This window comes from Bos mutus, chromosome 15 (assembly GCF_027580195.1).
Source record: "Bos mutus isolate GX-2022 chromosome 15, NWIPB_WYAK_1.1, whole genome shotgun sequence".
Lineage (NCBI taxonomy): Eukaryota > Metazoa > Chordata > Mammalia > Artiodactyla > Bovidae > Bos > Bos mutus.
In genome coordinates this window covers 205,353-327,248 of record NC_091631.1, presented here as the reverse complement: position 1 = coordinate 327,248, position 121,896 = coordinate 205,353, and the positions used below count along the sequence as shown (strand labels likewise).

General features: G+C 60.0%; 2 protein-coding genes across 6 annotated transcripts; one reads left to right on the top strand and one right to left on the bottom strand.

The window, feature by feature from the left end:
- Positions 1-7,678: 7,678 nt before the first annotated feature.
- GLB1L2 (galactosidase beta 1 like 2) lies at positions 7,679-48,829 on the top strand. The gene is made up of 19 exons (XM_070383252.1): positions 7,679-7,803; positions 18,842-19,039; positions 20,758-20,826; positions 21,202-21,297; positions 23,251-23,359; positions 31,906-31,998; positions 33,515-33,596; positions 37,081-37,151; positions 38,983-39,067; positions 41,269-41,406; positions 41,782-41,862; positions 42,340-42,446; positions 44,216-44,356; positions 44,514-44,585; positions 44,766-44,844; positions 47,256-47,343; positions 47,527-47,638; positions 47,876-47,992; positions 48,121-48,829. Exons 1-19 carry the CDS (start codon positions 7,721-7,723, stop codon positions 48,205-48,207), a joined length of 1,908 nt encoding a protein of 635 aa, XP_070239353.1. The 5' UTR covers positions 7,679-7,720; the 3' UTR covers positions 48,208-48,829.
- A 1,547-nt stretch (positions 48,830-50,376) lies between these two features.
- On the bottom strand, positions 50,377-73,558 carry B3GAT1 (beta-1,3-glucuronyltransferase 1). Of its 5 annotated transcripts, XM_070383249.1 has the most exons (9): positions 73,147-73,554; positions 68,991-69,301; positions 66,032-66,504; positions 60,237-60,329; positions 59,982-60,128; positions 54,879-55,387; positions 54,039-54,335; positions 53,105-53,204; positions 50,377-52,117 (listed from the first exon to the last, which is right to left on the bottom strand). In XM_070383249.1, the coding sequence occupies exons 4-8, from the start codon at positions 60,238-60,240 to the stop codon at positions 53,118-53,120; spliced, it is 1,044 nt and encodes a 347-aa protein (XP_070239350.1). In that variant the 5' UTR covers positions 60,241-60,329; positions 66,032-66,504; positions 68,991-69,301; positions 73,147-73,554; the 3' UTR covers positions 50,377-52,117; positions 53,105-53,117. The 5 variants fall into 5 exon arrangements, with proteins under 5 accessions (XP_070239350.1, XP_070239351.1, XP_070239352.1 ...); XM_070383250.1 differs by lacking the exon at positions 66,032-66,504; XM_070383251.1 differs by lacking the exon at positions 68,991-69,301.
- Positions 73,559-121,896: the final 48,338 nt, after the last annotated feature.

The window sequence follows — 121,896 nt, the reverse complement described above, 5'->3', positions numbered from 1 at the left end:
CAGAGAGTTGGACATGACTGAGCGACTGAACAACAAGGACCAAGCTCAAAGCTGTAAGAAATGGTCTTAAAGGACCGTGAGAACTGTGTCCTTCTGAAGCTGGTCCAGGGGGAGGGGATGTGCCTGCTCCTTGTTCACCACTTGGTCTCCGTGTGTTTATTTTTTCTGGATCAAACGCGATTCCTGATAGAGGCACCTGCACATCATCCGGGAGCTTGTCCCCTGCATCAAAGTTCCTCCCAATTTTATTAAGAATGGCAAGAATTCCAACGAAGAGCTTGTCTCCCAAGACACAAGGCTAAAATGAAATTAAATACTTAAATCCAGTTTATGAAAAGCTTGTTGTGTAATGTTAGGAAAGGTAAACACAAAACAATTCAACCATGATTAAAAACTGTGATTAAAACAATCTTTAAAAATATACCTTAATTCTTACCAATATCTTAAAATTTTACATTTTATGAATATCTAATGTCTATGTAATTTATATTTAAAAATTATCTTTTAGATACATCTATTTCATATATCTCTTCTTGGTTCAAAAGGATGTCATAGTCTTCCGACACTTACAAAGCTACTGTACTCTTAACATTCCTGTTAGCTGTCAACTTATTTCCTAATGTGCTTAAGTATATGAAAAGGGGAAGAAAAGTTGCTCAGTCGTGTCCTACTCTTTGCGACCCCATGGACTGTAACCTACGAGGTTCCTCCATCCGTGGAGTTTTCCAGGCAAGAGTACTGGAGTGGGTTGCCATTTCCTTCTGCAGGGGATCTTCCTGACCCAGGGAACGAACCCGGGTCTCCCTCCTTGCAAGCAGATGCTTTACCCTCTGAGCCATAGTCCAGGCGGATAAAAGTGTGTGAAAGTTCCTAATAGTTGTTTTTGTAGATGATATTGATAGTTTTCACAGTAATCTTTAACCATTGCTTTATTTTACTTCAACTTAATGCAGTTTTAATGGTTCACTTTGTGGCGTCTCCCACACACACACGCCTGCATTTGAAAGCGAATGTTCAGATATTCAGGACAGACTCGGAGGGCGCGGCTGGTGCTCACGCTGACAGCTCACACGGCTCGTATCTGCAATCACTCTGTCACCAGGCAGGCCTGCTGCCGTGCGTGGCCCTGTCTGCTCACCCCGGAGCCCGCTTCCCTGGCCCAGCCCACCCACGACGGCCCCCAGGACGTGGCTGCAGAGATGCACCACGTCCATTCTGCTTCGCTGCCTTCCATCTCTTTGATCACGATCGCATATCCATGTCCAGTGCTGTGATTTCCTTCTCCCACCCGAGATGGAGATGAGAACTAGGCAGTGTCGTTGACTCAGGGTCATGAGCCACAGCCGCTTTCCCATTTCTCTATTCCTCTTGCCAGCAGATATCCTTGAAGGAGGCTTGTCTGCTTCCCCCCGAGGCCCCTTTTCCTCCCTAGCCCGTTCTGCTGCCCCGGCCCCTCCACACCCCACTGCATCACAGTGGCCAGAGTCCTTGGTGAACCAAACCCTCTGCGGGTCAAACCAGCCGGCCTGAGCTGGGCTCCTGGGCCTCTGGACAGGCTGACCCTCCCAGTCTCCTCCATCCCAGGGATGGCAACCCTGGTTCCTCCTCTTTCTTAGGCCCAGCGTGACGGAGTAATTCTCGAACCTCCTTATTTTTCTCGCCCCACAAACGATCTAGGAATCAAAGAGTCCTCCCCATGCCAGGCTGCACTTGTCTTAGCGCACGGACGTCTGCAGTAGCCTCCAGTCGGTCCCCTTTCCTGTACTGCGCCCCACTCCTGGCATCAAGATGACCCCTGGAAACATGGTGGAGGGCACGCCCAGAGCCTGCCCTGGCTCCCTGAGTCCCTGAGTCAGAGCTCTGCTCTGAAAGGCCTGCCTGACGGGGCCCTGGTTCCCCCGGCCTCCTCCCTGCAGGCCTGCCCCCCTCCCGACCTCCCCGCAGGCCTGGGCCCCCGGGCATTGCCCCCTGGGGCCCTCTCTGCTTGGCCAGCCGTACCTCAGCCCAGTACGCAGGTGACCACTCAGGGCTTTGCTCGGCGACGCCCTCTGGGTGAGGTCTCTGTACACAGCACCCCCAACACCCCCTTTTCTCGTCCACTTCCTTTATGCTGTGGAATTCACTGCCTTGGAGACAGGCTGGGACACGGGCCTTTTGTGGTGTTTGTACCTGGACCAGCATCTGGAGCAACAGATACAAAGGAGCTGTGGTACGGGACGAAACGTGACTGCGAGCGGGTGGAGCGAATCATCCACGAGATACAGAAAGGCCACGATCCAGCTGCCGCTTCTGAGGTGCTGGGCGCAAAAGCGGGGTCCCTGCACACAGCACCACCAAGGAGGGGAGCACCTGCTCCCCACACCCAGCCCACCCTGGACCAGCCCCCCAGGGAGGAGCCCCCTGTCACTGCTCTGGCTCCCCGAGCTGCAGCAGGGGCCCCGGTGGGCTCCCCGACCCCTCCTCTGGCCTCTGGTCCATTCCCGCGGATTAAAGAGCCCAGGGTCGGTGTCGCCTTGAACACACAGGACTGATTTGTTTGTGCATTTTTGCTGTTCTACTTCCTCAGCCGGGGCAGACATCTCCGAGAGAGGGGCCACTGAAGCCTCCCCAGCACCCAAAACAGTGCTCCACACACAGCGAACCCAAACGCTGTCGATCCCGTCTGGATGAACGGACGCTATTGAGTCAGATCTTGCTTTTCAGTCGCCCAGAGGCTGAGCTGCAAAGTGGCCTTTGGGAACCGCCCAGGCCAGCACTGGAGCCGGTGTCGCCCTGGCAAACACACAGGCCCCCAGTGCCCCGGATGTGCCTTTCTGGGTAGGCCTTGACTGACCGTCCTGACTCGGACCCATTTTCCTTTCTCGCTTTCCAAGGACAAGGATTTTCTTCTTTTTTTTTTAATTTATTTTTTAATTGAAGGCTTATTGCTTTACAGAATTGTGCTTGTTTCTGCCAAACAGCAGCATGAATCGGCCACAGGTATATACGTGCCCCTCACGGACAGCAGTTTTCCGCGTTCTTTTCGTCCGGGGCTAAGATGACGCTCACTTACTCCCAGGAGTCCCCCATGCTCCCACCACTCATGGTTTCTTGGCTCCAGACTCTGGCAGCTTGACATGGAAACTGGGCTCCTCGTCCTCTCCTCGCTTCTCGTCCACGCCTGTCTCTGCGGGGGACAGCAGGAGAGTCCTGGGAGAGGAGGAGGTCAGCAGGACCCTGTTCTTTAAGGAACACGTGTTTTGTTGTGTTTTCTGCACACCCGGCAGGAGGAAGTTGGCCTGTGCAGGTTACCATTGCGGGTATTAGGTACGATCTGCCCACACTCTACTGTTTACAGCCCCATTGGCCGGGTCACTGAACTGTAGCCTCCCTGCCCAGTGATGTGAGAATTTCATGTTCTGCTTAGGGTCAAGAGCAATCAAGCATTCTGCAAAGGAGTATCTTGAAGGCACCTCTTGCTACTCTTTTAAAAACCCGAAGTCTTGGCTCCTCAGCAAACACGTCTGGAGCAGCAGCAGCTCTGCAGTACAGTCCTGGTATCACTAAATCCTGATGAAGGAAATGTGTTCTTAACCCAGGAGTAGGGTGTGTCCACAGGTCTGTAGTTCTCAGCAGGTTAAGGGGTAAGGATTTCTTCTGTAGCACTGAGTTATTCACATTTTCCCCCATAAATAAAAACAAAGGACACAGGGCTGGCCTAAGGATTTCATGGTTTTTATAGCCCATCTGGAAAAAAAAAAGGAGAATCTGGTACTGTTTAAATAGCTTAAGGATGCCCTGGTGTTTAGTGGACTGTGCTATTTATTCATTTATTACTTTTGCAATAATTTGTGTGACTCCTAGCTCACTTAAACAATATATTTGTTTATTTGGCTCGGCCAAATTTTAGTTGCTGCTTGTGGGATCTAGCTCCCCGACCAAGGATCAGACCCGGGCCCCTTTTATCCAGAGCATGGATTTCTCGCCGCTGGACCAGCAGGGAACCCCAAGGACTGTGCTATTTGCTGCTCAGCAGCATCACCAGGAACCAGGGCAGGTGGGGTGTCTGGGACGTACCTGCATAGGCGGAAGGCGGCCTCACCTGTGACACCTTCCCCGTGTGTCTCGAGGGCCGTCTCTCATTCCAATTATACCAACACACTTTTATCAAAGACTTAACACCTATCAGGCAATTTTATGTCTTAAAAACAGTGGATAGAAGACACTGGCTTTGGGGAGTGTGCTCAGGGGGAGAGACTGCGCCCTGGAGACTTGAGGCTGGCTCCAGCCCTGGGCCAGCCCAGCCACCCCTCCCACTGCCCCAGGTCTTTCAACTTCCTGTTTGTCTCTTCCTTTCTGTCTCTCCTGGGTTTACCTTTCTCTAGCTGACAAATATTTGCTTAATGCTGGAAAAAAACTCTTCAAAGTAAATGCGCTTGTCCTTGTTCCAGAAGTAACACCTCACTGTGTTCCAGCAGCTGTCAATGTGCAGAGCTGCGCGCAAGTGCAGCATACAGGTTCAAAACATGCAGCGCCGTGTGTGCCCGCGTGTGCATTTTCTAGACTCTGGTGCTGTGAAAAACATCAGCCTCCCTAGACACGTTTCATATTTTCTTTCAGTAAACTCTGAATTTTGTTCTTGGGATGAGTCGGGTTTGTGATTGCTAGAAAGCATAAATTTGCCCTAATATCATACAACTTCCTTTGTGACATAATTCTGTGCCAAAATAAGACTTTTATTTGTCTTTTCCTAAAATGTGAGGTTTATCTGGACTTTTTTAAAATTAAAAAATTGAAAGTGGTAGGAGTGAGGACCAGAACAAGACCTGTGGACCCAAAGGCGGAGGATATTTTGGTTGGCCCCTCACACCCGTCCCCATGCCATACAAGTGTGTGCCAGACACACTTGTCTAAAGAAAATCCACAATGCTGTAGCTCTTCACATGATCAGTTCAGTCGCTCAGTCGTGTCCGACTCTTTGCGACCCCATGAACCGCAGCACGCCAGGCCTCCCTGTCCATCACCAACTCCCGGAGTTCACTCAAACTCATGTCCATCGAGTCGGTGATGCCATCCAGCCATCTCATCCTCTGTCGTCCCCTTCTCCTCCCACCTTCAATCTTTCCCAGCATCAGGGTCTTTTCCAATGAGTCAGTTCTTCACATCAGGTGGCCAAAGTATTGGAGTTTCAGCTTCAGCATCAGTCCTTCCAACGAATATTCAGGACTGATTTCCTTTAGGATGGACTGGTTGGATCTCCTTGCATGTAGTTCAAGGGACTCTCAAGAGTCTTCTCCAACACCACAGTTCAAAGCCTCAGTTCTTCAGCGCTCAGCTTTCTTTATAGTCCAACTCTCACATCCATATGTGACTACTGGAAAAACATAGCCTTGACTAGACGGACTTTTGTTTTTAATATGCTGTCTAATATGCTGGTCATAACTTTCCTTCTAAGGAGCAAGCGTCTTTTAATTTCATGGCTGCAGTCACCATCCGCAGTGATTTTGGAGCCCAGGAAAATAAAGTCAGCCACTGTTTCCACTGTTTCCCCATCTATTTCCCATGAAGTGATGGGACCAGATGCCATGATCTTAGTTTTCTGAATGTTGAGCTTTAAGCCAACTTTTTCAGTCTCCTCTTTCACTTTCATCAAGAGGCTCCTTAGTTCTTCACTTTCTGCCATAAGGGTGGTATCATCTGCATATCTGAGGGTATTGATATTTCTCCCGTCAATCTTGATTCCAGCTTGTGCTTTTCTTCCAGCCCAGCGTTTCTCGTGATGTACTCTGCATAGAAGTTAAATAAGCAGGGTGACAATATATGGCCTTGACGTACTCCTTTTCCTATTTGGAACCAGTCTGTTGTTCCATGTCCAGTTCTAACTGTTGCTTCCTGATCTGTATACAGGTTTCTCAAGAGGCAGGTCAGGTGGTCTGGTATTCCCATCTCTTTCAGAATTTTCTACAGTTTGTTGTGATCCACACAGTCAAAGGCTTTGGCATAGTCAATAAAGCAGAAATAAATGTTTTTCTGGAATTCTCTTGCTTTTTCGATGATCCAGAGGAAAGTGAAAGAGGAGAGTGAAAAAGTTGGCTTAAAATTCAACATTCAGGAAACAAAGATCATGGCATCCGGTCCCATGTCTTCATGGCAAATAGATGGGGAAACAATGGAAACAGTGAGAGACTTTATTTTGGGGGGCTCCAAAATCACTGCAGATGGTGACTGCAGCCATGAAATTAAAAGACATTTAAATTAAAGAAATTAAATAAATAAAAGACAATTAAAGAAATTAAAAGAAATTAAGATTACTCCTTGGAAGAAACCTAGACAGAATATTAAAAAGCAGAGACATTACTTTGCTAACAAAGGTCCATCTAGTCAAGGCTATGTTTTTCCAGTAGTCACATATGGATGTGAGAGTTGGACTATAAAGAAAGCTGAGCACCGAAGAATTGATGCTTTGAACTGTGGTGTTGGAGAAGACTCTTGAGAGTCCCTTGAACTACATGCAAGGAGATCCAACCAGTCCATCCTAAAGGAAATCAGTCCTGAATATTCATTGGAAGGACTGATGCTGAAGCTGAAACTCCAATACTTTGGCCACCTGATGTGAAGAACTGACTCATTGGAAAAGACCCTGATGCTGGGAAAGATTGAAGGTGGGAGGAGAAGGGGACGACAGAGGATGAGATGGCTGGATGGCATCACCGACTCGATGGACATGAGTTTGAGTAAACTCCAGGAGTTGGTGATGGGCAGGGAGGCCTGGAGTGCTGCGGTTCATGGGGTCGCAAAGAGTCGGACACGACTGAGTGACTGCACTGAACTGAACTTTCAAGAGGCTCTTTAGTTCTTCTATGTTTTCTGCCTTAAGGGTGGTGTCATCTGCATATCTGAGGTTATTGATATTTCTCCCAGCAATCTTGATTCCGGCTTGTGCTTCCTCCAGCCCAGCATTCCGCATGATGTACTCTGCGTATGAGTTAGAGAAGCAGGGTGACAATATGCAGCTGTGAGGTACTCCTTCCCCAGTTGGGCTTCCCTGGTGGCTCAGCTGGTGAAGAATCCGCCTGCAATGCAGGAGACCTGGGTTCGATCCCTGGGTTGGGAAGGTGCCCTGGAGAAGGGAGCGGCTACTCACTCCAGTATTCTTGCTTGGAGAATTCCATGGACTGTATAGTCTACGGGGTCACAAAGACTTGGACACGACTGAGAGACTTTCACTTTCACATGACAAGTCACTATTTAAAAAACTTTTCTCCTCAGCATTTGAACTGCTTTAAAATACTGCGTTGGCTTTGGAAGCACCTTTCGCACCTGCTCGCCTGTTCAGCGCGCCGGGGGTGACTTTAGCCGCGTGTTCAAGTGTGCAGGGGTTGCGCAGCGCGCGCCCAGGCGGTCAGCTCCTGTTTGCACATCTCCAGCCGCAAAGTGTCTCTGCCACTCAGAGCACCTCTCAGGGCCAGGCCGCCGGGAGGGGATGGGGCGCCGGGCGGGGATGGGACGCCGGGAGCCGGGGCTGAGGACCGGAAACCGCGGACGCCGCCGCCCCTCCCCCGAGGCCGCGCGGTGGGGCGGGGCCTCGGGGGCCGGGCCTCAGGCTGCAGCCAGTGAGCACCTGCGGGCCGGGAGCGCGGCGGCTTGTTGCCCCGGCGACCGGCGCGCGGCCCCGCCCCCGCCGAGCCTCCGGCTCCGGTTCGGACTCCGGCGCGGGTGGCTCAAGCGCAGCGGACGCGCGATGCCCAAGTGGAGTGTGCGGCGGAGGCCCAGCCTCCTTCTCGGCGCGGTGTTGCTGATCGTGTGCCTCCCGGTACTCCGCAGGTGAGCTGACGCCGCGTCCCGCGCACCTGCGCCCGAGCCCGGAGCCGGCCCGGAGCCCCCCAGGGCAGTCCCCACGGGGCGGCCCCCTGGCCCCGTCCGACAGGAGCGCTGGCGCCCGGCCCCTCTGCGCCCCCGGCGCCCAGGCGCTGCACTCCCGGCCCCGGCGTCTGCGCCCAGCCGGGCTCCCCACCCTCCAGCGCAGGGGTCCGCGCCGAACTGGCCATGAGACCCCTCTCCGAGGTGCCCAGCGTGCGCGCCCCGAGTCCTCCTGCCGAGCCCCAGGTCCCCTGCTTTTCTCCGAGGTCCCCACATTTCCTGCCAAACGAGCTGCGAGGCTGGTCAGCCTGGCTGAGGTCAGAGCTCCAGCTCCGTAAGGTCCATTTGCCCGGCCCAGAGCGGTCCCCAGGTCTCTGTCCCGCGGGTCCTCCAAGCTCCTTAGTCTGGGTGTGGTTGCTCCGTTCTCGGGATGCGTCTTCCGCTCGCCTACCAGCACCAGCTCACCCGCTCCCACTCCCCATTCCCTTATAACATGTTATCTGGGGGTGCGTTTGGGGATAGAATGCTTTACCCACCACTTGTGCGCGTGCCTGAGCCTAGAATTTTCCTACCGACTTTGTTTATAGGATTTTACAGCTGTGACCCTATCTCTCAGGTCGATGCCTGGAACTTTCCATATTCAAAACGTCCAGTGTGCGGGAAGTCAGGCAGGGACGCTGGTGCTGAAGCTGAAGGCTGAGCCAGTGGACCTCCAGCAGGCGCGCCACCCTCATCTGTTGCTTCTCTCTGTGTCTTTGTCACTTCTCTGGACTTCCTCTGGGAGACAGCGATGTTTGAGAGGGAAAGAACTCTTTCCCTTTGCGTCTTTCCAAGTCTGAGGTGACACCTTTGTTTCGGAGACAACGAGGTGTCAGGATTGTTTGGGAGAAGGAAATGCTTTTCTGGGGCTCAGAAAACATCAGGGCGTCTCATTTCCCCAGCTGCTCCCAAGACTTTTCCATCCTGCCTGTGATCTCTCCCCTTCCTCTTTGAGGACTGGTCCTGGCCCTTGGAGGCACAGGGCTGACGCAAACTCCAGAGCAATCCCTCCAGGCAGAGGCGGCAGGAGCCTCCGGCATACACCCAGGTATCCAGGAGACCACACCCCAGGGAGAAAAGCCCGCTGCATGGGAGGGGCACACGCTTGGATGCTGGAGGTCAGAGAGGCAGCGGCCCTCGCGGGGGCCCAGACAGGTCACGGGGACGGGGGTGGCTGTGAGGGGCTTGAGATGGGCCAGGCAGTGCCCCTGACAGTCCCCAGGAGGAGGCGCGAGAAGAGGGCAGGTGCTTGTTGGGGTCTGGAGGGAGAGGAGGTAAAGAAGCCGGGCTCTCACGGGCGAGGGAACGTGTGCGCGTCTGGCGGCAGGAAGGGTCGGGTCCGTGGAGCAGCCGGGGACGAAGGGCGCGGCTCCTGCCCTGGCAGTGGTGTGGCGCGTTTAGGAAGGACATGGCTTTCCTGCTGCGCCTTCTTTCTCGGCAGGCGAGACGGAGGCGGGAGAAGCTCAGGCTGGGTCAGGGCTGCCTCTTAGGCCCTCCAGAGCACTTGTCTCCTGATATCTTCCGAGCTGTGTCTCATGGGCACCTTCTGCTCAGGTCCTTCCATCCCGCTTGGGCTGGACACCAAGGCCTGCGTCTGGAGGCCAGAGCCAGGTCCCTCCCCTGCCTGACGCCCCTGTGGCCAGGTCATCAGCCGAGTGGGGCCTCTCCCAGCTGTTGTTGGGAACGTGGGCGCAGCCCCCAAAGCAGAGGTCATTCGGGGACGGGCAGCAGAGCGGGGAGCTCCAGGTCAGAGAGGGTGTGGTGGTGGGGGGAGGGGCTGCTTGGCTGCAGCCTTTTTTTTCCCCATAAACTTTTACCTGGATTGGTTCATGGTCAACCACTGCTGTTTACTGACATCGTATCCAAGAAATAAGAGGACCGAGGTGACTTTTGAGGAAGATTTCAACCTTTGGTTTTTTAGCTTGAACATTGGTCTTAAAAAATCCCTTGATGGCGGTACAGTCGTCGTGTAGCCAGCTGCACGGGCAGCAGGTGCGTCTGCTGGGCTCTGACACGTGCGCCCTCCGTGGAGCGGCCTCCGCAGCTCCGACAGAGTGGGGTCCACCAGCCCCGGAAGCTCACTGCTGCCCCTGTGCCCCGCGCTCGCATCTCCCCGAGAACGCTCACATGTTGCGTTTGGCCTCAGACACCAGCTGGCATCCTCTCAAGCTTACAGAGGTGTAATCCTCTGCCTTGGCTGACAATTTCCGCTTGGCATGTTACTTGGGGTCCAGGGTGTGCGTACTGGGTGAACCTCGGCTCCAAACCTCCCCGTCTCCACAAGCACAAGAATGCCTGCCTGGTATGATGAGGGCGTGGTTCCCATTCAGGACTTTCCCTCAGAATCTGCGCCTCACTGATTAGCCCCCCGAGAGCTCTGCGTCTCTCTAAGCTAGAGGTCAGCTGCACAGTCGGCGGGGCCAGAGCCGCGGCAGGCTGCCTGCATCGCTTCCCGAGGGAGGTCATCTTTGCTGCTCCCCGCCCTGCTGGGGTCTGGGTTCCCGAAGCTCGCTCCTCCCCTGGGAGGGAGAGGAGAAGGACCTCTCGGGCGCCCCGGGGACACGAGTCATAGCCTTGGAACCAGGCCGCTCTCTTTGGTCTCTTCTGAGGGCGTGAGTGCTGGACCGTGTCCTTCTGGGCCTCTGTGAGGTCACGGGATTTATGGACTTCCTCTGTTCTGGACGCTGCTCTCCGTGGGGCCCGAGTCATCGCCGCTGGAATGCTCTAGCTCTCATGTTCTGGCAGCGAAGCTCTCAGCCCATGGGAGTGTCACCCCTGACACACGTGGGGAAGGGGGGGGCAGGTGTCTGAGACCCTGTGCTAGAGGAGAGGGTGGGTGCTAAGGTTCTGTGATCGGAGGACCGGGGTCTCAGCAGGTGCGTGGACGCTGAGGGTCAGTGATCGGGGGACTGGGGTGCCCCAGAGACCAGCCCTGAGGCTTCCAGAGCCTCGGCCCCCCAAATATCAGGACTTCGGCCGAGGAGTCCTCTCCTCTTGGAAGGAGCTGGCGAAGTAAACAGGCTTCTTTCCATGATGCGACCCCAGGCCTGTCGTGTCACCTGGAATGCTATTACGGTGAAGCAGCAGGAGACGCCGGGGCTCAGAGACCCTCTCGGGACACGTGGGGCCTGAGGGCACCAGGCCCCCGTCCAGCCCCCAGCAGTGGGGGCTTGTTTCCTGCTCTCCACTCACTTTTATGTTTGCTTAAATCAATTGGTCTGGCTATCAAAGGCCATGTTGAGAGTCCCCCTCGTGTGGTGCCTCTCCTGGACGACAGGGCGGTGGATTCTTAGAGGCTCGTGGTAAGAGAGTGGACACTTCTCGACAGGGGTCTGTGGGAGACCCTTGGTTAATGCCCCCTGCTCCCGCCCCCGCCTCCCGCGATGGTTGGTGGGCTGTTCCTTTCAGGAACAGCTTGTGTTGTTGTTCTTACACAGGTTATTTTGTGACTAGGTCATCTAGGAAGAAGGATGAAGTCTTCAAATAAAGTAAAGGGGAAAATGAGGTCCCTGGGCTCCCATCTCCCCGCCCAGAGGCAGCCCCCATCGCGGCGATGCTCAGGGGTGTCCCGTGTGTACAGAGACAGCTGTAGGCGGCTCTCTGTCCAGTTATTTAAACCACCCCCTCCTGAAAGACATCCACGGCTGCAAACCAGGCTGCAGTGAACATCTGTGGCGATATTTCTGTACTAGAATCTCTGACTCTATGAGGCGCTCATTTTAAGTCTTGATCGACATTTACAGTAAGTAAATAGCAGATTCTCTTTCTGTTGGATCAGCCTGAGCTCTGTAGTCTGAGGGGCAAATTGGCTGATCTGTGTGTCGAGTCTGTGTCCTCTAAGAGCTGACCCAGCTCTCGTCGGTCTCAGGAGGTGAGTCCCACGGGGTGGACCTTGAAAGCAGTCTATTTAGGCTGCACTTGTTCGCTGCAACCCTTTTATTCTGACTCCTCGAGCCTGAGATCAGAGTCTTGTCATGGGGGCACCTGGAGGCTTGCTCACAGAGCTTTCCCTTCTTGGTACTTCCTCTGTTGATGCTGCCAGTGGGAACGTTCCCCAAAGTGAGAGCATGGTGTCCCGTGGCGTCTGATCACTTCCTGCTGTCCTTGTGTGCTTGAATCCGAATGAGGAGTGTAACTGCACGGACGGGTCTTGGGGTCTCCTCTAGTAGATGCTCGTTCACATACTAACTCCTGCGGGCTTTAGACAGGGCTGCCGCCTGGCCTGCGGGGCCTGGGTGTTCAGCCGACCCCGCCCACCAGGTCCTTCCCACGGGGATGGGCAGGGGTGCCAGAAGCAGTGGGCACAGGCCTGTGGATGCTGCCCGATGGACGGAAGGCCCAGCCCTCTGGAAACAGTTAATGCCTCTCCCAGCAAAGCAGGAGCCAAGGCCTGGCACACACGGCCAAGGAGCACGTCCGTGAAGCTGGGCCAGACTCGGGACAGAGCTGCAGCTCTCAGGGCTCACCCGTTGATGCAGGAGCCACTCTTCCAGGGTAGGGTGTCAGAGGCGCTGGCCAGGAACGGGGACCAGGTGGATCCCTCCCCAGGCCCCCAGCACCCCCGACTGAGGGAGGCGTGCACAGAGCTGAAGCCTGGTGAGACCCCAAGGCCCCAGGTGGGCGGTTCTGGAGACGGGGTGGCTGATGAAGCTGGGCCTCAGGAGCGTGTGGCCACGTCCGTCTTCAGAGTGATGAGGAGAAGCATGTATTTCAGTCCAGAGTGTGAGGTGTCTTCCTCGTGTCCGTCTGGGTGACGGCCTCAGGCACGGCCATGTGGACCGGCGGTGTGTTTTCACGGTGAGCATCTTTAGAGCGAAGCCCTGGACACAGACTCAGTGGCGCCTCACCGAGCGGGTACCGGTGTGCGTTATGTGCGGAGCAGGACTCCCTCCCGCCTGGGCCAGCCGGGACTCCTGCTCTGGGGGTGGGAGGACTGTTCCCGCAGGCTCCCAGCTCACGTGCCAGCCCGTCCGCTTGTCAGCCCGTCGCTGGGTGAGCCTCCCTGGACCTGCTGGCTGCAGGTGCCGCTGGCCGCAGGCCCTGGCACTGACTGTGTCGTCTCTGCTGGGCGTGGGGCGCTGGCCCGTCCAGGTCTGGGCGTGCGTACGGAGGACAGAGGGCAAGGAGGCAGCCGTGCCTGCAGGCAGCCTGCCAGCCCCGCTCAGCCCCAGGCTGGCGCAGTGTCCGCCCCACCCACGGGGACCCACTCAACTTCTGTCAGGACGTTTCAGACCGATCCCAACCGCCTCGTTCAAGGAGGTGGTGGGATCGGCCGTCTCCCTCTCTGAGAGTGGGGAGTGCTTTGGGGCTCATCTCACAGGAGGAGCTGGTTGGCCAGCCACCGCACACCTGTCTGTTTCCCTGACGCCTCCGCTCAGCCGGCACGTGTGACCACGTCCAGGAACGGGTAGCCTGCGCCCTGTCTCAGGCCCTCGAGCTGCAGCGGGGTGAGGCTCAGGCAGGCCCCTGCCCCAGCCCGCCCCACCCCGGGGAGGCCTGCCAGGGGTCCTGACGCGTGTCCTCTGCCAGGAGCCCCTCCATAGCCGTCAGTCAGGGCCCAGGCCAGCCGCCCAGGTCATTCCGGGACCAAAAGCCTGCTCGTCCTACAACAGAGAGGTGACCGGAATCCAGAAGAGAGCGCAGGTGGGAGTTCTCGCTGGAAGGAAGGCAGCAGCCCTGGTCTCCTCGGAAAGTGTCATCAGGGCACGTCCCTGGTGGTCTGGTGGCTGAGACTCTGCCCTCAGTGCAGGGGGCCCAGGTCTAGCCCTGGTCAGGGAACAGGATCCTGCATGTGGCAACTGAATGTTCTGCGTGCCACGTGGAAAACTGAAGATCCCATGTGCCACTGCGAAGCCCCAGAGCAGCCCAACAAATAAATCTTTTTTTTTTAAGTTTCATCAGGAATGAACTGCTCACGGGATAGCAGCAGGAAGTAGGGGTTTCCTGGGGTTGTGGGCTCCGAGCTCTCAGTCCTCTGTCAGAAGGCCCTGCCACAAGCCCTGGTGCCTTGCTCGATCGTGGCTTGTCAGCTGCGCGGCCAGAGGTGGTTGTTCGTGTTACAAGCAGCAGCGCTGATGATCGTCGTCTGTATTAATAACTGTTTACGTTGGTGTTTATGGGCTCTGGCGTGCATCACCTCGTTCTCTCACAGTGAATTCCTCGGAGAAACCCGGCACTTATTTTCCTGGTGCAGCCATCCCTGTTATTAGTGTGCTGAGGACTCGTTAGTTACCTACCAGAGAGTCTTCCTTGGAGAAACCCGGCGTTTATCACCCTGGTTTTCCTTGTGGAGCCATCCCTATTATTAGTGTATTGAGGACTCGTTAGTTACCTACCAGAAAGTCCTCAAAGCAGCTGCTTCTCCAGCATTCGGCCTTCAATAGCAGCTGCAGTTTTGCTGTTTTCAGTGTTGATTTTACCCCTCTTAATGAGCACCAAGAGGAAGGTTTTTTAATCTCCAAAATCATAGGATCTAGAGAGACGGGTAAGGAGAAGCCCCACCCTGGAGGAGGCTCTGCAGACGTGTATCAGAGGATACGCTGCAGGCTGCTCTCAGATCTACCCCGGGGAATGGTCACAGTGCAGACTCAGACTCAGTAGGTCCCAGTAGGGCCTGCGTGTCTGCTCCAGGTGTAGGACCTGCAGGGGAAGGCAGTCCTGGAGACAGACGTGCCCAATGACTTGTCATCCCCTGGGGTGCAGACCACGGAGTGTGTGTTTCTGCCGGGACTGTGTTGGGACAAGGGCTCACAGAGACCCCACCTGCACCCCTGTACCTGCTGAGTGGGGGAGGCCCTCACAGCTTTTGGGGAGATGGGGTTGTGAACAGAAGTTATGTCAGTGACTTGGGGAACTCCCAGGAGCTTTTCTGTTGAAGTTCTGGCCAGTGATCAGGGGTTGCTTCTTGGTGGGATGATTGCTCAGTGGGGTGTCTGTATGTGTGTGTGTGTTTGTATGTGTATTTGTGCATTCACCGCTGGACGGTCAGTGATCAGTGTGCCTGTTGTGAAGCAGAGAATCTGCATGCAGCTCTGCGTGTCCTTGCCTGGGTGAGCGCAGGGCGGTCGTCTGAGGCTTGAAGGCTACGGAAGCCTGTGCACCACCGGGGAAGATGTGGTCAGAACGCAGGAGCCCGCGCTCGGCTGTGGGTGAGCTGGAGGCCTCCCACGAGCAGCAGGAGCTGGCGCAGAGCCAGGTGTGGCCCGGGAGCCAGGTGGGGGCGGGAGGCGGCCTGGGGGTGACCATGGAGCTCACAGGCCTCCTTGTGCCGTGCTGGGGCTCACGCTCCAGGGCAGGTGGGCAGGGTCCTGCAAGGCCCAGGTGGAGAGTGTGTCCAGGTTTGAGGACCCTGCTGTCTGCCATCACAACGTCGCTGAGCCCCAAGCAGCACAGACTGTGTGTAGACGGATGGTGGGTTATCAGTAAAATTATGGATGTCGAAATGTCAAATTCAATATAACTGTTTTATGTCCCTAAGTACTCTTCGTTTGATTTTTTCCAACCATTTACAAATGTGAAAACCGTTCTCAGCTGGCAGACTGCACGCAGGCACAAGTTGGGGAGGGGGTGGAGTCTGGCGTTTGCAAACCCTTGGCTTCGGACAGCAGCCCAGCGGACAGTGCTTTCACCATGAAATGGACAACTGAAATAAGATGGCTTGGCACAACATCCAGCACATTACATATAGTGAAATGCTGAATTAAATGGAGAAGGCAATGGCAGCCCACTCCGGTACTCTTACCTGGAAAATCCCATGGACGGAGGAGTCTGATAGGCTGCAGTCCATGGGGTCGTGAAGAATTGGACACGACTGAGAGACTTCACTTTCACTTTTCACTTTCATGCATTGGAGAAGGAAATGAAAACCCACTCCAGTGTTCTTGCCTGGAGAATCCCAGGGACAGGGGAGCCTGATGGGCTGCTGTCTATGGGGTCCCACATGACTGAAGCGACTCAGCAGCAGCAGCAGCTGAATTAAATGGGAAAGATTGGGATTGTTCATATCAGGGACACAGAAAACCCACTGAAGCTATTCTGTTTGCAAAGCATGTTAAAATGAATTGATTTCAAACAGCGAGAAGATGCTTTTGTTGCTTGTGAGATACCTCTTTAACAAGTCGTCGTTAAGCCCTTCCCTGCGTGCCTCACAGGACAGCATGCCTCGAGGCTCGTGAGGGCCGCCTTGTCACAGGCTCTTTCGTCGCACTTCCCTGGTGTCCGACCCTCATGCAGCCCTTGTGAGCACTTACGACAGATGATGGCCCCAGGTGCCGGGGCAGGGCTGTGCCACGGAGCCAGGGTCCCCAGCCCTCAGTGACAGCACCACCCAGGGGAGGGCCAGGGCTCAGGGTCGCCAGCCCTCAGGGGCGGCACCGCCCAGGGGAGGGCCAGGGCTCAGGGTCCCCAGCCCTCAGGGGCGGCAGCCCCCCGGGGAGGGCCAGGGCTCAGGGTCCCCTGCCCTCAGGGGCAGGGCACTCAGGGCCAGGGGAGGCCAGGGCTCAGGGTCCCCAGCCTCAGGGGCGGCACCGCCTCAGGGGGGGAGGGCCAGGGCTCAGGGTCGCCAGCCCTCTCGGGGGGCAGGGCTCAGGGTCCACCGCCCAGGGGAGGGCCAGGGCTCAGGGGGTCCCCAGCCCTCAGGGGGCGGCAGGGTCCCCCAGCCCTCAGGGGAGGGCCAGGGAGGCCAGGGCTCAGGGTCCCCAGCCCTCAGGGCGGCACCGCCCAGGGAGGGCCAGGGCTCAGGGTCCCCAGCCCTCAGGGTCCCCAGCCCTCAGGGGCGGCACCGCCCAGGGGAGGGCCAGGGCTCAGGGTCCCCAGCCCTCAGGGGCGGCACCGCCCAGGGGAGGGCCAGGGCTCAGGGTCCCCAGCCCTCAGGGGCGGCACCGCCCAGGGGAGGGCCAGGGCTCAGGGTCCCCTGCCCTCAGGGGCGGCACCGCCCAGGGGAGGGCCAGGGCTCAGGGTCCCCAGCCCTCAGGGGTGGCACCGCCCCGGGGAGGGCCAGGGCTCAGGGTCCCCTGCCCTCAGGGGCGGCACCGCCCAGGGGAGGGCCAGGGCTCAGGGTCCCCAGCCCTCAGGGGCGGCACCGCCCAGGGGAGGGCCAGGGCTCAGGGTCCCCAGCCCTCAGGGACGGCACTGCCCCGGAGAGGGCCAGGGCTCATGTGCAGACTCTCCTCTCAAAGATGCTGCTTTTGTTTCCACGTCCCCAAGCAGGTGGTCATTTGGGAAATGTATTTTGAAATTTGATTTTAAGTCACTCGGAACGTGAAACTTTTTGGGGAAGGAGCCACTGATGGGTTCTCAGTTGCCCACAGATGACCATCCCGGTCTCCGAGTGTGCTCCTCCCCCATGCCGCGGCGCCCATAGCTGTGTCTTCACATCCGTGACTGTAGCTCTACGCTGTAGGCTCGTTTGTACCTGTCTGTTTAGGTTCTACATCACAAGCAATGCCGTGTGTCTGTCCTGGATTTACTTTCCTCAGTATGAACTGTCTAGGTCCGTCTGTGTTGCTGCAAATGGCACTATTTTGTTCTTTTTTGGCTAAGTAATATTCCTTTGTACCACATCTTTATCCTTTCATCTGCCGAGGGACATCTAGGTGGCTTCCATGTCCTGGCTGTTGTAAATTGCGCTGCAATGAACGTAGGGGTGCGTGTCTTTCTGAATTATAGGGCTTCCGTGATAGCTCAGCTGGTAAAGAATCTGCCTGCAGTGCAGGAGACCCCGGTGCGCTCCCTGGGTTGGGAAGATCCCCTGGAGGAGGGAGAGTACCGGCTCCAGTGTTCTTGGGCTTCCCTTGTGGCTCAGCTGGTAAGGAATTATGGTCCTACAGATACATGCCCAGGAGTGGGGCTGCCAGATCACACGGTAGCTCTGTTTCTAGACTTCGAGGGGCTCTCCAGACTGTCCACAGTGGCTGTCCCTGCCACTGCCTCTTGTGTCTCGCTTCCGCAGACGTGCAGTGACTGTCATTGCGGGGGAGACATCTCCGTTTCTGCCCCGGTCTCAGGAGGACCAGGTGTGGGACCAGCCGGGTCTGCACCGCTGAGGAGCACGGGCTGCGGCAGTGGTCCACACTGCCTGTTCTGTGGCCCGTCAGACCTGAGCCCGTGGTGTGGAGCAGGGGGAGAGGTGGCCTCTACACATGCCTGCGGCCGGAGAGGCTCGGGCGGGCAAGGCTGTGCCTCAGCCAGCGCTGGTTGTCACGTGCCTCTTTCAACCCGAGTTTGAGTTTAGCTTCTGTTTGAAGATAAATGCGAAGACCAGAGACGCCTAGGGGCCTTTTCACAGCAGGGCCAAGGCAGCCCTGACCACTCCCCTCCTCCCGGGACGGGCTGGAGGGGAGACGGGGTGGGGTTCTGTGTCGCGTGAGGGCCCCCTACCCGCCCCGCCAGCCCTCCGACTGCCAGGGGCACATTCTATGGACTCACCTTCCTGGCAGCCCCCTGGTGGTCGCTCCCCGTCCAGACGCCCCTCGGCCACACCCCCTCCTCAGGAATGTGAGCCTTGGACGCTCGGTCCCTGAGCAGACGCTGTTCCTAACTGGTCCCTCTCTTCAGGTATCTGCACCGCCAGCCTGGGGGCTGTGACCTTGAGGTGACCCCGAGGTACCTGTCAAGTAGCTGCTGCTTTGATGTGTGTCCGGTGGCCGCTGTAGGAAGCCCCGTCCGCCCCGAGTCCTCTCGGTCCCAGCACCAAAAGGCAGCTTCTCTGCCCTTAGACCCCTGCCCGCGTGCACCCCGACCTCCCTTCTGAGCGCAGCCCCGTGTTGAAAGCCGTCTTGTCTGTTCCTCGTCTTGTCTGTTCCTCGCTGGCTGGGTGTGAGCACCGCTAGGCGCGTGAGCTGCGTGGCGGCCTCGAGTCTAGCGTCGGGCACCGTCCGGGGGCTGGAGGCGGAGGCGGGGGCCCGGTTGCCCACACCCCACGCGCCCGGCTGGCAGGCCGGCTCTGAGGCCCTGTCTCCCGCAGGCTGGACTGGAGCGGCCTCGGCGCTTCGTTGTGGCGGCGCCGGCACCTGGGGCTGCGTGCCGACGGCCAGAACTTCAAGCTGGAGAACTCGGCCTTCTGGATCTTCGGGGGCTCCGTCCACTACTTCCGGGTGCCCCGGGCCTACTGGAGGGACCGGCTCCTGAAGCTGCGGGCCTGCGGCCTCAACACGCTGACCACGTGAGCGCCGCCCCGCGCCCCGCGCCCCGCGCCTCTCACCTGGCCCGGCTTCGGGCCGCGGGTCTAAGGGGGAGCAGCCCGGCCCCCGTGGGTCTAAGAGAGGAGACCGGGCCCCCCCGCGGGTCTCTAAGGGGGAGGAGCCCGGCCCTCGTGGGTACAGGAGAGGAGCCCGGCTTCCCGCGGGCCTCTAAGGGGGAGCAGCCCAGCACCCCCGGGGGTCTAAGGAAGGAGCCCCCCTTGCCGGGGTGTGTGTGGACTTTCCCAGCACACCTGTCTCCATATCGCTTTCTGGAACCGTCTTCAGAAGCTGGGGCTTCCATCCTGGAACAAGCGCAGGGTCAGCACGCGGTGGCCACTGGCCTCTGTGCTGATCGGGGAATCAGTTACCACGTGTGCTCGGTTGGGAAAAAAATCTTGATCATTTTGTGGATGTCTTTTTCAGCATTTCCAACAGATATTTGGACCCAAGTCTATGAAACCAAGTGCATGATCAGGCTGGGTTATGAAAACTTCAGGCAAAAATGTGTGATTACAAGTCAAGGACGTGGGTTTTCTTGGTAGTTTATGAACCGATTTTGAAATCAGTTCTAAGGACAGTTACGGGGTGTTCTGAGCCATGACATCATAGTTGAACAAAGTATGTGATTTTCCAGGAAGGTTACCTAGCGGCATCCATTTATTTCTGGTCCTGGGGGCACATGCTCCTGTTACAGGGCTCCTGATGGGCTGAGCATTTTGCTTTTTAAGAGCAGGAGAGTCTGAGCTCTTGAGTCTGAGGTGGAAGCAGGAAGCCACCTGTTCACCTTTGCAATCAGGGGCCTTCCCCCAGAGGCTGCTGTGGGTGGCATCCAGGAGAGGGGCAGCGGAGACTCAGAGGCAGCCCCTTAAGGAACTTACATTTCCTGATACTCTCTTCAGGGTAAGAACCTCCGTCTGTGACAGAGTTTGGGACTCTGAGTACTGCATTAGAGTGGTGCTGATGAGTAGGACTCCTTTTTACCCTACTTTTGTTGCTGACCAGGGTTCTAGGACTCTAATCAGTAGGCACTGACCAGAGGCCAGAGGAGGGTCGCAGGAGAGGGTGTACCTGGGGGGAGCAAGAGCAGAAACGGGGGCTCCTCCCGGGGGTGCGGATGTCCGGGGGGCTGGCGTGGGGACGAGGTGGTCCGCCACTTGGTGATGCTGCATGGAGGGGTGCTGCATGGACCCTGCTTTTGCCCCCGCACCTGGGAAATGGCAGCTGGGTTCTGGGTCTTCCTGTGTCTTGGCTGCACTTTGCCCCACGTGTGTGCGGTTGTTTGGTCTCTTATAGTTACTCTGTATTTTGTTGCTGTATTTTGTGTTTGTCCAGGCGCAGGCACCTCGGCAAGGGTTCCAGGTCTTAGCCTGCCTCACTTTAACTGCTTTGCCCATAAAGTTACTTCTTTCTCTGGTGAAGATACAGGATGATGGAGAAGGGGGAGGGAGGGATGCCCCCCATCTCCTGGCCCTCTGCCCTTCTCCGGGGGGCAGCGTTGGGGGGACGGCTTGCCCTGCTTCTGCAAGCTCCCCGGTCTCTCCAGTTTTTCTCCATTCCAGCCCTGACGCTGCTTAGACGGCATACCTGAGAAATCCATCTTCAGCCGTCATGAGGGTTTTAGGGACAGAGGTGCTGGTCTGGGAGACAGAGTGGAGAACCACTGGGGGCCTCACGCCTGTCACCCTCTTCCCTGCCACAGCTATGTCCCATGGAACCTCCACGAGCCGGAGAGAGGCACATTCGACTTCTCTGGGAACCTGGACCTGGAGTAGGTTCTGTGACCCGGCTGGGGTGGGGCTGGGGGTCTGAGGGGCGGGGACCCATGGGCCATCTGGGCAGAGGGGGCCGTGGGGAGCCTGTGCTGGCCCCACGCCCTCCATCACGACCCCGCCACCCCCAGGCCGGGCCTGTCGCCCAAGCACAGTCCTGCAGTCCCTCCCCAGAGTGGCCGTGCTGACATCCCAGGCTGGGGCCCCGGCGGTGACCCCGGGGGGGTGGGGGAGGGCGTCTCTGCTCTGCAGGGGGCGTCCTGCCCTCAGCATCCCCAGCCCCCCAGGGAGGGCTGGGCAGGTGAGGGTAGGGGCCCCTGGGCCTTGTTCCCCCCGGCTCCGAGTCCTGAGAGTGGGTTACTCCAACCCCCCAGGGCCTTCATCCTGCTGGCAGCAGAGGTGGGGCTGTGGGTGATCCTGCGTCCAGGCCCCTACATCTGCAGCGAGGTGGACCTCGGGGGCCTGCCCAGGTGAGCGGGGCTGGGCCTCGGCTGTGGCTGGGGGTGCCCTGTGCGCTCGTGTGAGTGCTGAGCACCCCGTGGGCTGATGCTGCTGCCTACATGAACGTTTCACCCTGTGCTGAGGCTCTTTTTCAGAATAAGTGGCCCCCAAAGGGCAGCCTCGTCAGTGACGTCACAGTTGCTGTCCTCGTCAGATTCCATGTGGCTCTGTGCCGCAGGCGCGGGCGGCCGTTCTCAGGCGCCGGGCCCTGCTGTGGGGCTCGGCCTCGGTCCGGTCCCGCCCGCTCCAGACGAGCCTCACTTTCTGAAAAATGGAGGAAGTCAAACCCACCCTCCTGTTCCTTAGGTGTGCTACGAAGCACTTGTTTTTAAGGGCAAGCATTTTGATAACGTAGAGGAGAAACACGCAGCTTTAGTTTTATCTGTTGCCTTCAGATCTCAGGCCCTGATGAGCTGTCTTGGGATGGGGTCTCCAGAGAAGTCAGAACCATGCCTGTGGTTGGCTCAGGAGTCGGGCAGGATTACTTGGAGCCAGGGCCAGCCCTGGTCCCAGGTGTTACTACCACTAGTAACATTCCAGCAGAAGGGTTTCCTGTTGACAGGGTCCATGCCTGTCAATCCTGGGGGCTGAGAGAAGGGGTCTGGCTGCTAGTCTGTTCTAGCTGCTAGCTCCCTCTCCCGGGTCCGCCCCCCAGAGGGTAGCGGGCTGGTCCCATGTGCCGCCTTCTGCTGTGCAAAGGCCTCACTCTCATCTCCAGGGCAACCAGGCCCGCCCCACTGCCCAGACCCCTTCTGTCGCTGGGCCTTCAGCTCGGCGAGGGGCCCCGAGGCTCACACAGCCAGAGCAGCCTTGTCCCTCCTCCCCGCGGGTTAGAAACCCTGTGTCAGCAGTGCCCAGTTAAGTCTGAGCTCTGAAGCCCTCAGGCCGCCCTGCACCCCCGCTCAGGTCCTAGGCGGGCATTCTCAGGAGGTGGAGCTGACCGTGCTGCTAACAGACGGAGTCCTAGCGGGGACCAGAGACCAGAGCTTTCCCTGTGACGGACGCGGGCGTCGGGCCCCAGGGGGCCGTCTCTCCACAGTCACCCAGTGACCTGACCCAGTGATGGCTTTCTCAGCCTGTTCAGTTCTTCTGGACCAGGATGCGAGAAGCACTGGGGCCTTCTGCAGGAAAACATAAACGTTCCTCAGAATCTGTATGAGAAGGAAAACACCTTGGCTGTAGTTCTGGAAGTGGTGCTCTGTGCTTACCTGTGGGGTGAACACCATGGGCAGGCCAGGGCAGGGTTAGCCTTCTTTGTCTCCAGCTCCTCCTCCCTCTCCCCTCTCCCATCCCCCCCACCCTTCCCCCACTCCCCCACACTTTCCCCTCCCGCTGCTCCCCCTCCCCCACCCCTCCCCCTTCGGCCCAGGGGCAGGGTTAACCTTGTCTCCAGGGTCCCCCCCCTCCCCCCCTCCTCCCTCCCCCAACCCATCCCCCCTCCCCCCTCCCCCCACACCCCAGGTGGAGCTCTGGATGCTGACGAGCCCGTTCAGATGGGGAGCAGCTGGACCAGAGAGAGGAGACCAGACCCCTTCTCTCGGCCCCCAGGATTGCTTTTTCTGCTGATAGCAGAAGGCGACCCCTGTGTCCTCCAGTCCTAGTGATCCCTGACCCCTTTCTCTTCGCCCCTCTCTGATGAGATGTTGTGTAAAGTCTTGAGACATGGGCCTTGGCTTCAATGAAAGCTTTGGTCCCTCTGACTGGCAGCCGGACACCTGGCCGTGACTCAGAACTAGAATGGCCAGTGGTGCTGGGTCCTCGGGGAGAAAGCAGGTTCTGGCCCGCGCCAGCGTCTGCCCTGCGTCCTGACTGGCCTCCAGGGTCACCCCTGGGCTCCCTGAAGCTGCTTCCTTTCAGCCATCATCCTGCTCAGAGCAAACCCCCAGATGGTGAAACTAATCACCCTCCCCTTTTCATTCAAGCTGGTTACTCCGAGACCCTGACATGAGGCTGAGAACAACGTACAAGGGCTTCACGGAGGCAGTGGACCTTTATTTTGACCACCTGATGCTCAGGGTGGTGCCGCTCCAGGTAAAAGAGCAGACTGGGCCTGTCCTCCGCGCCCCGCACCGGTGCCGCAGCCCAGTCAGGCTCTCAGCTCACGGCGCTTCCCGCGGCCGCCACCCTCCTCCGCGGCGGCCTGCCTGGTGCCGCGCTGCCGGGGCCTATGCTCCGAAGGCCGGCGCAGTGCGGGCGGGCGCGGGGCTGCGGCGCCGGGTGCTGGGGGACGGCTCGTCCGTCCCGTCCCGCAGTGCAGGGCCCAGCTCCGCTGGAGAGGCGCCCCTGGGACAGCCCCTCGCCTGTGAAGAGGGGGCCTTCTCTTATAGTCTCCACTGATGGCGTCTCGAGTCCATCCCTCGGCTCCCAAAGGGCGCTGCACGGTGCGGGCTTATCATTCAAAACGGACGTCTTAAAATGCATTTGGGCCAGAAAGTGTCTTAATGTGGCATCTAATAATTGGAACCAATGAAAAAGCAGGAATGCAAATAAACTCTTGCTTCTGTAAAAGCAAGAAGTGTGACACTGAGAAATAAGCACAGTTAAAAAATTAGTTCATTGATAAAAACGGCTGTGAGTCAGTGGTTTGGGATATTCACAGCACATAGATCAAAGGAACTGCTGGTCCTATGTAGGGCGGGCAAGTTAAACACAGGAGACCCCCGTTACATGTGAACTTCAGATAAACAAGAAATACATTTTTTAAGTATACATATGTCCTGAATATTGCATGGGGCAGTTACATTAAAAAATTCATTGCTTATTTAAAAATTATTTGTTGTAAGTTCAAGCATTATAACTGGATGTCTTGTATTTTTACTTACTAAATCTGGCAGCCTCAGTCATGAAAGAAGCAAGAAGCTAGGAAAATTCTTAGTCTAGATTTTTGCAAGGAAGATGGGCTTGCCAAGACGATTCAGTAAGCTGTCGTAGGCTGGGCAGCAGAGGTGGGGGTGGGGCTGAGGGCCGGTGGCTGTGCTGGGATGTGACCCAGAATCCTTCTTAAGCACAGAAAGGTCATACCTAATCCAGGACAGTTTTTTCTGGGTGCTGTGCTTAGGCGCTTAGTCGTGTCCGACTCTTTGTGACACCATGGACAGTTGCCCCCCAGGCTCCTCTGTCCATGGGGATTCTCTAGGCAAGAATACTTGCGGGGAGCCAGCGAGAGGCACTCCACTCATGACAAAGGTCATGAGGAAGGAGGCTCGGCATATGCAAAGGCGGGATCGAGCCTCAGGAGACCCCCTGGATATTCTTGAGCATCTACCCCCAAAAACCAGAGTCTGCCTACTTTATTGCTTTGTGCTCTCACCTCTGACTTTACCGGGGGCTGTCCCCCACCACCATCTTGCTCTCTCTGACAAAGAGTTAACTTACAGCTCCAATTAATAAAGTTCCTGGGCATTAGGAGTGTTTAAATCTAAATCCCTCAGATGGCTCTCTAACTCACCTGACAAGTTTACCCGGACTCCTACAGCTATGCATACGATTGTTTACAGTCTCCCAGCCTCGAGAGGCACGGGAAGCTTAAGATATTTAAATAGCTTAGAGCCTCTCAGAGAGTTAGAAACTGTCAGAATAAACTAGTAAAGGATTTCATTGATGAGCCAGTGCTTGCTGCCAAGTTTCCACATCCCCTGTATTGTATCCTTGAATGTGTATTAATTAATATAGTTGGTATGTAGAAAAAATAAGTAGTGGCCTTGGTGCTAGCAACTTTAGACCCTTAAGGTAATAAATTCTTTCCTTTGTTGTAAACCCATTACACATCCGCCCTATAGGAATGCAATTTTATCTAACACCTTCGGAAGATGGCGCCAAACCTTAGAATAATTACTCTTAGAGAAAATAAGTCTTATGGTTGACAAACCTTTGTCAAGAGTCATAAAATGTTAATCAGCCTTCTGGCCAGAAGTTGATGTAAATCACCTAAACCATTTGTATACCATAAATTTGCAGGAAAGAAACCCTAGTTTTTGATAAGGATCAAAGACTGCTGACTTTGCATCCCCTATTATCCTCTATGTGTAACTTAGGGTATAAAAATCCCTGTTGAACTTAAAGCTACAGGCCTTGCTCACCAAAGCTTGGTCTCCCCATGTCATTCTTTCTTCTCAATTTCCAGCTGAGTCTCCATCTGGAGCGGGGAGGTCCTCTGCGACCATTTATGTGCCTGGGCTTCTAAGACCCACTCGAGAAGGTGTCTAAGGTGGGGCACCTTCCGCTATTCGAGAGGGCGCCTGCGGCCTCCGTGGTCAGAGCTAACCTGGTGTCACAGGTTATATTGATTTTCCGCGTAACCAAGCTACTCAGCCTCTTTTCTCCACTGAATTTTCCTACTGAGCTATCCTCATTCTATTACTCTTTATATCTTTGATGAATATTTAAATAGTCGCCAGCGCCGTCTCCCCTTGGAATACCCTGGATCAGCCGGGCTGGACCTCGGCCAATACTGGAGTGGGTTGCCATGCCCTCCTCCATGGGGTACAGATATCTGTTTGGGTCCGCTTTCACTTCCTTTGGATATACACCCAGAAGTGGTTTTGCTGGGTCACATGGTTTTTCTGTGTTTAAGGTTTTGAGGAAAAGTTAAGTGTTCCACAACACACCATTTTACATCCTCATGGACAATGCACAGAATTCTGATTTCTTGACACCCTGGACCACAGTTGCTGTTTTCTGTCTGTTTCATAAAAGCCATCCTAATGGATGTAAAGTGGTATCTCACTGTGGTTTTGATTTGAATTACTTAATAATTAGTGATGTGGAGTATTTTTTCATGTCCTTACTGTCCATGTATATATCTTCCTTGGAGAAATGTTTATTCCAATTCTTTGCCCATTTGTTAGTTGGTCTGTGTGTTTTTGTGGTTGTAGGAGTTCTTTCTTCAGTGTCTATCAGTATCTTATCAAATGTATGTCTTGTAAATATCTTCTCCCGCTCTGAGGGTGTTCACTCTGAGGGTGTTCGTAAGTCCAGTGCGTCTCGTTTTTCCCTGTGGTGCCTGTGCTTCAGGTAAATCGTTGCCAACTCCAATTTCACGACGCTTCTCCCCTGTGGCGCCTTCTTAGAGTTTCATGGTGTTGCTCTCCCATTCCGGTTTATGGTCTCCTCTGAGTTAAGCATTTCAGCTGGTGTGCATGACGTAAGGCTCCAGCTTTGTTTTCTGCATGTGCATATCCAGTTTTCTTGCCATCATTTGTTGAGAAAAATGACTGTCCTTTCCCCATTGAATAGGTTTTGCCACCCTTGGAGAAAATCCTTTGACCATATGTGTGAGTTTATTTCTGGGCTCTCTATTCTATTCCATTGGTCTATATATTTGTCTTGAGGCCAGGACCACACGTTTTGATTACCGTAGCTGTGTGGTAAGTTTTGAAGTCAGAAAGTGTGAGACCTCTAACTTTGTTCTTTTTTTCCAGCGTTGTTTTGAGTATTTAGAGTCTCTTGAGATTCCATGTGGATTTTACGATGCCTTTTTCTGTTTGTTTTAAAACACTGGCATTTTGACAAGGATTGCATTGACTGTGTAGGTTGCTTTGAGTAGCAGTGACATCTTAATAACATTAAACCTTTCAGTCTATGAACACAGGGTGCCTTCCCATTATTGGCATCTTCTTTCTTTTGGCAACACTTTGTAGGTTTCAGTGTGTGAGATTTACCTCCTCGATTAAATTTATTGCTAAATATTTAAATCTTCATGATGCTATTGTATGTAGAAGTTTTCACTGATAGTGCATAGAAACCATTGAATTCTTTGTGCATTGGCTTCATATCCTGCGGACTTGCTGTTTTGTTCACTAGAACTAACAGGTTTGTATCTGTATGTAATCTTCATGGTTTTCCACTCATAAGATCATATTGTGTGCAAACAAGAGATAATTTTGCATCTTCCTTTCCAACTTGGATGCCTTATTTCACTCTTTTTTTCCTAATTGCTCTAGCTAACACCCTCTATACCTTGTTGAATAGAAGTGGTAAAGGCAGGAATCTTGTCTCAATCTTAATCTCAGAGGAAAAGGTTTCAGTGAGTATGAGGCTGGCTGTGGGCTGTTCACATTATAGCCTTTTTAAAGGTGAGATAGTTTCCTTATATTAGTAATTTGTTGAGTATTTTTATTATGAAATCATGCTGAATTTTTGAAATGCTTTTTTACAACATCATTTGAGGTAATTGTGTTTTGTTTTTTTTTTACCTTCATTTCATTAATGTGGTATATAACATTGATTTTATTGAATCGTCCTTATATTCAGGAATAAACTCCACATTTTCATGGTGTATAATCTTTTTAGTATGCTGCTGAATTTGGTTTTTTTAGTATTATGCTTAAGATTTTTGCATCAATATTCATGAGGGATATTGGTCTGTAGTTTTCTTTCCCTGTTAACTCTTCTGGCTTTGGTAATACTGGCCTCATAGAGTAAATTTGGAAGTGTTCCCTTTTTTCAAACTGTTTAGAATTTGAGAAAGATTGGTGTAAATTTCCTCACTAGTTGTAAATCTGTTCAGATGTTTCTTTTTTCACAATTCAGTCTTGGCCTCTTGTGTGTTTCTACTTGAGTCTTTTCTTACTGTAACTAAAGGTTTGTCAATCTTATTAATCTTTTCAGAGAACCAAGAAAAGATTGGTTGCTTTTTCCCTATTGTTTTTCTAATCTTCTCTTTTCCCCCTGCTCATATTTCTTATTCCCTTCCTTCTGTTCCCTTTGAGTTTAGTTTCTTCTTTTCCAGTTGCTTAAGACGAAAAGTTAGGTTATTGACTTGAGATCTTTCTTCTATTTTAAAGTGTTTATAGTGCTTTCACTGTATCCCACAAGTTTGTATGTTGTGTTTTTATTTTAATTTGTCTCAAGATATTCTCTAGGTTTCCTGAGATTTCTTCTTTGAGTCACTGATTAACACTGATTAAACCGTTCACAGTCTTGTGACTTTTCCAGTTCCTTTTTGTTGTTGGGTTCTACTTTCATCTTTTCTGTAATGGAAATGATACTTTATATGATTTCAGCTTTAAATTTTGTTAAAGCATGCCGTATGGCCCGGCCTGCGGTTTGTCCTGGAGAGTGGTCCACGTGCATCCGAGGGCAGTGTGTTGTGCTGCTGGTGGGTGGGGTGTTCTGTACACACAGGTCCGGTCTCACTTGTCTGCAGTGTTGTTCAAGTCTTCTGTGTCCTTCTTGATCTTCTGTCTGGTTATCCTACTGAAAATGGAATATTGAAGTCGTGTACTGTTTTTATAGAGTTGCATTTCTCCCTTTAATTCTGCCAATATTTACTTTGGAGCTCTGTGTTTGGTGCATATATGTTTATAATTATTGCACCCTCTATTTTGACCCTTTTATTGTTGTGCAAATATGAATATCTATACACCTGTGTACACTAAATAATGTCTTTCTTTCTCCCTTCTAACAGTTTATGCCTTAAAGTCCGTGTTGCTTGTTACTATGGTCACCCCTGCTCTCTTCTGGTTACTCTTTGCACAGAATATCTTTTTCCGTATTTTCTCTTTCAACCCATGTATGTCCACAGACCTAACATGAGCGTCTTGTAGACAGCCTATAGTTAGGTATTGCTTTTTTATGCATTCTGAAAATCTGTCTTTTGATTGGGGAGTTTAATACATTTATATTTAAAGTAATTACTGATAGGGATGCACTTACTTTTGTTGTTTTGTTATTTGTTTACTGTATGTCTTATAGCTTTTTTCTCCCTTATTTCCTTCATTACTGCCTTCCTTTGTATTTAGTTGATATTTTTTTTGCAGCAGATTTTACTAGTTGAATTTTTTAAGTAACAAGTTTTGATTCTTCTTATTTCCTTTTGTGTATATTCTACAGATATTTTGGTTACCATGGGGATTACATACAGTGTCCTAAAGTTATGACATTCTATTTTATATTGATACTATCTTAATTTCGATCACATACAAAAACTCTACTTTTTACAGCTCCGTCCTCTTTATATTATTGCTATCACAAATTGTATTTTTATATATTGTGTAACAATTAATATAGACCCATAATTATTTTTATATACTTGTCTTTTAACTCCTGCAAAGAATAAAAAATAGAGTTACGAACTAAAATTATATATTTGTTCACATATTTAACTTTCCCAGGGAAGTTTACATTCTCACCTGGCTTTGAGTTCTCTATCTAGCATCCTTTCATTTCAACCTGAGGGACGCTGTGAAGCATTTCCTATAAGGCAAGTCTAGTGGTAATGCCGGAGAAGGCGATGGCACCCCACTCCAGTGCTCTCGCCTGGAAAATCCCATGGGTGGGGGAGCCTGGAGGGCTGCAGTCCATGGGGTCGATAGGAGTCGGACACGACTGAGCGACTTCACTTTCACTTTTCACTTTCATGCATTGGAGAAGGCGATGGCACCCCACTCCAGTACTCTTACCTGGAAAATCCCATGGGTGGAGGAGCCTGGTAGGCTGCAGTCCATGGGGTCGATAGGAGTCAGACACGACTGAGCGACTTCCCTTTCACTTTTCACTTTCATGCATTGGAGAAGGAGATGGCAACCCACTCCAGTGTTCTTGCCTGGAGAATCCCAGGGATGGGGGAGCCTGGTGGGCTGCCGTCTATGGGGTCGCACAGAGTCAGACACGACTGAAGCGACTTAGCAGCAGCAGCAGTGGTAATGTATTCCTTCAGGTTTTATTTGTCTGACAGTGTCTTAATTTCTCCATTATTTTTGAAGGACAGTTTTGCCACATAGAGAAATCTCAGTTGCTAGTTTTTTTCCTTCAGTACTTTGAATATAGTATCCTACTGGCTCTGTCCTGCAAGATTTCTGATGAGATATCCGCTGGTAATCTCACTGGGGATGGTTAGCAGACATTCGGTCCACACTCAGAGGTCCAAGCTATTTAGTGTGGGGCAAAGAGGCTCATGGACATTTTGGGTAGAACTAGATTTCAAAGACCTTTTGGCATGAACTGAATGTCATATGAACCAAATGTCTCATGGATTGAATATCTTCTGGATGTTTTGGACAGGACCAAATGTTCTGCAAAGTTGGGAATCCTTTGCACATGCCAAGTTGTGTTTCTCTTGATCCTTTCAAGAATCTCTCTCTGTCTTCTGACAGTTTGATAATACGTATTGCTGTGGGTCTCTGGTTTAATGTTACTTGGATCTCACTGAAGCTTGGATCTCTGCCCCTTTTTTCTCCTTTTGGACTTCCTGTAGTGAGTGTATTTGTCTGTTTACTGATTTGCATAAAGTCTCCTAGGACCTCTTCCCTTGTTTTTATTTTTTTTTCTTTTTGTTTCTCAGACTCAATAATTCAACATGACCTGTCGTCCAGTTTGCACACTCTTTCTTCTGCCTGTTTGAATATGCAGTTGAACTCCTATGGTGAATTTTTCTGTTTAGACAATGTACTTTTCAGCTCCAGAATTTCTGTTTAGTTCTTTTTGAAATCATTTCTGTCTCTTTATTGATATTCTCACTTTGTCCATATGTCCTTGCCTTGATTTCTGTCCATGTTTTTCTTTAGCTCTTTGATCATATTTATGACAGTTGTTTTAAAATTCTTTGTCTTCTAAGTTCAGCGTGTGTGTTTCTTTAGAGACCATTTCTAGTTCCTTTAGACACTGTTTCTGGAGATTTATTTTGTTCTTTGACTGAGCTACGTTTTCCTGTTTCTTTGTATGCCTTATTTTGGAGGGTTAGAGTTAGGCATTTGTAAAGACGTCCCCTCTCCCAGCGTTTCAGTCTTCTGGAAAGACCTTTAGTGTTTAGTGGGCTCCTGAGCCTTGAGATCAGCCTGGGATGCAGGCTTGAGATCTTCTCAGGTATTTTCTTGGTATATATCCTGTCTGGTTTGTGTGTATAGTTTAAAAAAAAATTCCCCCAGCTGCTTTTACATGTTGATTTCTCCAAGAGTCTCACCCTGGACTCTTCTTGTGGCCTTAGATATTCTATCATATTCCTCTGCCTGTAATCCCTTGCTCCCAGGCATCCACGGGTCTGTAGTCCCCCTGAAATGTTTACAGGCTGTGACCCATCGCTGCCTTTTGCAGCTTCCAGCCTGAGGTCCAAACCGTACCAACGTTTTCTGTCTGATCTCCAAGTCAGATGAGACAGAAACTAGTTCTCTAGGGAGCCCACAAATAGCCCAGAACATTGCAAACAAGTTCCATCTCGCTCCTCCTGTCCTGATGGAGGGGGCTGGAACTCAGGCTGCGTCCTTCTGACTGCACCTTGCTACTCCAGGGAGTAGGTGGGACATAGGTGAGCAAAATCCTGGAATGTGCTACCGTTTTGAATGTGTCTTTTTCTTGACTGGACGTTCACTTGTTTGCTTAAACATTTGGCTTGTTTCCAGAGCTCCTATAAAGTTACTTTAGTCAGTGGTGCAGTTGTTTTTTTGTTATTTCCCTAGGGAGACAAAGGCCTGGAGCTTCCTTCTCCCTGTCTTACTGACGTCACTCAATTGTATATCAGACCTTCTGAGACTTGCATTTTTGAATGGGATGTTTTGCTGTCATTGGTGATAAGTGCGGTGACATTAGTTGATACGGTTCCCACTACACCCTCAGCTTCTGATTGCTCTCTGTTTTCTCAGTACAAGCACGGGGGACCCATCATTGCTGTGCAGGTGGAGAACGAGTATGGGTCCTACAACAAAGACCCCGCCTACATGCCTTACATCAAGAAGGTAAGAGTCAGCTCAGCTCACCTCTGCGCAGTCCCTCCACGGGCTCTAGTGTGATGTGTGGGCCTGTCACCCAGCACCGTTTACTAAGCAGTAAATCCTTTCTCCAGACCTTGATTGCAACAGGGTCCTCACTTGTGCCCTCCGTTGGCTGAGTTTAACAGGGATTTTGGTACATATGGTGCTGCGGGGGCTGAGAGTAACGGAACTGCCTTGACAGGACCCTGGAGGCCTTCTTGGAGGTGGAGGTTGCTGATCTGACCCCAGCACTCAAAGCAGCGGCCCCTCCTTCGGCTGCATGTTGGCTCCATCTGGGAATTGTTTAAACTCACTGTGCCCCGGGGCCATATGCCGTCTGTTAAGCAAAGGTCTCTGGGGTGGAGCTCAGACATCCGATTCCAGCGTGCGGGTGGCTGGAGCCCCTGACCGAGTGTGCGGCAGAGCAGGCAAGGGCAGGGCCAGAGTGACACCGAAAAGAACAGGTTCCTACTCAGAGGTGTGCTGCAGTCCATGGGGTTGCAAAGCCTCGGCTGCGATGAGTGACTGAATAACAGCTGCTCAGAACTGGCTCCTCTCGCTCGGCAGCTGAGACCTGGAACAGATGCATCCATTTCCCTAAGCCTCTGCTCTCTTCTGTGAATTGGGACTGATGGGAGGGTTGCCTGTCCCAACTGTATGTGCAGTCAAGTCGCAGGCTCAGTGCTGCTCCAGCATGCTTGGCAGCTGAGACCTGGAACAGATGCATCCATTTTTCTACGCCTCTGCTCTCTTCTGTGAATTGGGACTGATGGGAGGGTTGCCTGTCCCAACTGTATGTGCAGTCAAGTCACAGACTCAGTGCTGCTCCGGCATCCAGCGAGCGGTCAGCACACAGGACAGTGATGACATCACTGGCACCAGCATTTTGTACTTGGGAGGGTCGGGCCCCGTGTGCGTGGAGAAAGCCTCAGTGCCTCCAGCTGATCTGATGAGAGCTTTCTCCGGCCCCCGGTGTCCTGGGTGACCCCTGCTGTCACGGGGAGAGTCATATCCATCTGGGGGCTCCTCCCGTCCCTGCAGACGCTCGGAGGTCCTCACCCAGTGTCCCCCTCCTCCCCTGCAGAGGGGCCAGGCTGCCTCGGGGAGGGTGCTGTTCTTGAAGCCGGATGGGGAGAGCTCAGTCCTTGTCTGGGGCAGGCTCAGGCCAGCGGGGCGTCTTCTGCCGCAGCTCCACCCTGAGACTCCCCTGGGCCAGAGCCCCAGATGCCTGTTCTCCTGTGCCTGTGGGGCTGGGCCAGGCTTCCCCAGTCCCCGGGCTGCAGGGAAGGAAGCTGCTCTGCTGTCTCTCTTACTGGGTGGTGACCCTGGTGTCTGGGATGGGGTGCATAAAGGGACGCTTGCCTGGTCTCGAAGCCCAGGGGAGGCTGGGCTCCTGGGACACATGTTTCTCCCGGCCCCAGGGCCTGGTCCGGGCAGAGGTCAGAGTGTGACGTGGTGGGAGGTGTGAGGAAGGACAGTCTGTTGTCTGACCCCCTCGCAGGCCCTGCAGGACCGGGGGATCGCGGAGCTGCTCCTGACCTCAGACAACCAGGGCGGCCTGAAGAGCGGTGTTCTGGACGGAGGTACCTGCCAGGAGGCCGTTGGGGGTGGGGGCGGCGCCCTGGCCTGAGCTCTTGCGTGCTCGGCGCTGGAGGGGCGGACTGGTGGAGCACCAGGGACACCCAGGGCCCCGCGGATGGCAGGACGCGGGACAGCAAGGTGGGCGTCCAGCAGGGTCCCCAAAGAGGCCAGGCAGACCACGGGCTGGTGTCCGTCAGGGACAGCTCGCTCGCAGCTCGGTCCTCAGGCCCTGTGGGCACCCCCCTCTCCTGGTGCTGGGTCCCCGCCAGCCGCTCCTATTGGAGCAGAGGCCTTCGCCCCGGTCTCCCTGCGCCGCGCCCTCTCCGTGCCCTCCTGAGAGCCCGGCCTGTCCCCGCGGGGCGGCGGTCTCTGCCGGCGCCGCGCTCCCTGCGTCCACGCTCACGGCTCCCAGCGCCTCTGCTCGCCCGAGGGCCGTGGTCCTCTCTCCCCGACGCTGCCCTCTGCAAGGCCGCAGTGGCCCCGAGTGACACGTGCAGTGCCCGCAGCCTCCAACCCGGTACCGTGGGCCTCTTCTCTCACTGGCTTTCGGGCACCTCTGGGCAGCCCCTCCCGGCGCGCCTCCCGAGGGGCCCATGCGGCGGCGCTGTCTCGTCGGTTGGGAACAGGACCCGGGCCCTGGGCTGAGGCGTCGGGCCCCGGAGCGCGCTTCAGCCGCGGGGACCACAGAGGAGTCTCGAGCGGCGGGTGCGGGGTCTCCGGGGCCCCTGGTGGCCCCGCCCCGGCCCCGCCCCTCCACCGCGGGCCCCGCCCCGGCCCCGCCCCTCCACCTCGGGTCCCACCCCCTCCACCGTGGGCCCTGCCCCTACCACGGACCCCACCCACGGCACCGCCTCTCTACCGTGGCCCCCTCCCCTCCACAACGGGGCTCCCCTCCACCACGGCCCCATCCCTGGCCCGTACCTGCTGCCTAGAATGATTTTTTTCAGTTAGTTAAATGAGATTAAAGCAAGACTTTCACCAGGTGAAAGAAATCTTGGAAATGCTCATGAACTGAGAGGCTAGCCTTGAGGTTTATACAGAAGCACGCATGAATAGGCAGTGAGCGGGAACCTGTGTGCAGCACAGAGCTCAGCTGGGTGCTTGGTGAAGACCCAGGGATGGGTAGGGGGCCGCGGGAGGGAGGCCCAGAGGGAGGGGCATGTGTATACCTACAGCTGATCCACGCTGTTGTGCAGCAGACACCAGCAACATTGTGGAGCGGTTATCCCCCAACAAAAACTCAAAACAAAACAATGAAAGAAACACGCGGTGCAGCCTCCGCGGCCCTTGCCCCGAGGTGCCCACTTTGAGCTGTTTACCTTTCACTTTGGCTCTGCCTCCGTGATTCTAAACAACCTGCACAGAGAGCCCTGTAGTGTGCACGTCAAGTCCTCTCTCCTGCCGCCCTGGCCCCGCAGCTTTGCCGGGTGCAGCCGTCCCCCCACCACTGTCCTGATGGGCACGATGCTTGGGGCCTGAGTAAAGGTCCTTACACGGGCCGGGCAGCCCATCGTTGTTCTGGACGGTGTTCATGGCCAGCTCGCTTCCAGTGTAACCACCCATTGGTTTTCCTTTTCTTTCAAAGTTTTTTCTGTCCCTCCTCTTCTCTGTGTCTCTTACACACTTGACCAGCAGCTTCGAGCTCCCATCAGGGTGTTCTAAGACGCCTGTGCCTGTCGGAACCTGATCTAGTCCGATGCCCTCACTGTGTCCCTGGCCCGATGGTGGCCCAGGTCCCCTGGAGTCCGGGTCTGGGGACTTTGAAGTGTCGTCCGTCATTTTCTCCACGTGCTGCTGTGACTCAGGCCCTGTGCCTTTGCGGAGCCCGCCTTCCTTGGCTCTCTGTCGGCTGTCGGCTGGACAGAGCAGTCCTGGAGGCTGCTGCTCCCTGCTGTGCAGTCCCGCCTCTTCTCTGGTTCTGTCCTCTGTGGGTCCAAGGCACGTGTTCACCCTCTGCACCGTGTGGCTCTCCAGCTGCCTGTTTTCTCCTTTTCCTTCTACTTTCTGGGCAATTTCCTCAACCACCTTCTCCCCATCCTTGTGTTTCCTGCACCACGTTTTCTTGAATGTATTTCTTTTCTGATGGCCTGCTTGCCAGTGGCTGTGACTAGTGCCCTTCCCTGTGGGGTGACTGGACTGAGGTGGCCGTTCCAATCAGGGGAATCAGGTGTGGGTGTTGGGGGTGACTTTCACAGGATTAAGTGACTCTGGAGGGAACCTTTGGGCTGACACGATGAGAATCTGGGGGCAGGAAGGTGCAGGAGCCATCTTCTGGGCTTCCTCTTCTGCAAGTGCTCGGACCTCTGGGGCTTGGCTTTCTTAGGGGGCCAGGCATGGGGTGAGGGGAGAGGTGGCTGGAGGGGGCCACTGGGCTGTGGTGGGTCATCACCTCTGCTCTCACAGGCTGGTTACGACCCCCCTGCCCCTTTCCTGGCTCCCCAGGTTTCCCTGTACCATGCCCTCTGCGAGTCTCTGGCCGCCCCGCCCCTCCTCACCCTCCTTCCTATTCTCTGGCTCTGGAGGGGGTGGGATGGAGAAGGTGCAGGGCTCCCTCGGCTGGTTTGACCTGTGGCTCCCAGGTTTCTGCTGGGCCGGTTCAGACTGGCCCCCTGTCAGTGTGGCTCTTCGTGTTAGGTGAGGAGATTCCGGATGTGGGGTCTTCTCCATAGCAAGTGGGCCTCCCTGATGTTTGGCTTTTTAAATACTTAATTAATCTTTTATTAGAGTTAAGTTGCTCTCCAGTGTTGTCAAGATCTCTTTTTCGGTTTTTGTTAACTCACCGCGTGGCCCCTGGGACCTTCCTTCCCCGACCAGGGATGGAATCTGCGCCTCTGCAGGAGACGCACAGTCTGACCCACCAGATCGCCAGGGAAGCCCCGTGATCAGGGCTCACGTTCCACAGGAGACCACCCAATGAGCATCCATCTTCCTGGGCACAGCAGAGCTCAGGCCAGGGCACGTGGGCCCCTCTGTCCAGGGACAGGAAGCCGGCAAGAGCCTCGGAGCCAAAGTCTGCCTGAGGGCTGGCCGCGTCCATGCCCCTGGGTCAAACAGGACACATTGTTCTCGGTGTGCTTTTCCCTGGTGGGAAGCCGTGGGGACTATTGCTGGGGATGGGACAGAACACTAGCCCTCCTCTAAGGCGTAAAAGGGGAGTCTTCTTAGATGGTCACCCAGTGCTGGAGGCTGGGGGTGCAAAGTGAACGTCAGACTGCGGGCTCCTGCGAAGTGCACGCTCAGGTTGTGAAAATTATGTAAGTCAAACACAGCTGCTTAGTGAGCAGATCTCTGTAAGGTCTGTGCTGAGTGGTGGAATTTCCAAGATGAACCAGCCAAGTCTCCTGGCGACAGAGGAACTAAACTCTTGGTCGGCGGTTGGAGACGGTGTCAGGGTCAGTCTACTTGCTGGTGAGCTGAGGACGTCAGGGGCGTTCAGCCCTCCAGGCGAGGGGTGATCGCTGTCCCCTGTGTCCTTCCTGCCCGCAGTGCTGGCCACCATCAACCTCCAGTCACAGTCGGAGCTGCAGCTGTTCACCACCATCCTGCTGGGCGCACAGGTGCGTGCGCGCTGAGCCTGGGTCAGTGTCAGGGGCTTCAGTGGGCGGGGGGACCACGGGGCTCGGCCTTCAGCTCTGCCCCCTTCCCCATGCACGGCCCACCCCGCCCCATGCTGCCTGCCCCTGGGGAGGGGAGCCTGGTGCCAGAAGGTGTGTGGAGGTGAGTTCCTGCCTCTTGATGAGAAAGGGGGCCTTTCTGAAGGCCTGGAACTTGAGAGCTCCATGGACTCAGTGAGCCCCCAACGTGCTCCGTGTGGGGAAGGTGCTTCACTGCCTGGGTCTGGCCTTGACCCGCCGGGACTCTCGGGGCCCAGAAAGGCTGTTGTCTGTTGTCTTCAGCTGGCTGGGGGCACGGCCTATCAGGCTGGCGTGGAGTGGCCCTCACGGAGGATGAGGCTTCAAGGCCGCCCTCCCCTGCCTTAGTGCGGGTGGGCGGGTGTCCTCTCTGAGACCCTCGCCTGGAGGGGTTAGGGTGCTGGAGGGCTTGCCCCTGACCCAGCACAGATGCTGTGGGGTGCTGGGGCACCCCCATCCCAGCTGCTGCTGTCGGAAGGCAGGGGTGAGGTCCAGAGGCTCATCCACAGGAGCCCTGGGCAGTGGGAGGTCCACAGGGCTGGCCCCGCCCCACGCTTGGAGGGATGGGCAGGGAGGAGGCAGGATGGCGGGAGGGAGGGAGGTGCGCAGGTGGGCACCAGCCCCGTCCGCCCTCCCTCCCACACCCTGTGCCATGCCTGCTGGCAGGGTTCTGAGGCCACAGGGCCTCTGCCCTCAGGGACACTGAGACCCACTTGGGAAGAGCCCTGCGAGGTATACAGTCGCCCTCAAGGTCGTCTAGGAAAAGACGGTGCTGTGACCCTCAGCTTCTCCTCCTTCTTCTGGGAAGTGGAGGTTGTGCTGGAACTGACTCGTAGGGCCACTGGAGGATCAAGTGGGTGATGTTTGGGGAGCACCCAGGACAGCTGTGCTCCCCATGGGCACCATGGAGTTGCACTTGGAGAGGTGGCTCAGGGCCGGCCAGCCTGCCCACTGCACCCGCCGCCAGCACCAGTGGCTTCTTGCCCGCTGCTCAACTGCATGTTTTCCTCCAGAAAGGGGCCGTGGACCCATCCCGGTTCAGGTCAGAGGCCCCGTCTGGTGCTCAGGGGTTTCACACGCACCCCGCCAGCCCTAGTCTGTGCCCAGTGACCGGAGGGTGGATGTGGGCATCTCCAGGCGCCTCCCAGGGCTGGGCCGTGTGTGCTGACAGCTCCAGCTGCCTTGTCTCGTGTGACTGTCCCAGTAGCCCTGTCACTGGCCGCTGTGCGTCTGTTCTCCAGTTCAGGACACAGATTCCAGGACAGAGGCCCCCGGCAATCAGGTCAGGGCACGCAGCACAGTTGGTGCTGAGCCAGCCCCAAGCCACAGTGACTTGGGCTGTCGGCCGAAGTCCAGCCCTGGCCCTCAGCCTGGAGCTCCTCCCCGCAGGGGAGACTGCTGACCTGTGTGACTAGCGACCCTCGTTAGTGACCCAAATGTGGTACGAGTGTCCCCTTGGGAGGGGCAGCCTGGAGGAAGCTGAGCCCATGGCTTTCCCGTGGCGCGGTCAGGACCATCTCAGTGGACCATGATTCTGCGGTCCCCAGATGGAACGGGGGTGCATGTGCACCGGGGACCCTGACCGCCAGGCCGCCAGCTGCAGGAGCGCCCCCTGTGGGAGGGAGGAAGGTGCGTGGGGCCGGGAGCTGGGGCGGTGTTGGTGCAGCCCCTGGGCAGCTCCCTCGAAGGTCAGCATGTGGCTGAGGAAGGGCTGGGCGGGCGGAGGTGCCAGCTAACTACTCCCTTTGGTGCACAGGGTAGTCAGCCCAAGATGGTGATGGAGTACTGGACGGGCTGGTTTGACTCGTGGGGTGGCCCCCACTACATCCTGGACTCCTCAGGTGGGTGCTCGGTGGACCCCGTGCAGCCTGTGCTGGCCTCTGACGCAGGACTGAGCTCCAGAGGAGCTGCCGATGGTGTGAACTGGCTGCCGTGTGGCACTCTGGGCATCTGTGCGCACAGGCAGCTCCTGAGAACGTCCAGAGTCCTCTGTCTCGACAGGGGAAGGAGCAGTCAGACACCCCTCTGGGGTCTTTGTAATAGTTCTGGAGTAGTGATGAATGACCGTCACTGGCATCCAGCCGACACAGGACGTGTGTAAAAAGGAGATAAAAACCCAGAGTCCAGAACAGACGTGTCCATGTGTGTAGTGCAGGCGTTCTCTGTCTGTACTCTGCGTGCACGTGCAGGTGTGGGTGTGGGCAGGTGTGAGTGTGGGCGGGTGTGAGTGGGTGTGGGCGGGTGTGGGTGTGGGCAGGTGTGAGTGTGGCCGGGTGTGAGTGGGTGTGAGCGGATGTGGGTGTGGACGGGTGTGAGTGGGTGTGGGCGGGTGTGGGTGTGGCCGGGTGTGAGTGGGTGTGGACGGGTGTGGGTGTGGGCGGGTGTGAGTGGGTGTGGGCGGGTGTGGGTGTGGGCGGTGTGAGTGTGGCCGGGTGTGAGTGGGTGTGGGCGGGTGTGGGTGTGGGCAGGTGTGAGCAGGTGTTGGCAGGTGGAGCTGTGGGCAGGTGTGGGTATGAGCGGATGTGAGTGGGTGTGGGCGGGTGTGAGCGGGTGTGGGTGTGGGCAGGTGTGAGTGGGTGTGGGCAGGTGTAAGCGAGTGTGGGCAGGTGGAGGTGTGGGCAGGTGTGGGTATGAGCGGATGTGAGTGGGAGTAGGCAGGTGTGGGCGAGTGTGGGCAGGTGTGGGTGTGGGTGACTGTGAGCGGGTGTGGGCAGGTGTGGGCAAGTGTGGGCAGGTGGAGGTGTGGACGAGTGTGAGCAGGTGCGGGTGTGTGTGGGTGTGAGCAGGTGTGGGCAGGTGTGGGCGAGTGTGGGCAGGTGTGGGTGTGTGTGGGTGTGAGCAGGTGTGGGCAGGTGTGGGTGAGTGTGGGCGGGTGTTAGCAGGTGTGGGCAGGTGTGGGCGGGTATGGGTGGGTGTGGGCGGGTGGAGGTGTGGGCGGGTGTGAGCAGGTGGAGGTGTGGGCAGGTATGGGTGTGGGTGGGTGTGAGAGGGTGTGGGCAGGTGTAGGCGAGTGTGGGCAGGTGGAGGTGTGGGCAGGTGCGGGCAGATGTGAGAGGCCCAGAAGCCCGGCTTCCTGCGCTGTGAGATGTGGACGCCCCCACTGCTGTGGAGGATGCAGAGACCGCCCCGCCGTGACCTCTCGTTTTGAAGACCTGGGTGCTTCTGGGCTTCGCTGGTGGCTCAGCAAAGAACGTGCCAGGAACACAGGAGGTCCAGGGTCTGTGCTCACAGACCACATTGCAGGCAGCCTCCCTGCACGTCAGCTGGGCGCACCTGGCATTTCCCTGGGGTGAATCCCCAGCTAGCACTGCTTCCTTCACGCGGGCGTGATCTTCTCCAGGAAGAGGACTGTCAAAGATGTCTGTTCCCCCCAGATTCATCAACAGCCAGTGTTATTAATCAATAATGGTAACATTTGCTGTCTGACAGGGGCCTTGCTTGGCTCCCCTGTGGCTCAGTGGTAATGAATCTGCCTGCAGTGCAGGAGACGTGGGTTCAATCGCTGGGTCCAGAAAACCCCCTGGAGGAGGAAATGGCGACCATCTCCAGTGCTGTTGCCTGGAGAATCCCATGGACAGAGGAGCCTGGTGGGCTGTAGTTCATGGGGTTGCAGAGAGGCAGACGTGACTCAGCGACTAAACAGCAGCACCTTGTTCAGCTCTTTTCCTTCAGCTGGTGCAGGGGTTTCAAACTGTATGTGATGTTCATTAACCGTGCATGTTACTCCTCCACTGATCCTGTGCGTGTGGTGGGCTTGTTCTCCAGCCCAAGTAGGGTGGGGGGGTGCTCAGACCATGCCTCTAATCAGGTCCTCCAGGTGAGCAGCGGGCGAAGCCCCCTGGGCGGGGGCTGGGGGGCGCGGCCCCGGCTGCAGCCTGGCCCCAGGCAGACTCATCTGGGAACTGAAAGCCGAGCACTGGACTCTGGGCCTCTGGCCACGGACTGCGGCTGGGGTCAGGGAAGCCACGGGCTGGAGCCGTGAGGGGCCTCCCAGGGGCTCAGGGCTTGTGACCGCTTGGCCATCAGACGTCCCTCCCTGCAGAGGTCTTGAACACAGTGTCGGCCATCGTCAAAGCCGGCTCGTCCATCAACCTGTACATGTTCCACGGGGGCACCAACTTCGGCTTCATCGGAGGAGCCATGCACTTCCAGGACTACAAGCCGGATGTCACCAGCTACGGTGCGTATCCCCGATGGGGCACTCACAGCACTCCTGGGCACTCCAGGGGTGTCCCTCGGGGACAGCGGCTGGCACCTCCCATGTGAAGGCGAGGTTTTGTCCGGACTGTCACCGAAGCTTCCAGGGTGTGGGAGACCAGTTGGCTGGGGAAGGAAGCACAGCCCAGGCCAGGAGGGATGGCCCTTGGGGGCCTCCCGCCTGCTGAGTGGGGTCTGGACACTCTGGGGCCGTCCACGTGTTCAGTGTGTGTGGCATTCTGACTGACGGGCGGCTCACGTCAAGCATCTTGCCTGTGGCATTGCTGGGGCGAGGAGCCCACTGCTGAGCCCGCCTCCTCCCGCGACGTTGTCCTGGGGCCTGTCTGGTGTCTCGCAGACTACGATGCAGTGCTGACGGAGGCCGGGGACTACACGGCCAAGTACACAAAGCTCCGGGAGTTCTTCGGCTCCATGGCAGGTACCTGCATGCTGGCCGCTGCTCTGAGACCTCAGGAAACTGGCTTCCTCCCCTTCCCCCTCACCATCCTCCCACATCTCCCTCTGTCGCACCGTCCTCCCCTCCTCCTCCCCTCCCCCTGTCCTCCCCCCTCCCCCCGACCTCCCCCTCCCCCATCACCCTCCCCTCCCCCACCATCCTCCCCTCCCCCACCCCACCCCACCTCCCTGTGCAGGAACTTCCTAGAAAGGACAGGGAAGTATGAGCGACTGTTGTCATCTGAGTAGGGGTCTTGCCAGCTTCACCTCCTCACAGGTGTCTATGTTTCGAAGAGTGTGAGAAGCAAGCCCTGTCCAGCCCTCATCTTCCTGGGGGTTCTCTGTGTGGCTGGCAGGGGTGTGCTCTGCTGTGTGTGGGCAGGAGCCGGGGCCAGTGGTGGCTGGGGGCGCAGTGACTGTCGGGTCCTTTGGGGACGCCCACCGTCTGCTTGTGGTGCAGGGGCCCCTCTTCCCGTCCCGCCCGACCTTCTTCCCAAGACGGCGTATGACCCAGTGACACCAGCTTTCTACGTGTCCCTGTGGGATGCCCTGAACTTCCTGGAGCTGGTGAGTGCAAGCTGGGCCCTGGGCTCAGGGCCTCATCCCCCGCCACGGACTGTGGACTGCAGCTGGGCCCACAGACGCTCTGAGCTTCCTGCAGCTACTGAGCTGGAGGATGAAGAGAACAAGTCTCCACGGGGCTCCACCCTGGCCTCAGCTCAAAGTGCAGAGGACAGGCTGACGGGAGGAGGAGGGGGGAGGGATGCAGAGAGCCAGAGGAGGAGCCACGGAGGAGGGGGGAGGGAATGCAGGGAGCCAGAGGAGGAGCACGGAGGAGGGGGGAGGGATGCAGGGAGCCAGAGGAGGAGCCACGGAGGAGGGGGGAGGGAATGCAGGGAGCCAGAGGAGGAGCACGGAGGAGGGGGGAGGGATGCAGGGAGCCAGAGGAGGAGCACGGAGGAGGGGGTAGGGATGCAGGGAGCCAGAGGAGGAGCACGGAGGAGGGGGGAGGGATGCAGGGAGCCAGAGGAGGAGCACGGAGGAGGGGAGGGATGCAGGGAGCCAGAGGAGGAGCACGGAGGGAGGGGGGATGCAGGGAGCCAGAGGAGGAGCATGGAGGAGGGGTAGGGATGCAGGGAGCCAGAGGAGGAGCACGGAGGAGGGGGTGGGATGCAGGGAGCCAGAGGAGGAGCACGGAGGAGGGGGGATGCAGGGAGCCAGAGGAGGAGCGGAGGAGGAGGGGGAGGGATGCAGGGAGCCAGAGGAGGAGCACGGAGGAGGGGGGAGGGATGCAGGGCCAGCCAGAGGAGGAGGGGGGCACAGAGGAGGAGAGGAGGAGGGGGGGATGCAGGGGCCAGAGGAGGAGCACGGAGGAGGGGATGCAGGGAGCCAGAGGAGGAGCACGGAGGAGGGGGGAGGGGCCAGAGGATGCAGGGAGCCAGAGGAGGAGGAGCCAGAAGAGGGCATGGAGGGAGGGGGGAGGATGCAGGGAGCCAGAGGAGGAGCACGGAGGAGGGGGGAGGGATGCAGGGAGCCAGAGGAGGAGCACGGAGGAGGGGGGATGGGATGCCAGGAGGAGCGGAGGAGGAGGGGATGCAGGGAGCCAGAGGAGGACGGAGGAGGGGAGGGATGCAGGGAGCCAGAGGAGGAGCACGGAGGAGGGGAGGGATGCAGGGAGCCAGAGGGAGGAGGCACGGAGGGGGGGGGAGGGATGCAGGGAGCCAGAGGAGGAGCACGGAGGAGGAGGGGAGCAGGATGCAGGGAGCCAGAGGAGGGAGGAGCACGGAGGAGGAGCACGGAGGAGGGGGGATGCAGGAGCCAGAGGAGGAGCACGGAGGAGGGGTGGGATGCAGGGAGCCAGAGGAGGAGCACGGAGGAGGGGGTGGGATGCAGGGAGCCAGAGGAGGAGCACGGAGGAGGGGGGAGGGATGCAGGGAGCCAGAGGAGGAGCACGGAGGAGGGGGGAGGGATGCAGGGAGCCAGAGGAGGAGCACGGAGGAGGGGGGAGGGATGCAGGGAGCCAGAGGAGGAGCACGGAGGAGGGGGTGGGATGCAGGGAGCCAGAGGAGGAGCATGGAGGAGCAAGGGGGCCGAGGCGGGGTCCACCCTGAGCCCCAGGCCCGTGTGCTCAGCTTCCTTCTGTCCCTGTCCCCTGACCCTGATGAGGAATCAGACAGGACTGTGGCACTTGCCCGAGTGACAGCAAATAGAAAGCGGTCATCCTTACCACGCCCCATGTACTGACCCCACGAGGCCGCCCGCACCCTGTGCCCCGCGCCCTGGAAGGCGAGGTGGCCTCTTTCAGTCAGCCTCACCCCCGTCTCCTGTCCATGCAGCCGGTCACCTCGGAGCACCCGGTCAACATGGAGAACCTCCCGATCAACGGGGGCAGCGGGCAGTCCTTCGGATACACGCTATACGAGACCACAGTCACTGCGTCCGGCGTCCTCACTGCCCTTGTGCGTGACCGGGGACAGGTAGGGGCAACCCCGCACCCAGATGCTCCCACGTGTGGAGATGGCCCCACACCGCCGCCTCCATTTCCTCCCCACCCCTGGGCCCTCCCCTCTGCGTACCGGGCCGGGACCCCCAGGACCCCGCCGACGCTGTGGCCCGCACCTGCTCCTCGGGCAGGTGTTCCTGAACACGTTCTTCCTGGGGACCCTCGACTACAAGAAGAAGACGATCGTCATCCCCACGGTCCAGGTTTGTCTGGGCGGGGCCCGGAAGGGGGCCGGGACTGGGGGTTGCCACAGAGGTGGGGTGAGTGTGGCTCTGTGATCAGGGACCCTGTCCCGTGCTCAGAGTTCAGGGAGAACTGGGGCGCCACCGAGAAAGCCCGAGGGGCGGCTGGGGCTTCCTCAGGGCGCCCTGTGCTGCCCACAGGGGTTCACGACGCTGAGGATCCTGGTGGAGAACTGCGGGAGAGTCAACTACGGGGACAACATCGACCAGCAGCGCAAAGGTGGGTCTTGGTGCCGCCCGCCTGGCCTTCCCCACAGGAGCACCGCGGGGCACGGGGCTGTGCCACAGGGGCTCCAGGGTGGATGGGGGTTCCTGGAGCCCCTGGAGGGGTGAGTCCTGGGATCCATCTGGAGGGGTGAATCCTAGGCACCCCTGGAGGGGTGAGTCCTAGGGACCCCTGGAGGGGTGAGTCCTGGGGTCCCTCTGGAGGGATGAGTCCTAGGGACCCCTGGAGGGGTGAGTCCTGGGAGCCCCTGGAGGGATGAGCCCTGGGGTCCCCCTGGAGGGGTGAGTCCTGGGAGCCCCTGGAGGGATGAGTCCTGGGATCCCCCTGGAAGGGTGAGTCCTGGGAGCCTCTGGAGGGGTGAGTCCTGGGGGTCCCTTGCAGGGTGAGTCCTAGGGACCCCTGGAGGGATGAGTCCTGGGGTCCCTCTGGAGGGGTGAGTCCTGGGGGTCCCTGGCAGGGTGAGTCCTAGGGACCCCTGGAGGGGTGAGTCCTGGGGTCCCTCTGGAGGGATGAGTCCTAGGGACCCCTGGAGGGGTGAGTCCTGGGGTCCCTCTGGAGGGGGTGAGTCCTGGGAGCCTCTGGAGGGGTGAGACCTGGGGGGCCCTGGAGGGGTGAGTCCTGGGGACCCCTGGAGGGGTGAGTCCTGGGGTCCCTCTGGAGGGGTGAGTCCTGGGGTCCCTCTGGAGGGGTGAGTCCTGGGGTACCCTGGAGGGGTGAGTCCTGGGAGCCCCTGGAGGGGTGAGTCCTGGGGTACCCCTGGAGGGGTGAGTCCTGGGGTCCCCCTGGAGGGTGAGTCCTGGGAGCCTCTGGAGGGGTGAGTCCTGGGAGCCCCTGGAGGGGTGAGTCCTGGGGTCCCCCTGGAAGGGTGAGTCCTGGGAGCCTCTGGAGGGGTGAGTCCTAGGCACCCCTGGAGGGGTGAGTCCTGGGAACCCCTGGAGGGATGAGCCCTGGGGTCCCCCTGGAGGGGTGAGTCCTGGGAGCCCCTGGAGGGATGAGTCCTGGGGACCCCTGGAAGGGTGAGTCCTGGGAGCCTCTGGAGGGGTGAGTCCTGGGGGTCCCTTGCAGGGTGAGTCCTAGGGACCCCTGGAGGGATGAGTCCTGGGGTCCCTCTGGAGGGATGAGTCCTAGGGACCCCTGGAGGGGTGAGACTTGGGGGGCCCTGGAGGGGTGAGTCCTAGGGACCCCTGGAGGGGTGAGTCCTGGGGTCCCTCTGGAGGGGTGAGTCCTGGGGTCCCTCTGGAGGGGTGAGTCCTGGGGTCCCCTGGAGGGTGAGTCCTGGGAGCCCCTGGAGGGGTGAGTCCTGGGGTACCCTGGAGGGGTGAGTCCTGGGGTACCCTGGAGGGGTGAGTCCTGGGGTCCCCCTGGAAGGGTGAGTCCTGGGGTACCCTGGAGGGGTGAGTCCTGGGAGCCCCTGGAGGGGTGAGTCCTGGGGTCCCCCTGGAGGGTGAGTCCTGGGAGCCTCTGGAGGGGTGAATCCTAGGCACCCCTGGAGGGGTGAGTCCTGGGAACCCCTGGAGGGATGAGCCCTGGGGTCCCCCTGGAGGGGTGAGTCCTGGGAGCCTCTGGAGGGGTGAGTCCTGGGGTACCCTGGAGGGGTGAGTCCTGGGAGCCTCTGGAGGGGTGAGACCTGGGGGGCCCTGGCGGGGTGAGTCCTGGGGTCCCTCTGGAAGGGTAAGTCCTGGGGTACCCTGGAGGGGGTTAGTCCTAGGAGCCCCTGGAGGGGGTGAGTCCTGAGGGACCCTGGAGGGGTGAGTCCTGGGGGCTTTCTGAACCTTCTCTCTCTTCTTATCTATCAAACCCGCGGGGTTTCATGCAGTCTGAGATAGGAGCTGGATGAGAACCCCCCAGACCCCTGGGGCCTCCCTCAGGCTCGCAGCCATGGCCTCCCCTGCTCCCCCGTCCTCCTGGGGTCCCTGGCCGGGTCACTGGTCTGCTCCATCTGGGCCGCAGAACACTGACCTCAGTAGCTGCAGGCTAAGATGTCCTGGTCAAACCCGTCATTTGGGTCTCCTTTCCTATTGAAAGCCTCAACCCCAAAGGGAGTGCCCTCCAGAAGGCCCAGAGGCAGACGCCACCTCGGGCCCCCTCATAGCCACCCCGGGCAACCCCCAGAAGACCCAGAGGCAGATGCCACCGGGCGCCCCATTAGAAGGCCCAGAGACAGAGGCCAGCCCAGGCGGGCCCTCAGAAGGCCCAGAAGCCTGGGGCTGGCAGACTCCACCCGCTGGCTCGCAGGGCTTTGGGATGGCAGGGAAGAAATTAGTGTGTGAAGAGCCCCCTGGGGAGCTGGCGTCTCCGGGGAGGGGAGTCTTTTCTGGAACTTTCCGGAAGCAGTCCAAGTATGTGCCTGGCCCGCTGGGCCCCTGTCGGCCCTCCTCGCCCAGTGTCCTGACCCCTTCCCACAGGTATCATTGGAAATGTCTATCTGAACGATTCTCCCCTGAAAAAATTCAAAATCTACAGCCTGGAGATGGACAGGAGCTTTCTGCAGAGGTCTGTCCCGCCCTATGCCACCCGAGGGCAGAAGACGCTGCCCTGCCTCGCCCCTGCCCTGCTCCGCCCCGCCCTGGGGTCCCTGGGACCCCCTCCCCAACCATTGCCACAGGCCATAGGGCGGGCGGGGGCTCTGGACACAGACGACCCGTGAAGGGCCCCTCCCTGTCCGTCTGCCCGCAGGTTCACTGCAGACAAGTGGAAACCTCTGACAGAGGAGCCCGTGTTCCCTGCGTTCTTCCTGGGAGCCCTGTCTGTCTTGGACTCCCCCTATGACACCTTTGTGAAGCTGGAGGTGTGTATCCCCCACCAGGGCGTGCACACCGCGTGTGCCCACAGGCTCTCCGTCGTGGCGTCCCTGGTGGAGAGCACTGGGCGGGCTTCTCAGGGCCAAGACTTGGGGTCCAGTCTGAGCCGAGCACCCTGCGGGGGCAGCTGCAGGCTGGGGGCAGTCCTGGCTGGTCCCTCGGAAGGCAAGAGCTCCTGTCACTCTTGAGTTCAGCCAACTGATGCGTCCTTCTGCTTCTCGTAGGGCTGGGAAAAGGGGGTCGTGTTCATCAACAACCAGAACCTTGGCCGCTACTGGAACATCGGGCCCCAGGAGACCCTCTACCTCCCAGGCGCCTGGCTGGATGTAGGCTTAAATAAGGTGGGGGCTTGTCCCCTGGGACCCCTCCTCAGCCCCGCCCTCCCTGCCCCGCCGCGTTTCCCAGGGGGCCTGGGTGGGCGGGAGAGGACAGACGTTCCGCCTGGAGACAGGCTGGCCATCTCCCCCAGATCATCGTCTTTGAAGAGAAGATGGCGCAACGGATAATCCAGTTCGTGGACACGCCCAACCTGGGCCAGCACGAGTACGTGCACTGAGCCGCCCAGGCCCGAGACCCCGCTGACCACTGACCGGCCTGTGCCCGCTCCGGCCGCCCTTGGGAGTCTGCCTGCGGCTGCAGTTCACCCTTGCCCTGCAGGACCGTAGGCTCGAGGAGAGGGTGAGGGGCCCTCCCTCCCGGAGCGCCTCCCCGCTCCCCTGGGCCAGACGGGGACTGTTCACTGTGGGGGCTGGTGGGGCCCGGCTCCTGAGTGCTTGCTCCTCTGCCCCTGGCCCAGCCGTGCCCTCGTCCCTGTGGCCCCAGCTCTGAGCTGGGGCGCACGTGCTGTCCATGGAGGGTGGGGGGAGCCCGCTGTCCCTTCACGACCTGCCCAGGTCTCTCTGCCATCCTGGGAGGACGCCAGTGCAGTGCAGAGCCTGCGGCCTCCTCTGCGCTCCCCAGGGTCGCATCTGAGAGTTGGGCCTCACCTCCTGCATCCACTCGTTCCCTCCCGCTCCACGTGACGAAGCATCCACTGAGAGGAAAGGCCACTGCTCTGGGGAATTGGGGGGGGCGGGGCCGGGCAGCCTCCTCCCACATGTGCATCCAGACCCCCGGGTGTGCCCAGGGGTGAGTCCTCTGCGGGGCTCCAATTCGCTGCCCTGAGTTGCAATAAAGCCACAGAGTTGATTCCAGGCCTGCTTGGCAGTGTCTCTCTGACTTGGTCTGTGTGCGGGGAGCTGAGACACGGGCTTGTGGGGCTGGGCACAGAGTCAGCCCAGCTGGTGGGGAATGCAGACCGTCTGGTGGGCAGGAGGCGGCTGGGCCGGCGGGCGCGCGTCCTCACGGACCTGCATTCTGCCACCAACGGAGGCTCTTCTGTAATAGCCCCAGTCCAAGGGCGGATTCCTCCCGGGAGTGGGACACGGCTCGGGTCTCCCGGGGGCACCAGTGTGCCGCCCCCGGGCCCACAAGCCGGGTCAAGGGCAGATGGTCACGGCGGGCTGAACCCCGTGGTCCTGCTGGAGGCAGACAGTGGAGCTCACTGAAACGAACCTGTGGGCCATGGCGGGCAGCGGGGAGGTATCCAGAGCACGTCCTGATCTCGTCCAAACTAACCAGCCCTTCCTGCCCCGTGTTCCGCGGGAAGCTCAGAGCTGAGCACCAGGAGCCGAGGCCCCGGCCGGGCCCCATGAGGCCCGTGGGTGCGAGTCCACCCGGGCATGCCTGGGGTCTGCAGTGAGCATGCCCTGCATGGCCCTGTGCCACCTGACACGCAGCCCTTCCTGGGCGAGGTCCCTGGCTCCACCCATCTTCATGACTTCCCTGCCTGGTGACCCCAGCTTGTCCGTCCAAGCACCTAGGCAGGACATGCCCTGCTGCTCACCCAGCCTCTGAGTGCTGGGCGTCTGAGGCCCTCCCAGGCCTCCTCCCGCTCCGTCTGTACTTGCTGCTGAGGCCGTGCATGAAGGGCTTGTCAACAGCCTTCAGGCTTGTTCTCCGCAACGTGCATCCCCGTCTGAGCTCAGGGGCCCCAGCCGCTGGCTGCTCACCTCCCGTGAGTGTGTGAGTCACATGACCCCACACTGTTGTCACCGCGTGGACCCCTGCAGTCTGCCTGGAGCGATGGACAAAGCTCTCTGCTCTGTCTGGCTCTCCTCGGCTCCTCTCAAACCCCGTACCTGGCCCAGCAGCTCACCCCGCCACGCGCCCAGACCTGACCCGCCTCGCCAGATCCGCCATGGTCTCCAGCCGCCTGCCCTCGTCCTGTTCGTGGGGAGCACAGGAGGCAAGTGATTCTTCCAGGCCGGCTGGACCAAGCCCACCCTCTGCTCCGAAAGTCTGGCAGCCCCTCCTCCCACTCCCAGGCCGCCTGTCCAGTGTCCCCTGCTCTCGTGTCTGACACCCCACCCCCCAGAGTCAGCTGCCCTCAGGGCCCATCTGCCAAGCGCCTCCTGCTGACAGAGCGCTCTGCCCCGGATCCCGGTCTCTGCGCATCTGCCCAGAGGCCGTTCTGATGCCACCCGCGCCCACCCCACGCCCCTTGTCCGCCTCCTGGTGCGGATGGCGTCTGCAGCGCCAGGGCTTTGTGTTCGTGTCCTCGTGGGAGGTGACCCCAAGGCTTTCGGGGCCCACGTGGCACCTGGAGCAGGGAGTGTCCAGAGGGGCACCTCACAGTACAGGCTGGGCGCTTAAGTGATGAGAAAGCAGGCAGGGTGGAGGAGGGTTAAGACGGTTAAAAACCATAGTTGACTTTTAATTTCGAAACAAATTAAATACAGTTAAATTAAAACAGACGACGGTGCAGCTGTGGGGGCCGCCCTCCCCACTGTGTCCTCCGGGCTCTGCCCCGCCCCCCACTCCCGACGGGGGAGCAAACAAGCTGTGGTCACCGACCCAACCATGGCTCATAACGAACTCATTCCCAACAAAGACGGAAGCTGCAGTCCACCAGGGTTATAACTAAATAAATACACATGCAGCGAAGAGAGGGTGTTAGGTGAACAACTGAACTAGTATCTGCCAAAAAGAAACAAAAAGAGACGATCCCGTTTCGTGGTTCATCACCAATTTCCTGAAAACCAGCCCTGGCCTTCTGGCCAAGACAGTTGTCCAGCCAGGCGAGCTGACCCAGCGTCCAGGGTTGGTCCCGTGAGCGAGGCCACGGTGACCGGCGCAAATTCACCCACTCAGCTGGTCACTGTTACCCCCGTGGTTCCCGGGCCCTGCAAGGCGGCTCAGGGCTCTGGGTAGGGGGTTGTGGGATGCTCTCCTGACCATGGTGAGGAGGTAAACTCCCTTCAGCACAGGCGGCGATGCTGCTTGGCACTCTGGGTCGCTGCGCTGAGGCCACGGCTCCCCCATACCCAGGAGCGGGCTCTCCACAGCCCTCGGGCCCATCCGGCGAGTTTCAGGAGGGTGGGGGCTGTTAGCGTTAAAAGTAAACACCTGTTTCGGGCGGGGCGCGAGCCGTTCCTCTGCCTCTCAGGGGATGAAAATTGTGCTTCCAGCCGTCAGGAGCATGAGAGGGGGCTGGCAGAGGGCTGGCCCGCGGGGAAGGCAGGGGGACCAGCGCCTCCCTCCTGGCGGGAGGCTGCGTGGTTGAGGGGGATGGGGAGGGACGGGAGGCCAGCTGACTGTGCGCCCCGTTTGGGATAAGCGAGGTTTTGCTTCCCACTCTGTGTGTAAGTCACGATTTGCCAGCAGTCTGGGCTTGGTCTCCCGCCCTCTGGGTTCAGGTCACCTCCGTGCCCTTCTGTCGACCCCTCCGCTAGGCCAAAGCCCCGGCCGGGGCGGGGAGGACACCGCCCGGCCCTTCCTCTCTCTGCTCCTGGCCCACCTGCACCTTGAGCCCCGGCGGCCGCTCTGGTGGGGGCGTCTGCCTCCCCAGTCCCGGCCCAGGCGCGGCAGTGGGCGGCTCCTTCCGCGCTGGGCGGGGGCGGGGCCGGGGGCGGGGCCGGGGGCGGGGCGGGGGGGGGGGGGGGGGTGGGGCGAGGGCCTGGAGGGGCTCTGCTCCCCCCGCGAGGCGAGGTACAGCCGGGCCTGCCAGGCGCTCAGGCGGCCCCAGGCTCTGGAGGCGGGAGCAAGGAAAGCCCGCTAGGGCGCCGACCTCCTCTCCCGGGAGCAGCTTGGTCCGGACGCCTGGGGCTGGGGACCACCGTCCGGTGGCCGTGGGGCCCCATGGGGCCAGGGGCCGCTCTGCCGGGCTCTCACCTCCGTCCCAGCCGGGCAGTCCCCTATTTCGGGGCCCATGGCGTCGACCCCGCAGGATTGCCGGGCGGGTGGAGCACAACAGGTCTGGGGGTTCTGTGCTTTAGGGTCTCCGTCCTTCGTCCCGGCATGGGGCCGGGTTCTCTCTGAAGGCCCCACAGGGGAAGGGAGGGTGGCAGCGAGTCCACGGGAGTGCGCCTCAGAGGGACACGGCGTGGGGAGAGGAGGCGGCCAGGAGCAGGTCTCAGAAGGCGCTCCTGAGGGGAGAGAGCGAGGGAGCAGCGTGAGGGGGCCGCTGGGAGCTGGGGTCCACGGGGCCCCCCCAGACGCCCGAGGAGCTGGGAGCGTGCTCTGTCTGACCCACTGCGGTCTGGTCGTGGCCCAGGTGATCTGCCATGCTCAGGGTCATGACCCCCGCGGTCTCCTGCAGTTGGGCTGTTGCCAGCGAGGCACAAAAGCTGCAGCCTGACTCCGAGGCCTGAAGACCAAGAGAACCCCACTCACAGCAAGCCTCCAGCTCAGGAAGGGCCTGGCTGTGCGGGTTACTGGCACAATCCACTCAGCTTTTCTGAGTTTCGTTCCTGTATCTCTAAAGCGTAAATAGAGCCTGTGAACTACTTCAGTACAGGATTTTTAAGGACCAAATAAAAGCAGCAGCAGTTGGGCAGTGCCAGAGACTATTTCTGGTGCCCCAACAACCCATTTAGCAGATGAAGAAAATGAGGGAAATGGGAGCCTGGGAACTGGGCCAGAATCTGGAGTCCACGCTTCTACCTCAACTGAGGAGGAAACCATGCAGACAGAGCCCAGGTGAGTCCACCCAGCAGGGCCTCATACGAGGACAGGTTTGTGGCCAGAATGAGATGGGGAGACAGGGAGCCGTCACGAGGCGGTGCTGTGAGGTGAAGGCCTCCAAGCAGCAAGGAAGGGCCCAGGTGTGCAGGGACCCAGCTGTGTGGGGACCCAGCTGTGTGGGGATCCAGCTGTGCAGAGACCCAGCTGGGAGGCCCAGGTGTGCGGGGACCCGGCTTGGGGGGGTGCAGGTGTGCGGGGACCCAGCTGGGGGGCCCAGGTGTGCGGGGAGGTTGCCACCTACTGACTTCATCTCTGCCTCCTCCACTCCATGGGGCCTTTGCCGTGACTGTCATGATTAAAGACCAGGAGGAAACACCTTGGCAGATTTACTCTACACCCAAGCTTGGAGGGGGGGCTGATCAGGGTGTCACCGGCTCGCATCCCCTTACCTGTGTCCGGGGCTCAGATCTCCACCGTGGGGTCAGTGAAGCCTTTCTTCCCCTCATTCACCAGCACTGGTTTCTCGGTCCGCGTGTGCCAGACCAGGATCTGTGTGTCCAGAGACATAAGACCACATGGGGCCGGCCCCGACCTCGCCCTCCCACCCTTGCCCCTCCCCTCCAGCCCTGTTCCAGCAAGACTTTCTCCATTGTTCTGTATTTCTGCCTACCCCCTCATTCTTGCTCTTTGTACATAGGCTGCCTTCACAATATCTATTGGAAACAGAAAATCTGCAGCTACAAAGAAGAGAGAAAGTGGTCCCAAGTTTTCCTCTTGCTTCTCAGCCTCCCCTGTGCTTTTTGATGGATCTTGAGGGAGACAGTTCTGGGGCCTCCAGCTCAGCTAAGTGCCAGCCTGGTCCCCAACTGGAGAAGTCCAAACTGGTAGGAAGACGTATCTATGCATGTGTGTGCATGAGCATATGCACGAACATGTGTGTGCACGCCTGTGTGTGCGTGTGTACTGGGCACATACACTCGTGCTCGTGTGCACGTGCATGGGCGTGTGTGCACATGCATGCACACACATGTGCCCGTGTCTGTGCATGTCGGTGCATGTGCACTGGCATATGCATGTGTGTGTGTGCATGTGTACACATGTGCCCACGTGTGCATGTGTGTGCACACATGTAGGTGTGTCTGGCATGGAAGTATGGAGCCCAGCTGATGCGTGGTGAGGGAGGAATTCATTCCTAGGCTCTGCCTGCCTGGGGGCCCCCTCCCCGTCCCCCTGCCCACCTTTAGTGTGGCTGCCTGAAGGGCCACAGACCCGCCACCCTGGAGGGAGGCTGGCTGTCCACTGGCTGTGCAGGTCCCTGATTAGCAGGGAGCCTCGCGGGCAGGAGCTGGCCTGCACCGCGCTGCGAGCTTGGCGGGCGCCCACCTTGGTGCAGTTGGCCGCCTTGGGCTCCAGGTCGCTGAGGGTGACAAGCTCGCGCAGCAGGCTGCTCTCCTGGTAGCCGCCCTTCACGCCACGCAGCTTGAAGTAGGCCTGGCTCCGCTGCAGGATGAGCCGCAGGTTGACTGCAAATCCCGCCATGTCTATGGCAAACGGCCGGTGGGGGTCGAACACCGTCTTCCAGCCAACCACCTTCCCTGCCCCATTGACCCTCGGGGCCTCGTACCGAAGGCCACCGACGAAGGCGACGGGCCACACAGACACCCTCCTGGTGCTGCGCATCTAGAGGGGAGAAGAGTCAGGACACCTGGGCCGCCCAGGGCGGGCGTCTGCAGAGGACTGGCCAGGGCTGTGAGCAAGGCCACCCTGCAAACAGCTGGTGCTTCCCTTGTCACGTGACCTGTGCTTTGTCCTTTGCTGCAAAAGCTCTGTCTCCCCGATTTAGAGTCTGAAATGACTCCCTCCCCTCCCCCACTGTCCTGATTCCCAAACTCGGGGGATGGGAGTTGGGGGGACACTGAAGGTGGACGGGGAACCCTCCTCCCCTCCCCCACTGGAAGCCCTCCTCCAGACAGTGCCTGAAGCCAGGGCTGCGGTGGGTTGGTCGGTCTGGGAGCCCATGCAGGCCTCCTCCCCCTTCGCCAGGTTCCCCGCCCTCCCTGGTCTGCATATCCACGTACTCCGTACTGTGTAAGGAGTACTGCATATAAGTACTGGGTACAATGGTACTGGGTACAAGGGTACTGGGTACAGGAGTACTGGGTATAAGTACTGGTCCCAGGGGTACTGAGTACAGGTACTGGTCTGTGTATCCGCGGCCCGCACCTCCTCGAAGAGCTCCAGGCTGTAGGTGTTGTCGTCGTCCGCAAAGTACACCACGCCAGGCTGGCTGGAATTGCGCGGGAAGGTCTCCCGCAGCCAGCGCAGCGCCAGGTTGCGCTGCATGGTGCCCCGGGGGATGCGCGGGTCACGCGCATCCCCCCGCAGCTTGTAGTTGCGTGGCGTCTCCACGTGCAGGTGCGTGTAGTTGAGGCCGGTGTCGCGCAGCAGGCGTGCCGTCAGCGGGGTGCGGCGCGGTGCATCCTCCACCACCAGCCAGTGCAGGTTGGGCACGTGCAGTAGCGTGTTGGCCAAGCGAGTGAGCTCTGCCTTCTGCACCGGGCGACTGTAGGTGGGCGTCACCACGTGGATGGTGGGCAGTGTGTCAGACCAGGGCGGGGGCCGCGTGTACACGTACTCTGTGCGCACCACCTCCACGATGTCCCGGTCGGACATGCAGTACTCCCTGGGGTCCGTGCCAGGGGGCGCCTCACGCCGGGGGTCACCACTGTCATCTGCAGATCAGAGGAGGGGGTGTGGGGACACTGGGCACAAGTGCTGGGCACAGAGGCACTGGGTACAGTGGTACTGGGTACAGAGGTACTGGATAAGGTACTGAGCATAGGGGCACTGGGTAAGGTACTGGGTACGGGGTACTGGGTAGAGGTACTGGTTACAGGGTACAGTGGTACTGGGAACAGGGGTACTGGATAAGGTACTGAGTACAGGGGTACTGGGTACAGGGTACAGGGGTACTGGGTACAGGGTACTGGATACAGGGGTACTGAGTATAGCACTGAGGTACTGGGTACAGGGTACTGTGTAAGGAGTACTGCATATAAGTACTGGGTACAATGGTACTGGGTAGAAGGGTACTGGGTACAGGAATACTGGGTATAAGTACTGATTCCAGGGGTACTGAGTACAGGTACTGGAAACAGGGGTACTGGGTACAGGAGTACTGGGTACCGACGCTGGGTATAAGGGTACTGGGTATGAGCACTGGGTACAAAGGTACTGGGTACAGGAGTATTTGGTATAAGTACTGAGTACAGGGGTACTGGGTACAGATGCTGGGTACAGAGGTACTGGGTACAGGAGTACTGGGGTACAGGTACTGGGTACAGGTGTACTGGGTACAGGTACCAGCCCGCCCGGCTCTCCTCTGCTCCTGTGGGAGAGTCAGTGCACACCTCTCTGGGGTCCTGGGGGCTGCCGCTGATGGTTAAGGCTGGCTGCCTGACACCCTCGCCCTGGGTCCTCCTCTTTCTGACCCCTATGCCTGGCTTTCGACAGCTCTGAGCGGTTTAAGGGCAGCTGGCCAAGCTGCAGCATCGCACCCGGGGCTCCCGTCTGTGCCAGGCTTTGTGTGGCGAAGCGCCCACCACACTGCCCGCGCCCTTCTCCCCAGAGCTGCTGAGGAGCCTGGGGCACTAGCACTCCTGCCTGGGGCAACCTTAGTGCTTTGGTGCCACGCGGCCTGTGGCCCCAGAGTCCAGGAGCACCTCACCTGGGTTCCAGATAGACTGGACAGGATCAGAGCCTCCCTCTCAGGCCGTTGCCCCCGTCCTCCCCTCCCTGTCCCCCTCCTGCTCCCCCGGGGGGAAGGGACCTGTGGGGGTTGCCCCAAAGGCGCTCTGGGGCCTGACCCAGAATCTAGCTCCCGAACCTCGCTGTGGAGTGTGGGGCTTCACCACAGCACCCTGTCCTGGGGGCTGTCCATGGTGGGCAAGATGCTTCTGGATCCCGAGCCCATCCCTTCTGACTGTCGATGTCCCATGTTTGGGCCAAAGGGCGGGGTGGAGACCCGCCTCGGCTCCTCTGGGCCTGTGTGTCTCCTCACATGCACGTTCCTGTCATGCGTTCACAGCCCCTGGGGCCTTGCCTGTGCCCCTGCCCAGCCGTGCGCCCAGGAGGGGTGTGTGTGGAGCCGGGCAGAGGCATGGGAGCCCCTGGAGGTGCCCTGCTCCCGCCAGGGCAGCTCTGATGGCCAGGCTTTCTCCCTTATCTGCATCCCCGTGGGGAGCCAGCAGCCCCTCATGGGGGGACCAGCCCACACCCCTCCCGTTCTGAAAGCGCCCCCCGCCCCCAACCGAGGCCTGTCTGGCCACGTGAAGGACTCTGGGTGCTCGCTGCTCCGGGGCCATCTCAGCGGGAGGTGGGATGGTCGGAGGCCAGACCTTGGGGTCCGAGCTCCGAGGCTCAGACCCGGCCAGCTCTGCACTAACCACAGGACCCTGAGCCAGGGCCCTGGCCTCTGGTCACTACTGGCAGCTGCGAAGGGGAGCTGATAACTGCATCTCCTTTATCCAGGTTCCATGTGGGTTTAGGGGCTCGGAACATCTCTCCTGTGCAGAGGCGGACAGTAAGACGTCCAACTATGGGAAGGGTAGTGGGGGCAATCCCGTGCAGGGGGTGAAGGGGGTCCCGGGAGGCTGGGCTTCCTACAGCTCTAGTCAGCAGGCAGGTGTGGATGTGGGTGCTGGCCTGGGGCTGGGCACTGGGCTCCGCGGTGACATACAAGTCCCCGGCTCTCGGAGAGTTCCCACGGGCTAATGACCCCCACTGGGGACACACAGCCCAGGTGGGAGCCTGCCCCCGGGCTGCGGGTGCAGGGTGGGGAGACCGGCACAGGCAACCAAGGGGACTTTCTGCAGGAGTTTTAAGTCAAACTGGGAAAAGAAAACAAGCTTCCAGAGAGCAGCTGCAGACCAGGACATAAATAAGGGTTAGTGTATCCTGCCACGAGCAGAGCTCTGGAGCCCAAGGCTAGGGAAGGACCCTGAGCGTCCCCCCCCTCCCCCTGCCCTGTGATCACACCCCCGCAGGCAGCTCTGCGCCCTGGAGGGTCTGCGAGCCTAAGACAGGCTGGGTCAGGGTTGCTGCCGCCTCCGGTCCTCAGGGCCCCCATCGCCCTCTGGTGCTGCCTGTGTCACCATCGCGGCTGCCCTGGGACCAGGGCGCCAAGTCCCGTCTCTAGGCATGACCGGCCGTGCTGAGCGCGGCAGCCTGGCGTCCCTGAACCCAAAGCGCCGCTGAGAACAGAAGCACGTGGTGTTACATCCCACGCGACAGACCTCGTGAGGTGCCGCGGTGACGGCTCTACAAGGACAAGCAGCAGGGCTCCCTGGCGGTCCAGGGTTAGGACTTGGCGCTCTCACTGCCATGGGCTGGGTTCAGTCCCTGCTCAGGGAACTAAGATCCCACGAGCCACTCAGCTCAGCCAAAAAAAGATAAAGCACCAAGGAGCGAGGGGAGGAAATGCTGGGAGAGCTCCAGGCGCCCGACAGACGGTGGGCGCTGAGCCACGTTCGGCCCAGTCCTCCTGGAGGAAGCTTCAGGCCCCTGCAGCCTTGAGCAGCCTGAAGCGTCACGGTGAGGGCTGCCCGCACCAGACTGGGGCTCTTGGCCCTGCCTGCTCTGGGGGCTGGGGGCTGCGTCAGGGCTTCCTGACCAGGAAAAGAAGACACTCGCCCTGAAAGGCTTTCAGTAACACAGGCTGGAAATCCCACCACCCAACCCCAAGCCCTACCACAGTGCATGCCCCCCAACCCTGAGCCCTCCCATGCTGCACCCCCCAGCCCTCCTGTGGGGTATGCACCCCCTAGCCCTCCCATGGTGCACGCCCACCACCCCTGAGCCCTCCCATGGTGTACCCCCCCAGCCCTTCCGTGGTGCATGTCCTGGGCGTGGGTGCAGAAGAAAGCCCGCGAGGCTCTGAGCCTGGGTGCATGGCACCATCCGAGCCCCAGGTCAGCCCCCAAGGGTGCAGTCATCAGCCAAGTCGGCCCCAGGTCCCCACTGGCCAATCAGGGGAGAGTCAGCCCTCCAGGCTGTGGCCACTCCGTCAGGGGAGTCAGGCCTCCCTCCAGGCTGTGGTCACCCCGTCAGGGGAGAGTCAGGCCTCCAGCCTCCAGGCTGCGGTCACCCCGTTAAGGGAGAGTTAGCCTTCAGGCCGTGGTCACCCCGTCAGGAGACTCAGGCCTCCAGGCTGCAGTCACCCCATCAAGGGAGACTCAGGCCTGCAGGCTGTGGTCACCCCGTCAGGAGACTCAGGCCTCCAGGCTGCAGTCACCCCATCAAGGGAGACTCAGGCCTCCAGGCTGTGGTCACCCCATCAGGAGACTCAGGCCTCCAGGCTGTGATCACCCTGTCAGGAGGCTCAGGCCTCCAGGCTGCGGTCACCCTGTCAGGAGACTCAGGCCTCCAGGCTGTGGTCACCCTGTCAGGAGGCTCAGGCCTGCAGTCTGTGGTCACCCCGTCAGGAGACTCAGGCCTCCGGGCTGCGGTCACCCTGTTAAGGGAGACTCAGGCCTCCGGGCTGCGGTCACCCTGTCAGGAGGCTCAGGCCTCCAGGCTGCAGTCACCCCGTCAGGAGACTCAGGCCTCCGGGCTGCGGTCACCCTGTTAAGGGAGACTCAGGCCTCTGGGCTGCGGTCACCCTGTCAGGAGGCTCAAGCCTCCAGGCTGTGGTCACCCCGTCAGGAGACTCAGGCCTGCAGGCTGTGGTCACCCTGTTAAGGGAGACTCAGGCCTCCAGGCTGTGGTCACCTTGTTAGGAGGCTCAGGCCTCCAGACTGCGGTCACCCCATCAGGAGGCTCAGGCCTCCAGGCTGCGGTCACCCCGTCAGGAGACTCAGGCCTCTGGGCTGCGGTCACCCCGTCAGGAGACTCAGGCCTCCGGGCTGCGGTCACCCTGTCAGGAGACTCAGGCCTCCGGGCTGTGGTCACCCCGTCAGGAGACTCAGGCCTCTGGGCTGCGGTCACCCTGTCAGGAGGCTCAAGCCTCCAGGCTGTGGTCACCCCGTCAGGAGACTCAGGCCTGCAGGCTGTGGTCACCCTGTTAAGGGAGACTCAGGCCTCCAGGCTGTGGTCACCTTGGGAGGCTCAGGCCTCCAGACTGCGGTCACCCCATCAGGAGGCTCAGGCCTCCAGGCTGCGGTCACCCCGTCAGGAGACTCAGGCCTCTGGGCTGCGGTCACCCCGTCAGGAGACTCAGGCCTCCGGGCTGCGGTCACCCTGTCAGGAGACTCAGGCCTCCGGGCTGTGGTCACCCCGTCAGGAGACTCAGGCCTGCAGGCTGCGGTCTCCCGGCGGGGCGGGACTCACCCTTGCGTGCGGCGAGCAGGGGTGCGACGGTGCTCTGGTGCCACACGGTGACCAGCAGTGTCCAGGGGAGCACGATGAGCACGACGGCGAGGACGTCCCGTCGCTTCGGCATCTCCAAGGCTGGCTGGGCCCACAGCTCCTCGTGAGCTGGGCAGCGGCCGCAGAGGGAGAAAAGCACACGAGTGGGCCGGGTGGGCCAGGCACGGGGCCACGGGGAGCCGCACGCCAGCCCACGGGCCTGACCGCTCAACCCACCCATTGCCGACGCAGCTCTGCGGAGTCCAGCCCGACCGGAGTCTGGGAAGGGGTGCTGTCTGCAGTGGGTCAGGAGCCCTGCGGGGTGAACACCTGCAAGAGGGGACAGAGAGGCTGGCCAGAGGCCTGGGGTGCCGCCCCGTGGGGCCGAGGACAGGCGGTGCCCCCTCGGTCCAGACACCCCTGCCTGGGTTCCCCCGGCTTACCCCCGGGCCCGTTTATGAAGAGGGCACCTAGTTTCCAAGGCTTTAACGCCCGTGGGCCTTGCAGCCTGCCTCTGGGAGGACACAGAGAGTGCTCAGGCTGAGGTGGCTGTGACGGCCACAGCCTTGTGCTCGGACCTCGTTTCACAGCCTGGATGAAGGCATCTGCGCCGAGTGAGTCCTCAGAGGACTGGCCAGTAGTGTTTGGAAGTGGACTCTGGGAGGGTGCACCCTCAGCAAGCCTGGACGGGACAGGGCCCAGGCTGGAGCCACAGCCGGGGGCCAGCCGAGGGGGCTCGGGGGCCAGCCGAGGGGGCTCAGGGGTCAGCCGAGGAGCTCAGGGGCCAGCCGAGGGGGCTCGGGGGTCAGCTGAGGGGGTCGCGTGCCGACAGCTCCCCTCCGGGCCGGCTGAGCTCATGATGAGGGATTGGCGCCCTGCCTCCCAGCCTCCTGGGAGCTGTCACCCCCTCCCCCGCCCCCACTTCTGTGCTGAGAGCCCTGCAAGACACCTCTGGGTCCACAGGGGCGGCCTGGGGGGAGGACAGCCATGGGCAGCCCGCCTGTCCCCGCGCGTGGGCCCCCCAGGTGTCCCGTCTGGCAGGCCGAGCCCCCAAGGTCACGCCCACCAGGCCGCAGGCAGGCGGACGGCCGTCTCTCCTGGCTGAGAGCCAGGCTGAGCAGGACTCTTGGAGGCACTGCGTCCCTCCTCCCGACCTGGTCCTCTGGCCTGCAGCCCTCCCGGCGGGTGGGTGCGCGCCAGTGGCCGCCCCGGCCTGTCTGCACGGCCTGCTTGGAGCAGATGGCGGATAGGCCTTGGGGTCAAACGATGCAGGCTCAGGGCGGGTTCCTGGACCCCGAGCTACCTCCGTGCTCCTGGCCGCGGCCCCGCGGGAGGAGCCCAGAGGCCACGCTGCCTGCCCGTCTGGGTGTTGGGCCGCCTCCCCGGCCAGCCCCACCAGTGCCGAGCCCCTGGGTAGGACGCCAAACACTGGATTGGGACCTTGGTCTGGTTGGCCGCCGCAGGCCACACAGGGAGGCCTCCTTGGGTTGTGGGGTCCCCTGGGGCTTTTCCAGGCATCTGGCCGTGGGAGCTGGCCTGGCCTGGGCACCCGGCCCCCGCCGTGGCCTCCCCCAGGGATCACTCGCCGCTCTCTGAGTCCTCCTGCATCCCCATCCTCCTGGTGCTTGCCGAGGCCACAGGGGACGGCTTGTGCTGGGGCCAGGCCTGAACCCAGACAGGAGTGGGGGAAGGGGGTCAGGCCCCAGAACCCCTTGGGGGGCAGCCCCCTGCAGGTCCCGATCCCCCGTGGAGTAGGAGGGGACAGAGGCAACGGCCTGAGGGGGACAATGCTCTGATCCCGTCCAGTCTATCTGGTCAAAACATCTATGGTGGGAAGGAGGGAGAGGCAGGAAAGCTCTAAAAATAAACTTAGCCATAAACCCAGTTGTGCATTAATTACTTTGGAAGCCATTACGGCTTGAAAATCCCATAACTTTAATGGAGGCTATTATAAGCACGGCGGTGAAGTCATGAAGCTAATTACCAGGCGGTTATGAAGTGAAGCGGGGAGCCCCCAGCCTCCGAGGGAGCCAGCTGGCCAGCAGGGGTCTGTGCGGGGCAGGCCTGGGGCTGGGTGGCTGGGAGCGGGGATCAGGGGGCCTGGGGTGGGGGCGTGGAGTGGGGCAGGCAGAGCACCCCAGACGCAGAGGCCTGAGTCTGAGAGGGGACTGCAAGGATGACCGCGGGCCGTGGCCCGGGAGGGGTGATGGGCAGCCGGCCTGGGGTCCAGCCTCAAGCAGGCTGCCCGGAAGAGGCTGGGCGAACTTGGCTCTGAGGCTCACGGCAGCCTGCCTTCTGAGACTGCAGGGATTCCAGCAGAAAGCTTGCCCACGCCCCACACCTGGGGAGGAGCTGGTTTAGTCCCACTGGTGGTGGGAAGGGCTCTGCTGGATTCAGGGGCCATGTGGTGGCGGCGGTGGTGGGTTGGGGGTTGGATGCGCCTGGCCCGCAGGGAGGGAGGCTCACACAGCTCTGTCCTGCCACTCAGGGAGGTATCTGCAGAGCTGGTGCGTGCACGTGTGTGTGCGTGCATGTGTACACGTGTCTGCATGTGTGCGTGCGTGTGCATGCTGTGCATGCACATTGTGTGCGTGTACGCGTGTGCACAGGTGCACACGTGTGTGTGCATGTGTGCATGCGTGTGCTGCATGTGTGTATGCACGTGCACGTGTGTGCACGTGTGTGAGCATGTGTACACATGTGTGCGTGCGCATGCATGTGCATGCGTATGTGTTTGCGTGTGCATGCTGCGCATGTACATTGTGTGCGTGTATGCATGTGCACAGGTGTACACATGTGTATGTGTACGTGTGTGTGCACGCGTATGTGTTCACGTGTGTGTGCTGTGCATGTACATTGTGTACGTGTGTGCGTGTGCACAGGTGTACACGTGTGTGTGTACATGTGTGCATGTGTGTGCCACATGTGTATGTGTATGCATGTGCACGTGTGTGTGTGCACGTGTGTGTGTTTGGTGGAGGTCAGTTACACACAGACCTTCCCCCCCAAGCCCTCGAGCAGGGCAAGGGCCATGGTGCCCGTAGGCCTGGGATCGTGGCTGGCAGGCGGGTTGCAGGAGGCCACGGGGAGAAGAACCCCCAGAGTATTGTGTACAAGCTGCGCACGCCCTGACCACCGCCCAGCCGAAGTCCTTTCCCTGATCGAGCGCCCACTGCCAGCCAGTGCGACTCTGCCTGCAAGGCCAAGGATGTCCCGGGAGCTCACGGCCCGCGGGGAGTCGTCCCCCGGGCACAGCGCCCGCGGCCCCGACCTGACTTCCCCAAAGTGGTCCTCGACCAGGGGATGCTCAGTGAGTGACCTGCACGGCGTCCTTCAGCGTTCGTATGATGTTTCCCACCGGTCTTCACCTCTCCTGGAGAACGTTTTCCCGGACTCGCCTCATGGAAGCTTTGGAGAGCATTCAACGTAATTCTCATAGAAACGAGGGCTTTCTTCCTTTCCCGCCTGTATTTCTTTTTTTCTGCCATATTCTGTGATGATAAGGGGCTTCCCTGGTGGCTCAACGGTAAAAAATCTGCCTACAGTGCAGGAGACGCAGGAGACTCGGGTTCAATCCCTGGGTTGGGAAGATCCCCTGGAGGAGAGCATGGCACCCTACTCCAGTCTTCTTGCCTGGAGAATCCCCATGGACAGAGGAGCCTGGAGGGCTGCAGCCCGTGGGGTTGCAGAGTCGGACATGACTGAGTGTGCACAGAGATGACGAGAGCACGCAGGGCCGTTGCGGACGGATGAGGAGCAACCTTACATACTCTGGGGAGGCCGCAGCTCCCTGGCCCCGAGAGGGCCCCCCACCTGCCTGCACCACACAGACAGGCCAGGGCATTGGTCCTGAATGGGTGGAGGTGACCCTGCTGGGCCGTGAGGAGAGCAGCTGCCCCCTGTCCCTGGGAGCCGAGTGCCCTGGGGCTGGACTAGGGAAGCTGAGCGGACGTCAGCAGAGTTCAGCAGAGGTCAGCGGGCAGGACGCTGGGAAGGGCCGGCTCACCCTCGGCCTCAGATGGTCTCTGAGACCTAATGGGACCCCACGAGCCCTAACAGGACTCAGCATCAACCCCGCAGCCCCTGCGCAGGACAAGCCTGAGGCCACAGCTAACTGGCTCCCTCCCTGAGGGTCCACATGCATCAGCTGGCCCCATGCCTCACTCCCCAGCCTCCTCACCCCACTGGCTCTGCGGGGAGAGGGCAGCACGTGGCAGCTGCTGACCCCTGGCTCTGCCCTCACCCCCGGAGCAGGTGGAAGAGGGGGCCTTCCACCCCAGGAGGGCTCGGACGACCCCCGGGGCTGCAGCCCTGCCTTGGCAGGCTGGGTTCCTTCTCTGCAAGCCACGGCGGCCTCTGAGACAGGCAGGGCAGTCTTGGCCCCGTTTCACAGGCTAGGAAACAGGCCTGGAGGGCCTGGGTCAGAGTCTCAGAGCGCTCACACCCGCTCCACGCATACTGCTCCTGCTGGCAGACCTGGCCCCTCGGGCAGCACCAAGGGTCCGGGTCAGCCAGGAGGGGCTCTCCACCGGCTCACACGGTGGGGGCTGGAGCGACCCCGGGCCTGGTGCCATCTTCCTCCGCTTTGGCCGAGACCCCAGCCCCTGGCCGGGGCGGAAGGACACCCGCTCAGCACAGGCTGCGGTGACGGCTTCAGGTTTCTTCCACCCAGGAGTCAGGAAACAACAGTCCGTCGGTCGTGTATGAAATGGCTCCTTGGTTTCTCTTCCGGTTTTTCAGAAATAGCCTTGGGATCGGGTTTGGATTCTGACTCAGTAGAGAATGGACAAGGGTCTGATGTGAGTGGTCCCCTGCGCTGCAGGAGTCCGAATGGCACAAACCCGCGGCACCAGTGGCCTGACTGACGTCCCCGTCTTCATGCGAAGGGTCGTCCACGTGCCCCACGGCCCCTCGCAGGAGGGTGTCACCTGGGGTGTGTCCTGGGTGTCCTGGGCTGGGCCCGAGGCACACGCGTGACCTGCAGCGTGGCTCCAGGTGGGGACACAGACCAGAGGGAGAGTGGCCCACCCAACAGCGGCCGGCCCGGGTGAGCGCCCCCATGAGAGCCGTCGCGGGAGGGCCTTGGGCAGCTGTCCCGTCCACGAGGCCTGTCACAGCCCTCCTCGGGGGTCTGAGTGTCCCCGAGCCCGCTGGCCACCTTGCAGGAAGCCTGGGCACCAGCTGGGCACTGCGCTGCACCTCAGCACCATCGATTGTGATGCAACCCCACAGAGGCCGAAGCGCCAGCTCCCTGCCCCCGGACACAGGCTGAAGTTTCACTTGGGAGGCGGCGGCGCTAGGTCCATTCTGCGAGCCACTCGGAGCCAGCCCCCCCTCCCCAGGTGATACCATCATGTGTGCACGTGAGCTCGCGGCCAGGACCGCCTCTGAGTGAGTTCCTGGGCACACGCGTGGCCTCAGGGCGCAGAGGCCTCTGAGGAACGTCCCCCAGGAGAGGCTGTGTGGACGCAGCAGACGGTGACCCTGGCCCTGGGACACGGCCTTGCCTGAGTCCAGCGCGGCCGCAGCAAACACCCTGGAACATGCTGCCCCTCAGCGCCCGGCTCGCTGCACTGCCCCGGGCCCTGGAGGCTTGGGGCAGCTCAGGACATGCTGACACTCAGCACGTGGGGCCCCCAGGCACCGGCCTGGGTGGGCGGGGGCAGGAGTCGGGGCTCTGATAGGAAACGGAGGGCAGGGGCCGGGGGCCAGGGCCCGGGGGCTGGGCGTCCGAGGACGCGCTGCCTAGGACAGGGTGCAGAGCCTGCAGGCCCCGGGTGAGGGTTCGTTCAGCCTTGCTGGGGTGGCAGCGCGTGGCCGTCTGTCCCCACTGCCCTCCCCCGCTGTCTGGGCATCCTGCTTCTCTCTGCCTGTTTCCCTTGGAGCTGGTGGCCTGCGGTTTGGCATGGGGGTCCCACCCACCCTGAAGTTTCCAGGGGAGGCCACCTGGCACTCTGAGCCCTTGGCCTGACCCCCGAAGCTTGCCAGGCCCCACACACTCTGCGGCCAGCCCACACCCTGCGTGAACCCACCGGTCTTGCTGGTTCTGTGTCCGTCTGCAGCCCCTAGGCCAGGGGCTCCTCCGGACTCCTCTGGGCCCTGCACGCTGTGGAGGCTGCACTGTGTCTCTGGCACTGAGTCTCCTTCGCCAATGCTCGTTGGGCAATTTGGGATCCGCTGAGGGGTCTGTGGAAAACCCCAGTGCAGGGCCTGCCCCGCAGAGAGCGCCACGAAGGCTGCAAGACGTGGAATATCGTAGCGGGGATGGCAGCAGCCCGCTCGTGACTCCAGCTGAGCATCCGCGTCTGGCAGAGATGGGACGCAGGGTCCCTGGCTTCTCTGGGCCTGGCCAGCCTCAGGCAGCTCTCACAGCGGTTCCTCCCTCCCCTAGACGAGGCTGTGCCTGCAGGTGGTGCCCGTGGTGTGGACTCCAGGGAGGGCAGGGTGCCCCGTCTCCCTCCGTCTCCAGGGTAGGCAAGCCGAGGCTCCTCCTTCGGGCTTGGGGCTGAGTTCGGAGGTGGGAGGTTGACGCAGGGCTGCCCGTTTCCTGCCAGGCTTCTGAGGCTGCTCTCACTGCCTCTCCCGCCTGTCTCTCCTGCCGCCCCGTTCCCTCCCTGGGGTCAGCCGCCCCCGCGCTGGGAGAGACACTGGGAGAAGTGTTGCAGGAGGTGCGGCGCCCGAACGGGCAGCGACAGCACCCCAGTCTCAGCCCCAGGCCTCACCTCGGGGGGTGGGTGATGGACCCAGAGTCCCTAGTCTCAGCCCAGACCCCACCCTGGGGGGGTGAGGGACCCAAGGTCCCAGTCTCAGCCCAGGCCCCACCCCGGGGGGGTGAGGGTCCCAGGGTCCCAGTCTCAGCCCAGACCCCACCCTGGGGAGGGGGTGACGGACCCAGAGTCCCTAGTCTCAGCCCAGGCCCCACCCCGGGGGGGTGAGGGACCCAGGGTCCCAGTGTCAGCCCCAGACGGTGGTCTAGACAGGCTGAGCCTCACGAGGGGCGTGCAGAGGGCCGCCCCATGCACGGGGCTCCGGGGCCAGTGGCCCCACCCCAGGCTCTGCAAGGGGCCGGCTCCTCGCCTGGGGTCCTGGCTGGGCTGCCCCTTTGCTGGCCCTGCCTGTAGCCTCAGCCAGCCGTGCTCTTGCCTCCCTGTCTCCCGGGGGCTGTCGAGCACGCCGGCCCTGCGGTCGGCACTGGACTGTCGGGGAAGGTGGGGCTCCAGGCGCCTGGTTCTCAGAGCACAGAGGCATCTGCATCCCTGGGCAGGAAGGGCAGTGGGGAGACGCCACCGTGGACTGCCTCTCCCCCACAGTCTGGCAGCAAACGGCCTGCCTGTCTGAGGACCGGGCCGGCAAGACGCTCCACATGGAGTGACCCAGCCCAGCGGAGACCAGCGCTGATGCTGCTCTGACACAGAGACCTGGAGGACTCTGGGCTCAGGGAGGCACGGCACAACAGGACCAAGCCCCTGACCCGCTCACAGAGGCACAAGGTGGTTGGGCTCGGGCAGAACGGGGGCTAGGGAAGCACACAGCTTCCAGCGTGCACAATGAGGAGTCCTGGAGCTGGACAGGTGCGCAGTGGGGATGTCCTGGGCGCCCTGAGCACTTGAGAGCCGTTAAGGTGGTGCACCTAACTGTGCATTCTATGAATCTCTGCCACAGAAAAGGACCTGCCACCCAACAACCGTGCGTGGGTGGGTCAGCAGCGACACACTGGGGACTGCGCCGGGCGGCACCTGTGTGGGCCCAGCGCCAGACCTTCCTGCTGGCCGGCAGGGGTCTCCATGGCGAGACACACAGCGGGCACGTCCAGGGGACGTGCCCCAGGGGTTCCAGGCAAGGCTCTAGGCGTGCGCAGGGCATGGTGAGAGGCTGGCAAGCACACACACACGTGCACGCACACATGCACACAGAGCTGGTGTTTCCAGCCAGGGGTGTGGGGAGGGGTGGAGGCGTGGATGCTGGCTCCCAGCAGGAGGTTCACGGGGACGAGAGAAAGTCTATGTCAGCACAGGGTGAGTTAGGCGAGCAACACTTCCCTTCACCTCAGAGGCTCAGAGGATGAAAGGAAACAGAACAACTGCTCAGCACAGAGGCTGGGGGCAGAGGGTGTGCACACACCGTGTGGTCAGAGTGTGGTCAGACTATGTGCACACACCATGCAGGCTGCTGATTCACTGATCTAATTAAAGTTTCCTGTGTATTTCCAATGCGCTGCCTGTGGCCTGAGCCAGCTGACCTTCCCTGGGGCCCTGGCAGGACAGTGTAGGTGTGTCCTCCCGCCAGCTGTCACGGGAGGACAGCGGAGGCCTGGCTGGCTGGTGGGGGAGGGCCTCTCGCCCCCTGCCTGGGGGCCTGAGACAGGGAGGGCAGAGTTAGACTCAGGCCACAGTGCGGGGCCAGGCAGCAAGGTGCTGCATGACCCAAAACAGAAGCAGAACCTCTGCGGACAGCTTCCTGATCTGCAGAAAGAAGGCTGCATCTACAGATGCAGAACCCTAACTCTGGGCAGATGGTCTCCCCGGCCACTGCTGGCTCCCAGACCTGCTCGCTCTGCCCCCTGTCCTCTCGGCAGGTGGGCGCCCCACCCTGCTCCTGGGGTGTTGATCACGGGGGCTGACCGAGGGCAGCAGTGTGGTTGGGGCCAGACACGGGCACATGCCTCACGCATCTGTCATTTTAGATAAGGAGACGAGGCCCCTGGGACTGAGTCTGCAGCGAGCGGCCGACACAGCTGGGCCTGGAAGCCAACAGCAGCTGGTTGCTGGGCCTGCCTGGCCAGGGGCTCCTCTCCCTCAGGACCAGGGCTGGGAGCCAGGTAGAGCCCTCCAGACCCTGGCTGCCCCTGCCTGCCCAGACGCCCTGGAGGCCGGAACCTCGTGTGCTCCTTTATCTTGAACGCACGGGGCTAAGCAGGGCCCTTTGGGGGCAGGAGGGGGAGCTGTGCTCACTCGCAAAGGCGAACACGACCCGAGATGGTGCCGGGCTTACCGTGTGGCCACGGCCCCACCACAGGGAGGAGACAGGCTCAGGGCGGTGGGCGACAGAAGCAAGGCCACAGCTGGGCCCCTCCGTGTGCCAGGCAGACTTCGTGTCATCCAAATGTAGGTAGATGGAACGTTAACTACCATGGAATGAATGATTTAAAAATTGCTGGGAGTTCCCTGGCGATCCAGTGGCAAAGACTGCACGCTCCCAATGCAGGGGCCCTGGTTCCACCCTGATCAGGGAACTGGATCCCACACGCAGGAGCGAAGAGTCTGCACGACGTAACCAAAGATCCGGCATGCCGCAACTAAGGCCTGGAGCAGCCAAATTAAAAAAAAAAGAGGCAAAAATACCTGCTGAGCAAAGCACTTACTGCTCCTGTTCCAAGTGAGTAACACGATTCATTGTGATTCTCATTCCCACCTCACAAGCATCCTGTTATCGTCCCACTCAGAGACAAGACACGCGGGGGCACAGGGGGTCAGGGGCGGCCCCAGGGCACACAGCGTGGGCACACAGCACGCGCGTCCGCAGGCCCCGCTCTCCGCGCTCGCAGGCGCAGTGCCAAGCCCGGGGCAGCTCTTGCCAGGGGCACTCAGGGACGCTGGGCTCGTCCCGGACGCGTCTGTGCCATCCTGCGGGGCAGCCACAGCCCCGTGCGCGCCTGAGCTTGCAGAAAGCGCTGGCGTGACTGGGGGATGCCCACCAGGGGAGGGGGCAGCTGCGCCACGTCCCGCCAGGCTCTGAGGCTCCGAGCACCGGGCAAGTGACAGACCAGTGCTCACCACTCCCCAGGGAAGGAAGCGAGACAGGGAAGGAAGCGAGACGGGGCAGGGGGAGGAGGAGGCGACGGCACTCGCTCAGCAGCGCGCAGGGTCCATGAGGACCTCAGGCTGGGTCCCTCCTGACACCTGCCCTCTGACCCCCATGGCCCCCTGCCCCCTCCTTCATGAACAACGACCAGGGCCCCCCATCTCCCAGCTGCGGGGCGGGAGACCCCCTGCTCAGGGCTCTGATCTCAGGGAAGACATCCCCAGTCCAGCCAGCTCTTAGAGGTCCACCCTGAGACTCCCCTCCATTGAGCTTCTGGGCGGCAAAGCCCTAAGCCCTGCCAGGCGCTTGGCGGGGAGGCCACTGCCCTGCCGTCAGCTGCTGCGCTCGGGGAGCACAGATTCATTTTAATATTGGCTGCAGCTAAACCTCATTAGGAAAGTAAATTTGCTGTAGCTGCAAAAAAAAAAAAAAAAAGGCAACCCACACAGTCCTTCCTTCCAAAGCTAAGCTAAACAGAAAACCTGATCTGACTGGGGCCCGCTTGACGCCTTACCTCCCTGGGACTGGCCCGGGGCCCGGGACACAGTAGATGCTCAGTGAGCGAGTGTGGAGCAGGGTTGGAGCGGCCCCCGCCCACCTGGCCAGCTGGCAGCACCCACACCAAGGGGCCACCGGCCTGGGGTTCCTGTCGGTTGCACGTATTTTGGGGGGACACTGGCCAAGAAATGCAATGATCGCACCAACCACTGATTCCGCACGGAAACCGTGTTGCTGCCATTCAGCAGGGGGACACTGAGTGTGTCTCCCTCAGTGGAACGGCAGGGGCAGGACCAGGCCCCAGGCCTGGAGGCGGAGGTCTGAACGGAGAGCCGGCAGCAAGGCCGGTGAGGCGGCCCCAGGGTGGGAGAACGCCTACTCCATTCAGAGGCTTCCGGATGCCAGGGGCTCACAGGGACGGAACAGATGCAGACACGATGTTGATGCCTCTCAAGTGCTTCACCTACAGACAGCCTGGCTAGAGAGGCTCCTGGGTCTACAGACGTTCAGGAATCAGGGCCTAGAGGCCTCCGCTTTCCCCAAAGTCCTCCCAGCCGATCACAGAGACCGAGGCAGCCTCGGCCTGGCCAGCCTGTGCCCTGCATGGCACCACCTCCGCGTGCTCACCCCATACGCTCAGCAGGCCCCGCAGAGGACTTCTGGCCTGCAGGCCTGGGCTGCGAGCAAGCTTCCCTTCTTCTTCTCCCCAGAAGGCGTGGGGGTGGGCACACGCAAGAGAGTCCCTTCTGCCCGGGGCTCCCCTGAAGCCCACGCTCCCCCACGTTCCTTGGGGGGCCGGCCCCCTGCCCTGGCCGCTGGCTGCCGACACAGGCGGGCATCTCAGAAGGAGGCCCGAGGTGGCCCCCACTCTGCTGGACCCCGGCGCCCACGCTTCTGCGTCTTTGTCTGCCTTCTCCCGCAGCTGCTCCACCTGCCTCGGACTCTCAGATTCTCTTCCCTAGCCCGGCCTCTCCTCCTGTCCAGCGCTCAGCAGAGGGGGGCACTCGGGCAGTTCCCGGCCCGCTCAGCCCCTCCTCTGACCAAGCTGGACCAACACGCTTCCCTGACCCTAGAGCCTGGTTTGCGGTCAGCTCACTGCTGGACCCGCCACACTTGTGCAGCTTCCGCCCTCCTCATCACCCTGTGCTCACAGCCAGAGAAGGCCAGCCACCCGTGTTCCCTCTCCCCTCGCCCCTCAAAACCATGGGGGAAAACCCAGGTGCATCCAGAGACGGCGGCCAGGGGCAGGGCTGGCCCTCCACTTCTTCCTCTGGAGCCCCCAGTCTCCACCAGCCCCCCTTCAGGTGGGCCCGTCACTGCTGCTCATCCGGAACCTCTGTGCGTGCATTCAGTCCCGTGCCGGTGAGCCGCCAGCACACCCCAACAAGGAGGGGCTCACCCATGGGCAGGCACAAAACGGGCACAGCAGCCGCCTGGCACTGAAGGGGGCATGGATCCATCAAGCCTCCCTGCTCCACACCCGGGCAAGCCTTCTGCATCTCCCCAAGATGGGGAGGGGGATGAATGCAGCTCCAGAAGCTTTGGGGGTGCTGGGCATGGACTGGGTGCAGTGCAGTCTCTTTGAGGGTCTCATGGGGGAAGGGTCTTTGTTCTAAACAAAGGAAGGGGACTCGATGTTCGGTCCAGTGAGGCCACTGACAGCCCCCAGCTCAGCAGCTTTGGAGGGGATGCCTCTGTCTCTGTGCTGGAGGCAGGGAGCCCTGGGGGACAGAAGGTGGATCTGGGGAAGCGGGAGCCTCCATCCGGTAAAGTCACACGCCCACAGCCCCGTAACTGGGGGAGCCGTGAGCCCCACCCTGACACAGCTACACACAAGATGTCACCGGCTGCTCCGGGGACATCCCCACCCAGTCCTGTGCAGCAGTGCATGTCAAGCCCCCGGTGGGTACCCCACCCACCCACGCAGAGCTGCCCCCACCAGCCTGGAGCGACCAGCCGTCTGCAAGGCCGGCCTCAGCATCCAGGCAGAGAGAGCCCCAGAGCCCTGCTGCCCAGCTTCTACAAGAATCCATGCAAGCGGCGCCGGGCTGGGACTAGGCCTGGCCAGGGCAGGACAGGCAGAGGGCTGGAGAGGGTCTTGTTTTTGCCTCTGCGTGCGCAGGGGCGGGTTCTCTCAACCTCAGCTCCAGCCCCAGGTCGTCGTCACCTCCTTCCTGGCCTCCCTTTCATCCTCTGCTGCCTCACACCTCAGTTTGCTCCCCTAAGCTGTGGGCTCTGGTTGGGAGGGACTGGGGCCCCAGGCCTGAGTCCGGGTGTGGAGGGCAGGCAATGAACTCGGTCCTGACTCCTTCTGCCCCCTGCACACCTGTCCTGACGCTGGGGCCCCTCACCACTGCTCAGCCCCCTGCCTCGCGGGAGAGTTGTAGACATTTAACTTGCCAGTGGCTGGAGCCTCTGGGCTTGGGGACGACCCTGGGGGACCCGGAGCATTGGTGCTGACCCCCAACTCCAGGTCCCAGGAACCACCTGCTGAGGTGGGAGGAAGGGCCCCGGGGAGCTAAGAGCCTGGCCTGCGGCTGGCAGGGGCTGAGAACCAGCTTCCCCTTCTCGATGCGAGGAGGGCCAGCACCACCCAGGTCTTGTCTCGCAGCAGCCCCTCGACTGCGGCGCTTCCTGGCCCCGGCCCGATGCTGGCCGACTCTCAGCCGCCCCGCTGCGCGCACCACCATCCACGCGCGCGCGCGCACACACACACACACAGGCACACACACACACACAGGCACACACGCACACAGGGGCGCGCGCACAGGCGCCCGTAGCACATGCCGCGGGCGCCGATGCGGACGCATAAAGGGGCTCTGTACGCGGCGGCGGCGGGGCCACTGACCTGCGGCGGCGAGTCCGGATCGTCCCCGGCGCGCTCCATCTCGGCGGCGGCCCCTAGGCGCCGGTCCCCGCGCCCCCGGGCTGCTGGCCCCGGCCATGCGCGCCTCCGGCCCCGGGGGCTCTCGGGCTGCGGGTCCCCCGAGGCCCCTTCATCGCCGCGGGGTCAGCGCCGCCCCGGCCCGGCCCTTCTGCGCTCGGCGAGGCGGCGGCCGAGCCCGCGAGCGCACTGGGGGCGCGGGGCGGGGAGCCGGGCGGGGAGGACGGGGGCGCGGCAGAGCGAACAGAGCCGTCCGGGCGCAGGGCGGAGGCGCGGGGCCGGGGCGCGCGGCCGGAGCCAGCAGACCGGGCCGGCGCGCAGTCCCCTCGGCGGCGGCGGACGCGCCCGGGCCGCCGCGGCTGTGACAGCGCCGCCAGCCCCGCCCCCGGCCCGCCCCCGGCCCGCCCGCGGCGCTGGTGCCCACCGCTAGCCCCGCCCCGCGCCCCGCCCCGCGCGTCCAGCCCCGCGCGCGAGCTGCCGGCGGGACCCGCGCCGCGGACCGTCTATACATCCCCGCGGGCGGGGCCGGGGGCGCGAGGAGGCGCGGACCCCCGGGTGGGTATCGCCCCGCGCCCTCCCAGGCGCAAGCGGCCCGGCTCTGTGCTCTGAAGCGGGGCTGCGGGAGGGGGCGACACCGCCAGGCCTCGCTCCGGGAGTTAGAGCCCCCCGCCCCCAGCCCCGCCTCCATCCCGGCCGTTCCTGGCGCCCAGTTTGGCTGCCTTTCTCAAAGGGTGATTGTTTCCGGGCGGGCAGTCGGGGGCGGTTCTCTGGGCCTGGGAGGCTGAGCGCGAGGGCGGAGAGGGAGATGGCCGGTGGGGACAAGGGGCGCCTGCCCGGCCGCAGGGGTGCCTGGTGCGTGGAGATGGGGTTCCTCGGGGTCTGGCCCAGGGGGCCCCCGTCGGGGCGCTGCTGCCTGGTCGGAGGCCAGACCCCACCTTCCTTGTCAGAGGAGCCTGGACTTCCCCGGAGAAAGACGCGGGCCAGGCGGTGTGGGGGGCAGAGGGGTCACAGGAGCAGAGAGGCGCAGGCTCCCAGAGTTTCAAGGGCTCTTTGGGCCAGGAAGTGGCTGCTTGTTCCTTGCCTGTGTGTTGCGAACGGTCTAGGGGTGTCAGCCCTGCGTGTGCACGTGTGTGCCTGAGGGTGTGGGCTGTAGCCCTCCGTGGAGAGCCTTCCAAATGCCCTTTGGTCAAGTTCCCACAGACGGAGAGGCCTTCCTTGTACATGTTTTAAGGGTTTGCAGCCCAGGTGGCCGTCCTGGACACGTGCAGTTAGGGCCACCCTGTGTCTCTCCCACAGCACAGGGGCCAGCTTCAGTAGTGGGGGGCCTCCCGGCCCCAGGGGACTGAGGCAGTCAGGGCCTCCTTCCCTCCCTTGGTGGCCCCCTCCCGGCCCTCTGTTGGGTGTTTCTGCATTGAACTGGGACCATGGGGCCCTCTCCTGGCCCCTCTCTGGCCTGGGCACTACGGAGCCCGGCCTTGCTCCTTGTGCTGAGGGTGTGAGGCGGTGGGGGCAGGCGGGAGCAGGGGCTTCGCGATCGGCTGCTTTGGTTGAGGTCTTGAGGTGAGGAGGGGGTCCCCGTGCAAGCTGCTTCAGGGACATTTGAAAACAGGGCGAGTGACTGCCTCCAGGGCCAGCTGCCCTCCCCCACCCCCTCTCCCATCCGCGTGTTTCACAGCCCGCTCTGTCGTCACGGAGGCCATGGCAAACCTAGCCCGAGCACCGCCTGCTGCATGCAGGGTCTTCTTGGTCTTGTGATGAGACGAGAATGGCAGGGGCCTGCTCTGCTTCCTCCTCCCCGGCTGGAGCAACCCTGCTCCCAGAATACATCTTCCCCTGTGTGCTCCCGTGGTGGGGGCAGGGAGCAGAGCAGCCCTGAGGAGGGACTGGGCCTTCACTCCTTCCTGGGGAGTCGAGGAGTACAAGCGCAAGCCAAGCCCTCATCATGCCAGCAGAGAGGAGTCACCCTCTGTGTGAGGACTGCGGCTGTCCGTCACGGCCCCCAAGCGCTGAGCTCGGGGGAGTTTGTACAGAAGCCAGGCCTTCAGGCCAACTCTGAAGGCCCTGCCTGAGACCCCTCCTGGCCGGCCGTCTCCCAGGAGCAGTCAGCGGAGGGGCTGGACCAACCGGCTGTGTCGCGACGGTCCTCGCCGCTGCGGCCCGCCGGGCTCTCCCTTGTCCGGCGGGAGAGTGGCCAGACGGGCCGGGCTCACCGTTCTTGGAAGAGCAAGGTGACAAGAGACCCTTTTCCCAGGGCCCGCCTTGCAGTATAGCCCAGGGCTCTGCTTATGGAACTTCTACATTTTAATTTTTAGAAGCAGCTGAACACCATAACATGGGATTAAAATCAGCATGCCAAGGCTCCCTGAGGACAGACACCTGCCCGTTTCCGCGGGAAGTTTGGGCGACACCCCGAGTGAGTGGACACACACAGCTCTGTGGACACAAAGCATGCACACAAAAGCAGGTTCACGCGCACGCACACACCCATGCCCTCCCTGCTCCGGGGCAGCTACCCGCACCCTGTGGACACGTGTGCACACACCAGCCCCACCGGGTGGTCGCACGTGTCTCTCTGTCGGCCTGACGGGTCTGTGAGAATGTCTCCCTCCCGCTCTGAATTTAGAGCCTCGCTCCAAACACCTGCAGCAGCCCCTGGGGCTCGGGAGCGAGCCCCGCTGCCCAGAGGCCCCCAAAGCCACCGCACATGTTTGGTATGCAAGGCCTGTCTGTCCTCAGGGACAAGCCAGTAAGTGTCCGTTGTGCAGTTTGGCCCGACGGGAGCCCTGCCCAGCTCCTGCAGCCGCCCCCGAGGGTCCCGTAAAGCCTCCGTCTGCAGTGCAGACCCGGCAGACCTCTGGGATGGTCTGTGGGTTTTCTCCCAGTCACCTGGGCCCCAATTTAGTATGAACAACAGCTACTGTGCTCTTATCAGCTGATGGTTCCTTCTGCCCGGCCTCCCTCTGTGCCGGAGCCCCTGATTTCTGAACACGGCCCTTCCCTCAGCTCACCACCCCACCCCGCCGCACGCCGCGATGCCAGGAGGCAGCTGAGCCACTGCCGGCCTGGGGGACATCCCTGGCTGTCTCATTGCTGAGACCCCCGTTTCTAGGGAGCCGTCCACCGGCCCCTGGGATCTACAGCAGGGGGTTGGCCGACGTGACTGAAGGTCAGACGCTGTGGGTGTGCAGGCCTCTCCAAGGCACAGCCGTCCCCCAGCCAGAGTGCACCCCCACCCGGCCGTGGCGCACGGTGTCTGATGGGCACGCGGGCCGTGGGCTGGCTGGCTGCCCACGGTGGCCAGGGCTGGCTGAGCTCCTGCGCAGAGAGCTCGAGGAGGCGGCCTTCCGATGCCTCCCCTCCGCCGAGTTCGGGTCCGAGCTCTGGGCCGTCCTCATCCCCCTTGATGAGTGGGAATGCCCTCCAGTCTCCAGGCCCTCAGCCACCTGCTCCCCGCCCCATCCAGGGGCCAGCATTCTTCCTGAGCTGCAGCGAACCCCTGAGTCCACAGAAGGGGCTGCCCCGGGCTTCAGTAATGGAATTTCAGTCTTGCCGTGTTTTCCCGCAGCTGAGGGAGGTGGGGAGGACCCTGGACTTGGAGGGCCAGCTCGTTGGGCTGGCACGGGGAGAGACAGCAAGTTGCCCTCGGACCCGCCCGCAGGCCCTCTGGAGCCCCCCTCAACCGGCCGCGGTCAGTCGCTGGCGAGCCCAAGGCCGCTGCAGCCCATCCGGCTCCAGTCTGGGGAAGTGGTAGCCTCCCCGCCCCCTGCGGGTCTTCTGGGCTGACGGGAGGCTCTGCTCTGCCTGCCTGCGGGTGCTCACATCCCGCCGCACCCATGGCCCTGTGCTCATCTGCTGCTGCCCTGGGTGCCGGACGCAGGGTGATGGGGATCCGGCGGGAAAGCTGACTTGGACCCGGCCGTCTGCGTACACCGGGCACTGACCTGCAGCCTTACCAGCAGGAACTCTTTCCATGATGTGAGGTGTCATTTATGAGGCACTGGGTATGCTGAGGCTCTACTAGAAATACCTCTTTAGGTCAGGAGTCTGGGGCGTGGTGTTCAGGGGATTCCATCAAGGCCGCGTGTGCAGGAAGTGACAAAGCTGGCGTTTGATGCTGCAGGCTTATTGCAGGACTCGGCAGAATCAGTGGGCGAAGAGCTTAGGGGGATCCAGGGGGCTCCTTGCATCCTGGGGCCAGAGGGGGCCCGTGTGGGATCACGGGCCCCCAGACCCGCAGTGGTGAGCAGGTCAGGTGAGGGGTCACGGCCCCCCCCAGACCCTCATGGGGTCATGGACCCCCAGGCCTGCAGCGGGGTCACGGCCCCCCAGACCCTCACGGGGTCACGGCCCCCAGGCCCGCAGCGGTGATGGGACGGAAGCTGACGGAGCTGGGCTGGGGGCGCTCCGTGTGTCTGAGAAAGAAGACTGAGCAAGTGGGGGTCAGTGTGGCAGGAGGTGGGCCTTGAGGCGAGTGTGCCTGACCTGCCCGCGCTCCCGTCTATGCTCCTGTCTGCCAGGAGACGTGCCGGGTGCTCCTGAGTCCGCTGCCCAGGCCCTGGGGAGGGGGCGTCCAGACGCCCGGGGCAGCACCCCCGGGCCGACGCCCACCCTCTGTGTGGGGACGCACAGCGCAGGTGAGGAGGCTGCGGGCCCTGGGGGAGCCTGGATTTCAGCCCGTCACCCGCCGGCTCCGCTCGCGCTGCAAGGACGCTGAAGGCCCGGCTCCGGCTTCCCGCCGGTGGCTCTCCCCACGCCTGCTCTTCTCTTTGGAAGGAAAGGGCAGACATGCAGAAATCCCGAGGGACGGTGGCTGTGGAGCTCGCTGAGCGTGGGCAAGGCCTCCGCCTCTCTGTCTCGCTCACAACGCGGGTGTGATGGGGGCTTGGGGGAAGAGGAGAACCAGGGGACTAAACAGCTACAGGTACCTTTCAGACTCGGAGGTTTTTCTGACCAGGCACATTCTCAAAGAGAGCGTTTGTGTTAAAAGGCTTGCGAGGTCTTTGTGCTCAGTCTGTCAGAAGCAGGCTCTCTCCTCCCTTGGGATTCCTTGGGCCTGTGAATTCCTTTCCCCCTCCCCTCCTCTCTTTCTTTCCCCGGAGCCTAGAGAAGGGATGGGGACGCGGCGCACAGGGAATGCCCAGCATTCGTTGTCTGGTGCTGTTTGTCACCCTGCAGGTGGCCTTCTCTACTTTCGGGGACTAGGAAAGGGAGCTCACACTAGCTCCCCAAAGCCTCGTTGGTCTTGAGAAGCTGAAGGGTCTGGGCCCGATGAGGCAACCAAGTGTCAGGATTTCTGGGAAGCAAGAAGGAAGCGGCAGGGAAGGGCTGTGAACGTTGAGGACCAACCTTTTCCTCGACGTTGGGGAGAAGTGACAGGACGAGGCCGGCAGAAGCCTGAACACAGCCCGGCAGTGGCCCATCAGTGAGAGCCTGTGACTGCCGCCCCGAGCCCTGCCCAGACGGGGGCTGCTCCCCAGGTCCTCTGAGGATGGCTGCACCCAGGCCTCCACCCAGCGTAGCCTCTGCCTGCATGCACGTGGGGTCTCTGTAGGGGGTCGGGTGGCCTGTCCTGGAACAGCGGTGATGGGCAGAGGACAGGAGTCGGGGGCCACTATGAGGGGGTCCTCGGGGGGCACTCTGAGGGGGCCCTTGGGGGGCACTCTGAGGGGGTCCTTGGGGACCGAGCATTTCGGGGCACTCTGGGGGTCCTCGGGTCCGAGCACTTCGGGGGGCACTCTGAGGGGTCTTGGGGGGCACTCTGGGGATCCTGGGGGCACTCTGGGGATCCTCAGGGGGCATTCTGGGGGGTCCTCGGGGGGCACTCTGGGGGGGTCCTTGGGGTCCGAGCACTTCGGGGGGCACTCTGGGGGGTCCTCGGGGGGCATTCCGGGGGGGTCCTCGGGGGACACTCTGAGGGGGTCCTCGGGGGGCACTCTGAGGGGGTCCTTGGGGACCGAGCATTTCACGGGGCACTCTGGGGGGGTCCTTGGGGTCCGAACACTTCGGGGGGGCACTCTGGGGTCCTCGGGGTCCAAGCACAGATCTGACAGTCCTAGTTCTCCAGTCCCACTGTTTGCAAACAGAGGGTCATTCTGGACTTCCCGGTCTCCAGTCCCTGCTTCAGCAGAGCAAGCCCCCGCACCCCCTCAGTGTAGCCTCACGTGTGTGTATGTGGCCTCAGCACCGAGGCCAGGGCCGCCCACAGTGGCATCTGTGCTGGGCATCAGGACGCCAGCAGTGTCTGGACTCCAGAAGCCCCTTGGGCTTGGCAGGAGGGCTGCACATCACCAGGCTGGACTCTCATCCACAGACGGCCCTTTCTAGGCCCCAGAGCTGTTTGCTTAAAAGGACAGGACCTTCCTTAAAGTGACAGGCAGACGAGGCTTTGAGTAGGTCGTTAGGGGAGGTCTGACCGTGAAAGTCGCGCAGTCGTGTCCGGCTCTTTGCTACCCCGTGGACCATACAGTCCACAGAACTCTCCAGGCCAGAATACTGGAGTGGGTAGCTATTCCCTTCTCCAGGGGCTCTTCCCAACCCAGGGATTGAACCCATGTTTCCTGCATTGCAGGTGGATTCTTCACCAGCTGAGCCACCAGGGAAGCCCAAGAATACTGGAGTGGGTAGCCTATCCTTTCTCCAGGGGATCTCCCAGACCCAGGAATCAAACTGGGGTCTCCTGCATTGCAGGCGCATTCTTTACCAGCTGAGGCACCAGGGAAGCCCCAGGGGAGGGCTGGGCCCACATTCCTGCCGAGGTGGAGGGGGCTCAGGGCGGCTTGCCAGCCAGATGAGCAGCGGTGTGAAGAGTCTGAGCTGAATGGGCTGAGCAGGGCCCGTGCCTCGGGCCTCTGCAGGCATTTGCCGTGAACGGAGGGAGGGGAGTGGCCACTTCTGCCAACTGGGCGGCATCTTGAGTCCTTGTTTGAGCTCCAAAGATCGGTGGCTCATGTGTCCTCTCCTTTTCCTGCTTCCTTTTGAAAAAAATCACCCTCATTTGTTCACTCGTCCGGCTGCCATTTACGGGGCGTCCACTGGTCTCCAGGCAGTTTGCTGACTTGCCCTCCATGAGCTTACGGTCCACCAGGGAGAGGAGCCGTTAAAGAGACTCGAAATGGGACGAGGGCACTGCTGTGAAGCGGGTGGCATGGTGCCGGGGGGTGGGAAGTGGTTCTTGTCGGATTCCAGCCCCCTCTGCATGTCAGTGCCCACCTGGCCCATGGCTCAGCTCCAGGATCCAGGAGAGAGGTCCCCAGAGGCCATCAGGCTGCTGGAAACCTACCTTGTGAAGTGGCTTTTGCCTATCAGTGTTGACAGTCTGCCTGGCCACCTGTGGTCACCCACACACCACCTGGCAGAACACCACGACTGCTGTGTGCGAAGCCCAGCAGGTCCCAGCGTGAAGCCACCTTAAGAGCTCCTAGCACTTTTTGGAAGGGACTGGGATGCCTACACTGTGGATTAAGAGTTCAGGGGAAGGATGGACGCATCCTAGCAATGAGAGGGCTTCTGGGAGGATCACTAGAGATGCTGGGATGACCATTCCTAAGGACAGTTCTCCTTATTTCCTGGTGAACTGCAATCATCTTGTGAACTCAGCAGTCTCACCTGTGATAACCAGGCTTCAGAAGCCTTCAGCAATAAAAAGTGGACATTTTACTTTTACGCCTGAGCCCACAGAGGAGCACAGAAGAAAGAAAGCTGCCAAGACCACATCGTGGAAGCACTGGTCTCCCTGCAGCAGGACCCAGGAGCCAGAGGTCAGGGGGCCTCCTGAGGCAGAAGGCTGAAACCCTATTCATTCATGCCAGTGGTGAGCAGTGAATCTTTCTGCCTCTATTGAAGATCCCACAATTAAACAGGCAGAGAAATGTATTTCATAAAATATGTATACTGTTTACTTTGTACTAAAGCATTTTAATCTCTCTTAGCTCGTAGGCAGGATGAGCAAGGCAAAGATCGATCTTTCACTGGACAGCAGCGTCTTCCAGGGTGACTGCCGCTCCATCTGCATTGTCCTCATCATTACCATCTCCACCATCACCGTCTTCTCCACCATCACCACCATCTCCATCATCTCCACCATCTCCACCAAAACCACCATCTCCACCAAAACCACCATCTCCATCATCACCACCATCTCCACCATAACCATCTCCACCATCACCACCAAAACCACCATCTCCACCAAAACCACCATCTCCACCATCACCGGCTTGTCCTCTGGCAGGAGTTCCCTCCCCTTTCTCCAACCGCACCGGGAAGCCAGCTCGTTTCAAGGGTCCTATGAGAAGCCTCTCTTCTCTGTGAGGCCGAGTGGTCTTTCCCAACCACCCCAACTCAAACAGGTGTTTTTCTCCATCCTGTGTGGCATCTGCTGTCCAAACACGCGTTTGACCTCCGCCACATTCTGCCCTTTCTTTCCGATTATCTGTTGCTGCTGCACTCTCCCCAGGCCCCCAGCGGCTCTCCCAGGCCCAGCTCACCAGCCCCCCTGCCCTGGGCTTCCCCTTTGGGTTTTTGTGAATCACAGTCCACGCTCATTCACCGGAGTAAACCCCCAGCAAGGTCAGCAAGTGTATCTGACTTAGCTCCGCATTTCCGCGGGCACCCCACTCAGCATGGTGTGATGAATGCCAAGTTAGCCCGGGAATGTCTGAGGGACTGTTCAGTGCATCCGAGGTTATAGGTTAGCTGCATGCAATGCCTTGACCCCCGTTAGTAGGAAGCACTGTGACCAAAACAGGCGCTGAAGGAGCAGGAAGCATTCAGCGGCGATGTCTGTGGAGCAGGAAACACTCAGCGGCGATGTCTGTGGAGCAGGAAACACTCAGCGGCGATGTCTGTGGAGCAGGAAGCACTCAGCGGCGATGTCTGTGGAGCAGGAAGCACTCAGCGGCGATGTCTGTGTTGGCGGCACCAGGACTAGCACTCTGTTCGACAGGCACAGAGTCGTTGGGGAGAGGCGGGGCTTGGTCCACATCTTGTCTGGCCAGGAGGACCCTCCGGAGCTGCCCCTGTGCACAGGGTGGATCGGGCCTGGCCGTGTCTGGAGTCGGTGCCCTGGCTGGCGTCCAGCCGCCTCCATGGCCAGGTGTTTTCACGAGCTCCCTGCAGGACCTCAGCTTCCGCCAGGTCTCACGCCCCGGGGCCCTCGGGGGGGAGCCCAGCCTGGGTGTGTTTCCGTCTTCCCGCTTGCCCAGGTGTGTGTTCAGCCATGGAGACGAGTGTCCAGGAACCCCTGGTGCCGGAACCGTTCTCGGGAGTGGGGAACCCTCTTTCCCACCTGACTCGCTGTGAAGACGGTCTGGGCCCTGGGCCTGGTCCCCCCGGCAGCTTGTGTGACGCTCTCAGAGCCGGGGGCTCATCCCATCATGCTCACAGGCCTTCCACGTCTCAGGGACAGAAGGAAATCAAAACGAGCCCCAGATGCAGGGCTGTGTGCCTAGACAGGTCATCCTAACGGTCCCGTCACGTGTCTTTTCTCCCGAATAAAGCTGTTCATTTGATCGCACCATTCTCGGAGAGAAGCGAGACACAGAGACAACTTATTTTTAAAGTCGCTGAGGCGTCACAGCCAAGGAAACGCTGTTTGGGGGGAGATTCCACCTGGAGACGGCCCCTAGGCTGCGTCCTGGGCCCTCGGCTGTGGGCCTGGTCATGGGCAAAGGTGAGGGTGGTCCCTGCCCCTGGCCACGCTGAGCCCGCCAGCCCTGACTAAGGGTGGTCCCGGGCCTGCAGCCGCTGAGCCCGCCAGCCCTGGCTCTCGGGAAAGCACGTGGGTGATGGCCTAGGTCCCCCTGTTCTAGCAGAGAGCCTTGCTGGGGGACAGCTGCTCAAGGCCTGGGGCAGGGCTCAGGCGGTAGCGTGCCCAGCAGTAGGACAGAGGGCAGGCCCTAACCCATCCAGGAAGCAAACTGCGCGGGGCAGAGAGGGGCGGGCTCCGCGGCGCACACGGCTTCTTCTCCCAAACTGCCCCCTGGAGGGACGTGGTCTGACCACGCCCGCCTGTGTCGGTGGGGAGTCCGGGACTCCCGGTGGAGCTGGGCCTGCTCCTTCTCAGGCTGGGCTGCCTCCGAGCCAGGTTTCGGGAGGTGCTGTGCCCCCGACCCAGGAGGGACCTGGCTGGGCAGGCTGTCTCGTGGGGACCTAGCTCCACGGCCTCTCCCTCAGTTCCGAGGCCGTGCAAAATCTCCAGGCCCCTTGGGCCAGCCCCTTGCTTCATTCCTGCCCCTCTACTGGGTTCTAGGCCACGCAAGGCTGCCTGCTTTCTGGAAAGCCCACGTGAGCTCCCAGTGTCTGCTTCCCTGAGGGTCCCTTCAGTGTGGTGGAGCCCCCGCAGTCCCTCTCCGATTAGGCCGTCCTGCTGGGAGCCATTCAGTGACCTCCGGGCCCTGCTGCCCCATTGGGAGGCCCTGGGCCAGGTTCCAGGGAAGCATGGCAGCGTGGGGACCTTTCTACTTGGCCGTTCTGAGCCACCTCTGTGATCCCAGCAAGCATGGAAAACCAAAGCCTGCCCTCACCTTTGGTGGTGAGGCCCGTGCCTGTGCTGTGAGCCTGGGGCAGAGGGTCGGGAGTTGGCTGGGGGTGGACTTCCCCTAGCACGTGGGCTGGGAGGTCCAGACCCTCTAGTCCCAGGAGTCCAAAGTCTTGGCCTGAGCCAGCCCTCTGGGTTCCAGCGGCCCCTCAGGTGAATCAAGTCTCTGTCTGAACTTTCTCTGAGGCTTGTATAGCCGTTTGCACACACTGGTGAGCTGACGCGCCTCTGTGAACCATCTGACTCCAGGGTCAGCCCCTGGAGGGCTGTCTACTTGGGGGTCGTGGTGGATGGGTGGATGGGAAGATGGGAGGGCTGGGTGTGTTCCTGCCTCTCTGCTTGACCTGAGAAAGTTACGATTTCCTGGGTGATCCTGAAACCCACAGCCTTCCTGCCAAGTCCTCACAAACCCGCCCGAGCCTCACAATCTGGGGCAGCGGGCCCTCGGGGAGACCTTCATGCCACTGACCCAGGGCAGCGGGGCCCCCCGTGTGCGGCCCTCTCCTGCCACCAGCATCCGCAGCTTCGTGGCTTGCTGTGGGGACCCCTCCTGCTCCCCCAGTGGTGAGTGGAGGGGTGAGGACACCTGATGGGTCTAAGGAAAGGGTGGGAAAGAAACAGGTGGAGAGCCCTTCACAGGCAGATCCCCGCCCAGCCTCAAGGTCAGAACCCAGGGCCTGCAGGCCGGGAAGGAGTTGCCCACCCAGGATGGGGCCAGCCCCATGCCTGTCCCCAGGCAGGTCTTCCCGCCCCGGCGCAGGGACTCAGGGAGGAGCACTGGATCCGCCTCCCGAGGGTCGCTCTGCCTTAGCCATCCAGCGGTGGCCTCTGCAGAGTCCGCGGTGGACCCACAGCGCTCTGGGGGTGGTGCGTCCTCAGGGGCTCAGGGAGGGTGGAGCTCAAAGCTCGCAGACTCCCTGTGTCTCCCCTTCTCTGTCTGTCTTGGGGGGCTGCCTGGTGACATCTCTGCTCCCCACATTCCCGCAGGGGACTCGTCCCCTGCAGTTTCAGGCTCTGAGGGTCCCCGGGAAGCCACGCGGGCCCCGCCCACCAAGGATAAGGGTCGCGCTCCTCTCCCCCGAGGCACCAGGCTGCCTGCACGCTCAGCGCTTGGTGCCCAACGCGGAGCTCATCACCTCCCAACCCTCCTGTGGTCCCGTGGGCTCTGTTCCCCTGGTCACCCCCCCAGAGTCACCTGCAACCCCAGGCCGCCCTCTGCCCACCCAGCCTCATGTCCTTCCCACAGGCCAGCTCTGGCCCCAGCCCTCTGGCTACACCTCTGCTGGGCAGTGGTCCCACCCTGGGTTCCCCGCTGACCACAGGCAGATTGATTGTCCAAGGCTCTGCTTTGGTGATATCGCTTTTATAGACACATAAAAAGAAGCAGTTAGGCAGTCAGTCTTGTTAAATCTTAAGAATCTTTACAGAATTTTTAGTGCAGCCCATCAAAATTGTCACCGGTCCTGAAGGTCCCACGTTTACAGCGTCCACGGGAGCACCTGCCCGGGGATTGCGGGGACTCGAGGTGGGGCCAGCTCTGTGGGTGATGTCCTCTCCCAGGGCTGAACCACAGGCCGTGGGCCGGGCCCGCCTCAGGCCACTTCTGGGTCCACACACAGCCCGGCCCATTCACTCAGGAGGGACAAGCAGTTATTCCCCTTGGACACCACCCTCCGCAAAAGGCCTCACATGCCAGGTTAGAAATGGAGGCCGTGGGGTGTTAGTCTCTTGTCAGCTGCTGGGTGGGGGGCCTGGGAGTCCCAGGGAGGTGCTGGGGTGGGAGGGGTGCACAGGCTTCAGCAGCAGGTGTTAACCAACTGGTGAGGACGCAGATGCACCCCTCAGCGATGGGCTGATCGGAGACCCAGCCGCGACCAGATCTGACTTGCTGGACTGGGCTACCAGGGCTTGTTTTCTGTTAAAGCCCTGTTGCTTCTGGGCTTTATCACACGTGGTGATAATGGAAAAGCCAGCCCTTCCAGAGGAATGTGGGCCCTGGGAAATAAAAACAATCTGGTGGGTTCTGGAGTCGGCCTCCCTGAGTTTAGAGCCCAGCTCTGACCCTTGCTCGCTGTGTGACCTCGACCAAGACACTTACCCACTCTGGGCCTCAGTTTCTCCATCTGTAAAGTGGGTATAAGTCAGCATTGTTGATTTGAAGGAGTGACTCAGGACCTGAGAAGCGTCTTGGTGCCGTGAGTGGAGCGTGAGGAGGGGTGCAGGGGTGGGGCTGTGGGCAGGGGCGCTGCAGGACGTGGTCTGGGCGTAGGTGCTGAACACCTTTCCTCTGGTGGACCCAGCCCGCCCACTGTGGCTCTCCTCCACTGGCTCCAGGGGACGAGATCCATGCAGATGGCCGGGCACTTCAGGTGGGCTGACCCGGCTCTGGACAGGTGGTGGAGGGGGAGGCCCCGGGTCCCCACATGCCTGCAACCTGCAGGCTGAGCCGTGAAGAACAGGGTAGCCGTTTCCAGGACATGACTGTCCAGGCTGGGGTGCATCTGGTGGCCCGTGGTGTCACTGACTCACGAGAGCACCCCATGTCCCTGGGGGCCCTGTGCAGACGAGCACTTCCGCCTTCAGTGACCCTGCAGGCACGGGTCAGGGTGCTGCTCTGCTCTCGCAGCAAAGCTCACCAGCAGCCCCCTTGGCCTGGCTGGACCAAGTCCGTGACTCACCCAGGACTTCGGCCTCTGCCACGCTGCCTCTTCAACTGGCCCCAGAGACCCTGAGCGAACAGAAGGCCTCCGCTCCCCTCCCTTCAGCTCAGGTAAGGCATGCGGTGCAGCCACGCTGCAATCCCTGCAGAGCAAGGGGCCACTCTCAGGCCCGAAGGCCGTCTCCCCACTCCAGAGAGAGCTGGAAACCCTTCTCTCCCGGGCTCATGACCTGGGGCCTGGCGGGGCCCAGCCTGTCTGGGCTGCAGGCGGATCAAGATGCATGTGATGGTGGCTGAGGAGCCTCCGTTTATTGTCTTTGGGGACGTTCGTTACGATCCTGGCCTCCTTCTGAGACCGCCTGATTGATTCGTGAGGCTGAGGCGAGGCGGTTCCGCATGAGTCTCTGGGGTGCGTGGTCTCCTGCCTCGCAGAGCGGGTGGGCAGTGGAGCCTCCCACGGGCAGGCCTCGCAGGTCGCTGGTCTAGAGGACTGGGGAGGGGCTGGGGTGGGCACGGAACCATGGAGACCCAGCTGGCCAGGAGCCTGAGATGCCGGGCTGCCCACCCCCCGCTGTTTGGAGCAGAGGAGGACTGAGCTCCCGGATGCTGGGCCCTATGCGGACGGGAGGGACCAGGCTCCTTGGGCCCCGGGTGGTGGGGTCCTCAGACGCTCCTGGACTCTACTTGCCTGTGTCCAGTGGGGCCCCCGAATAGACATGGAGAGGCATCTGAGAAGGTGGGGCTGCGTCCACGCCCAGCCGTGAGCTGCGGACGGGACACAGGGACGTGGAGTGGAAGGCAGCAGGTCTAAGAGACCCTGGGCTGCAGCTCAGCCCCAGATTGCCTAGGGCTCAGCCATGGTGCTGAGCACGGCTGGGGTGGAGGGCGGCGGGGTTGCAGCCTCAGCCCTCATCTGCGCTGGGCGTCCGGACGGAGCCCAGCCGCCTCCCTGGCCGGCTGCAGGGCCCCGGGGACAAGCAGGGGGACCCATGGACCCGTGTCCTCCAAGGGTGTCTCCCACTCCCCGCCCCCATCACGGCAGCCGCCCCCACTGGGGTCAGAAGGTCAAGTCCTTCCCACCTCCGTCCCCATCAGGGCAGCCCTGGGAGAGGCAGGCTTTCAGCCTCCAGCGGGCACTTTCCCCTCCCTCAGCCTCCGGGCCAGGCCCTCGACATGAGGAAGGCGTCTGAAGTGCTGGGTGGAAGGATGCGCTGCGAGTGAGCAGGCAGGTGTCCAGGCCCACGGGCGCTGCCCCGCGGATCTCCGGCGGTTGTCACTCGACACACCGCGTCCGGTACCCACTGTGTGGATTCTAAGGAACTGTCAGCGAGGCCTGGTTGACAGTGATGGGTCGTCCTGCTCACACGCGCGTTCCCCCCGCCCTCCCACAGCCAGGTGGGAGGCGCTGGTGATGCTGAGTGCCCCGGGGTGGCCGGCCGCCTGAGGATGCCCCGCCTGCCGCCCGGGACAGGGGCTCGGCCTCCCGGGTCATACACACCACAGACCGGGAGTGGCTGGGCCCTGGCCGTGAGCCGGGGGGGGGTACCTGCTGCCTGAAGCCCGGGCCAGACACATGGAAACCGGGTGACTCAGGGAGACACAGGTCTGCTGTGGGGCTGCCTAACCAAGGGGCCCAGGGGGAGGTGTGGAGTTTGCAGCATAAGCCACTGAGTGCAGTCAGCCCACGGGTGCAGAAACAGTCCCTCCACACTGACCTCTAACGTGCCCCCTGTTTCATGGGGCCACGCCGCTCAGGTCTGTCCACCACGTGTTAGAAGATTGCATTCATCTGCGCTCTCCAGGGAAGCAGAACCAAGAGGGAGAGATTTCTAAGGGACCAGCTCACGGGACTACAGGGCCTGGGAGTCCCAAGTCTGCAGGGCAGGCTGGAGCCCAGGGAAGAGCACAACCCTCCCTCTGTGAAGGCCTCGGCTCGCTGGGTCAGCCCCTCCCACATCATGGATGATAACCTCTTGCTTCTTTGTGGTCCACTGAAGGTAAACGTTGATCACATCTACCCAACAGCCCCCAGCGTCTGTATTAGCATCTGACTGACCGATGGACACCACAGTTGACACAAAGATTAATCATCACAAAGAAAACATTGGTGAACCAACCCAAACTCAATCAGAGGAGGGAACACACCTTCGTGAGACTGTGTCCTGTGGGAATTCCCTAAAGGAACCACAGATCCTGTTCACCCACCTAACGCATATTTCACTGACTTTAACACTAAAGATTGTATCGTATTTTTATTTTATGTACTGTGTATTTAAAAAAAAGTCTGCCAATATGCATTCTTATGCAGTAATTTTTATTTGTTCAAAGAGCTGCTTAGGCTGGTGGCTCAAATGGTAAAGAATCTGCCTGCAATGCTGGAGACCCAGGTTCCACCCCTGGGTTGGTAAGATCCCCTGCAGAAGGGAATGGCAGCCCACTCCCATATTCTTGCCTTGGGTTGCAAAGAATTGCACGCAACTGAGTAGCTTTGAGAGAGAGGTTTATTTTGGCAATTTAAAAAGAAATTAATTTATATTGTAATTGGAGGATAATTACTTTACAATGTCATGATGGTTTTGACATGCATCGATGTGAGTCAGCCACAGGAGACATGCGTCCCCTCCAGCCTGAACCCCATCCCGCCCCTCCAGGTTGTCTCAGAGCGCCAGGTTTGGGTGCAGTGATTTTTGATCATATTGCTCTGTCACATTTGCAATAAGAAAGCTGTCAATTTGGTACGTTGGTTAAATGTTCTCAGAACTTCCCATTGGACCCCTCCTCTCCCAGTTCAGGGCCAGGGCGTTCAGGTTTTCTGCAGGGTCCCATCTGCACCGTCACAAGCTCAGCTGACGGAACACTTTCAGAGGAATCTATCAGGACCGGAGGCCTGGGACTCCGAGGCGGGTCTGCGGTCACACAGAACTGACCCACCCCAGCTTCTGCTTTGGAAGATCTCACACGCCTGATCCTCCGCCCCAGTGCGGGTTGACTCCCTTAGGTCAGGAAGCCTGCCTGCACGGTCCTCTGGGCATCTGGCTAGGCCAGGCCGCACGCGGGTCTGGAGGCTGGAGCCTTGGGTGTCTGGGTCTGTGTGGCAAGGAGCCGGGGTGGTGACACCCAGTGGAAGGCCCGGGGGGGCTGCGGCACCGTCCTGGGCGAGTGTACCCCGGGGGCGGGAGTGCCCAGCCCGTACTGCTGTTTCCCGCAGGGTCCCATCATCGTCCCTGCCCCCCAGGAGGGCCCGCTTTCCCGACCAAAACAAACCCCGTGGAAATGCATGAGCAGAATTTGGAGATCGCTTCTCTGCTTTTCCTTCTCTGGAGATGGGAGGCCTCTGACGAGGAGGTCAGCTCCTCCCCTTACGAGGGTGTTCTTAATGTCAGTAGGTTAGAAAAAGAACCTACGCCTCAACCAACACAAAATCATTAATGCTTTACTCCTTCAATAAACACCGCAACATTCCTATCGATCTTAAATCTGCTACTGGACAAATACATCTTCTGAAAAGTGGCCTTGCACAAGTTTGCTCAGACTGTGTCATCAGATATGATGTTTATTCTCTGCTCACCTGCTGCGTCTCACAAGGTTGCCCTCTCCAAACTGCCGACCACAAGGAGCTCTCCAAGGAGTGCTGGCTCGACCTCTTAAAGGAGCCGAGCCTGTAGCCATCGTGTGTGTGTGTGTGTGTGTGTGTGTTTGTGTGTGTGCGCGCGTGTGCGCCTGGTGAGCATGCCCTGCTCGCTTCTGCAATGCAGTTCTTACTGACGACAAAGTCTTACAAGGGTGCTGTTCCCTGGCTGAGCGCCGAGGAATTGACGCTTCTGAACTGTGGTGTTGGAGAAGGCTCTTGAGAGTCCCTTGGACTGCAAGGAGATCCAAGCAGTCCACCCTAAAGGAGATCAGTTCTGAATATTCATTGGAAGGACTGATGCTGAAGCTGAAATTCCAATACTTTGGCCACCTGATGCGAAGAGCTGACTCATTGGAAAAGACCCTGATGCTGGGAAAGATTGAGAGCAGGAGAAGAAGGGGACAACAGAGGATGAGATGGTTGGATGGCATCACCGACTCAATGGACGTGAGTTTGAGCAAGCTCTGGGGGTTGGTGATGGACAGGGAGGCCTGGCGTGCTGTGGTCCATGGGGTCACAGAGTCGGACACGACTGAGCCACTGAACAACAACTTCCTCCTCCAGAGAAGAATGAGATTCATGGGGCTGGAGAGCTACATCTTCCTCACAAAAGAGAAGATGATTAAAACTCACGTCTGCTGTGAAGTAGTGAAGGAGAAAACACCCGTCAACGTCAGGACACAGCTCTGCCTTTTCTCTCACATCTGGAACCAGGGCCCTCTCTGCAGCCGGCTCGCTCACCAGCGTGAGTTTTCTATTAGGAATAAACCTGATGAGTTGAGCCAGTTTTCGGGGCTCATCCAGTCCCGTTTTTCATTGCCAAGGTTAAAAGCCTGCTGGAGACGCCGGCTCCTAGAGGGCTCAGGACTGACCCCCAGCCCACCTGTCCTGCCCTGTGACCCCGGGGGTGCCCCCTTCCCCTGCCCCCTCCCACCCACCCCCCATATTAGGTGGCCTGCAGCCCTAAGCTCCGTCTCCCAGGAACCCCCGTTTGACCGTGATATGGGCCTCCAGTGCTATGCAGAGTGAGCAGCCTGGGGCAGGAAGTGAAGGCCTGCGGTGAGTGGAGGCTGGTAGGACATTTGTTCTGAAAAGAATGTCTTTTCAAGATGAGGATTTTAAGATGCAAGAACCTGAAGTCTGTCGTGCATCTCTCCCCACGGTTCCTCACCCCCAAGGCCGGCGGCCAGCAAACCGCACCCCCCACCCCCTGCCCCCCAGTCAAATCCAGCCTGTTGCCCGAATGAAACTTTATCAGAAGAGAGTTTGGCTCACCCTGGGGCTGCGCCTGAGCTGCCCGGACTGGAGCTGGGCTGGGGCTGCAGCCTCGGGGCCCCTCACCCGCTCTGTACCCTCAGCAGGAGGGGCTCGCCTGCCCCTAGCTCCCTTACTGCAGCAGCAAACCTGCCTGGCTCTTGACCCGTCCTCTGCTGTGGCCTTGAGTCCCTCTGGCCGACACCAAGAGCTAAGAACAAAAGAGACAGTGAGATGCTGTGGCGGGCCCAGCAGCTGTGCTGGGATGTGGCTCTGGCCGGTCACCAACGCCACAGGATGATAACGATGCAGGGCGTCTCGGAGACGCAGGGCCCGTTTCTATTACCTCAGCAACTGGCGTCTGACAAGCATCGGGCTGCACCTTTTAAACAGCTGGTCCTGGTTAAAGTCTCAGAAAAACTCCTGCTTGTACATCCTTTTTGTCCCCACCTTACAGATGCTGAGAATGCTGAGAGAACAAGCGATGTGCCTGCAGCAGTTGGGAGTCCCTGGCGTAACCCACAGCTCAGATGACTTGCAGCCATGCCCCCCGGGATGGAGAGCCCGGGCCTGCATGGGGCGGGCCTCACTCACACTTGCTCACACTCACTCTGCGATTCACGCTGGGGAGGGCACACGGGCTTACACTGCCCTCCACCCCAGGGCCGAGGGGAAGAGGACCCGCGTCTCCATACAAGCGTCACACGAAACTTGCTGGCCTCCGGGGCCGTGACCGCTGCCCAGGGCTGGCCGTGGAGTCCTCTGCAGGCCGTCACCCGAGCTGGGCAGGGCCCTGATGCTGAGCACGTGGATGCCCATGATGCCAGCGCCGTGTCTGCCGCGTCACCCTACAGGTCCCGCCCAGTCACCGCCGCCCAGCCCTCAGGGCTGTGACCAGCACCGCCCGGCCCTTCCCGAGGGCCTGGAGAACCACGGACAGAAAGCCTGCTCGTCTCTCCAGCCGCCTCAGACTCCACCGCATAGACAAGGAGACGAAACCACAGGGAAAACAATCCCGTCGCCATCCAGGAGAGGGGAGGAGGAGCCGATGGCTGCTCCGCCGGCATGGCCACGCCGCTGGGCAGGGATGGAGGAAGTCGCTCCCCGGCCTCCAGGAGCCTCCCGGGCCGGGCCCTGCGTCTCTGGCTGCAGCCTAGGAGGGTCCTGACCTCGTGGACCCGGCCCTGGAGAGGTGGTCCCGCTGGGTGCAGGGCTCCAACGCTGCGTCTGGGCACTGGGGCCAGGAGCTGGGCTTCCAGGCCTCAGGCAGGTGGAGGCCGAACTCTGCAGACTTGGTTTCCTCCACCCCGACCAGCATCTGGAGTCTTTGCTTTGATTTTCGGTGAGAAAATCACTTCAGCAACGTCCTTCACGTCTGGACAGAACTTTTAAGTCGGAATATTTGTGTGTCTTACTTACTGGCCCCTGAAGCTTGACCTATTGCCTTAGCTCATAAATTAGCATTGTGTGTGTGTGTGTGTGTGTGTGTGTGTGGAGTCAATCAGTCGTGTCCGACTCTTCACCACCCCATGGACTGTAGCCTACCAGGCTCCTCCGTCCATGGGATTTTCCAGGCAAGAGTACTGGAGTGGGTTGCCGTTTCCTTCTCCAGGGGATCTTCCTGACCCAGGGATTGAACCTGGGTCTCCTGCATTGTAGACAGATGCTTTACCGCTTGAGGAAAGCTTGTAAATTAGTGGTAAGCTTGGTGATAACCCCTTATCGTACCTCAGCGAGGCCCAGACTGCACCATTGCCAGGACTCGTCACCACAGGGCTGATGAAGGCTGGGTTGTGGTGTCTCTTCTGCCAGGGCTGCTGCACAGCCCCATTGGCAGTCTCAGTGTTGGGGGTGGCCCTGCTCCTGGGGTCTCAGCTCTGGGAAATGCCCATCTAGCTTCTGTGTTGGAGGCAGCACACCCACCCCCACCACCGCCCCCGTCAGCAGGCACCGGCCGGCTCTGCTGCAGGACCGTGGAGACAGCGCTGGGAGAGGGGCCTTGTCTTCATCCCCACCCATCCCGGCTTTGTGCCCGCCACCCCGCCTAGGCCCCCAGCTGCGGCCTGTCCCCAGGTGGGGGTCTGTGCCTCAAGCCCACGTCTGACCGCAGGGCTCGCTACAGTCAGCCGCTGGCTCTTGCCAGGCCCTAGCCACAGCCGGGTGAAGCCCGTGAGGGTCTGAGGACTGTGCAGACGCCCCTTCTGAGGCCAGCTACCGCCCCCCATGGCCCTGCGGCACAGGCATCGCCCCCCTCCTCCGTCACTGGAGGCAGGCGCTCTCCTGCGAAGGAGACAGCAAGTTCTCCCGCCTCGAGGGGCTGCTCGAGAACTAAGCGAAGTCTGGTGGGAGGGTCTCGGAGACACAGGATGTTGCCATTACTGTTTTCTCCTCTGGGAAACTGACTTGTGTCTAAGGGGAGCTTTCAAGGTCAGATCTGAAAGAGCAACGCCTGCAGGCCGGCTGGTGACAAGTCACAAGGTCAAAGGTCACAGGACAAGGTTACAGGTCACAGAGGACAGCCTGGCCTCTTCCCTTTCACCCTCTCCATCTCCTCCTCCCCATATCCTTCCCTCACCCAGATGCTGTCCTCCCCGCACTGACACTGAAGCGGCCTGGTGAGCCAGGAAGTCAGGAGGGGCCATGCCCGTCCTGCAGGGACCGGGAAGTCTCCTCACGGAAGCTGGAATGAAGTGCCCAAGAAGTCCCAGGGGTCTTACAGGGCAGGCAGCAGGGGCTGAGCTCTGGACGCCAGATGGGCAGCAGGGAACCAGAGTTGCGGGCTGGGGTCAGCTGGGTCTCCCCACCGAGGGCATGGAAGGCTGTGGTCCTGGACATGGGACAGGAGGACCCAGGAGTCATGTGGGCCATGGGGGAGCCCCCCGCGGGCTCTGCTCCCCGGGAAATCCCGGGCGGTGGGCACTGGCCTTCCCCACGTCTGGCCCAGGGCTCCCCACAGTACCCTGGCTTCAGGGCCCGAGGCTGGGACATGGGCTGCAAGCCAGGACTCTAGCATCCCCTGGCAGCCTCTCCTGGAGCATCCTGGTGTCTCAGACCTCCGCTGCTGAAGTAACTTGGCTAAAACTAGCTCTGAACCAGGCTGTCTCTGCACAGAGGCCTTCATGACCACCCCACTGCCCAGAGACAGAGGCTGTGTTCTCAGAGGGGCCTCTGGGTCACGAGCCGACTCCGAGCCTCCCAGGAGGGACACCTTGGACCAGGGCCGCTCACCCTCTCTGGTCAGCGCCCAGGGCCCTGCGGGCCTGGCCCAGCCGCTGACCATGGATCTGCCCTCTGCGCCCTGCACTGCATGCGGCCGGGCGTGTGTCTGTCCCCAGCCAGCCGGGTCCCTGACTGTGGCTCTAGACTTGGCGTGAAGTCTGCAGGGTTGGAGAAGAGGGTGACGGGACCACCCTCCTCGCTACCCTTTGGCCCGGAGACACGTGGAGGTGGGGCGGTGGAGAGAGGTCAAGGTGCATGTCCCCCCCACCCTCTGGGAGGTTCCTCCTGTGGCAGCCCCAGGGCCCTGAGCGGTCAGCATGGCGCTGACGGAGAAAGGCGCCCAGAGAAAGAGCGGGCCGCAGCAGCAGGCCGGCCCCCAGGCCACACGTGGGCCTCCCTCCGGAGGGGCTGGCCTCCCTGGTGGAAGGGGCTGGGGGTGAGGCTGGAGAGCGGTCCCCACTGTCCAGGGCAGGTCTGAGTACACAGAGCTGAGGTGCTTTCTGCGTTAAGAGCCTCAGCCTCAGGGTCAGGGGTGACGGCCAGTCTCTGCGTTGGTTCACTGGAGGAGGGGCGGGGCCCAGAACTTTTACACAACAGCGTCCCAGGCAAGCAGGCAGTGCCGGGATCGGGTGGAGCTGGGGCGGGCCGTCCAGCAGGACAGCTGCCCGTGGCTGGAGTCACAGCCAGCCTGAGTGTGCCCGCAGCAGAACCCAGCTCTGCTTGCTGAGGCTGAAGACACTGTGCTTCTCAGGTGGCCTGGCTGGGAGGTGAGGAGGGGGCGGGCAGCCAGGGACAGGGGAGTGCAGAGAGGGTCCTGGAGCCACGTCCCACCGCCTCTTAAGCTCTGACCCACCTCTGAGTGGTCTCAGGGGCCACGTGCTTGGTTCTGACCCACAGCATGGTGGTCTTAGGGGCCACGTCCACCGGACTCTGACCCACCTCTGGGTGGTCTCGGGGGCCACGTCCTCAGCTCTGACCCACCTCTGAGTGGTCTCGGGGGCCGCATCCACTGGGCTCTGACCCACCTCTGAGTGGTCTCAGGGGCCACGTCCTCGGCACTGACCCACAGCATGGTGGTCTCGGAGGCCACGTCCTTGGCTCTGACCCACCTCTGAGTGGTCTCGGGGGGCCATGTCCTCAGCTCTGACCCACTGCTGGGTGGTCTCCGGGTTCTCAGGCCAGTCTGGGCCTCAGCTTCCCTGCTGTGAACTGTGGGTTGTGCTCTGGCTGGTTTCTCAGGGTTTCCCCACTCCTGACATCCTGAGTCCTGGAAGCCTTCAGGGAGGAGAGATCTCCAGGATTCATCGTTTTTGGTCTTTGTTCTTCCCTGGTGGGGAGGCCAGAGGTGGTAAGTGATGGAGCTGAGAGGCTGCGGGGGAAGTCAGGTAAATTGGCCTCTGGGATCCCAGAGACCCAGGAGACGTGCCTTTGAGGCTACTGTGGACCTGCCCTCTGAGGGAGAAGTGCAAGGACCCTGCACATCTAAGGGACTGTGTGTGTGTGTGCGTGCTCAGTTGTGTTTGACTCTGTGCAACCCCGTGGGCTGTAGCCCGCCAGGCTTCTCTGTCCATGGGATCTCCAGGTCAGAACACTGGAGTGAGGAGACATGCCCTCCTCCAGGGGATCTTCTGACCTAGGGATCGAGCCTGCACCTCGTGTGGCTCCAGCATTGCAGGCCCTGCTGAGCCACTGGGGAAGTTCTTAAGGGACGTGCCTGGTGACAAATGGGCAGGAGGGGCAGGAACTGTCCAGCAGAGGAAGCTCCTGAAAACCAGGCAAGGCGTCATTCCAGGGAACCCGGTCCACATGGGCAGGGGTTGTGCTGGAGGTGGGGAGGGGGCCCGTGGAACTCTGACATCCCGAGGAGGAGGTCACAGCCGGGAGGGAGGTTGGGGCTGGCACTGTGACCTCTGCTGCTCCTAGTGCAGGAGGGTTCAGAGGTTGGAGAGGGAGAGGGGCTGTGAGCGCTCCCCCAGAGGGGTGCAGACTGAAGTGGCTTGGGTCACATGAGGACAGTTTGGTGCCACCTCCGTGGAGTTTCAGCCAGAGGGGTGGCGCCACAGAAGGGGGTCTGCAAGCTTTGTGAGGTGGGGGAGGGAGCACTGAGGAAGGACCACGAGAGGAGAGAGAGAAAGAACACCGAAGAGGAGTAGGGCTGGGGGGAGGGCGGGGAGGAGGCAGATGCCGGAAGACAGCCCATGCCACCCACGTGCTCGCTGGCTCTGCTCCCAGCCTGGGCCTGGAATCCGGTCTGGAGGAGAGAGCTGAGTGCAGGGGGAGGGGATGGGGAAGGGGAGAGGGAGGCAGGAGGGAGAGGGGATGAGGAGGGTGGAGTTGGGAGGAGTGGGAGGGGAGGGGGGGGAGGGGAGTGGAAGGGGAGGCAGGAGGAGGAAGGGAGGGGGGGGAGGGGGGAGTGGGAGGAGGAGGTAGGAAGGAGAGGGGATGGGGGAGGGGAGGGGGTGGGAGGAGAGGGGAGGGAGGGAGGAGGCAGGAGGAGGAGGGGATGGGGGAGGGAGGGGGGGGGGAGGAGGGGGGGGGGGGGAGGGAAGGGGGGGAGGAGGCAGGAGGAGTAGGGGAGGGAAGGGACTGGGGGAAGGGGAGAGAGGGGATGGGGAGAGGGAAGGGTAGAGGGGAGGGGGAGGCAGGAGAAGTGGGGAGGGAGGGGAGGAGAGGAAGGAGTAGGGGAAAGAGAAGGGTGGAGGGCAAGGAGGAGGCAGGAGGAGGAGGGGAGGGGAGGGGAGGGGAGAAGGGAGGAGGGGAGGGGAAAGGGAAGGGAATGAGGGGAGGGGAAGGGAGTGGGGGGAGGGGAAGGGGAAGAGGGGAGAGGGGAGGGAGAGGAGGGGGAGGGGGACGAGGAAGGGGGAGGGGGAGGGGAGGGGGAAGGGGAAGGGATGAGGCCCTCCCCAGAGGGTCCTGCCCACTTCTCAGGAGGCGGTACCCTGACCCTAATCAGGGGTCCAAGGTCCGGAAGCCTGAGCCCCCGGAGCTGTGGGCAAAGGATTGCACCTGCCCTTCCCCTCCCAGGACCACCTCCCATTTGTTGGGTCACTTCTCCCTGGTGGAAACTCCGAGGCCCCAAGATGAAGGCTGACAAGGGTGCTCTTGCCATGCTGGGGTCCGCGGCTCCTGGGACCCCTGCCTGCACTGTCCATTCCGTCCTCCTCTGGGCAGTCAGGCCCCTCCGTCCTCCCCTCTGTGGGCACCTCCTCGGAGCCCCCGTTCCAAGAAGTCTTTGTCACCTAAGCTCCCAGGCAGCAGCATCTTCACTTAAAGCTTAACTACTGATTCCGCTCCCTAGTTTAGATTTGACTTTTGTCATGTGTCACCCCCTGTAAACACGCCTGCTTCCACTCATACCTGGGAGGCTCCTTCTTGCAGCCTTAAGCTGGTCTAAGAGGAGGGCTTTGCGCTGAGTGCAGTTTTGTTAATATCTCCCGTAGCAGAACACGCGAGGTTGTCTCCATGCCCAAGTTTCCTTTCTGCACAAAGCTCTCCTTATTCCCCTCCCACCTAGAAACTGAGGGAGGCGGTGGGGTGGCAGATGGGCTCTGAGAAAGATATTCTTCAGTTAAGACAAAGGCCCCTCACAGCACTGATGGCTACTGGAATTGTTTCCTTTTGAAATTTACTGCTGGGGCTTCACATAGGAGTTAAGCCCACACTTTCTAGTCTTCAGCATCAAATAACAGCTGGGGCCTGCTCCATAGGGATGAAGTGCGAGAAGAATAACCTTTCAGAGCGAGGCGGATTTAAGTTGTCCTCCGTGAGACCTTCCCAAGTGTCAAGAATTGACTCCCATGGGTGCATTTTACTGGGGAGGGGTCCCTGATGGTCCCCAAGGGAGAAGGAAGGTTGATCTAAAGTGGACCGAAAATAGTACAGGCTGCAGGACTGGTGGCCTGGCCACGTGACTCCCAAATCCCTGATGTGGTGACTCGTGTGCTCTCTGGCTGATAAGGTGCCCCTTCCTTCCCTCCACCTGCCCCAAGGACCTGAGCTGTTTCCTTCTCTCTGAATGAGAAGGAAACATCCATTATGAAAATCAATTGCTAGTCATTTGAACCTGTATGGAATTAAAAGCTAAATTAAGCAGGTTCATAAACTCTGACCTACAGGTACAAGAAGCTGGGCTCTGGACGCATCTGCCCAGACCAGGAGTGGACGTAGGGGCACAGCCGTGGGGGTGTCCCGCTGTCTCCCGTCCCATCCAGGCGGGCTCAGGCACTGGCCCAGGGGTGCGGGTGGGGGGCGCCGTGCTCCTGGGAGGGGCTCCCGCATCCCTGAGGTCCGGCGGGCCTGCCTGCCCACGTCTCTGGGGCCCGCGCCTGCCTGGGGAGCAGCCAGAGCCACATCTGGGCAGGCCCAGCAGCAGGGGTCCCATCCCACCCCACCCACTGGGCCACCGCTGCCCGCTGTGGACCGGGCTCTGCACCCGCTCCTGTCACGGTCTGAGCCTTCTTCCCTCCGCCTGCGTGTCTGGAGCACAGAGAGTCCTGAGTGGAGGCGCCCACGTGGACTCCCTGAGAGCTGAAGGGAGCTGATGGCAGAGCATCAGAGCGAGTGTTTTCAACGACAGAGTCTGGCCCCGTTTCAGATTCCAGGGGCTGACAGGACGGGGCTGAGAGAAGACTGCCCTCACCCGAGAGGGGAACCCAGGAGCAAGCAAGTCCGGAGTAATGAAAGAAGGGAGTGGCAGGCACCTCAGCATCTGACTAACCAGAGAAATGGACCGGAACCACCACTATCTGACCAGAGGAGGGGACTGGGAACCATCACAGCATCTGACCAGAGCAAATGAGACACATTCTGAGGAAGCGAAGGCGCTGCTGGTCAGAGCCCTGCCTGCAGCCAGCACACCAGGGGAGATGTGAGACCCCAGATGGGCTGGGAAGGAGGGCCAGCTCCTGCAAGTAGGAAATTGCTTAGCTCACCCCAAAGGGAAGGAGGAGAAGAGGGACGCAGAGGACAAGATGGTCAGATGGCATCACTGACTCAATGGACATGAGTTTGAGCAAGCTCCGGGAGTTGGTGATGGACAGGATGGCCTGGTGTGCTGCAGTCCATGTGGTCGCAGAGAGTGGAACGCGACTGACTGAAGAACACCCCAAAGGGCAGAAATTGAAAGTTGGTATGGTTTATATCTAAATGTTCTTAAATGTTTATGTTCTTTTAAATAATTCTTTAAATTATAAATCTGGCATTAATGTGGATTTCTGGTAATTGTATTTAGTTAAGTGCCTGGATTCAGTTTTGGAGTAAATAACATAAATCCAAAAAAGATCCTCAAACATTTTGCTTACTAAAATGTTTTTATAAGGTGAGTGTGATCTCTTGAAGAGCTTGCTAGGGCCTTGGTCATCGCGGCTGGTGGGGCCCGGTGCTCAGTTGTGGCACTTGCATTCAGACATGAACATTATTTCTTGAGCCAACAGTCTTATGCTGCTGCTGCTTCGTCGTATCAGGCTGTAACACACTGGAGTGACTCCAGTCATTGCCATTCCTTCCAATGCATGAAAATGTGTGTGTGTGGCGTTGAGGAGACTTCTCCATCCATGGGATTTTCCAGGCAAGAGTACTGGAGTGGGGTGCCATTGCCTTCTCACAGTCTTATGAGGTAGGTGTTACTCGTCAGGGCTGTAACACACCCGAGGCCACACAGCCTGGGAGGTGTGAGGAAGGTGACTGTCCTCTTCCTCCAGCAGAGGGTGAGGCGTGCACGTCAGGGCTGTAACACATTCACGTGTGTGGGCGGGTTGTGAGGAGGGGTGAGGCATGCACGTCAGGCTGTAACACACTCGTGTGTGTGTGTGGGGTGTGAGGAGGGGTGAGCACAGCCTGCATCTTCTGTTTGTGGTCCTCGGGCCTGGGCACTCCCGAGCGGCAGGAGCCTCGCGCCTTCCTTTGGAAGCAGACTCTGGGAACAGGCCTCCTCTCAAGGCCTCCGTGAGAGCCGCTTCCTGCCAGCTCAGACGGTAAACAGTCTGCCTGTAACGCAGGAGACCTGGGTTTGGTCTCTGGGTGGGGAAGATGGGAATGGCTGCCCACCCCAGTATCTTTGCCTAGAGAATCCTATGGGCAGAGGAGCCTGGCGGCTGCAGTCCATGGAGTCGCAGTCGGACATGGCTGAGCGACTGACTCAACACAAAGCCTCAGAATCTGTCTCCCTGAATCTCCAACAGCTGGCTCCAATGTCTCCTGGGAGATCCGAGGAAAGCCTGCTCCCCACTGAGGGCCGGGGAGGGGGGGACTGTCTCGGGCACCTGCCCCCTGCCCGGGCTTGCTGCTCTGGGGGCCCGTCTACCTGGAGCTGCCGGCACCCGTGGGTGGTCTCAGCAGCCCCTGCCCGGTCTGGTCCTTGAGGAGGGATGGGCAGGTGTCGGCCCCGAGGCTCCGCGTCCAGGTCTCAGTTGCCTGCCCTATGACTGAGGGGTAGAGCTTGGGCCTCTGAGAAGCCAGCCTGTGCAGCTGCTCGTGGGAAGGAGAAGCTAGCCCAGCATACGGCGCCTCCCCTGGCTTCTGGCCCCAAACCAGCCTCGCGGCCGAAGGAGGCAGGCCCAGCCTGGCTGCCCACTCCCCTTCCGTCCCGGGAGCCTGGTGCCCAGAGGCGTGGGGACCAGGGGCTCAGAGTCAGACAAGGGGGCGGGCTCTCCCTTCAGAGGGAGCCCGAGCGCCGCCCCCACCCTGGGCCTGGGTGGGGAGGAGCCCACGCTGGAACCCTGTGGTCCCCACACAGACCTCTGCAGCTCCGAGCCGCCAGCCAGCCCCCGGCACCCCCTTTAATCTCCACCCTGCCTCACCCCACCCCTCCCCCAAACCAGAGAGGAAAGCACAGCACGGTCTAGGAAGAGGCACCAGGTGCCCCGGGGGCCCCAGATCAGACGGACTGGGGCCGTGACAGCCACGGACCTGCCTCTGTATGGAGACCAGAGCTTGCACAGACCAGGTCGGCCTGAGCCCACAGCTGTGCCTGGCAGAGCTGCCCGCACCCTGACTGCTGCCCCTCAATTCTGCCCTGGGTGGAAAGAAGGGTGGTAACGCTGGGCCTGAGGGGGGACCCAGGGGCAGAGCAGGCTGGCACACGCTTACCCTCCAGGCTCAGAAGCAAGATAGGGATTGGGTTTGGAGCACGGGGCATTGGAGCCAGCCTGGTGGGAGCCGGGGCCCTGGGCAGGCTGGCTGGCAGCACCTGCCCCAGGAAGCCCCCTGGTTCACATCCCACCCCGCCACATTGCTGGGTCCCTTCTGGCTCCTGTGGGCTCACGCTGCCTCCAGGAAGCCCCCCTGGTTTCCCCGCATCACTTGGTCCCCTCGGGCTCCTGTGGGCTCACGCTGCCTCCAGGAAGCACCCCTGGTTCTCCCCCGCCGCCATCGCTTGGTACCCTCGGGCTCCTGTGGGCTCACGCTGCACAGCACTGATCCCAGCTCTCTGTAGCAGCCCTTCGAGGCAGGGAGGGGGCAGAGGGGGCAAGGCTCTGGTGGTCTCCTTCCCTGCCTCTGCCTGGCCCAAACCGCTGCCTGCGGGCTGGTGGCAGACTTCTGCCTCAGGCCTGCTAACCCCGAACCTACAGGAACAGCAAACAGGCCCCAGGTTCAGGATGAGAGCAGGGGCCAGAGGAGGTCTCTGCAGGTGGAGACCTGGCTGGCCCTTGTGAGCACAGCCTCATGAGTGGACGTGTCTCCAGGGTGGCTCCCCTGCTGTCCGAGGCCCCTGCAGATGCCACAGCCAGGGGACCCGCTCCGAGCCTGCGGGCCTCCGTGCCAGTCTGGGCCTTTCCCACAGGGCCGCCCAGCCTGTCCCCGCTCATGCTGACATTCAGGCCACTGATCGCATAGCAGAGAAAACGGACTCTTGGACGGGCTGTGACTCAGCCCAGCTCGTGGAGCTCAGGGGTGAACTGCCAGGCTTGACCCCGTCTGCGGACCTGCTCTCCAGGCCTTGGACCTGGCTGTCCTGGTGGAGTCGCGGGGCTGCCGGTGAGGGCGCTACGTGCCCTCCAGCCCCCAAGACCCCTGCCCTGCGAGAGCCCCTCAGCCCAGCGGGGGCTGCTGGGTCCCAGAGGACTCGGGGAGGAGGCCCCCCGAAGCTGGTGGCCCTGCAAAGCCAGGCGAGGGCCTGGGGGATGACGCCCTGCCTCCCCGACCCAGAGACGGGGCTGAGGTTGGCCTGGCCAGGCCCCGGTCCTCACGGAGAGACCATGCCCTGAGAAGCTCGCCACTAACTGCTTCTGCTATTTCTGGACTCTGCCCGCATCCATCCTCCTGCTGGAGACAGAAATAGCCTGGCGCTCTGAGGGTAATTATCGCAGACACTTGAGCGCAGGCCGACACTCAGCAGTGGGTCCCGTCCCTGACTCAGCACCTGCTTCAGCCCTGGGACCCAGGGGGCGCCTGGGCCCCGATGGGGGCCCCAGAGCCAGGGTCAGCCCTGGAACCCAGGGGGCGCCTGGGCCTTGATGGGGGCCCATGGGAGCCCGGAGCTGGGGTCTGCCTCTTCTCCAAGGAGGGGGACTTGGGGAGCCCCCCTTGGGGAAGGGCTGAAATCATAAGCATGCAGCTGGTGTTTTGCGGGCCCTCCGATGTTGGGCATGAGTGGAGGACCGTGATGGGGCCCGTTCAGACCAGGCCTGGGTCCCCAGGGGGCAGCGCAGGGCCCTCAGCTAAAGCGGGGCGGGCTCGGGGCCTCTCTCCGGACAGTCCCACCTTCAGAAGCTCTGGTTGGGCGCAGGACTTACTCTGGCCCTTTCCTCAGTTGTCTCTGATGAATCTTGAAGCCAAAGTCAGGGTCGGGTGAGCCCAGGGAGCAGGGTCCCCTCCGGGGTCTGTCCTTCTAAGGGCATGCCACCCTTCCCCATCCTGCCTCCATCCGGGGCAGAGGCCCCGTTTCGGGAGAGCACAAAGGTCCTCACATGGGTGGCACTGTGCGTGCAGCCAGGGGGCCACAGGGCAGACGCGGCCGGGTCAGCGAGATCCAGGCCTCACACATGCCCAGTGCAGGGCAGACGCGGCCAGGGCAGCGAGATCCAGGCCTCACACATGCCCTCTGCAGGGCAGACGCGGCTGGGGCAGCGAGATCCAGGCCTCACACATGCCCACTGCCCAGCAGATGTGGCCGGGGCAGTGCAATCCAGACCTCACACATGCCCTCTGCAGGGCAGACGCGTCCGGGTCAGCGAGATCCAGGCCTCACACGTGCTCAGTGCAGGGCAGTGGCCGGGGCAGCGAGATCCAGGCCTCACGCATGCCCTCTGCAGGGCAGACGCGGCCGGGGCAGTGCAATCCAGACCTCACACATGCCCTCTGCAGGGCTGTCGTGAACCCCCGCAGGGTGCGCACTACTCTCACAATCTCTTTATCCAGGAGCCTGAGGCACAGAGACGTTCATCCACTGGCCCAAGGACACACAGCTCGGAGGGGCAGAGCAGGAGCCACCACAGCCCTCCATGACCTACAGGGCTCCCTCCACCAAAGGCCTGGCAGGAAGGAGCTCGTGGGAATCGGCCTGATGGGTTCAGGCCAGCATCACTGTCATGGCCTGTGGACCCTTAAGTGAGTTGCTTATTCCTTTTCTTACACCTGTTTTCTCATCTGTGAAATGGAGACAGTAGGACCCAGGTCAAAGTGTGGTCATGAAGGCAAGACACTGAGCTGCTTCCTGGCCCCTGTCCTGCCTGCTCCCAGGGCCCACGTGGGAGTATTTTTCCAATGCCCCTGGGTGCACTAAATTGTTGTTGAGATCTGTCTGCTTTCTAAGGCTCAAGGACAAAATTTAGACCTGAACACCCTTGAGATTTGGAGCCTGGATTTATTGTTTCATGCTCAGCAGCCCTGACGGAGCTCCCACACTTGTGACTGAGAGTTCAGAGTTCTGCTGCGTTGGGTGTGGGGGCAGGCGGGGGTCGTCTGTACCCGTCAGAGAGCAGGGGGTCCCCCAAGCTGGAAACCGCCTTGCGTGCTGGGCTTGCCTCATTATGACCTTTGTAAGCTCATGATAAAGTGGGTTATGAGCCTGGAGCAAAGTGGCCCGCGGTGGGGGCAGCAAGGGGGACGAAGGGGCCCCTGGGGTCCCTCGGTGGCACCACCACATGGGTGGCCTGCTTCCTCCAGTCGCCCAGCTCAGCCTGGCCCCAGGAGTCCAGTGAGACCCAGTCTCACCCGAGGGGCGGAGTGCAGCCCCTGGCCCCGTGTGGGGGAGCCTGCCTCTGGGGGAGGCAAGGCACCCCTCAGTCTCACGTCTGCGGGCCTCAAGGCCAGGCCCCTGCTTGGACCCCAGAGCCTGCGGACAACTGTCCTGCTCTAGGCCCACGGCGCCTCTCATGCCGGCCCCCCGGGGCTGCTGGCCGAGAACGGCCCATCCTGTCGAGGGGGTGCTGGCTGCCGGCCGTCTGGTGCTACCCCGGGACGGTCCCAGCAGCGCTACCAGTACAGAGGTGGAGGGGGCCCCCGCCCCCAGGCCTGCCACGAAGACTGCAGGGGGTGGGTGAGCTCAGAAACAGAAGCCCTGCCGCGTGTGGCCTCGGGAACTGCGCCTTCCCCCGAGGACCTCGTCTCCCGACAGCGGGAGCAGGACAGGGACTGTGGCTCCTGCCAAGACTCCAGGTTAATTAGGAGGACTGAGGTGAGCGGGCAGCCGGAGACACAGGCCAGAGGCTGTGCAGCAAGGGTTTGCAGAGCTCCCCTCACACACCCATGCGCATTTCCAGGGGGGTGGCGAGGGGCCCGGGCAGTCACGGCCATCGGCTCAGCCCTCCCTTCTCACAGACTGTGTGGCTTAAAGCAAGCGGCACAGCCTCTCTGGGCCCCTTGCTCTGCTGAGAAATGGGCAGTGGGATTAGGTCCTCTCAGGCGGTGGGGTTAACGAGACGGGCAGGAGGCGCTGGTGCAGCCCACCGCCCTGCTCACCCAGCCCGCTGTCCCAGCCAGTAACAAGCCCTGGCATGTTTCATTTTCACAGAAGTGTGAAAATCTATGTTTTGCACTCTTGCACAATTGCACTTTCATGCTCATTTAAAAAATGTATGTTTTCACTGATTTTTATGACTTTTGTACTTTTTGTCCTGTTAAGGTAGCTATTCTGCACAATCTATCCATATATCACTTACGTGTATATGTATGTGTGCATCCTGGACTATATGAGTATATGTGTATGTGTGTAACCCCAGGCTGGAGGAAGCACAAGCTGGAATCAAGATTGCCGGGAGAAACATCAATAACCTCAGATATGCGGATGACATCACCCTTATGGCAGAAAGTGAAGAAGAACTGAAGAGCCTCTTGATGAAAGTGAAAGAGGAGAGTGAAAAAGTTGGCTTAAAGCTCAACATTCAGAAAACTGAGATCATGACATCCAGTCAGTCACCTCGTGGCAAATAGATGGGGAAACAGTGGAAACAGTGGCTGACTTTATTTTTCCGGGCTCCAAAGTCACTGCAGATGGTGATTGCAGCCATGAAATTAAAAGACGCTTGCTCCTTGGAAGGAAAGTTATGACCAACCTAGACACCATATTGAAAAGCAGAGACATTACTTTGCCAGCCAAGGCCCATCTAGTCAACGCTATGGTTTTTCCAGTGGTCATGTATGGATGTGAGAGTTGGACTGTGAAGAAAGCTGAGCGCTGAAGAATTGATGCTTTTGAACTGTGGTGTTGGAGAAGACTCTTGAGAGTCCCTTGGACTGCAAGGAGATCCAACCAGTCCATCCTAAAGGAAATCAGTCCTGAATATTCATTGGAAGGACTAATGCTGAAGCTGAAACTCCAACACTTTGGCCATGATGCAAAAAACTGGAACTTTTCATTGGAAAAAACCTGATGCTTGGAAAGATTGAAGGCGGGAGAAGGGGACGACAGAGGATGAGATGGTTGGATGGCATCACCAACTCAATGGACATGAGTTTGAGTGAACTCTGGCAGTTGGTGATGGAGAGGGAAGCCTGGCTTGCTGCAGTCCATGGGGTTGCAAGGAGTCAGACATGACTGAGCAACTGCACTGAACTGAACTGAACTGAAGATCAGGAATAAGACAAGCTTGCCCTCTCACTGCTTTTATTCAACACGTTGCTGTAAGTTGTAGCCAGAACACTTGGGCAATCAGTTCCGTTCAGTCACTCAGTTGTGTCGGACTCTTTGCGACCCCATGATTTTCTTTAGGATTGATCAATGGTACATGATCCCTTTAAAGTGCTGGTGAATTTCACTTGCTAATATTTGTTGAGAATTTTTGCATCCGTGTTCATCAGAAATTTTTGGCCTGGAATTTTATTTTTGTGTAGTATTCTTGTCTGGTTTTGGTGTGAGGGTAATACTGGCCTCATGAAATGAGTTTGGAAATGTTCGTTCCTGCCTCTTCATTTTTTTGGATGAGTTTGAGAAGAATTTGTACCAATTTTCTAAACATTTTCTAGAATTCTCTAGTAAATGCATCAGGTCCTGGACTTTTCTTTGTTGGGAAGTTTTGGATTATTTACTCAATTTCCTTACTCATTATTGGGCTGTTCAGATATTTTTGCTTCTTCATGGCTCAGACCTGGTAGATTGTATGTTTCAAGGAATGTGTCTGTGTATTTCAGTTTATGCAACTTGTTGGCCTCTGAATATTCGTGGTCCCTGAAGAACTTCTGTACTTCCCCCACAACGCCTCCTCCTTCACTTAGCATATCATCGATTTGAGTCCTCACCTAGATCATACGTTTAATGAAATGCCAGAAAACTGTCTGTGACCTGTGCTTCCAGAATTTAGGGCCACTCTGCAGCTGAAGCTCTGTCCCTGGAAACTGGAGTTCCAGAGATCTCTAGTCCTGAGTAAGAGGCTCTGTCCTGGAGGGCTGGAGGGGACAGACCCTGGGGAACCCAGGGCCAGGTGAGCCGCAAGGGAGATGGTTGCTGTCTGCCCGGCTCCCAGCACAACTGGGAGCTGGATCACTCGGCAGATTCAGCAGGACCAGAGAGCGGGAGAAGGGTTGAGGATTCTGGAGTCAAAGAAGCTGCGTTCCAACTCCATCTGCATCCTTTTCCCATCTGAGACTTAGGATGCGTCCATGGGCCACCGGACCTGAGAGTCCTCCTCCATTCAGGGCAGGGCAGACAGCAGCTCTCAGGACGGCTGCCCATGCCCCTCCAACTCCATCCCCTCCCTCTCCTCTCCATCCCTCTCCCCCCCTCCCCCCCTCCTCCTCCATCCTCTCCCCTTCCCCCGCCCCTCCCCTCTCCACCCCTCCCCTCAACCCGCCCCTCCCCGCTCAACCACTCCCCTCCCCATCCAATCCCCTCCCCCCGCCCTTCCCCCGCCCCTCCCCTCTCCACCCCTCCCCCTCAACCCGCCCCTCCCAGTTCGACCCCCTCCCCTCGGCCCTCCCCCTCCCCCTCAATCCCCCTCCCCGCGGGCCCCTGCATCTTTTCTGGCCTCTCATCCTCCCCAGCCACCCGGGTAAAGGTCAGGCTTCGCATCCTGATCTGTCCCTGCGCCTGTTTGCGAATTCTCTCTCCCGTGAAATCCTTTAAGGCTACCGCCGGCCGGGAAGGTCTCTACAGCAGCGGTCCTGCTCCCCCCGCCCCCAGGCTGGAGGCGGGGCCCTGGGATCCCAGCTCAGTGGTGCTGGCCTCCGGGGAGCAGGCCAGGCCCCCTGCCCCGGGGCTCCTGTGACCTGTGCTCTTCCATCCCTAGTCAGGAGAAAACCAAAGGACTCGATTTCTCCGTGGCTGACGTAGGATGACCGCACTGGGCTTGTCTGCGGGCTGGGAGGCTGGAAGAGGCGTGACCAGCTCCGGGGGGAGGACGTGGAGCCCGCGTGTGGGCAAGGGGGCCTGCCTCCCTGGGGAGGCCCTGCCCTCCTCTTAGGAAACGGGGCGAAGCCACAGGAGTTGGGTGGCCATCAGCAAGAGGCGTCTCTGTGCTGGGCGGGATCCAAGCCGGTGCTTCAGAGGCGGGGGTCGGGGCTGGGGTCCCCAGGGAGTCAGGACAGTGAGCCCTCCCCCGGGCCCTGGGGGACAGCCCAGTGGGCCTCCCTCTCCTCCTTCACTTGACACGGGCGAGGGGCGCTCTCAGACGCTGCCCAGGGCCCTCCCGCCCCCAGGTCACCAGCCAAGCCTGGATCGCCGTCCACGCGGCCGCCTCAGGCCCCGCCCCCTGCAAGCAGACCCCGGCCACACCTGCCTGAGTCCCGCAGCCCCCAGCAGAGCATCAGCCTGCCCTCAGCACAGCAGGCCTCTGGGTCCTGGCTTCCTCCTGGGCCGCAGGCACGTGCATGGTCAGGCGGGGGAGACGCCGGGGCCTGGCGGGGGTGCTGTCTAGGACCAGCTCTGTGCCCAGGGTCCCACCCTGGGGTGCCGGCCTGCAGGGCGCTGCTGCCCGCCGGCCAGTCTCTGCCGCAGGCCCGGCTCCTCTTGCGTGCTTCCCCGGGAGGAAGGCTTGCAGCGATAGACTCGCACATCCGTCCCGCCCTGGAGGTCTGTGACTGCCGCCCGCCCCGCCTCGTCCACGGCCCTGTCCTCTTGGGCAGAAGCCTCCTTCCAGCCTCCAGGGCCCGCGCTTCCTCTCAGGGAGTCGGCAGAGCCCAGCAGAGAAGCCCTTGCTTCCAAGTCTCTCTGCCGAGAGCGGAGATCCATCCATCAGCCCACTGAAGGCTCTGAAGAGTGGTCACAGCTCCCATTCTTCAAGATGATGAAGAGCGCGCCTCTGCAGGTGAGATAAGGGCAGCTCCCCTAGGCGGCCTCACACGTCCATTACCTGCGCATCCAGAACAGGGCAGCATCCATCTCAGAGCCTCAGGAGCCCTTGAATCACTCAGCTGGAGACAGTGGAGGGGGAGCAGGGGGAAGGGAAGTGCAGATGGGGGAGGGGAGGGGAGGGGAGGGGAGGGGGAGGGGAGCAGGACGGGGAGGGGAAGTGCAGATGGGGAGGGGAGCGGGACGGGCGGGGGCAGGGGAGGGGCGGAGGGAAGGGGTGGGGCCTCAGGGAGGGGCCTGGGCGTGTCTCCCTCATCTTGAGGTCCTTCCTCCTCATATCCCCGAGGCCTTGGGGGACTGCAAGCCCGACTCGGGAGGGAGCCGCCTCCCCCTGCTCCCCGAGGGGGCTCCGTGCAGCAGCATCTGGATGTGTCCTCCACGCCCACCCATGGGGTGAAGAAGGGCCCACCGCCAGGACAGCTCTGCCGCGATTTCGGGGGCCTGACCCACAGGGCGTCCAGCCAGTGGAAGGCCCCGGCAGGGCCCCCACACACGGAAAGGAGCATCGGGGCTGAGCTGCTGTTGCGCCTCGTTCGTTAAATCCCCGGCATGTTCTGACGCTGTGCTGACTGTTCTGCCGAAGTCTGCCTGACTCAGTGCTCACAGATGCTGTGAACACCCACGGCTCCATCTTTACAGGCGAGGGAGCTGAGGCCCACAGAGGGTCACCGGGGCGGGAGCTCCCGTGCGGGGTGCACAGTCCGGGGCGGCCTAGCTGGGGAGAGGGAGCCATGTCTTCCTGGCTCCGGGAGGGCGGGCAGGCGGAGGCAGCCCGAAAGATGAATTTAGGGATCCTGCAGCTGCAGAGATCAGCTGGGTGCAGTGGAGTCGTCTGTGTTGGAATCTATCATGGTCCCGACATAAATTAATTATAACCCTTCTGCTGGAAGCAGCTTCATGTATAATTAACATTTGCTGGAGGCAAGAGGGGCTGCCGGAGAAGCTGCTGCTTCCACGGGCCCGACGGGGCGGGGGGACCCTCTGTGCTGGGGTCAGGCCGGCTTGACCCTGTCGCCAGTGGCCCTGATGCCTGCCAGCTCCTTCCAGGGTCTTCTGGGGGAGGACCTGGGCAGAGGGTCAGGCGGGCATCCTGAGAGGCACACCGTCCATTTCTCAGAGTCATCATCCTTGAGACCCAGAGTAACAGGACGCTTCTGCCGCTATGACCCTGACTAAACAGCGTCCTCCTCAGCCAGGGGCCTGCAGCCCTGACGGGACCCAAGGAGGGCAGCGGGCGGTCTCAGAGAAACCATGGAAGGCAGGGCTGGAGGCAGTGACTGTTCGTCCCCGCGGGCAGGAGGCTGGCACCTCGTGTCCTCCTCTAAAGGTCCAGAGGCTGCTCCTGGACAGACGGTGGTGCAGAGACCTGCCCTGAGACTGCAGGACAGGGTCTAGTCAGAAGCGCAGAATGCAGGGCGGCCCGGCGGCAGGGGGCCCGCCCTCCGGAGGAGCTGGAGGCTGGGATCTTGGCTGCGTCAGCGCTTCTCGAGGGCTCTGGTCTGGACGCCCCTGCGGCTCCCGAGGGCACGGTGGCCAGAGAGGGACGCGGTCCAGGCAGCCCTCCCGTCGGTCCCCCTCCCAGCCTGGAAGCCCCCACCTGGCGCCCTAGACCTTGCTTCCGCTGCTTCCGAGCAGAGGGCACAGGGGAGGCTGCTGTCACGCCTGCCCTTCCCAGCGGCACCTTCTTTGCCGTTGGGGGCCTCGTGCAAACATAAGTAAAGCAAGTACAAGTCTAACCTTCTGGCCAATCGAAGTTTAGCTACCCTGCAATTAAACAAATCTGCAAACCCGCAACACATACTTACATCTTATTAGCAGAAGCCAAATGCAACAACGGCGTTGAAATTAAGAAATTAGGCACAATTATCCTGTCTGCGGTGGGGGAGGCTGTCAAGGGCGGTTTATTCATTAGTTTGTGCAGTTCAGGGCTAGGCGCCTCACTGTGTGCCCACCCTCCACCCTCCTCTCTCTTAAAGACACTCCAAGCTGCCTGCCATGAGGCCTGGAGCGGGGGCTGGGCCGGCTCCGCCCTGGAATCCATGTCCGGGGTCAGGAAGGCTGGCACCTGCCTGGTACCCGTGTCCCGCAGGGACCCCGGATCCCTTAGACATGGCCTGAGATACAGCTCCAGCAGGTCTCAGGGAAGCCTCGGGGTGCTGCTCCCCATGGGGATGGGGACCTGGGGAGGAGGTGTTGGCATTGACCCCAGGGCAAAGCCCCGGCCGCCTTGCTAGGGGACAGCCCTCATCCTGGGCTGGCTTTGCAGGGGCCCCAACCTGGTGGGGTGGCCAGCCCAGGATGTGGGGGAGGGGGAAGGTCAGTGGGGGGAGGGGAAAGGTCAGTGGGGGAGGAGGAGGTCAGTGGGGGAGGGGGAAGGTCAGTTGGGGGGAAGGTCAGTGGAGGAGGGGGAAGGTGACTGGGGGAGGGGGAAGGTGACTGGGGGAGGGGGAGGTCAGTGGGGGAGGGGAAGGTGACTGGGGGAGGGGAGGTCCGCGTGACCTGTCAGGTTGATGGCCGTGGGGAGCAGAGGCAGCAGCCAGCGTAGGGCTCGGGCGGGCTCCTCAGAATCAGGGCCCAGGGGTGTGCAGGCTGATGCCTGTTTCCAATTCAGGGGAATGTGTAGAAGGGAGGATAGAAGGAGTGGGGTGGGGAGGGGTCTGGTCCCGGCCTGGGGAGAGGGGTTAGGCGTCTGCAGGTCGTCTAAGTGCAGACACTCTCCCCACACCCACTCTCCCCACGCCCAGGTTGAGCCGTTCCTGCTGCGACAGGGGAGACCGGGGGCTCCTGGACTCCAGCCTTACTGAAGCAGCCTTGGGCCGCCTGTCCCTCCCCCAGCCCAGCCTTGTCCTGGCCCTCCCCAGGGGAGGGAAGCCCCAGACAGCCTTCCACTGGCCTGAATGGAGTCGTTTCTCTCTTGAGATGTTGCAAAGAGCGTCCAGAGTTCTCAACCAATGAGGACCAGGCAGCTGCTCCCTTCCCCGGGGGCCCAGGGGGATGCTCACAGCCAGGAGCCTCTGCTGCGTGCAGCCTGCAGTGCCTGGGGCAGCTGACCCTGCTGGGGAGGCCCGGTTTGGGGGGCGGAGTGCGGCGGGGCGGGGTAGAATATGACAGGTCGTCGGAGCCTTCTCAGGGCTCCCTGGAGCTAAGAGTTTCTGATGGACTTTATTTCTGCTTCTGTTCTCAACTTGGAGCCGGGCAGGCGGCAGAATCAAGCAGGAGGACACATCCCCCGGGGAGGCATCACAGGCAGGTGCTCAGGAGGGCGTCTGGAGGCTCCTTCTCCGGATGTGCTTCTTTTCCAGGGGCTTGTTACAAGATTTACTTGTTTATTCACACTGCTGCTGTGTGGGGTCTTCGCTGCTCCCTCCTCTGGCTGGGACCAGACCCCTCCCCACCCCACTCCTCTCCTCCTCTCCACACATTCCCTAAATTGGGAATGGGCATCACCCTCACACCCTGGCCGTGATTCTGAGGAGCCCACCGAGCCCCACACTGGCTGGTGCCTCTGCTCCCTATGGCAAATATAATGGAACGTGATGTTTAAAGCATTAGAAGAAAAAAAGTGTGATCCCTGTAAAAACAAAGACAATTTAAAAAAATGAGCCTTGAAGGACCTCCCTGATGCTCCAGGGGTTAAGAATCTGCCGCCAAGCAGGGGACCAGGCTTGCTCCCTGGTGCGGGAAGGTTCCACCCGCTGCGGGCACTGAGCCCGCAGGCCACGAGCCCCCATTCCGGCGCCCGAGCTGCCCCAGGAGGCCGCGGCAGTGCGGGGCCTGCACCTCAGAGCCGGAGAGCCGCCCTGGGGCTCTGATCCCACTCCCCTGGGTGTGATTCCCAAGCTTTTGACTCCTCTGTCTGCTCACTAACCTTGTGTTTGGCTCCATCCTGTAGGACTTCACGTCTATCAATTAAATATTAATACTTAACATTTGATTAATACTCAAACAGTACATTTTCACTTATTCATAGGCTCCAATTATACATGTCAAAATGCCCATCTTTTCATTTACACTGTCGATCTTCTCTACTGTTTATGGCATTATTAATCACACTTATTATTAATCAAATTGCCAACTTTATTAATCAAATTGCCAACGTCTGTTGAATCATTGAAAAAGCAAGAGAGTTCCAGAAAAACATCTACTTCTGCTTTATTGACTACACCAAAGCCTTTGACTGTGTGGATCACAACAAACTGTGGAAAATTCTTAAAGAGATGGGAATATCAGACCACCTGACCTGCCTCTTGAGAATCCTATATGCAGATCAAGAAGCAACAGTTAGAACTGGACATGGAACAACAGATCTGTTCCAAATCAGGAAAGGAGTACCTCAAGGCTGTATATTGTCACCGTGCTTATTTAACTTACATGTAGAGTATATCATGCTAAATGCTGGGCTGGATGAAGCACAAGCTGGAATCAAGGTTGCAGGGAGAAATATCGATAACCTCAGATATTCAGATGACACCACCCTTATGGCAGAAAGCAAAGAAGAATTAAAGAACTTCTTGATGAAAGTGAAAGAGGAGAGTGAAAAAGTTGGCTTAAAGCTCAACATTCAGAAAACTGAGATCATGGCATCTGGTCCCATCACTTCATGGCAAATAGATGGGGAAACAGTGGAAACAGTGAGAGACTTTATTTTGGGGGGCTCCAAAATCACTGCAGGTGGTGACTGCAGCCATGAAATTAAAAGACGCTTGCTCCTTGGAAGAAAAGCTATGACCAACCTAGACAGCATATTCAAAAGCAGAGACATTACTTTGCCAGCAAAGGTCCATCTAGTCAAACTGTAGTTTTTCCAGTGGTCATGTATGGATGTGAGAGTTGGACTATAAAGAAAGCTGAGTGCCGAAGAATTGATGCTTTTGAACTGTGATGTTGGAGAAGACTCTTGAGAGTCCTTTGGACTGCAAGGAGATCCAAACAGTCCATCCTAAAGGAAATCAGTCCTGAATGTTTAATGGAAGGACTGATGCTGAAGCTGAAACTCCAATACTTTGGCCACCTGATGCGAAGAACTGACTCACTGGAAAAGACCCTGATGCTGGGAAAGATTGAAGGCTGAATGAGAAGGGGACGACAGAGGATGAGGTGGTGGGATGGCATCACTGATTCTATGGACATGAGTTTGGTGAACTTGGCGTTGGTGTTGGACAGGGAGGCCTGGAGTGCTGCAGCCCCTGGGGTCGCAAAGAGTCGGACACGACTGAGCGACTGAACTGAACTATAAAACTTTTTGCTGCTAAGTCCCGTATCTGAGTTGTTGGTCTGCTTTTCATCCTATTAGCAGGCTTTTTCACTGGAGAAGGAAATGGCAACCCACTCCAGTGTTCTTGCCTGGAGAATCCCAGGGATGGGGGAGCCTGGTGGGCTGCTGTCTCTAAGGCTGCACAGAGTCAGACACGACTGAAGCGACTCAGCAGCAGCAGCAGCAGGCTTTTTATTTTTTTTTACTTCGTTGCCTGCCTAGTGAGGTCTGCTTTCTTCTGCGTCACACGTTGTGTGTAAGGAGATCTAACGACTCCAGCTGATGTTTTACCCCTCACGTTGGGGTCTCCTCTCCTGGTGGGGCAGGAGTGGAGGGCTTCCCTCTAGCAGTGAAACGGGCTGGTTTGGGGCTGGGTCTGAGCTCTGGTAAGACTCTGCTTACAGGGCTGGAGCACAGAGACCCCCGCGGGAGGTGGCCCATGTCCATGTGGGGGCTTTCTTGGGGCTCCTCCCAAAGCCTGGGGTGCACGGGTGGTGAGACCAGTGAACCGAACAGTCGTGGGTTCATGGGTGAAGGGCGTGCAGAGGTCGAGGGGCCCTGGGTGGGGCGTTGCAGCTGAGCCAGAGCAGGAATGAGTTGTGCCCCGGGCACTTGGAGGGCACGTGGAGGCCGTGGCTTTGGGGGAGACACCCCTTGGGAAAGGTGAGTCCTCCTCAAGGTAACAAAGCATGAAGTTAATGAGACACTTTGATTCTAACTCTGAGTTTGGAGTCTGGTTCTGCCTGTGAAAAGGGCTGGGGTTTCCACGGGGTCCCATCACAGCACATGGAACCTGGACTGTGGTCAAGGTGTCTCAGCTGCTATCACACTAACTGTTAGAACAAATACCCACAGTCCTCGGAGGAACGTAACAGAACCCAGGAACCCCATAGTGAGTGAGCACAGCACCTTGTGTACAATAAAATACTATTAGAGAAACAAAGGAACGGGAAAACCTGATCCACTGGAAAGAAGTAAAATCAGCGAATAAAACCTTTTGGGATGGCCTGGGTGCTGGGTTTAGCAGCCAAAACATTCAAAGCGGTTACTGCCAATTTGTTACAGCACTTTACAAAATTAATGTTAATGGATGGACAGGTAGGGATTGCTGGCAAAGCTGCAGACATTACAAGCAGGAATCAAAAAGAAGTTCAGCACTAAAAACAGAGTTACTTAAATGAAAAAATTAACCGAATGGGCTGAACAGCAGACTGGAAGTGGAAGAAAGAAAGAAGTAATGAATTAGGAGACAGTTCAGTGAAAATGATGCAACCTGAAGCACAGAGAAGAAGGGGGAAAGGAGAGGGAAGGAAAGAGCAAGCTGTCACTAACCAGTCAGACAATGTTGCACGTCGTAATGAGTAACTGGACCCTAGAAGGAGCAGATGTAGGAGTGTGGTCGCAACAGTTCTTTGAGGAAACAATGGCCAAGTAAGCCCCAAACTTGACCAATAGGCTGAAGTTTAGCAGTCCCTTAGAAGGACACAAACAAAGAAAGCCACACTTAGGCAAACCCCTGGAAATAAAAAATGGAGATCAAATTCCCAAAGCAGTTTGAGCAAATGGACCGCATACAAGGGACCATGATGTCACGACAGTAACATCACATCTAGAAGGTGGAGGTCAGAGGCAGCAGAGGTCAGGGGTTGTGAAGGTCAGAGGTAATGGAGCAACGTCGTAAGGAATGAAAGGAAGAACAGGGTGATGTCAACGCAGAATCTATATCCAGTGAAACACCCCTCAAACGTGGCTGCAAAAATAAAGGCACTTTCTGATACACAAAAGTTGTGAGCATGAGTTGCCAGCAGACTGCCCTGGAAGGAAAACTATAGCATGTTCTCTGGGCTTCAGGGAAATTGCACCAGATGAACGCCGGGCTCCACAGGAGGAAGTGACGAGCTGTGAAACTTACACATGTGGGTCAAGACAGAAGCCGTCTGCTTTCTTCAGTCCATTTTCTTAGCAGACAGATGACTCACTCAAAGTGATGACTCAAAGTGATGATAGTCACCTGGGGATTTGAGACGTGGAGGGAAAAGATGTAACAACAGTTGCACAGAGGATGGAGCCAGGCTTGCATGCCCGCGAGCCGACGGGGACCCGCCTGCAGGGGCAAGCGCAGCTCAGCCACACCCACCCACTCTGCGCCCGTCCACACACGAGAGCAGGGGCGGCCGCCTGGATGAAACCTCCAGTTACCGCCATTGCGAGGGAAGGACAGCGCTTTAAAGGCACATCCCAGGCCGAAGCACAAGGAAGGGACAGCAGGGCTCATGACTCAGCAGCGGCTGTGGGCGTCCAGTGCGGTCAGAGCCCCAACTCCAGCCCCAGGCCACGAGGAGCCTCGCCAGCCAACGTGCCAAGGAGGAGGCCTCTTCCCTGGGCAGGGCTTGGCTCCCTGAGAACGGCAAGGAGGTGCTGTCCTGACTCCTACACACTTCGGGCTCCAAGCGCCTCCACAGCCGGTCTCCGCCCCGACCCCCAGACATCCCGGTGTCTGAGCGTCTCAAACAGCCAGCCTCCCCCTGGTGCTGGAGCAAAGGCAGACAGCTTTGCTGGCTCTTCTTTCCTGCCATTGACCTGAGCCCAGAATCAGCAAATTTGCCCACTGGGAAAACCAGCATGCAGTCCTCAGCTCACCTGGCTGCATTCTTTTCTCCCTGGAATCTGTGCCTTAAAGAATGCAGTATTTGTGACTTATGACCTGTTCCTTTTCCTAGTTACCCCACTGATCTCACTTTCTGCAGAAGACGTCTCTCCTGGGACCCACCACCTCTGTGGGCGGGGCATAAGCATGCTGGGGTGGACGGCCCTTTGGGTAGACCTCAGGGCCTGGGCGTGCATGAAGGAGGTAGACATCCGTCAGCTGCATGCCGTAGGGTCTTTCCAGAACCTTCCATGGCAGCTGCGGGTTGGGAGGAGGTGCTGACTCCTGGAGTTCACATTCCGTCCACGCCTGGAGAGGAGGTGGTTTCTGGCTGGAAGAGCCGGCCTGGTGTTTTGAGTTCAGGGCTCGGGGCAGGTCTGTGGCTCTGCGTTTGCTGAGGCATAGTTTGGGAACAGGTGTAAGAGCTTAGTGACCTCAGTTTCTCCGGAGAAAATGGAGAAAGCAGAATTAAACACCTCTGGAGGCTGTGTGAGGACCCAACATGACAGTTTAGGATGGTCTCTCTGAAGTAGAGGGCATCACTCAACAGATACGAGTCTGAGCAAACCTTGGGAGTTGGTGAAGGACAGGAAGGCCTGGCATGCTGCAGTCCATGGGGTCGCAGAGAGTTGGACACAAACAGCACCTGTGGAGTGCAGTCCCCGGGGAGCACCAAGCCCTGGGCCGTTATAGCACCCACATCCGATGCTCAGGCCAAGGGCACGGCAGACTCAGCCCCGGAGGAGGACGGAGCAACGGTCTCCTTGTCCTAAATTGGGGTCTGCTCCAGAGCTGATGCGATTCAGCACCCAGCGTTCAGAGGTGGGGCTTTCCAGGCGGCAGGTGGGGGGCCCTCCCTTACGAGGGAATGGGGGCGGCATGCGGAGGTTCCCCCCTCCCCCGGGGAGTCTCCTGCAGGGCAGTGACGGGGGCTGCCGCCTGAGCCCGGATGCTGAAATGAGGCCTTTCCCCCGCGATTCAGCAGCCCAGTTATTCCTCACCAAAACAGAGAGTCCAATTTCTCCTGCAGTTTTAGGAACCCATTTTCAGCCGAGGCTCCAAATGGGGGTGTTTCTGAAAGAATTGTTCTGCAGGTCCCCTCTGGCTGGTGCTCAAAGGCCTGGGTCGTCTCCTGTGGCCGGCGTTCCGCAGTCTCCGCTGCCAGGGAGGCAGAGGGAGGCTCTGAGGGGTGAGCTGGCCCCCCGCCCAGCCAGGCCCCTGCCATCCAGGAGCTGCCCTGCGCTAAGGGCTTGTCCACCCGCTGAGGCCCGGGGACTCTGCTCGCAGGGAGGGTGTGCCTGGGGCTCAGCCAGACGCTCCCCCTGCCCCGGACCCCGAGGACAGGAGGGGCAGGACGCCAGCCCTGCTGGGACGGGGGTGGGGGTGGGGGGTGTCTGAGGACAGCCGGTTACCCCAACTCAGTCTATGGAAATATTTGAGTGCACCGATGTGATTAACCAGGCAAAGCTGCCCTTTCTGACAATGGAAGCTGTCTGGGCAAGCGGGCTTGTGGCAGAGGGCTTCAGGGGGCACACAGAGCCAGCCAGGAGCCTGGGTGCTGCGCGTCAGGTTCGAACTTGGAGAGGGTATCTGCACCCGCCTTCCAGAGCTGCATCTGCCTCCCCTGTGCCGGTGGGCACGTGGCCGACGCAGGGAGTGAAGCTGTCACGCGTTGGGATGGCTACACCTAAGCAGAGGCTGTCAGGGCGGGACCCTGTGCAGGTCTGGGGCTCACAGCCCCTCAAAGCGCCCTGGCGCCCCCCTCCTCTGGGACCCTGCCGGGACAGGTCCGCTGGGACAAGGAGGAGACCCCAGGAAGCTGGGCTGCTGGGCAGAGCAGGGAGAGCAGACTGGGGAAAAGGAGCCGGTCGTCACCCCTCCTCACTGTAAACAGGGCACCTCCAGAGATGGTAAGGACCAGCGCGCCCTCGGATCAAACTCTCTTTCTTGGCTGCGCGTGCCGACTCACCCCGGCCTGCCGTAGGGTGGCTGTTTAGTCTGTGTCTTGCCCTCACTTCCCTCCGCCCTTCTCGCCGGTGGTCCTGCTTTGCTCTCATCTCCGGAGCCTGACCCACACTTCTTGGCCACAGCTCAGCTCTGTGAGCAGCGTCTCCGCAGGGAGCATGACATCTGGTATGGCCGGGGGCCCGTCTCCCTCGCAGCCTGGAGTTCCCTACTCTTGATGGGCTGGGCCCCAGGGCCTGCCACAGAGCCCCTGATACTGGGACAGTGGTCGGGATGGGCAGGGGCAGCGGGCAGGTTGGTGGGAGGCCCAGGGGTCATTTCGAGTGACCTCGCACACACACGCCTTGTCAGGGGCCCATGCCTTGGACCGAATGGGACTCTCAGGAGGCCTGACAGGGTCTCGTGCCCTTGCAGGCGGACAGGAAACGCCTCCAGATCAGGGCTTCCTCGGAGAGTCCAGGCTGTCTCCTGGGTGCAGAGACGGAGGGCAGAGCAGATGCTCAGCCAAGGTCCAGTGCTGGCCGGCCCCACACAGGGTGAGGTGCAGCCTCAGCCGTGCTGGCCCTGCTGGTCAGTGTCACGGGAGCGCAGTGCTCAGAGCTTGTTCTGGGTGGAGGGAGGGGAACACGCTGCCTGAACTCCGAGACTGGGAAGGGTGGCCAAAGAGGTCACGCTCCATCTGTGTCAGAATCTGCAGGCTCTAGAACTTTGCACCTCCAGCTTACGGAGGGCGGGTTTGGGTCTCCCTGTCCCCCGGTCAGTGGTTCTCCTGCAGGAACCTGGGCCATGAACGCATCTGGATGACGAGGCTGGAGCCTCTGCTCTGCGCGTGTGGTCAGCTCTGCGTCCACGTCTGATGAGCCTGTGATCCTCACTGGCTGCAGCTGCCTAATGGGAGGGTGAGAGGAGATTTGGGAAACGGGCACTTCAGCAGATGTAAGGGGCGCTCGCCGGGGTTTGGACCTGTCTCCACTGCGGGCACCCGGCCCGGCCACGTGGACCCTGTTTGTTCTCACAGCCAGCTCCACCATCCCCCTACCCGGGGAGTCCCGTGAGGCCAGGAGGCTCCTGCCAGGTTTGAGGTGAGGGGACAGAGAGCCCTCCCCTCCCACACCGGGGACATCGCCTGTGCCAGACCGCAGGCTGTTCCCGTGGGTCCGTCATCTCATGAGCAGAAAATGGTGAGGTCTCACAGAAGCCCTCCACCCTGAACACACAGGACAGGAAGGGCTGGAGACAGCCCCGGGTCGCCTCCAGCCTGTCCCAGCGTCCAGCAAGCGGAGGGGTCGCCATCTGAGGTGGATGGACCGAGGCCTCCTGGTTCACACACCCTGTCCTGACACACACTGTGTTCAGAGCCTGAATCATGAGAAAGTGATGGTCTAAACGTACAGCCCCTCTCCTTTAACCAAAGACGAGCCCATTCTCCCGACTGCAGCCCGTGGTCCCAACATGCTCAGCGAGTGTCCCCCACCACACTGGTGTGCGTGACCCGCCTGGAACTGGCACATGCGCCCTTGTTGGGGGCCGGTGGGGCACGGCCTGGGGACCAACGTGTCACAGACCCAGAGTCTCATCTCCCCTGGCTGAGGCGTGTCGTGTCCCTTGAAAGACACGCCTCCTCTGTCACTCCCGGCCCCGATGAGGTCCAGCCATCCTTCCAGAGAGACGATTTGTGATGGGCTTTCCTAGTTCCCACAGGAGCCTTTGCTCTGCCCGCGTGTGTTTCTACTACGGCTGAAGTACGGATTTATGACCTCCTCTCACCTCTGAGCGGGAAAAATGAGGGTGGCTGCTGCCAGGTGCCCAGGGCCCTGCATGCAAGCGCAGGGACACCCCGACCTGAGCGCTACATGACACGGTCGGGGAAGGGAAATGGTGTGTGAGATGGGCCTGCACGGGAGGCAGACATGCATGGGAGACTGGCAGCCAAAATTTATCTCTTACACCGGCATCTCTTCTCCTGGAGATGTCCTGACCCCCGTTGTCATTCAGCCAGCATTGCCGAACAAGAGACATTCAGTTAGATACCTGGGGCTTCCTGGGTGGCTCAGCCATAAAGAACCCATCTGCCTGCAGTGCAGGAGAGGCAGGTTCAAACCCTGTGTCGGGAAGATCCCCTGGAGAAGGAAATGGCAACCCACTCCAGTATCCTTGCCTGGAGAATCCCATGGACAGAGGAGCCTGGTGGGCTGCAGTCCATGGGGTCACAGAGTTGGACACGACCGAGCGACTAAACAACAATTAGACAGCTGGGTCTGAAATTAAAAGTAAAAATGCACAGGCACGATTCCAATCCCCACTTTCCTACTGTCCTCTGTGCTCCTGAGGCTGGATGTGGTCTCTGGGTTGCCGGTCCAGGGGTCCAGGTCCTGCCTCATCCGTGGCCCAGTTACAACCTTGGGAAGCGTTGGGCTAAGCGCCCGCTTCTGCAAAGTTCAGGTCCAGGGTGGGGAGTCCAGGCAGACAGGCTACCACTGACCCCATAAGAGCGGGCGGGAGCTTCTCCGGAAAGGCCGCTAAGATGCGAACGTCCTCAGTAACTGCGCCAGGATCATCCCCTGTAGTCCGCTAACCCACCAGCCAGAACTCGGCTTCACTTAGCGTTTCAGGATCCAGGAATGGGAGCAAGGAGGACTGAGCGGGACTGGATGGGGTGTCGCCCCAGGGCCCAGGTGGGAAGGGAAGGACCCCGGGGAGTCAGAGGAGACCCTGCCCCAGACCCGTGTCTGGGACCGCTTGAGCCGCCCGCCACTCGAGTCCATCACCTGAGCCTCAGACAGCCTCGGCCTCAACGGTCAGCCTCAGGTTCACTTTTTTGGGAAGAAT

Coding starts and splice junctions, on each gene's coding strand:
- GLB1L2 (XM_070383252.1), top strand. CDS start 7,721: ATGCCCAAGTGGAGTGTGCGGCGGAGGCCCAGCCTCCTTCTCGGCGCG. Junction 41,407..41,781: donor GCCGGATGTCACCAGCTACG/GTGCGTATCCCC, acceptor GGTGTCTCGCAG/ACTACGATGCAGTGCTGACG. Junction 47,344..47,526: donor GACAGGAGCTTTCTGCAGAG/GTCTGTCCCGCC, acceptor GTCTGCCCGCAG/GTTCACTGCAGACAAGTGGA.
- B3GAT1 (XM_070383247.1), bottom strand. CDS start 73,243: ATGGCCGGGGCCAGCAGCCCGGGGGCGCGGGGACCGGCGCCTAGGGGC. Junction 60,129..60,236: donor CAGAGCTGCGTCGGCAATGG/GTGGGTTGAGCG, acceptor GCCGCTGCCCAG/CTCACGAGGAGCTGTGGGCC. Junction 54,336..54,878: donor GCCTGGAGCTCTTCGAGGAG/GTGCGGGCCGCG, acceptor TCTCCCCTCTAG/ATGCGCAGCACCAGGAGGGT.